The sequence below is a fragment of the Lynx canadensis genome, chromosome A1 (assembly GCF_007474595.2).
Source record: "Lynx canadensis isolate LIC74 chromosome A1, mLynCan4.pri.v2, whole genome shotgun sequence".
Taxonomy (NCBI): Eukaryota; Metazoa; Chordata; class Mammalia; order Carnivora; family Felidae; genus Lynx; species Lynx canadensis.
This window is the reverse complement of record NC_044303.2, coordinates 50,899,361-51,042,475: the sequence shown is the minus strand read 5'-3', so window position 1 is coordinate 51,042,475 and position 143,115 is coordinate 50,899,361. Positions and strand designations below refer to the sequence as shown.

Here is a 143,115-nt window from a genome sequence, read left to right as displayed (position 1 = left end):
TTCTGGAGTTGGGAGGGGGAGCTGGTCCACTCTTGTTGGAACATATGTACGGAGAGTGGGAAAGAAGTGGTTTCACAAAGGGAAGCTAGTGCTGGTACCAGAAGGGATGCTGGGAGAAAGCAACGGATAAATCTATCATGATATCCTTCTGATTCAGGCACGTTCACCATTTTAGAGATGGAAGGGTTCTTCGAACGTCAGAGAGTTGAGAGATTTATGATTTCCTGAAACCGTATGGAAAAAAGTCTGGCACATGTGTAATATGCACCTCATTACAGGGAGGAAATCCGCAGCTTTTACCAGCTTCTCGGCCAAGAACTGCTGATTGAAGCCCTTCGTTTTTCCGATGAGAAAACAGGGGGCTCAGGAAGCCTAGGTGACTTGCCTTTGTCTAGCATTTGTCAATAACCTCAGGGTTTTCTAGCAGGACACTGGTCTCTGGATACTCTGTTAAAAACAGGCTTCTCTTAGCCAGTTCATGTGGGAGACACTGTGCAGTATCCACCTCTGGAGGTTCACAGTACATTTGGGCAGGTGAGAAGCCTTGAAAACCTGATTCTAAAGAAATACGTTAAACTCTGTTTAACCCAGAAACCTATTTGCATACTTTTTCTTTTCCTGAGCCACCTGGAACACACTTTGGGAAACTGTGTTGTGGCCCTTTGCCTTTTCTCTAGGCTCTGTGGTGTCCCGTGGGTCCTTGCTGGGTATCCAGGACACCTAATTTCCAGTGCCCTGGGCTCCCTATTTATTTGGTCCAGTTTCAGAGATTCTGGGACGTAGTCACTTTCTAATTTATGGAGGCTTCTCCCCGCTGCACTCGCCTGGGTTTGATCATACCTCCTTGGCGACAGCAAAGCAGTTAGGCGAATGCTTCTGGCTCAGTCCGAGAGGGAAGAGATGGTTGCGATTCAGTGCCAGGTTCTCAGCGGGACTCGGTGGGTGCCGTGTGCCTGGGACATAGGCAATGTGTACAGGGTGGTTCTCTGTGTACTTGTGTGGTGGGAGAAGCTGGTTCTGCTCTCCTTCCCTTTCAGCCCGCCGCCCACCTCCTCTCAGGCCCTCCCCTCCGGCATCACCCCATGGGGGCTTCTGGTGTTATTTCTCTAGACCTTTCTGCTCTCCCTCGACTTGTGTGTTTTCTCAGTCATTAATAATAATGACAGTGATGAGAGTCAATATTTACTGGGATCTCACTCTGTGCCAGGAATTGTTCTAAGCATTTTAGATGGATTACTCATTAACTCTCGCAACAACATGATGTGCTAGTTACAATTTGGTCCCACTTTATAGAGGCAGATTCACCTTACATTTTACATGCAGGGATTTGTACAGCTCTGAGGATATGGCCGAGAATCAAACCAACACATGTCCATGGTTGGATTTATTCCTTTGGGACAGTTGCCTGAGGTGACCACTGGAGAATATAATATCAGGTGCTCGTGAAATAGTAGTGGGCGCTAAAGGCACAGTGCATTCTTCCCCAGAAGTGTTCTGCTTTTATCCAATGTTGTGGGACGATAGGATGTCTTTTACTTAAGAGTGATCCTGATGATGTGACTTTTAGACCCTGATGGGGGCACATGGGGAGATGGGGAGGTGACCTTAGACTGGGGAGATTTTCTCTCCCCTTAAAGCAGACCATGCATGGGACTGCCTAAGGCAGGCAGCCTCTTATAAGCCATTCATCTTTTCTTCTCTGTTTGGGATTTCTGAAGTGGGAGATACAAACATGATTACCGTGGGGACACAGGGTCCGTGCTTATGAATCCATTGTTGCCGAGACTTTGGGCCTGTAACAAAACTTAGGAACACCTCTCAATTCCTGGTTTTTCTTAGCGTGGGCCAGTTTGAGTATACCTTGATGTGCCTCTGCTCACACAGGTGCCCACTGTCTGTGCTCCCGCCCTTATGGTCTTCTTATTCCACTGAGGGGCCCAGTGCCTTAATAAGACCCCTGCCCCTGCAATTCATATGGGGGAGTTAGTGGCAACGTGTATTACCCGCCCCCCCCCAAAGTTCTTACATTTCAAATAAGGACTTGGGCTTCGACATAAGAGTATGAAGAGTTTTCCTTCAGATCAACTAAACTGTCCTTCTTACCATCTCTGCTGTTTCTTATAGATTACGTCTATTTGGCAGAAAATCAAGATTTGAATATACCTGATATTTTGGTTATAGGTTTTTGGGGTATGGAGTCTGATTAAGAGGGAGGAAAAAGGAACAGTATCTGGTGAGTGCAGGGCTGGCTAAGTGAGGCAGGGGCAGGAGGTTAGAGCCCAGGGAAGGCTGCAGGGCACCTCATGGCCAGTGCCCAGAATGGGAGTGGTAGAGAAGAGTAGGAGGTTTCTAAGTGATGAGTTTACCCATGCTTTGCCTCCATGGGTGTATTAAACTTGGCCCGTGTTCAAGAAACTGATAAAGTAGAACCTGTACTCTAAATAGCTAACTGATAGTTCATTATAGAGGGAGGATATTAGGCTGCCACCTCTTGCCAGGAAACTAAGGAGGGGTGAATTGTGCCCCCCCAAGACGATGTGTTAAACTCCTAATCTCTAGTACCTCCAAATGTGACCTTATTTAGAAATAGAGTCTTCAGAGAGTTAATCGGGTTAAAATGAGGTTCTAGTGACCCTCATTTAAGGATGGGCCCTAATCTAATCTGACAGGAAATTTGGACACAGAGATGGGCCTGCACAGGGAAGACGAGGTGGGAGGCCACAGGGAAAAGGCCAAGTGAGGATGGGGACAGAGATCAGAATTGTGCTGCCACAATGCAAGGGATGTTTGCGGTTACCAGAGGCTGGAAGAGGCAAGGAAGGCTCCTTCCCTTACAGATTTCAGACAATACAGGGTCAAGCTGCCATCTTGATTTTGGGCTCCTCACCTGCAGAACTGTGAGATAATACGTTTCTGTTGCACTAAGTCACCCAGCTTGTGGTATTTGCTATAGCGGCACTAGGAAACGAATAGAAGGGGAGCAGTTAATCACATTTGCTAAGACTTCGAATGTGCCAGGCACTGTGATGAGGTTGTTCATAATTAGTGCTTCTTTTTATCCTCCTGGCAGCCCTGGGAGGTAGGCACTGTTACCCTATGAGGTTAAGGAGTTGCTTGAGGGCTTATAATTAGTACTCAGTGGAGCCTGGGCTTTCACAGAAGCCAGCTCCTCTGCCCCAGCTCTCAGTCCCAGGGGCAGCGGTGATGGAATTGATGGTTAACCCGGGGAGGGTCGCAGTTTGGGGGCCCCCCCCTCCCCTGGGAATTTGGTCTGAGGCGCTACTCCTTAACTGTCACAGTGCTCACCGGCCTTTCCTACGTCTGTCAGAAATTGCCATCCTCTGCTCTGTCACACCAGTCTGAAAATCTCTGTTCTATCTCACACAATTTTCCACATCCATCTCAACCCATCTCTTTGTGTTTAGTATCTCCTGAATCAGCTCCTAGCCTGGGGCAGGTCACATGAATTTCAGGAAATATGTAGGAAAAGAAACTTTTGATTTGAGAAGCACAATGATGAACTATTATTATCTCGGGTCTATTGGTTTGTTATTTCTGGCACTAACATCTAAACTTCTAGGGATCCTATTTCAGCTGGAAAAAAAGTCTAACCTGGGAGGGACATGCCTGGGATCATTAGTCTCATTAGCTTCATCAGAAAGAATTGGTTTACTGCATTGAGACTGGTTGTTTTCTGGAAAGGTGAGCAGCAAGTTAAATAGGCATGACCCTCACTTGCATATACATTTCAATTAATTGTTGGTCTTTACATTCCGTAAACCATTTTAGAGTAGACTAAAGAAAGTATGTACACAATAGAGTGGTGAAATCTGAATTTTAAAAATAAGAGAATCAAGGGGCAAAACATGTTTGTGTAGATGTCAGGATAGGAAGAGAATGGAAAATGCACATATGCTAAGCGTATCAGTCTGGATCTGATCAGAAGAGAAAACCACACAGTCATTTGAACATGGAAACTTTAATATAAAGAATTACTGACTGTACCAGGGAATTGAAGCAACAAGGGGTTGCCCGGAAAGAAGTAAAGAGAACTCTACAGAGTACAGAATGGCAGAGACGGAACAGCCACCACCCCAGGGCTGAGACCCAGACTTCATTGGAGAGGATACAGCTGAAGCTGACTGGATAGCAGAGATAGATGCCAGTGTGATGCTGTGTTGTTGGAATTATCTAGAATTCGCCCTTAGGAACTTGCTGGAAGCCTGCCCTCCCGGGGGTTGGAGAGAGCTGCTCACAGGGAGGTGTCTTACCAGACAAACTCTGCTGCAAATCTGCCCAAAGGGATGCTGGGAGAGCTGCTGGCTCCGTGATACTGACCACTGTGCCCTGCAGGAGTCTGGCAACGGAGAAGCTGTTTGTGCGGCAAGTGCTGGGCCTTGGGGAAGCCACATGTGCTATAAGAGGCCCCTCAAGAAGTTATGAGCCCTGCGGGAGCCTGGAGATTAAGCACCAGAACCAGGAAACAAAACCTTTTCCTCCCAAAATGTCTCTTCAGAGCACTGTACTGCCAAAGGTTAACACAGTGCCAGCTGGCAAAGGAAAAACATTTAAAGGAACCATATCCATTTTTACACAGCAGACACAAAGAATGAATTTGGAGCAGAGAGACAGTAAGTTGGTAACTGTCATACTGAGCCATAGAATTCTAATAGCTTCGACTGGAATGGAAATTAATGGATCCAAACATAATTGGCCTGTGAATTGGCACGGAGTTTCCTGGTGGCCAAAGTAAAATGAGAAACATGACTAGTTTTCATTTTTTATAAGATAAATAATTTCAACTCTTCAGGTGAGGCAAAAAATTTTCTAGAACAAAAATTTAGAAGAAATTTCTCATGTGATACCTGCTTCTGGGAAAACACTGGAAAATGGAGGGCACAAAATTCCCAAAGTGACATCTACCCCAAATGAATTTCTTACAATTTTATAGTTTTCCTCAGTGAAAGCTGAAAACTTAACGTATTTACTGAAATCTTACTATTTATCAGACACTGGTATTTAGAAGCTTATCATACTAAGGAAACATTAAGATATATGAAAGTAAAGTCGATTGTATATTTCTGATAAGAGAAAAAAAAAAGTTGAGAACTTAGCCAGGTTCCTAAAATACCTCTCCTTGGTTGAACACAGCATAATAAAATGGAAGCAATGAAAGTGGCTTTCCAGTGACTTGGGCCACTAGGAAATCTTAACCTTGCCATGTAACTTCTTGTTATAAATATTCAAATGAAAGAATTTGATTTCTAGGATGTAGATACTCATCTATATTAGACTCTCCGTATTTTCTTGAAAACCACAGCTTTTGGACTTTATTCTCAGACAGGCCTCAGTATGATTAGCACACCGTTAAATGAAGAGGAAAGGGAAAGTTTGGCTCCTTCACAGAAGCTTTTGCATTTATGAGATGTTTCTGTGTGAATTTCTGCACCACAAAAAAAACGCAGATGTTTCTCTGACCTGCCTTATCTGACTTGACTCTTTCAGGAGGGTGAGAATCCGACACCCCTCAAATAAAGCGAGAGACAGAGAAATATTGGTAAGCTTTCTTCTGTGAAACCATTCGCCATGTTAAAATTGAACGGCTTTTGAAAATTTACTTTAAAAATTCTTAGAATGTACTCTTTCTGGAGACACCATGATTAAGTGTGCTGTATAAACAGAGTATCTTGGTCAGTAGCTGGTGGTGAGGAACCTGGCTGCCTCTGGAGCCAGTTGCCTGGGCTCAATCCTGGGTCTGTCCCTTATGCGTTGCATGACCTTGGTTGAATTACACAAGCTTCCCACCTGTAAAATGGGAATAATGGCATTTATTTATTGGAGTTGCCATAAGGATTTGTAAACTCTCAGGAGGTACCAGCCTTATTCAGATAAGTATTATCCCAGTGTTCCCAGATTAATGGGAGCCGCTGAAGGGTTATCTCTGTTTCTGTCCAGCATTCTTGCTGGAGAAGGATCATCTGCTGACTTCTTCCCCGGCTCCCCAGGAAAGATGTCCTACTTAAGAAAATTAATAAGTGTCAGCCTGTGGGGCAGGGCCATGCTAATAAACAAAGGCATCCACACTCAGTTGGATAGATTAAAATTCTGTGGAGTGGAGAACATTTAAAGTCACATATTATTACAGACTACCTATAATGTGCAGATTCTTATGTGACATGCTATGTGCATTCCAAGAAGTCCAACAAAGAGCCCTTGCCGTCAAGAACTATAGAGGCAGGGCACCTGAGTGGCTCGGTCGGTTAAGCATCCGACTCTTGATTTGGGCTCATGTCGTGATCTCATGGTTCGTGAGATCGAGAGATCGAACCCCAAGTTGGGCTCTGCGCTGACAGTGTGGAGCCTGCTTGGAATTTCCTTTCCCTCTCTCTCTGCTCCTCCCTGCATGCTCTCTCTCAAAAATAAATAAACTTAAAAAAGAAAAAAAGGAAAAAAAAAGAACTATAGCAGCTAAGTGGGGAGATAAGACATATTTATGGAAAAATAAATAAATACATAAATAACAAAGACACAGATAAGAGCTTAAGACAATGCCAGAAGTGATGTCTCACGGTACATGATCTGCTGACAGATGCATTACGAAGAAAATAGCTACCGTGGAGGTTTGGAGGACAGTCCTCCCATTTAGGAGCTATGGAAGGTGATGGATGTGGGATTAGAGCTGTGTGTTTCAGGAGGTGGGATGTGGGGAGGCACAGTGGATGGCAGATGGCCCTGCAGAGATATGACATGAGCAGTGTTGCCCGAGGTGCTGGGACTGGATGGGGAGTTGGAGCCGGCCAGCGTGCCTGTAGTAGGGGAGAGGGTTGGGCAAGGTAGATTGGAGCCTGCTGTGGGAAACTTTGAATGGTGCTCTGTGGAGTCTGCTCTTTTTTCTGAAGGCAGTGGGATACTTCTGGCACTATTAAGGGTTTTCGAGTCTGCATAATTGGCCTTCCTTATTCTCTTAGCAAAGATAGAATCCAGTTTTCTGGGCGGCAAAGCCTTATCTGAAGTGTCGCCTCAGAGCAGCAGAAGCAGCAGAGCCTCCAAGGGGTGTGTTCCATTCTTTCTGGCTGCCTAATATTTATAAGTAGAACCGATGAGTATTGTGCCCATGATTGGAGACTTTCCCAACCAGGAGACCTACCAGTTCCCCAGATTCTTGCCCAGCATCCCTCCAGTTGGGGTGCAGGCATGGTCCTACCAATAAGACTTTGAATTAGAAGCCAGTGAAGCTGGGGACGGTGTGAGATGGTGGTAGCTAGCGCAGTGGTAAGAGCATCCGGCTTCTGGAGACCCTGTGGCAGAGGGCCCAGAGCAGCCTGGTGGGCCCACGTTGGTGGAGCCGGCTGTGTGGGCCCAGCCCTCTGGAGCCACAGGGCTGGACGAATGTGATTTGGACATTTTATTGGCTGCTTAGCTTCCAAGCCTACTGATGGGCTCTTCTAAAGGTCCTGTGAGCTAATCTCCTTTAATTAAGAGAAAAAAAAAAAAAAATATATATATATATATTTATATATATAAATATAGTTTATATTTATAGTTTAAACTATTAATAGTTTATTAAACTATTTATTAAACTATTTATTAATAGTTTATTAAACTAGTTTATTAAACTATTAAACTATTAATAGTTTAAACTATTTAGAATTGCTTTTGAGTTCCCTAAAAAAAAAAAGGACATGAGAAACTGCTCAGGAGGACAGGGGGCCAGGCACTCTGAGTGTTTTGCCATCACTGTAGGAAACAGCTATACTTTTTGCATCCTTTATTTAAACATCCTATGCCCTCTCAGCCCCCCTTCGCCTGACCTTCTGCACAATCTGTAGATCTAGGCCCTTTGGCAGCATGGGTCAGCTGTCTTGCATCCGGTATAAGCATGGGTGATCCGCGCTCCCACAGCTCCTACTGAATGCATGTTCCCTTGTTTGACACATTTGATGTGCTGACTTGAACACAAAGTATGTGGAGCCCAAACTTTGAACTCTGGGTTCCTTTATTATGATTTTTTAAAAAGTTTATTTATTTATTTATTTTGAAAGAGAGAGAGAGAGAGAGAGAGAGAGGAAGCATGGGAGAGAGAGAGATGGAGAGAGAGAATCCCAAGCAGGCTCTGAACTGTCAGCGCAGAGCCCGATGCGGGGCTCAAACCCACAAACCACCTGACCTGAGCTGGAATCAAGAGTCAGACACTTAACCGACTGAGCCACCCAGGCGCCCCGAACTCAGGGTTCCTGATGATTGGAACTACTTGGATGATAAAAGTAATAGAACGAGTGGAAAGATACGCAGGGAGGAAGGTGGAGAGAATGACAAGGTATCTGTAATCATTCAGTGCCTGAAGCAGAGTGGAAAGCTGGAAGGATCAGAAAAGCCAGAAGGAGAAAAGCAGAAGCGTGGGAAGCAGGAACGAAAGGCAGGTAGGTCTGCCCTCCTTTGATCCTCTTTGTTGTTAACCCAGAGTGCGAGCCCCCCGGGGGGTTGGGGGGGCAGCCCACGACCACACTCTTGCCGGAGATTCAGTTAATGTCTCACTAGGCTTTTCTTTCTCACGCCATCATCCTGACAGAAGTCTTTCAGAGAAAGAAACGTCATCTGACTACTTTTACCAAAATGAGTCTACTTTTATTTTTAAACAGAGAAATCTCAATTAAGGGGGGGTGGGCAAAGGACAGGGCCAGCATCTGGGGTTTAATGAGCTGACCTGGGCATAGTGACCTTTTGTGGGAACGGCTGTCTGGGAATGGCTGCTCTAAGAGGAAGCTCCTGGGTGGAGTCTGAGAAGTTGCCCCAAGCAGACTTTGGGGGGAAGACAATTAGAGAAAGCCCTGGAACCAGCCCACCAGCCAAATGGCTGGTCCGGGAGAAGTCATAGCTGCACTGACCTCACTGGGGATCTGGAGGCAGAGAATCACAGCCTGAAGCCTAAGTACACATGGTAGCACAAAGTTTCCCAACTGTAGTTTTCTTCCTTATCACACATAATCTCTAAACAATTTTTATTTTTATTGTAGCAAGATATGCATTTTTACCATTTTAACCATTTTTAGATGTGCACTTTGGTGGCACTAAGCTGTGCAACCATCACCACCATCCATGGCCCCTTTGGGAAACTCTACCCATTAAACCCTATCTCCCTATTCTCCCCTCCTCCTAGTCCTTGGTCACCTCCATTCTCCTTTCGGTATCTGTGAGTTCGAAACCACTCTAGTTACCTCATATAAGTGGAGTCATACAGTATTTGTCTTTTTGTACCTGGCTTATTTTACTTAGCATAATGATCCTCAGGGCTCATCTACGCTGTGGCATGTGTCAGAATTGCCTTCTCTTTTAGGGCTGAATAATATTCTGTTGTATGTGTATACCACGTTTTGTTTATCCATTCTTCAGTTGATGGGCATGTTGCTTGTTTCCACTTTTTGGCTATTACGAATAGTGCTGCTGTGAACATGGGAATGTAGATATCTGTTTGGGTCCCTGCTCTCAATTCTTTTGGGTATATACTCAGAAGTGGAATTGCTGGGAATTCTATATTTAATTTTTTTATATTTAATTTTTTGAGGAACCGCCACAGGATTGATGAACGGATAAAGAAGATGGGGCATATGTATACAATGGTATATTACTGAGTGATCAAGAAGAATGAAATCTTGCCATTTGCAACAATGTGGATGGAACTAGAGTGTATTATGCTAAGTGAAATAAGGCAGTCAGAGATAGACAAATATATGATCTCACTCCTATGTGCAATTTAAGAAACAAAACAGATGAACATAGGGAGAGGGAAGCAAAAGTAAGATAAAAACAGAGAGGGAGACAAACCATGAGAAACTCTTAAGTACAGAGAACAAACTGAGGGTTGCTGAGGGGTGTCGGGTGGGGGGATGGGCTAAACGGGCGATGGGCATGAAGGAGGGTGCTTGTTGGGATGAGTACTGGGTGTTGTATGTAGGTGATGAATCCCTCAATTCTATTGGTGAAATCATTCTTGCACTATATGTTAACTAACTTGATTTTAAATTAAAAAAATAAATTGTAGAAAACATTTTAATAAACCTTCTTATGAAGGGAAATTTAAATGCAATACAACAGAAAGACTAGGGAAATGAATTCTCACGTGTACCACATTCGATGCCAGTGGTTGTTTAGGATGATTATGTGGTGTGTAGCATGGATCAATGTATTAACTCAAAAAACACTTATGGAGCAGTTGAGCCTCAAGTCACGAGTCAGACATGACTCCTGTTAGCTGAGGTAACCCTACGTGGTGGCGAGGGGAGTTGTGGAGCTCCGGTCCCCTCCTCTGGGACCATGACCGACTGACAGCCCCAGATGCTGTCCTCTGGATCTACCATCATGTTTGCACTGAGCACATACTGTGAGCGGGCTGTCGTTAGCACAGTGGGGGTACTATCACCCACTGTGAGATGCCGGACTCCTCCAACGGTGACTTTGACTCAAGGGCTTTCCATCAGCCTGATAGGATCTTTCTTAGAACTCTCTATGATCTGAGGTTCTCTCTATCCAATTTTCCTCCCCTCCAACCTCCCCTTCTGCACCGGTCAGATCAGTATCTCTCTGAATTTTCTTCCCTGACTTCTTCACAGGTGTTTCCCTGGTAACCCTCTTAGACATCCAATCCTGTGCATTTCTTGGAGGACCTGAGCCAATGTACCTGGGTTTTGGGATTTTAAATAATACAGCCTTGAGCCTTTTAATGTACATATCTCTGGATGCCCAAACTCGGCTCCTCTCTTTCCTCTATGTCATCTCAGCTCCTACATGGAACTCAGCTTTTTTCCCTTGATTTGGTCCCATCTGACTTACCACAAACAAGCTCTGTGTGTATCAGGCTTTACTTCAGTTTTGGCTTTTCTTCACATCTCGGAAATGCAAACAATTTGAACGTAAAGAGGGCTAATTCTTGTTTTAAATACCCCTCAGGCCCTGCCACCAGGGATCTCTCACTGGCAACTCTTTTTCTGCAAGTTGAAATCGTTTTGACCTTTCTCCATTCATCGAACTTATTTTGCACCATTCTTCTCAGTCCCCAAATGTCTGTGTACCTCTCACGTGGAGGAGTTAGTCTTTCCTTAGAGTCTTTGGGACTCATCTTTCTTCCCAAAGTTTGCTTATTAAGGGCTATCCTGAATGAAGATAGTTTTCCACTTAGAATCTAAGTGGGCTTCTGATATCAGCCTTTAAAAAATATGTGTTGGGGCGCCTGGGTGGCTTAGTTGGTTAAGCGGCAGACTTCGGCTCAGGTCATGATCTCGCGGTCCGTGAGTTCAAGCCCCACGTCGGGCTCTGTGCTGACAGCTCAGAGCCTGGAGCCTGTTTCAGATTCTGTGTCTCCCTCTCTCTGACCCTCCCCCGTTCATGCTCTGTCTCTCTCTGTCTCAAAAATAAATAAACGTTAAAAACATTTTTATTAAAAAAATAAAAATAAAAAATATGTGTTTTAGGGTGCCTGGGTGACTCGGTTAAGTGTCTGACTTCAGCTCAGGTCATGATCTCATGGTTTGTGAGTCTGAACCCCATATCAGTCTCTCTGCTGTCAGCACAGAGACTGCTTCAGATCCTCTGTCTCCCTTTCTCTTTGCCCCTCACCCTCTCTCTCTTTCTCAAGAACACACACACACACACACACACACACACACACACACATCTTTTTCAGCCCCACTACACATTAATATAGAGAGATGAAGAAAATAAAAAGTGTAGTGGGTGCTGTGATGGATATGTTTACTGGGTGAGCCATTAAGGAGGGAATATTAGACTTGAACTGGGGGTGTGCAAGGTGGGTATGCAGAAAGCAGGCAGCCTAGCTAGGATCCTACTTGTTGCAGTTGACCAAAGTGGGTGAGGTGGGATAGGGGGTGGGAAGTAGGTGTGGAGAGGAACAGAAATAGCAGTACTCAAGAAGGCACCAATATGAAAAAAAAATCATTGTCATCACAAGGGCTGATGCTTATTTAGCATTTATTATGTGCCAGCCACTGTTCTAAGTGCTTTCCATGTAACTCAGTCAATCCACACAACAGGCCGTATTTCTGCTCCACTTTCCAGAGGAGGAGAATGAGGCACAGAGTGAGAGACTGAGCAGCTCATCAAGGTCTTAGTGCTAGTACGTGGGACAGTCGGGATTTGGGCTCAGGCTGGCTCCTGACCGTGTGTTCTTTCCTCTTCTCTCCCACTCCTAACCTCACATGGCAGGCTTGGGACCCGGATGTGGGTGCTAGAGAGAAGGAATGGTCAGAGTTCCTCATCTTGGGACCTGGCACACTAATCTTTTCATTTGACCTCAAATGCAGAGAAAGGGGTATCAATACTAATGCTTCCTCTAATATAAAGGACAATATTCAATATTTATAGCAAGCCAATGCTATTTGTTTGAGCAGATGAAATCACTGACATGAGGGTTATCTATCTGTTGCAATACCACATACAGAGAAATGATGGGTATTTCTGAACCGAACCATCATGAATCTTTCCGTGCTCCCATCCCATACAGCCCATAACTCACTCAACCTTTTTCTTTCTGAATCGTAATAAAATGTCCTCACTATAACTCTCATCTTTGCCTGCAATTAAAACAGAATAAGGATGAGTCAAATGGCACATTTTTATCCTTTTCCAGTCCTCATCTCTATAAGCTGTGGAATAGAGTAACAAAAATGACAAGAAATAGTTGAAATATGTCTGTAGATTGATTTTCGTGTCCTGTTTCTAAAGCAAACAAGGAAGTGTTCATATTAAAGTAGATTTCCTTTCCAAAAATGTACAGCTTCTTAAAAAGACTACAAGCCATTGACATACAATTGCTTCTAAGTGTAAAATTATTTTGAAAGTAAAAAAGACTTCCAATTTATAAATTTCCTGTGCTATTCCTTCAAAGTCTTATTTATTCTCCCTGAAAGCACTCAGCAAGCCACGGGTGCAATATAGAGCAAATGTCCTAAACGCAAGATGCAATCAGGGCAACGGCAATTAGCCTGGCATAAGTGATATATTGACTCGGTGTATGAGCTCTGTGGACTCTTTATTTACAATCACGTAAGTCTAATTGCTTTAGAAGATCAAGGTGATTTTTGACTTGCTCAGAAAACCTGGGGGAAAGTTTCTGAACATTTTAAAAGATATCCCCAGCTAGGCTCTGAGCCCCTTCCGGAAGAAGTCCCATCCTGTGTGAGCAGCTCTAGCTGTTGCTGTGCAGTGGGTGAGACCCTGTACTGTGGCACTGATCCCACTCCGTGGGCCAGGCACTGGGACGCAGAGCCTTCTCTGGGAAGGCGGGACAAGCAGCTGGCTCACCGGGGGACTGGGCTCTCTGCCCCAGCTTCTCCCACTTAGAGCCATGCCCAGAATGTTAGGAGGGAGACCCGTAGTCCTTGCACCTGATGTGAAGGTTTGTTGGTTTCTTCCTCCAGCCAAGCTTCCTGTCAGCTTGGCTCTGAGCTTGGTGAATTATGACTCAGAGATGTGTGGTTCCCTGTTGCGGGGAGCAGGTGATGCTTCTGTTTGCTAACAGGCCCTCTTCCTGAGGCAGCTGCCTCCTGCAGCCTCTGAGCCTCTCGGCCCCCTCGTTCAGTGCCCTGAGGGAGAGGGAGAGGGAGATGCCAAACGCTTATCTGGTACTGCCAGGGAAAACCCGTCCACAGACTCTGATGCCCGTGTCTACTGAGTCCTGTGCTGCAGCCTGTTAGGAAATCTTTATGGATAATTTGGTGATGTATTATTACCAGGACAGAGCGTTCCAGGCCTTTATCTCATTATCACCTTCTTTCTTCCTTCTTCTCCTCCTTCTCCTTTTCCTTCTCCTCCTCCTCCCACCCCCCCACTCCTTCTCCCACCCCCCCACTCCTCCTCCTCCTCCTCCTCCATCAAGATCATCATCATCATCTTCATTAAGTGCCTAATTCTGTGTGATTTTCTGCTTGATACTGAAGCAAACATTAAGCAGTCTGTATTTCCTCTGTCTGGGATTGTAACTTAGGGTAAACATAATAGCCTACGGTGTAAATTTATAAATATTACAGAAAGATGAAACCAGCTTGATAGCAGCCAGCAAGGGGAGCTAGCTCATTCTGACTGACATATGAGAAGGAGGTATGTAGGTAACTGGGGTAGCTCAAGGAAAAGGAGCACTTTGCCTCTCTCTGGTTGGTATTTTGGGGGGATGGTGCCAGCAGAGCTCCCCTTTGCTGAGTCTCAGTGGTCAAAGAGAGTTGGGGGTGGGTGGGTGTTCTGGGGGTTCTCTGTGCTTGGCTTTATGGGGAGGAATCAGGAGTTGAGTGAGTTCTGACCAGTGGTACTGGAGGTGTGTGGACAGAGCATCACCCCAGAAAGAAACCAGTTTCCAGACTCGGACCTGGCTTTGAATCACAGCCCTGTTACCAGCTGTAGGACCTGGGGCAGATCATGCAACCAGCCATTTTTATCCTCTTTTTATCTGACGATAAAATGGGAATAATAACATCTACTTTGCCATATGTGTTTGAGATCCCTGGCACGGATCACAAAGAGTAGTTACTGCTGTCTTTGTACATAGAAGGCTCAAATAAGTAACAACATCTGGAGGACCCACATGAAAAATTCTGGAAGGCTGGATTTCACCATGACTTTGCATTTCCTAAAGGTGACATGGCCCTGGGTTAAAATCTAGGTTTTGTGCTATAAGTTGATCCACAATCTAAAGAAGATGAAACTGTTTTTTTGTTTGTTTGTTTGTTTGTTTGTTTTTTGTGTTTTGTTTTGTTTTGCTTTAAAGCTCTCAAAACCCTATGGGGAGAGGCAGAGAAATCTACCTTATTTCACACCAGCCTTTCTGAACAGTGGCTTTGGACGTGGTAGGACAGGGATCCCAGCTGTGGGTAAACTTCAAGCCCTCAGCACTGCGTCTCTGTATGCTGCCAGCTAATGCTGAACCACAGCTTCCTTTTTATAAGTTTCCACATGCTTCCTTGGTAGCCGCAGCCTGCCCAGGCTGCAAGAGGAGAGGCCCTGGGGTCCAGAGGTAAGCTGAGTTCTGTTCCTGCCGCACTGCATTCCAAGTTGGCTCAGCAAGATGAGGGCATGTCTTTGGAGCAGCCCACCAGATGCCTCGTTTGGAGTGTGGGCAGAACAGATTAAAAGTGCACAATTTCTGATTCAGATAACCCTGGGGCTGGAGGTTCTCAAACTTTCCTGCTCCAAGATCGTCTTCCTTTCTCTTCTTATCCCATGCACAAGAAGTCAGTGAAGAGTAGTAGGCAGAGAGTTGCAGCAGAGCTGAATTCTAGTTCTGTGTCATCCTGGGTTCCCATTACCCAATCTAGGCTAGGGTTTCTGTCAGTAAATGGCCAAGGTGGACAGAGGTCCCTCTTACGTTGTAGTGCCTGGACCTTAAACTCCAAGGGCACGTAGAATGTCCCCTTCATCCTCCCCATGGTGGCCCACACGCCCAGGGGTCTGTTTTTTGTGTCTCTGCTTCCCTGACAGCCCCAGAGCCTGGCCGTTTCTCACCTACCTTGTGTGTGGAAAAGAGGGTGCTGGGGGCTTGAGCTCAGAAAGGAAGTGAGAGAAATAAGAGCCTGTTGCAAGCCTGGGTCGCTTCGGGAGGGTGGGGAGGATGGGGTGGCGGAAAGTTGTGCTCATTTCTATGTGCCTGGTGGAAATTGAGACTGGGATGCTGGAAGCCAGAGACCATCCAGTAAACACCAGTCCAGGACGGAGTCGAGGGGCTCTGGTTCCCGAAAATTTCTCTTCTCTGCTCCAGGATTTTTGCATGAAACCTTTCAACACTGAGCACTCAGCTAAAGCTTGGCACTGTTCCTCAGCCACTGGTCTTCCTGTCCAACTGGCCGGGCTGCCAGAAGTGGCTCATTGTGTTTGGGGGGCAGTGGGGTTTAGTGAAACTTATGATCTCACTCGTAGAGTTTCCTCCTCCCAGTCCACACTTGCACAAATCTCATGCCCAACATGGAGCCAAAGAAGGTGAAATGAAAGGTGGGTCAACACATGGGAAATGGAGTAAACATTAAAATAAAAGAGATGTTATAAGAAACATCTCATCAATGCAGTACCTTCATTATCTGGATACTCCAGACGGAACCTGCAGAATGGCTTGCTTCCTGAATATAGATACATCTAAAGACAATGAGATTTTGTGACCCATAGTATTCTCTGCCTGGTGCCCCGTGATATGCTCAATGGAGGTAAAAATGCCAAGTGTGGTCTGTAAAAAAAATGTTTTTATGGTTTCTTAGAAATGACTGCCATCCATAGCACTTAGCGTGCAAAGTAGCAGATGGAGTTGCATATTCCCCATGGGAGTAAGGACACGTGCAGAGATTTTTTTTCTTCCTCCAGTGCATTTCTTACTGAGACACAATGGAGGCTCATGGAATTTGTTGCCTTTGCTCATCGCTGCCCAAGACTAAATCCAGCCCAAATTGTTCCTGTTGGAGCCGTGAACTTGGATGGCTCTTTTAACGACGCAGGAAGGGGAGATTCCATTTTCTGCCGGAGCTCAGTGCAGTCTGCCTGAAGGCTGAGGGGTCCGGATGCTGAGCCGGTGACCGACTTGGATTCAGGAGCAGCAGTGTCAGCATCCGGAGGTTCAGACTAGCTTGGAAACAGATGCCATTAAAGCAGAACAGAATTTACACTGAACAAGCTGCCACCACAGCTCACATGGCCACCATCTGCTGTAGTAATGTCTCCACCATGATGGGCTCCCTGCTTCTTCTGGTTGCCTTCCCGTGTAAGTAGTGCCGCCTGATTTGGGAGGCTGTAAGCTATAAATAATGGCTTTAGCACCCCAGCTCAAGCCAGGAGCGGAATTCTCTACTGTAGGATTAGTGTCAGCACAGGAAGAAGTCGGTGGTGGCCCTCCTCTACTCCCTTCCCTCTTTTCAGCACCCCAACCCCAACCCCCACTCTCTCTCCAGGCCTCTGGGGCTCTCTTGGTTTGGCAGCTGCATCAGACCGATCAGCTTGGACCAATGAGCTTCTGCCTCCCAACTCAGTGAAATCTGCTGTTGTTTGAAAGAGCCTCAGGAGGAAAGCAGTACTTATTCCAGAAGAACAAACCTGTGAATGGTGGCCCAGCAGGGCCGGGGAGATTGCTATTGCACAGGGTGTCCTTTGGAGTGCCTGTCCTTTGAATCAGACCCTCTAGGTAATTGTTACGTTTTCGGGAGGAAGGCTGGTATTACTAATACAAATTAATTTTTAATTCTGCCTTCAGAGTAGCGGCACCCAAGATCTGGGACTATTGGCATTTAGTAGGCTGCCCTGCGGGCAATTTCTTCAGACATTTTTCTAATTTCATTTGGCATCTGTTTTTAGCACAGGGTTTGGATCTGGTAGTAACTATAGGGCTTTGGGTATCTCAGGGTCCTAAAAGATTCCATCATAGACTATGTGGCTTAAACAACAAACGTTTATCTCTCATAGCCCTGGAGGCTGGGAATCCAAGATCATGATGCTGGCTGATTTGGTTCCTGGTGGGGGCTTGATGCCTGGCTGGTGGATACTAGCTGCCTTCTGGCTGTCCTCACCTGAGCAGAGGGGATGGAGGAGGGAGAGGGAGAGAGAGGCGGGGAAGGAGAGGGAGAGCCAGAGCTCTTGAAGCTGAATAGGGTTGAGAACCCAGGCACTTCAGATTCTAGTCTATTGTTATTTCAACAACCTTCTTGTGCCCCGGGTACCAGATGTCCCTTTAGTTATAAAGTCTCCTATTCCAGACTTCCCTTGCAAGAAATTTGTGCTTATGAAGCCAATTTAATAGTAAGAATATTTGTCCCTCAGATGGAAGTTGAAAGGTAAGGATTTGGAGATGATACCATCAAAAAGCAGGCCACATATATTCTTCCCTGGGGAAAAGTAACACTACTTCTTACTAGCAGAGTTGAAAACTTGAATAAAAGCATCACGTGGTCCTTGAGATCAAATATTGGCAAGATTCACCTTAGAAAATAAAGCATTTCACATGCTATCAACAGGAAGCTCAAGAACCTTGTTTGACCAGATCAATATGATGAAGGAGGAGAAAGAATGTGCCATCCAGGAAGAGATGGGGGAGTAAGGACAAGTGCCATGTGGGAGGCAGGAAGACGACGGACTGAGAGGTCAAGGTTGGCACACTAGGAAGGCAGAAGACCCCCATCTCCCCACAACTTAATGCATTGAGTCCTAAAGGCAGTTGTGTTCTGCTGTGGCGATGAAAGGACTAAAAGTCACGTAACTGGCTCTGAAGCCAGGCTCACAAAATGCACGGCTCTCAGGCTGTGTCCCTGGGCTGGCCGGAGGAGACCCGCGAGAGGGTCCTGAAAACTGCACGGCTCAGTGTAAACGGGTATGTTGGCTTTCTTGTTTGTCCCTCGATCTCCCCTGAGCTTAAATCCTTAAGAGCCGAATTCGCTGTGCTGACAACGTGAAATATCACAGCCTACAAAGGGGAGGACTGGCCTTGTCTAGGGGAGAAAGCCTCAAGGTAAATGTCAGTTTGAGGATCATTTGACCTTAAGCCTTAAGGCAGTACCTCCTGGTGACACTTCTAACGTGACCTGTGCCTTCTTTCAAATTTCTTTACATATGTAACCAGGGCAATTATTTATATGCAGTGTAATTGAACTACATTTCCCCCAGCTACGTCAAAGTTTAATTTCAACCTATTTTTCTCATTTAAGCTCTTGCCCTGCCTTCTCCTCCCAGTTCCTGTTTTTCATTGCAAAGGCAGTTTATGAGTCTACTCATTGCTGAAACAATCTTGAGAAAGTGAAATGTGACTTATTACGTGCTAGCCTTACTCGTGTGTGATACAGTCTTGTCTTGGACAAAGTGGAATGCTTTATTACCTTATTTTCTAAGAAATGAGTCATTTCTGAGTGTGTTTCCAAGAAACACCCAGACAATATAATAATAATACAAATATTTGTCTTTATGTAAGATATTTGTTTTTATGTAATATAAAGGAGTATTTGTCTGAATAATAATGTTTTGAAGTAAAACATGGCCGTGCCTCACACAAGGAAGGAATGTGACACAGGATCCCCCACCAGATGAGGGAAAAGGATAAAAAACACAAGAGTGCTGACAACGAAGAAGACTGGAAATGACTTTTGTGATAACAATAACAGTAACAACATCCCTCCGTATGCGTCTATCACTTCACATAAACTTGGTTTTAGTACTGTTTTTACTTTTTAATAAAAATTTTAAAAAATTATATAGTGCAGTATTTTTTAATTAGAACTTCAAAAATACAGGCATGATTTCTACTTATGATTCTGGAAATTAGGGGGAAAATAACTATTTGTCAGTTGTTATGTAAGGTACATTGGTGATACAGCAATATGACTCATTTTCCAGAAAAACTTGAATTCGGTAAATTGTTTTTGCACTGGATGAATTTCATGACAAGTTTTTGAGGTAGGCTGAGGTAATGACATAGTAGGAACTGGAGAATGCTGCATTTGGTTGTTTTTTGTTTTCTTTTTTTTTTTTTAATGTTCTTATTCATTTTTGAGAGACAGACACAGAGCGTGAGTTCGGAAGGAGCAGAGAGAGAGGGAGATACAGAATCCGAAGTAGGCTTCAGGCTCTGAGGTGTCAGCACAGAGCCCGACACGGGGCTTGAACCATGGACTGCAAGATCGTGACCTGAACTGAAGTCGGATGCTCAACTGACTGAGCCATCCAGGTGCCCCGAGCATGCTCCACTCAGAAAGAATGTTCTGGTGGTTGTGGGGAGAAATGCCACATATGTGGTACAGGGGGCTTGGGAACTCCAGAATGCTAATGACTTGGAATCCAGATGCCCTCACAGACCCACCTGCTCTATAGAGACCACTGCCTCCCACCAGTCCCTGTGACCAGAATCACAGTAACTACCTACCAGAGAGAAATGAGTCTATTTATTTATTTAATCTATTTTTATTTTTTGGAGAAATCAGTTTACTAATTACTATTGTCGAGGGCCTATCATGTGCAGGTCACCCTTGTAGATTCCAGAGACAGATTTATAGATGCAGTCCATGCTTTGGAGGTGACAGTGAATAATAATGTTTATACTAAGAGTAGCTTTCCTTCAGAAGTAACCATCACTGTTTTAGATGTAGGGATACAAAGATAAATGAGATATAACCTATGTCTTCTAGGAACTCATACTTACGCTGAGTTAAAAGGATGAATCAGATACTGTTCCTGTACCTAAAGGGTACAGTAGAGTCAATACTAGTAAATATAGTTAATAGTGATAAGAATAGCTTCTATTTGTTGAGAATCTACTGTGTACCAGGCACCGTATTAAGTGCCTTGATTCTACTCCTTTTTTTTTTAATTTTTTTTTAACGTTTATTTTTAAGACAGAGAGAGAGAGACAGAGCATGAACGGGGGAGGGGCAGAGAGAGAGGGAGACACAGAATCGGAAGCAGGCTCCAGGCTCTGAGCCATCAGCCCAGAGCCCGACGCGGGGCTCGAACTCGCCGACCGCGAGATCATGGCCTGAGCTGAAGTCGGACGCTTAACCGACTGAGCCACCCAGGCGCCCCATCTACTCCTTAAACTCTACTCTTTGCAACTCTATCCTAATAATTAATTGGGATAATTAGTTGTCCCAATTACACAGAAGGGTTTAGGATCAGAAAGGTAAAGTGAGTTGATATTAATCACCTGGGCAGAATATTGTGGAGAAGAGATCAAACTCAGTCTGACTCTACAGCTTGCCCTATTTCCTCTGCATGATAATATAGACATCTATTATTTAACAAAGTTTTATCAATAGGGGAAGACTTTCTTATACCATCTGCAGTGTTTTAAGAAGCACAATTGCCTAATGAAATGCTTTAGTGAAAAACAGTGTCAGAAAGCACACAGCTTCTGTGATAGGCACCTCAGAAAGAAGGTGCATGTTAATGAAGGTAGACTCATTGCAGTAATAAACAAATTGGAGTAAAGAATGTATAATGGCTCACACATAATAGTTTATTACTTGCTTACATAATACCCTTAAAGGTGTCTTTTTGTTGTTTATTTATTTTGAGAGAGGCAGAGACAGCATGAGTGGGGGGGGAGAGAGAGAGAGAGAGGGAGGGAGGGAGGGAGGGAGAATCCCAAGCAGGCTCTGTGCCATCAGCGCAGAGCCTGTTGTGGGGCTTGAACCCATGAACTGTGAGATCATGACCTGAGCTAAAACCAAGAGTTGGACGCTTAACGGACTGAGCCACCCAGGCACCCCCAAAAAGGTGTTCTTTAATCAGAGTTTCATAGTGGTGATTCAGAGACCCAGCCTCCTTGTACCCTGTCGCTCTGCCATGTGGCTCTGCCATCCTCTCTGTGTGGCTTCCAAAGTGGTTTCGTTTGTTGCATGAGGACAGTGGATGTGGAAAGAGCACAGATTACTGTGCACAGAAGTTCCACGGACCAGACCTATGAGTGGTACACATCCCTTATAATCCCCTTGTTAGAGTTCAGTGTTGTAGCTATATAGCTCCAAGGGAACTGGATGTGAGAGGTCCACGTGTGTGTCTAGGAAAGACTAGGAATGTGGCCAGTGGTCTTGACCCCAAGATGGCTTTGCTGCAACTCTATGTTGAAAAGCACAACTAATTTGGCAGCATTAGAGTGTCCTGTGAGAGGGGATGTGTTATTTTGGGTATAGCCTCAGGAAAATGGCCTAAAGTTCTGGCTAGAGTATTTTGTGGAGCAAAATAGGAGCAGGTTTCTGAAGGACAGAGAAGTAAAGGCATGGTCAGGAGAGAGAGCTTCAGCACTGTTCACATGTCTGGGGTCCTTCTCCCTTCTGTAAACTTATGTGTCTCATAGGTTGGCTTTTAGTTGGTGAAATCTCTGCACCTGACCCAGAGTCTCAGCAGGGCACCGGGCACATCTTCTTCACAGCTTTGTCGTGGACTGTGGACAGGGGTGGAAGGCCACTGGGCCTTGGGCTCCCATTTTTCAACCCAATGTTCACTTGGCCTGCAGGATCAAACACATAAGACTCAGCAGTCAGCAGGTTAGAGAAGAGGGTGGAAGAGAGACGGAGAAGCTGACCATTGGGGCAAAAGCAGAACACTTTTCTTTTCTCTTGATCTCTACTCTTTCCCTCATTTCCCTTCACTGAATGTAACTTTTCCCTAAGAGAGTATTTGTGCAGACATCCTCCCTCCTGGGTCCCCTCCATCATCCATGTTATGTAAAATGTCATTGAGGAACATGCTCTCCAGAAGCTCCATGGGGAGAAGAGTCACAGGGCCGCCCTCCAGGACAGATATGAAGGAGGTGACATTATTGGGTACCTTTGCCTTTCATTTTGTGTTTTTCCAGCAGGTGCCTTTCCTGAGCTTACTTCTAGCTCTCTTGGTTGGAAAAATACCTGATAAAGGAATCTCTATAAGATCTTCACTTTTGTGTGGAGTGAGTATTTCCATTGTGTCAGATTTCTCTTCACTCATCTTCAGAACAAATCCTTGTTGATGGGATTTCTGATTCCCCAACAATTTCTGGAGGTTGTATCCTGGGAAGATCCTCCTAGGGGCTCTTTAGAAGCTGTAGATGTATCCTTGAGATGTATATTCTTGAGAACAATGTTTTTCTGGTGAATTTGGGTGATTTTATCCAAGCCCTGAGAGGGGTCCATTTTCCTATAACCATTAAATAAATCACTGGATAAATTTGAAAAAGTTCTCAGCTGCCACAAATAATTTCCCTTTTAAGTCTGAGATTTTTGTTTTCCAACAATGCAACTGAGTTAAGCAATAGGTAAATTATGAAGATATTATTTAGTGGGAGAGATGATGACATTGGAACATTTGATCTACACTTCCAATTGAAAACAGAGGTTCTTAAGATGTTTGGCATCAATAGATTTGATGGCACACTGGAAGAGATTGAGAGTCTCAGAACAGCATAACAGTTACAGTGCAGTTTCTGTCACAGGATAATCATGCCTCCTGTGTGTATAACATTCTTCTCCACCCCCACACTGCTCGCCAGTTTGCCCCAGTAGTGTCCACTTTGGTAGACTGACTGATTGCCCTGAACTCCTCTGATATACCCACAAGGCAAAAATTCTTATGGGTTCTAGTGAACAAACACCTTTATTTGGATCCAGATGAATTATGTTCCTTACCTCTTATTCACAGCACATCGTCCTCTACTCTATAACGTTTAAATTAAATTATGGCAGCACACCCATGCAAGGGCACACCATGAGTAGTCGCCACTGACTGTGGACCATTGTGGGTTCTAGAAACGGTTGAACATACAAAGATGAACACTGAATAGCTTGGAAATAGCATAAGGTTACCTTCTTTATGGAGGGTATTGTGGGTTCATTTGTGTTTCCCAAAGAGATAATCCTAACTTCTAGTACCTGTGAATGTGGCTTTATTTGGAAATAAGGCCTTTGCTTATGTAGTCAAGTTCAGTTGAGGTCATCCTGGATTACAGTGGGTCCTAATTCACTGGTGTGCTTGTAAGAAGAAGCACATTTGTGCACATAGACACACAGGGAGAGTGCTATGTGATGACAGAGGCACAGATTGGAATGAATCAGCTGTGAGCCACAGAATGCCAGGGGCTGTTGGCAAGTGAGGAGAAAGGCTTGGGATGGATTCTCCCTCAGAGCTTCCAGAAGGAACCAGCCCTGCCAACACCTTGACTTCAGACTTCCAGCCTCCACACTGAGAGAAAAAATGTCTGTTGTTTTAAGCTACCCATTTTGTGGTGCTTTGTTATGATGGCCCCACAGGAAACCAGCTCTGAGGGTAATGTTGAAACCAGTCATCTCCTCCACCAACTTTATGTCACAGTTGTGCCTTTTGTCATGGAGGCCCCGGATATACCTACTGGTGGGAAAAGAACTTTGATGGAATATTGTTCCCACTTGGAAGCAAGAGAAATTCTCTCTCTCCCTGCCCCTACTTCTGCCTCTCCTTCTCATTCCTCCTTCCTCCCCCCTTCTCTCTGTTGGCATCTTCAAAGTTCACTCACTGGTAAAAGGATCACAATAATATCCATACTTTCTTAAAAAATATGTGTTGAGAGGGGCCTTTGTTTTTCTTTTTTCCTTTTCAGGTGCTGAGGTTTTTAGTGAGCCCTGTCTTGTCAGTACTGCAAGGCTTCAATCAAATAGCACTTGAACTCTTTTCAAAGACTTGCAAGATTGAAAAGATTCCAGCCTGTTGAACGGAGAGTAATAGGTGTCAAACACCCTCTCCATTTCTGAAAATCTCTCCTCTTTCCTTGCTGGACAGGCGAAAGAGAAGAGGTGGGGGTGGGGGGTGGCAGTGCAGGGTGGCACCAAGAAGAGGGACTGGCATTTTGTGCACTACTCGCATTTGCTGCTTATCTGTGAGCCGTTTGCCAGTCCTAGGGGTCCCGCTGCCACCCTCGATATTTGGAATTGAAGAGGCTGAGGTACACACAGCCCAATTAAGAGTGTGACACTTTAATCAGATAAGGATTAAGGGCAAGCAAAGGCAAAAACAGTACCTTTACTGATTTCTGGGAGATAATTAAACCAGACTTAACTGCACAGGGAGAAAAAGGATATGATAAGTTTATAAAAGAGAAGACCTTAAATTCTGCAACATTAAGTTAATGCTCTGCATCAACAAAGCGAAGAAATCTCCTAACGGGGTGATATGGGCGCATCAGGATAGTTAGTAGCTGTTAGAAAAGATCGCAAAGGGCGGATGATAAATATCCGTAGCCATTTGTGCATAATAAACTCACATATATTGAATAGTTGGATGAGATGTTCTTTTAACTGGCTGCATAAAATACAAAATTTTTCAACACAGAAAGGCAACTGACTTTTTTGCTAGTGGAGTTCTCACTGAACATCCTTGCTGCCAACTTTAATTGTTGTTCCATTGAAGGTATTAATAAAATTTCAGAACATACCACTGGTTATATATATGTATGGTATCTGAAACACACACACACACACACACACACACACACACACACACAGAGAGAGAGAGAGAGAGAGAGAGAGAGAGAGAGAGAGAGAGAGAAATATTTTCTCAGCTTTTATTCTCCTGGAGAGAGCTCATGACAACCTTCCTGCCTGAAAATTCAACTTCCCTGATCCTCTTTACTCATTGATCAACAAAATGCATCTATACATATATACTAATCACCCCGAATGTAAATAATATATTTAATGTGTGTTCTTACTCAGTGTTTGTTTCGTAAGTAACTGTAATGATTGGGGTCCTTGGGTTGCAGGCAACAGAAGATGACTTTGGACAATTTAAGAAAGGAAATTTATCAGGAACTCAGCACATCAACTGGAAAGCTGAGACTCAGGCTTGGTAAGTCATTACTTAAGGCTGCTCTGGGTGCTGGGAGTGTTTCCAGACCAGGAACAATCATGTCCAGGCACCATGGGTGAGAACTATGGAATTCCAACAGCTTCTTCCATCTCAGTGTCTCTCACATAAGATGCAAATCCTAGAAGACAACAGCTGATATTCTGGGCTTCTGGCTTTTCCAAGGAAGTGTGGGGAAAGCTGGTTAATGTGACATTCTCAGTGGGATTGAGGCATTGGATTTACTGTTCTGCCAATGCAATATAATGGGAAAGAAGTAATTCTCCAAAAGAAAATGTGTGTCCTACAGGAAGGAGATGGGAATACTGAGCTGCCAAAAATATTACACACGCACGTAAATCTACTGCCATCGTTTATATTTGTGTCTTTACATTTGATTTAAGTTATTGTATATGCATATGCAAATAATGCATAGTATATTATAATACACATATTATATGCATTTGTGTATATACATAGGACTATGCTACTTTTAAAGTATCTTGCAATGGTAGCACTTAACCAATACTTTACAACCAAAGTTTTACAGACTTGATGTGGATTTTGAATGCTGCGAAACACCGTTTTGATGATTCTCTTCTGGAAATAATTTCCCTAATCTGAATGATTTCTTTTTTACATCTAGCAGAGAAGGAGAGAGGGTAATGTATTGAATCAAAAGCACATCTGTTGATTTATGGGGTGCCTCAATGGTGACTTAGAGATGAACAGATCATTAATTTGATACTTGTTGAAAATGTGGATGGAAATGCAGAGAGAGGGAGGGGTTGAAATTACTGTAGGACCACCGGTCTTTTGAAAGGAAAAGGGTCACAAGTGTAGAAGAGTCTGGCTTGTGACACAAGGCAGGTAGGTAGTTGGAAAGGAAGAGGGGAATGAATATATAATTATCCAGTCTAGGTCATTTTTTGAGGCTTGCGAAGCTAAACTAAAAAGTTACCAGATTTTGTACTTGAGGAGTATATCTTTTGTCTTGGGTTTGTTTCTAGAAATAGTTGTTATTTAGCTATATTTATGGTTAAAAATCTTGACCAAATTCACCATAGATACTAAAATTTAATTAAAAAGTGGGGTAATCACATTCAATTCATATACAAATGCAGTTAACTTCCCCTAATACACATTCAATTCATATATAAATACAGTTAACTTTTTTTAGAGTGATTTCTATTAAAACATATTCCAATAGTTTGAAAACCCTGACGTTTGTTTTGTTTGTCTTCTGTTTTTGTTTCTATGAAAACACTGACATGTATGGTAAAAAAAAAAAAAAAGGCAAATTCTAAGTTGTTACATTTGAATCCTGAGTTTCTGTTAATGGCTTGACCTATAATCACTGATACACATTCACTGCAAACTAAGTGCTTTCAGTAGAGTTAGATGTTATTAATTTGAGTGGACCGAAAGAAATATTCTTTTCTTTACGTGATTTCTTTTCATTTTTTCTTTTTCTTTTTAAAAATGTTTATTTATTTTAAGAGAGAGAGAGAGAGAGAGAGAGTGTGCACAGCAGGGGGAAAGGCAGAGAGAGAGAGAGAGAGAGAGAGAGAGAGAGGAGAGAAAAATCCTAAGCAGGCTCCAAACTCTCCGGGTGGGGCCTAACACTGGGCTTGATCTCAGGAACCATGAGATCATGACCTGAGCTGAATGGAGTCGGACGCTTAATTAACTGAGCCACTCAGGCTCCCCTAGGTAATTTCCTTTTAAATCCAACCAAGGGGCGCCTGGGTGGCTCAGTCGGTTAAGTGTCCGACTTTGGCTCAGGTCACAATCTCATGGTTTGTGGGTTTGAGCCCTGCGATGGGCTCTGTGCTGACAGGTCAGAGCCTGGAGCCTGCTTTGGATTCTCTGCGCCCCCCACCCCCCACTCCCTGCCCTGCTCAAATTCTGTCTCTCTCTGTCTCAAAAATAAATAAACATTAAAAAAAAGATCCAACCGAGGTATGGTTTTATTTTTTCAAAATTCTGCCCTATTGGGGTTCAGAGGTTTGTTTGTTTTGTTTTCCTTAGCTCTCCAATGTTGGATAATACTTTTACCTCTGAGGCTGGCTGGCTGTATAAGAATTACCAGATGGTCAGCCCTGTAGACCAGCTTTGCCTTTACTACTGATATGGGGCTTAGGAGCTTGTCAACCATTGTAAAACTGAAACAGGAAATGGACAGTAATATAATTGATGTCCAAGGTGAAAAATCAATAGATTCCACTATAATTTTCTTAATGAAAAGATCTTTAACCGTGGCATTAGCATATTTTGTGTAGTCTGGAAAGCAGCAAGGCATATATAGCAATGTGAGAATCTCAAACAAAATCTTCAGCAAGGGCACTTAATGTGGAAATAATAGTCTCTGGGACCTGGAGGAGGTCTGATGGAGAAACTGCTGGGTCAGAAGACCGAGATCGTAAAAGAGAGTTTGTATTAGGGGAAAATAAGCTGGGATGCTATCACTGGGGGAGAAGTGGGCTGGGCTGCTTTCTTGGAGTTTCCTCCTATCATCCTACTCCCTTTGTGCTCCCTCCCACCCCTCCCCAATCCCTTAGCAACTTTTGTCTATGGGGGTGGTTGCTATAACTGGGTTTAAAGGCTTTTCTTCTATGATTCTCACAAAATCTCCCTGGAGTAGGCTAATATTATCACCATTTTACAGATGAGAGAACATATGTCACTAGCCTACAATTATAAAGAAAATGGCAAAGCAGAGATTAGAAAATTGTTCTGTGCTTGATTACCTAAAAAAGGTTCACGATGTTCATGTGATCAATACGGGAGCAAGTGGTGTGAAGGTTCGAAACTACCCACAGAATTTCAGAAGGACAATAGCATCCCCACCCCAAGGATTTCCTCTTCTTCTTCTTTTTTTTTTTTGACAAAAATTTCAGAGGGAAACTTCTCAATCCTCTCAGAAAACCAGAAAGAAAAAAAAATGTCTCTCTCTCTCCCTGGAACATTTTTAAAAGAATGGGCTTTCATACCTCAACCCAGAGATACTGGAAAATTGGATACTGTCTTGGGGCTTCCATATTTCGGATGGTCCTATATTCGCAGTGGAGAGAGGTCTTTGGAGTCAGGTCTCTGCAGCGGCCGGACCGGTGGCCACCAGCAGATGCTACAACAGCCCTGTGGTGTGTTCCTGCATGAAGAGCAGAACATGATGGCTTCTCTCTTGCCCTCAAGCCACTGAGGCCCAGGTCAGGGTTGGCTGCAAGGCAGTGTCCTCATGACATATCCTTCAGAGCATATGTTGGCAGCCTTCTTGGAATCCTTATTCCCCTGTTTCTTTTCTTTTCTTTTTTCTTTTAAAAAAATTTTTTTAAAAAATGTTTAATTTTTGAGAGAGTCAGAGACAGAGTGTAAGTAGGGGAGGGCCAGGGAGAGAGGGAGACACAGACTCCGAAGCAGGCTCCAGGCTCTGAGCTGTCAGCACAGAGTCTGACGCAGGGCTCGAAGTCCTGAACCACGAGATCATGAGCTGACGTCAGATGTCGGACGCTTAACCCGCTGAGCCACCCAGCCCGCCCCGTGGTTATTGCTTTTAATTGCTTGTCAAAATCTCGGGTAGGTAAAAGCAGAAGTTCATTTTGTAATATTAGATCTCAGAGAGGAGGGATTATGAGAAACACTTGATGTGTTATGCTGATTCAGTGACCGATTTGTTTTTAATTTAGTTCCATTGCACATGTAAGCTTCAACAAGTCACAGGTGTCCACACCTCAAGGATCTCACCTGTAAAATGGAGCCCATCTTCCAGATGTTGACAGGATGTTTGTAAGGATAAGTGACTTAAGTAAAGCTGCCACACACAGTAGAAACTGAGTCTATATTGGGTACTTTCGGTTATAATCCCAGGTCTTTCAGATGAGGTCTGAATTTTGCCTTTCGGAGTTACACATTGCTGTTCTTTGCATAAATGTCAATGTAGAAACGTGTAGACGGAGCACCTCAGTGTTGGGAACTCAGGTCTGTGGTTTTCATAGTTGGTCATCGGTCCAATCTCTCCCAGTGTGTGTGAATGTCAGAAAATCACTTAAAAGTGGTATCTCATGTTCTCTGTTGGATAAAGCATCACTTACCCACCTAGGGCTTAATGAATTGAAAGTTTTACTGCTTAGAAAATAATCAGGTGGTAAAAGAAGCACAAAATGTACTATCATTTTCTGAAGGTTAATAGGCTTTCTCTATTTCTGTTTTTTCCCCCACAGCATTGCCATGTCACATGAAGCTGCTTCTCCCGATGAAGCACAGATTGAAATGTCACACCAGCACGATCAATTAGATGATGTAGAAGAGAGGCATTTGCTACCTGACCTTAATCCACAGGGCAAGAAGGGCTGAGTGGAGAAGACTAAATACAGAGAGACTCAAAGGAAGAGGAAATGGGCAGAGCATAGTTTAAATAGGCACAAAGCAGCATAAATGTTGATTCATGACGAAAAGGACATCCTCAGGTTAAAGACTTCTTATGATGTATACTGGTGCACTCACTCGTTCAACTCGGAGTGAGTGCAAAGTAAATATAAACACCTTTCACACAAGGAATATGACAGAAAAGGAAGTAGGTAAGTTTTTGCAAAAAGTCTAGATTTTGTATCACAGAACTTGCTTAGCCAAAGTGACAAGGAGAGAGAGATGCAAACTGTTTGCAGGCTGTCAGATAGTCTATGAAGAAGACAGCGGGAGCTGTGACTTAGGGACCATGAGAGCGGTCTTCCTCTGTTTGAAGCCCTGTCACCGGAAGGAGGGTTGGACACACTGTGGTGGGGACGGCTTCCCAGTACTGGGAACATGGCCAAGGTCACAGGCGCGGCCCTGCCCGGCTCTGCCGTGCTGGATCAATGGCTGGCCATGGTTGTAAAGGGATTCTCGCATTAAATGAGATGACTTCACTCCCTAATACACCTGCTCTGGAGCTTTACCGCCCCTTGGAGAGGTCTAAAATGGTTTTGAAGCTTGTCCAGGAGCAGAACCGAATGAACTTTGGAGCTGCTTAGGCTTTGATAGAATCAGCCCTTCTCAGCAGCTTGTGTGCCCACTGTAGGCCTGGGAATGGTTGCTAGTCTATTCTGATTATGGACAGCTGGTGTGAGCTGAGGGCTTTATCAGATTAGTCATGCCTGGTACTAATGATATGGAGTGTTGCTCCCTGGATTATTAGTTGATATCTGTTATGTTTACTCTTTCAGTGTTTTGTATTTATTTTTCTTTTGCATTTAAGCACAACTTAATGTAAAAGGGTTGTGGTTGGGAATCTGTTTCCCCAAATAAGCCACTGTTTTTTTTCCTAGGATCCATTTGGTTGCTTCCGAGTTCAATTGTGAGATATCTATTTATCACAGCAGTGGAAAACCAGCAGGAGGTTCAGAGGAAAGCCATGGAAACAGGAGGACCAGGAAAATGAAATGCAAACAAGTATCCTGGGGAGGTGAGGTTGAAGACAATGTTTACGCTTGTTTGCATGTCACTTTTCCTAGCACGGCTACTCAACTGCGTATATGTTGATTAACTTGTGGACAACTGGCCCTGGTCTTCTGGTTTGTGAAGGCTAATGGGGAGGATGTTTTCTGCTGAGACACGGGTGGGAGCCTCAGGATGGTCACGTAGTAGGTACTCCATAGTCAACAAATATTCATTGCATTAAATTGAATTCAATGGTAGTTTCAATGCAGGCGTCCTGCTGATAGTAAAGATCATTAAACTTTAAAATGTGTTCCCGAGGAACACGGTGGCATCTTCATTTGAGAACATCTTTGAAATTGGGTAGCTAATTATCTGTTTAGAATAAAAGCAGAGATAGTTCTGAGTACTTCATAAGGACTCATACAGTTCTTGATTTCAGTTGTGTGCTTTGCTTGTGTGTAAGCAAAGCACTAACTCCTTAACTCAGGGGTGAAATAACACATGCATAAAAGACGACTAGGTAGAAAGAATCTTCTTATTTGAAATCATCCTTTTCCTCTAATCGAAAGGTATAAGGTAGTTCTGGTTCTGCACTATCAAATTTTCCGATAAAGTATTATCACCTATGTTCCTGAGAGTGCCCAGCATGTGTTACAAATCTACCTTTGTCTCTGGGAGAAATTGATTCTGGGGAACAAAGGATAGAATAAAAATTTGACTTTTGTTTAAAAAGTAATTGCTGGAGGACATACTGTTCCAGAACAAATAGTGCCAGTAAGAGTTTGTTTATAATGGTACCATTGGAGAAATTTTCTGTGCTGCTTTTTCTGGTTGATGAATACTATGGTAGACATTTCAGAGAAGGCCACTTCTCCAGGATCCATTATCTCCCTTTTCCTACTACCTCCATTTTCAGCCAGGAAGTTTCGGTGACATTGACCCTGCCTCCAGTTACCTATTCAGGTGGCTCTGTTAGGCTTAGTCTCATTGGCATATCCCAGTCTCCCTGTCCACATGGGAAGAGCATGTGACACCATCAGGCCAATGAGAGTGTGAATTCTAGAAGAGACCTTCTCTTCCTCTGGATGGTATAGGGAGGAGATGTGAGGGCTGACACTGCTGCAGCCATTTTGCTACTGGGAAGGAGAGCCCAGATCCTGTGAGATGAAGCTTACTAGCTCTCTGTTCTTTAGTTTCCTCATCTTTAAAATGGAGATGATAATAATACTTTCCTGTAGGTTTGTTGTGAAATTAAAGTGTTTAACTTATGTGAAATGCTTAGGATAGTAAGCACTCAATAAATATTTCTTATTAGTAGATACAGCATATTTCCTCTGTGTTAAGAAAAAAGCATCATTTCCATCATTTCCCTTCTCCAAGCTCAATAATGTTTTGGATGTGTGCTGTTTGGTTAACTATATTTCATTTCTTAAATTATTTCATTTTCTATTGTCTCCACACATAAGCGATCGCTAAAAAACCTTCATCGAGTTTCAGATTTTCCACAAACTTGGGCTTCCAGTAATACATTTTCCATGTCAGCATTTAAATAATGAGAGCTTCGGGACTGATCTCTAATCTGAGAGGCACCTCTGGGCTTCTCGCTCCTCCAGAATACCTGATTTTTCTTGTACTGCAGCTCTGCCTGGGAGTAGTTTTGCAGAGAAGGAAGAGTTGAGACTGAGAAGAAGGGTGGAGAAGGAAGGGCTGTGATACTGTTTTCCAGAAGCTCCCACAGACTGGATGTATTTTCAGATGGTAACTAAGCTGGGGGCATCTTCGGAGCTTCAAGAGTCTGAGCTAGTGAAGGTCTGCATATGTCTGTGTCTGGGAGGTCAGAAGCTGTGCACACAGAGAGGCTTCTGTGCTGTTTTTGCTGTCCCAGTAGCATTTCTTCCTTTAACATCCATGTTGATTTGTTTGTTATTTTACAGATAAGAAGATTAACTGATAGGGAAAAATGGTTAGAATCCATTGTAGAATCCAAAGAATGGATTCTTCTTTGAAAAGGAACGATTTCATTTTAATAAGAAATTTGTCAAGTTTTTGGTTAAATGTGACAGAACAAAGACATCTGATATTTATAGATATTCTTGTAGTGCTTTGGGAGAGATAGGTAGGAACCGTGTGAAGATTTAAAACAAAAAGGGTCTACAATGTAGGTCATCTGTGGGCAGAGATGTGGGATGCCAGAAGGTAAGACCAGAGGGGAACTTTCATGTTCTTCTCCTGTGTTCATCTATGTTGTTTGAATTTTATGTTACGGTGAGTTTATGTATGACTTGCATAATTTTAAGAAATTAACTAGCATAAAAAAAAAAAAGAGAAATTAACATGTCAGTAATCTCATCCAAGTTAAAGGTTATCTTTTCTATGACTAAATGTCCAGATTCAGGTTATTGTAATCATTCCTGGTATTTATCCTTGAGTCACTTCATGATCCAGGTGAATTCAGACTTTATTATACTTAAATTTTGGGTGTGCAGTGAACTCCTTGTCTATGTTTGGACATTATATAATTTGATGTTTCTGAAAGACTGCCTTACTGATCTCTTTTCTGAACCCCTCCTTCACCCTCCATTTCCACTACTGTAGATATTTGGGCTGTATTTACATCTGTAAATGTAAATGGTCACCATGAGTGTGAGGTTACTGCAAAGTTTTGCTCTTGAGGCAAATGATTCTCAGGCAAAATAGATTTGTTTTGCCTGAGAGATTTGTTCTGAGATAAAACAGCACATATATTTGGATATTTATGACTCTTGGCTTTCACCACTTCCTGTTGAATGAGAATCATTCGCCTCATGAGCTTCTTTGCAGTAACCTCACACTCATGGTGACTGGAACTTTCTGCTGCAGTTAGGTCCGGCAGCTCATGAAAAGCAGAAATTTCAAGCAAGATGGGCCCTTGGGTCATCCAGCTCAACCTTTCAGTTCATATATGGGAGAAGTTGGCTCAGAGGGATTTCCAAGGTCCTTGCATTACTATTAGGGGAAGGATGGGGACTAGAAGCCAGTTCTTCTGGCTCATTCTGCTTCCTGACACGTGACGTCTTGAGAAGTCACCCGTAAGTCAGCTGCTCGCTTCATGTGCATTCTGGATGCTACAGAGTTGAGCCATGCGGGTGGAACTTTGGGAATCCAGCTGATGGGGTTGTGAAGTCAGTGCAGTAGAATATAGTATGAATCAACAATAAAAATACAGGGTTAAGCTGAGGAATAGTTTACATCTGCAGAGCAGTTTGAAAAGATTATTTTCTTTCTGCTTATAAAAATAATACATGCACAAGTTAGTAAAGTCTTGAAAGCATAAGGAAGGAAATTAAAATTACTTTTAACGACATTGTCAAGAAATGATCAAGATTAATATTGTGGGGACGCCTGGGCGGCTCAGTCGTTGAGTGTTTGACTTCAGCTCAGGTCATGATCTCACGGTTCCGGTTTGAGCTCAGAGCCCCTTTTGGATCCTCTGTCTCCCTGTCTCTCTGCCCCTCCCCTGCTCGTGCTCGCTCAAAAATAAATAAACATTTAAAAATAAAAAATAAAAATAAATAAACCAACACTTAAAAAATAGATTAATATTGTGGAATTATACACACATGCATATACATATAATCAAATCAGATCGTGTTGCATATACATAATTTTGTCTCCTGGTTTTTTCACTTAACATTATATATGAGCATTTCCCCATGTCACTGAATGTTCTGTAAAAAACTTGATTTTTAGATAACTAATATTCTCGGGTCGTTCGTTTTGATTTTTATTGTTTTCAGTGATGAACCATTAGGACTGGATGAGGCAGAATAAATCCTGACACAGAATTAAAAGACAGGGTGGTGAGGTTTGGCGCAATGATCTGAGATGTCAGCGTGGAGGGAACAGTGACAGTGGCAGTCAGTCTTCTGCCAGCTGCAACATGAGGTCGCTGAGAGGCAGGTGACAGAAAGTCAATTCAAAGACATGCACTTAAGACAGTGTAATAGTTTTTTTATTTTGTCCTCTCTATCGGCATAAATTTGTAATGCAAAGCACTGTTCAGGCCACAGACTGGCCCTTCCAGGCCGCGAAGAGACAAAGCCTTCCCCTTCCGGGTGGGTGCAGGTGCATAACGGACTCCTCAGAATTCAGACGTTGATTATCCAGCCTGTCCCCTTGGACACACGGCCTTTAGATCGCTGCTGTTTATTACTCTTCCACCAGAAGCAGGGCCATTAAAGGAGGAAGAGGTAAAGTTTAAAACTGCCCACTTTGTTCCTTGTTAATCAGTTCTGCTAAAAGGTATGATGGAAAGTGAGGTCAAATATTTGAAGTGCTGGCCTTCATGTACTTCATCAGTTCTGTGTTGCCATAGATGATCGAGAGACTTGCAGAGCAAGGAGCACCAACATAACCTCAAAGGTGCAAGTCAAATTCAGCATCAAGGCTGTTTATCACTTGGTGCTGGGTGGCAGCTTAGCCTGTTAGGTTAGAGAGGACCCCACTCTGGAAAAGGGTGGAGCGAATGGGGCCGAGGCACAGATGACATCCAGCCTCCCCCCGGGGCTCTGGCCACAATAAGGCCATTCCTCCTCTCCTTCCCCACTTTTTCAGATTCCTGGTATGTTGATCATTAAAGAAGCTAATTATACCTCTGTTCCAATGAATTGAACGGAATTCAGGTAGGGAGCATGGTACTTCAGGTGAAAAGAGACTTGATGTAATGATTCCAGGAAATGTTCCTGAGTCTGATAAATACTCACCAGGTACTGAGAGCAATAAAGATGCAGGGGTGTTTTGCTTTCTTTGTGTTTTCATTGTGAGTTGGGTTGATGATGAGTCTGTTGCCAGCAGGGTATGGTTTCCTCCTGCGCAGAAATGCCAAATTTGCAGTGCTTCGTGGGGAATGAGCTGGGAATGTGATTTCTCCGCTTCTCCAGAAATTTTCTGCCTGCCTGCATGAAATGCTAATGAACGTCTCACACATGACAGAGCAATGAAATATATCCTTCTATGACTATTTTTGGCAAATTCTGACTTTACAAAGTCTAGGTCTTAATGTAATGGTGACGAGACACTTCTAGCAGACCCTTCTGCCTCCTCCCCCAAATCTGTGTCCTGGATGAGCCTCTCCCTGCACCAAGCAGATGTGCTGTGTCTCTGATTTGAAATGAGCTCTCTATTACTGTGGCACCCCTGCATCTCGTCTTACTCCGCTGTGCCTCTGTGTCCAAGTCTCTGGGAAAAGTCTAGCTCCAGCAAAATAAGTCTTGAACTTCAATCTCAGACCAATTCAGACATAGTTATTATTAGGTGTAAATGTGTAGCATGAAAGCCTGATTTTATGTATTTATTATTTGAACTAGTTGGGGATGGGAGTAGGACACAGACAGGCAGTCGAACGTGCTTATGGGCTTCAGGTTAAATGCCTAAATGGGTTGATATTATACCGTCAGATGAATTTACCTTGAGGAGAAAGTAAATGGAAACAACTTCTGGTAATAACTTTGGATTTAGGGACTTGGCTGATCGGTGGTGCCAGTGGGAGAGCGTAGTTTGGGGCATGGTGGCCTTGACGGTAGAATTGATGGGTGATACTCTGATACCCTTACCACATCTGCAGCGGGGCCACGTCAGATTTGGTAAGTGACAGAAGAATGTATGAGGCACAAGGGTGGAAACTTGCTAACTGCAGAGACAAATGGATATGCTGCTTTGGGGGAAGTCTTCTGTCAGCGTTGATGATGAAGAGCCCAAACATGGCAAGTGGGGATCCACCCTGCTTCCTGTTTGCAATCCAAGATTGCCTCTGGCAATTGATCACAATTTGTTTTGGCTGTAGAAGAAGAGTGAGAGGGAGAAAAGAAGAAAAAGCTGGATTTTGCAAATGCAATAAAACTTAGAAAGATCCAAGGCAGAGAGAAAGATTAAGTTAAAGTTACTATCCAAAAGCCCATGGTTGCAAACTATGCCAGGTAAAAGGCCCTTTGATCACTCAAATGCCCAGGAAAAGATGTATTTCCTCTTTTATTCCTCTTAGTTTCTGTCATATAGGAAAAACATGGAAAGATGTCACAACTGGATAAATAAGTTGGGCATATACTTGGCTTGCTGTAGACCTGCTCTCAGAATGGCTTAGGGTGGGGAGGTCAGAATAATGATTCAGTACTGGAAAGGTCCTTAAGTTTTCTGAAAGAGTTTCAATATTTGGAGAAAAAAAACTAATAAACCAGCATTTGTGGCTGGAATAGCAAAGCCTGCAAAAGGTTTATTACAGATCACAAAAGTGTGAAGAATATAGGTTGCATTGACATGCACTGGCCCGATCCAGCAGCACCATGCAGGAGGGAGAACTTGAAGCTTGTGAATCTAGAGAATGTACTTCTCACAGAAGAAGAAAGATATGAAATACAAACGGATTAAAAGAAAGGTTTAGGTAGATAACAGCAACGGGTCACAAAGGAAGTTATAAGTGCTGGGAGGGTACAGTTCCATCTCTGTTTTTAATATTTGTAAATATCATCATTATTTTTAAAAATGTTTATTTATTTTGAGAGAGAGAGAGAGAGAGAGAGAGAGAGAGAGAGAGAGAGAGTAAATGGGGGAGGGACAGAGAGAGAAGGAGAGAGAGAATTCTAAGTAGGCTCCACACTCAGTGCATAGCCTGATATGGCGCTCGGTCTCATGAACCGTGAGATCGTGATCTGAGCCTAAGTCAAGAGTTGGACGCTTAACCAACTGAGCCACCCAGACGCCTCCAAATTGTTTGGAATTAAGCTGTGACACAAATCCTTAATGATCGCCTTACATGAAACATTTGTTGGTCACACCAGCCTTTTAAAGTTTTAATATTTCTTTGATCTCATCCGGGGATTTGGCAATTTTTTGCCTTCAGTTGCGTTGTGTGGCATATGGAAGATATATACACAGTGCATGCCTCACAAAATGTACACAGTTTCGTCTACCTATGTTTTATTAAGTACCTACATGATTTGCTTGCTTTGGAACAAAATCTGGAATAGTGATCATTCCTCCTGTGATGAATATTTGCCTCATTAATAAAAAACCTGACCCCCTGCTCTTCTGTTTACCTGCCTTTTTTGTGTACACAAAACTTTTCATCTCAATGCTGAATCAAAGTGTTACTTGGAAGATGTTTTAAGTAGCAGTGAAATCAACATGTGTGGTACCAACAAAGTACATGATTCAGCTGAGGTAATGAGAAAATGAACATCTGTGACCAAGTTCATGGCACTGACAGCTACTCTTTGCCTACTGCGTGTCTGCTGGGGATAATAAGGTGCTGACTACTCTAAGACATATTCCAAGTTCAGAGATGTGAAAATGTGGGAAAAGGTGAATCTTAGCATCAAGGGATGCACCTGAATTTAATTAACCATTTTGTTATTCTGGGTCTTTTATTTATAACTTTTATGTATTTATAAAAAAAAAAAAAACAACAACAAAACCCTTTTTCTCTCATAATACAAGTGTTTCTTGGCATTTGTGACTATTTCTTTGGGATGGATTCTGAGAGGCGGAATTATTCCATCAAAGAATATAAACATTGTTAAGGTTTTTGATGTGTATTTCTAAAAAGCTTTACAGAAATTATATAGCCGTACGAACGATGTGATTTTGGCTTCCTCAACTTAACTTTAGGGAGAAAAGCTGTGGTAGGTAACCTGCCAAATGGTATCAAAGATGCAAAGTGATGGCATGTGGCTTTGGGGCTCGGTCATACAAGATCACAGCTCCCACCATGCTCTTTTGGACCACATAAAGCCAGAGGAAGCCAGGCACCATGATAAGGGGGCCTGCAGCCTCTGGAGAAACTGAACCTTACAAAGAGAACCAGGTTGTGAGTAAACCACCTTGAAAATGAATCCTTTGTCCCAGTCAAGTCTTCAGATGACTGTGATGTCTTACAAAGGAAAAACCACTGTGAGACTCTTTCTGGATTTCATGAAGGAGGAAAGTCTATCTTAAATCCAGATTAGTACCGGGGTGCCTACGTGGCTCAGTCAGTTAAGTGTCCGACTTTGGCTCAGGTCATGATCTCAGGTTCATGATTCAAGCCTCGCATCAGGCTCTGTGCTGGTAGCTGGGAGCCTGGAGCCTGCTTCAGATTCTGTGTCCCCCTCTCTTTCTGCCCCTCCCCTGCTCCTGCTCTCTGTCTCTCTCAAAAATAAAAATAAGCATTAAAAAAATTTAAATCCAGATTAGTATCATGTAATATCACACCTCCCCAGTCAAGTTGCATTATCTTATATATTAAACAGAGCCACTTAAACGAATGCACAATGCCTTTGATGTGGGATGTTTCCATTTTCCCTGAGTTGATATGTCTGATCTGTGTGGCTTTGGGTCTTTGCCTCGCAGATGCTTAATGTGGATGGGATCCAAATGTATGTCAAATTACATACTGCTAGACGTTGAGAGTTCAAGACAAAACAAGAGGGTCAAATATCTGTGTGCTGTGGAGGAAGATCACAGTAGCAATTTGATTCAATTCAATTCAATCCAATTCAATTCAAGAAGTACTGACTGAGTGTTAACTCAGCATGTGCTGGCTGGTATGAGTACAGTGGTCACAAAAACTGATGATCATCCCACCTTGATGGAGCTTACAATCAAGAGGAACCATAACTCATCCCAGCTTCAATTGTACCCCTCATCTTCTGTCATAAAATGTAGGTATCCGGGTGTTTGAAGGGTGCTGAGGTTGGGAAAGGGATGTGAAATGTTTCACTGCAAGAAGGAGTATTTCTCTTTCTTATATAGAATTTCTTAGAGTTCACTAGTTGACTAATTATTTACCCTCAATCGTGTGTGTGTGTGTGTGTGTGTGTGTGTGTGTGTGTGTGTATTTCCTACGGTGTGTCAGGCACTGTTGGTCAGAAACTCCTCCACCCCCGTGGTATGTACAACCCAACAACATGTCACCAATAGAAGTTCCTATAGTTTGAGCATCAAACAGGGTCTGTCTGCTTTAGGTTGTCCCAGGACCTCACAGGTCTGGATTTCCTCTCAGGAATAGAAATACTGCTCGTGTTGGTGTCTTGCTCCTCTTCGGTACCTCCTGTCTGCATGACATCCTGGCCACCCTCAGCGGTGGTGTGATACAGTGGAAAGTTATGGGAACTTGGAAATTTGGAGCTGTCAGAACTAGGTTTGAATCGGATTCTTCCATTTCTTTAGTTGAGTGTGATCTTAGGAAAAATCCTTAATTTTCTTGGTCATCTTCTCTCATCGTTTTTATAGCAATCTTACGATATAGATACAATCAAACCCATTTCACACTTGAGAAAACAGAAGTTTAGCAAGGTTAGGGAGTTTTCCCAAGAGCCAGGGTTCAAATACGTGGAGTCTGATTTTAGTCCAGACTTCAGGACACCTTTAGGTCAATTGTTAAGAGCTGAACACAGTATTTGGTGCACAGAAAATCTGAAATAAAGTACAGCTATTATTGTGGCTACTTTGACTCAGAACCAAGATGATGGAAGAATTTACTAAAGGTGGAAACAAAACCTCAATGGTAGACCTGTGCTGGAGTTATTTTGGAGTACAGGCTGATTCTCCTTCGCCCTCTGACCCCAACCACATGTAAGGCTAACCTCGATAGGAGTGGTAAATGTCATTTGTAATTGGAAGATCTAATTTTTATAATTCTATTTCTGCTGTAATGAAGAATTACACTTTTGACATTTTCAGTTAATGCTCTAGATAGCCGTGGTTGACATACGTACCAGAGGCCTTAAACGGAGAGCTGAAATATAGAGATGAAATCTTAATGAGTATGGATCCTGTTAAAAGGTTAAAGTTAAATAAAATATCTGCAATTAAGGCTGTTTTGTGGTGTTTGAAATGTTCATATTCTACATGCAGAAAAATAGGGCAAAAATATCTATAGATTTTCATAGAAGGCAACACATACACAAATTCTTGGCGGTGATGCAGTTATCTCTGGCTCAGCAGGGAGAAATGCAGTCTTAATTCCTTATCATTTCCTTCCCTATCTTATTAGCCTTGCAGAGGTTAATCCTCTGTAAACGCATCTTCTCGGAGTGCTTTCCTTTTCACTCACAAGTTTTATTTATTTATTTTTATCCACCGTAGAAAGATATTGTCCTCATCTTTTTGGTTGCATTTAGGTAGGGAATTGACGTTGTACTAATGTCATGTTTCAGAATGGCTCTCCTATTGCATTTTTTTTTCTTCAAGTTTTCTGTCGCATCTGAAATAGTCTCCAAGTTCCTGGTGAGGATAAAAAAAATCATGTTATGGCCATAATTAGAACAAAAAGTATAGCGATTAATTTTCCTTTTTTGAAAGAGAACCAAACCTCATTTTTCTATATGCTTTTGGCCCAAATCATCTTGTTTGGGTAGCCAGGCAGGGTAGTGACTTGGCCATAAATGTATCCACCCTTACGAGTCTCTGGGGAGGTTGAAGAGCTTGAGATATGGCAACCAAAGCATGTGTTCTGATTATTAACAGAACTATGAAAATTGAGTTCAAATAAGATCTGCTAATGGGCGCATTTTAAAAATGATTCTTTAAAATTATGCTTAGCAAAGATCAACTTATCTAAGGGGCTGCTGGCAACACCTGTGAGTTTGCAGATTTATAACGAGATCTTGATAAGATTCCAGAGCATGGAAGGACAATGAAAAATAAAAATCTCAATCAAAATATTTCTGCTTTTTTAAAAGTTTATATATTTATTTAGAGAGAGAGAGAGTGATGGAGGGGCAGAGAGAGTGAGAGGGAGACACAGAATCTGAAGCAGGCTCCAGGCTCTGAGCTGTCACCACAGAGCCCGACACGGGGCTTGAACTCACGGACTGGGAGATCGTGACCTGAGCCAAGGTCGGACGCTTAACCAACTGAGCCACCCGGGTGCCCCTTGTTTTTGTTTTTAGAGAGTTTATTAACCTTCAAGGTCAAATACCAATACTAAAAAAGAACTTTTCCTTTAATTTTACACTACTGTAAATGAGAATATACTGTGGATTTTGTCAAAAATAAATAAGTGAATTTGAAAATTTGAGATATCCTGCTTACCTGGAATGTGTCCATCATCATCCTTTAAACATTTTTCTCTAAATAAATTTAGAGAAATGAATGAATCTAAATATTTTGTTCGGGAATTGTCAAGAAACTCCAAAGTTGTGACTCTTAGTGTGTATTTATTGAAAACTGGAAGAGCCAAGAAAAGACAGAGCCAATTTGCGGAGCCTACGAATGTATAATTAAATCACTCTGCTTTGTGTTTAATTCCGTTAACAGAATCCACTTTCATTTCTCATGTAATGCTCTTCATGATGGACAATTCATACAATACAGAAGTTAACCTTCCTCATGAAGAGGATGTAAGGTAGTTTTCTGTTTCTGTGATTGAATCACAATCATTTCAAACTCTTCAACCCAGAGCATTTATCCCTGCTAGAGAACTCGATCTGAACCCCCCTGTAATGTGTGTGAGTGGACAGGTGTAAAAGTACCACAGAGTTATTATTGATGGGGGAAATGGAAGATTAACTTCTTTCTTAAAAACTGAAAGGCATCTCAGAGCATGTCCTTTGATTTTACCCAGGTATGAGGGTCTGGGAAATGTCTTATTTAAAATATGGGTATTTTTTTATGGGGCTCTTAAATCTCTGTCTTATATTGTAGTTTCCTCCCATATGTTTACCGTCAACTAACAGCTTAGAACTGATGAGCTGTGTGGAAATGTTTTGTAAAGCTGCCTCTCTTCCTTTCTGACAACTGTTTCTTTTGTTTAACTCAAACCTCTTCTTGAAAAGAATACAATGTAGTGACAACATTGATGGACATAGAGGGTATTAACGCTAAGTGAAAGAAGTCAGAGAAAGACAAACACCGTATGGTGTTTATACGTGGAATTTGCAAAACAAGTGAACAAACAAAACAAAACAGAAATAGACTCATAAATATGGAGAACAAACTGGTGGTTGCCAGAGGAGAGGAGTGTGGGGGGGATGGGTGAAATCGGTGAAGGAAATTAGGAGGTACAAACTTCCAGTTATAAAATAAATAAGTCATAGGGATGTATAGTACAGCATAGGGAATATGGTCAGTACTATAACAATTTTGCATGGTAACAGATGGTAACTAGACTTATCATCGTGATCATTTTGTAATGTGTGTAAATGTTGAATCACTATGTTGCACACCTGAAACTAATCTAACATTGTATATCAATCATACTTCAATTAAAAAAAAAGAATGCCATTTATGTGCATATTTTTTGTCTATAAAATATGGTCAGTAAGTGTACTTTTACATGACATGAAAGGGAGTTTAGTTAGATATGGTTTCTTTTGTGTGATTAAGATGATGGGATATGCTTGGGTTTTGGGAAGATCGCTCTGGCCACAGTGAGGGAACTGGGCGAGAAATGGCAATGACCTGAGTGAAAGTGGCAGGCGGAGGATGGAGAAGAGGGAAGAGAATTCAAGGATGTTCTAGGAAACAGATTTATTGGAAGGGCGTATTGACGGGGAAGTTTGTTTATTAGGACTCAAAAGTGTAAATTCCATTCATTGAGGTAGCGGATGCAGAGGAAAGATGCCGCTTTGGCACTTTGAGATTGAGACGTGTCTGATCTGTGCATGTGATTCAGTTAGGACTTGAGCTGGAAACAGAAATCTGCATTGAAGATTCAGAATGAGTAGTGTTCATCTATGCGACATCTGGGAGCATGTGGTTTGAGAAGAGAAAGGAGGGAAGGAAGGAAAATGAGAAAACCCAAACACGAAAGGGTGGGTGGAGGAACCAGAGGTTGGGAGGTGGGTGTATCAGAGAGAGGGTAGGCCAGGATGCTTAGTCTCCACAGCCATCACGTGAGGAAAGGTTGCGTGAATGGACCAACTTTGGCTCTGGGGGGAACAGCTCCTTTCCAGGGTGGAGTAGTGTGCCTTTCAGTCTTTTTAAAGAAAGACTAGATTCAGTTTGTGTTGCTCCCGAGGAACTTTGTGGAAGTCCAATTCTGCTTTCGTTCATGGAAGTATTTTCATAGAGTAGGAACACAGCACAGGATATAATTACTTCAATGCATCCTTAGCTGCCTCTCTGTTAGAGGGAGCCGTGCTGCCCACCAGCTAAGACCCAAGTCATGACTGGAGGGCGCTGGGTGGTTATGCTAGGTGACATCTAAGACTCTCTGAGGTCTGAAAGTTGATAAAGAGACTATAAAATCATACTTTTTATTGAAGTGTTTTTTCAAATGTAAGTTCAGATTCAGGGGGCAGTACCCTGCTGCAGTGACCGAACGTACATGCACAGTGAAGAAAAATGGCGTTTCCCCTTCATGCTCTCCCCACATTGTGATGCCTTAGTCCTCCTCCCTACGTTGTCATATTCAGGCTTAGCAATTACACGAGTTAACTATTCTGAGGAAAGATCAGACAACCTTTCTTGCGCTGTTATCCTATTTGTATTTGAAAGTAGGGAGATGTGTTTATAGTTGTTTGTAGTCTACTAGTCTACAACTGGTGAATAGTGCTTCGTCCAGCAAAGATACGGTCTTTTGTTGATACAGACTTGTTACTCTGCTAATTCTACATCAGAACCTGAACATATCGTAGAGAGCTTCACTCTTATTGTGGCATGATTATGCTGTATCTGTCGTACCAAAGAAGCCTCAGACAGAAACATCTGTTGTTCACGAGGAATCTCTGAGAATACCTTATGTGGAAATAACCACATCTGTAGACCACATTTGATCCTATCACTGATGGGCGGGTGTGGCAGGATTAGGAAGGATATGACTTGTTTTACAGAAAAAACATCTCTGATGGGACATGTTGACTGAAGGTAGCATGTTCAGATGAGGACTAGGATTAGATTTGACTGGAAGTCAAGTTGTTCCTATGATTTCTCTCTCTCAGTTCCAGACTTTATTATACTAAATTACAATTTGCATCATTCAAATGTAAATGAATTTTCAAAAGCCCTGTGTGGGCTTCATGTAATTCTTTTTGGGCAAGAGATGCTCAGTGTTTCACTTATTCCGTGATGCAACTGATTCCAAGAAAAAAAAATGTGTATTTGAAAGTGCTCTTCCTATTGGAAGGCCTGGTATCATCATATCAAATTCACATCTGGTTTTATTTTGCTGACTGTCTCTCCTCTTGGCTTCCCTAAAGTATATGTGACTTATGGGATATAATGCTCTTTACCCAATTTTCCCTTGTTCCCCAGAGTCTGAATCCTCCCAGAATTATGATCCCGCTTAAATATTGACTATAAAAGTGAGGAACGCAGAGGCAAGTTTTGAAAAGCATGACAAGTTAACAACGTTATTATGAAAATGTGGAAATTCATTCAATAGTAACACTTCATTTTTGGCCTTTATGAACCAGTTTTGCAGCTGATGAACCAATGATGAACCAATCATGATGCAGGATAGTTCATAAGTCACCAAACCTCCCTTGGCAGTTTAACATCTTTTGTTCTAGAAGGTAAGAAAATATTCACAAAGCTTTTAATGCTCTCCAGCTGTTCATTGGTAAAGACATCAACACAAGGCTCAAAGGGTGAAAATTGTGCTTCGTTTATATTTTATATTTTTATTTTTAAATATAAAAGAAATGTTTTATTGTCCTTTGGGGTTAAAATTTCTCGAGTTTTAAAGAATTTTCTTTTTATTTTTTTAATATAATTTGTTGTCAAATTGGCTCACATACAATACCCAGTGCTCATCCCAACAAATGCCCTCCTCAATGCCCATCACCTACATTCTCCTCTCCTCCACCCCCCATCAACCTCAGTTTGTTCTCTATATTTAAGTCTCTTATGGTTTTCCTCCATCCCTCTCTGTTTGTAACTATTTTTTTCCCCTTCCCCTCCCTCATGGTCTTCCGTTCAGTTTCTTAAGATCCACATATGAGTGAAAACATATGGTATCTGTCTTTCTCTGCCTGGCTTATTTCACTTAGCATAATACCCTCCAGTTCCATGCACGTTGCTGCAAATGGCCAGATTTCATTCTTTCTCATTGCCAAATAGTATGCCATTGTATATATAAACCACATCTTCTTTATCGATTCATCAGTTGATGGACATTTAGGCTCTTTCCATAATTTGGCTATTGTTGAAAGCGCCTCTATAAACATTGGGGTACAAGTGCCCCTATGCGTCAGCACTCCTGTAACCCTTGGGTAAATTCCTAGCAGTGCTATTGCTGGGTCATAGGGTAGATCTATTTTTAATTTTTTGAGGAACCTCTACACTGTTTTCCAGAGCGGCTGCACCAGTCTGCATTCCCACCAACAGTGCAAGAGGGTTCCTGTTTCTCCACATCCTCTCCAGCATCTATGGTCTCTTGATTTGTTCATTTTAGCCACTCTGACCGGCGTGAGGTGGTATCTCAGTGTGGCTTTGATTTGTATTACCCTGGTGAAGACTGGGGTGGGGGGTGCTTCATTTAAATTCTAAAAAAGACTCTATGAAAGCCCTCCGACTCTCTTTAGCCTCCTCTTTCGGGAAATGATCTTCTCTCATCAGTTCTGTGACACCTGTACTGCCTCACAAAGCTTTTTGGTGGTGATTCTGTGGTCACCAGTCCCTTAATGAACAACTCACTTGTGTGAGCTTCTCTTTAGATTTTTTTTTCTGACCAGCCTCTTCCAGGTGGGGAACATGGTGTAGTTCTAAACAGGTTCTGTGCAGAATTGGTCATGCAGTATGCTTCCTGGTGAAAAAGGGGGCATGGGACAAATTAGTCTGGGAGACAAATGTAGCGCTTGTGATTAGACATGGCATATTAAGGGGTCTGAGAAATTCTACAGTAAAGAATTCTTCCCTAAACTCTGTTTTACCCACTAGTAGGCCATACTAATTAAGAGCACCGGCTTTGAACAAAGACTTGGACTGAAATCCCAGGCTCACTAGTAGCCATGAAATTTGGGCAAGTTACTTCCCTGTACGATGGGAATCTTCGGTGCACCATCAGAGCAATGGGAAAAATGAGTTTAACCTCATAGGCTTATTGTGGACAGAAAATAATATAATGTTACATACGACATTTGGCAGAGTGCCAGGACCAGAGTCCACACTCAGTTACTCGTTTTTAGTATAACATCATTATTTTATTTGAATGCATGACTCTGGAGGCAACACATGAGAGATTACTCTTCTCAGGAAATATGATATGGGGAATTCTGATCTGACAGATAGAGATGTGTATCAATACTTTTAAAGAACCGAGACAGGCTGTACCCATTATATCATGAGAATTCTCGAGGTTGGCTGACATGTCCCTCCCAGTGTTGTTTCATAGGCAAAATATATAGAATTTGGGGTGATGAATGTGAACTTGACTTTGAAATAGAATACTCAAAGGTTGTTATAAACAAGGTCTATTTTCTGTCTGGAATATCAAAAGCTGAATTCTAGGATGTAAATGTCCAGAAAGAAGCCCCAAGAGGGTGAGAAAGAAGGGAAATTTGTTTCCTCATGTAAAGAAGTTAATGGAGAATTTGAACACCTGTGGGAGCAGGACTGAGGCCGAGTTATCTCTTCTTAGAACAGAGACGAGGTAACAAGACTGATTATTAATAAGGCTCCAGGACATAATTAGTTTTTAAGCCCAACTGAAACGTAGGGAGGTTTTGTGTTCAATTCCAGTCACTGCTCTTTATAGTTTTCTGCTCGCCCTCTGAGCTACCTCCTGCCCTTTTCTTAATTCCTTCCCACCCTAGGCACGTTGTTCAGGTGAGATAAAACCTTACGGAAACCTGCTCTCTGCTCAACTTTTGAAAGGATCTGATTGTTAATTTGTATGAAAGTATAAAATGGCGTTTCTCAACCTTGGCACTATTGACATTTTGGACTGGATAATTCTTTATTGTGGGCAGCTGTCCTGTGCCTTGAAGGATCTTTTTTTTTTTTTTTTTTTTTCAACGTTTATTTATTTTTGGGACAGAGAGAGACAGAGCATGAACGGGGGAGGGGCAGAGAGAGAGGGAGACACAGAATCGGAAACAGGCTCCAGGCTCTGAGCCATCAGCCCAGAGCCCAACGCGGGGCTCGAACTCCCGGACCGCGAGATCGTGACCTGGCTGAAGTCGGAGGCCTAACCGACTGCGCCACCCAGGCGCCCCTTGAAGGATCTTTAACTAGGTCTCTGGTCTCTACCCACTAGATACCAGTGGCACCCTTCACTCTAGTTGTAGCAACCCACTGTGTCCAGACATTGTCAATGATCCCCGGAGGGCAATATCCCTCTCTCCCCACCCTGAAAACCACTGAGAACAATGCTTTTACAGCAGTTACACCTGTCCCACTCTTGGAGTTAGGTTCCCTTTTTATCACTTGTCATTTCTTAACTACCCAAGATGGAACTTTGAACAGAAAACTCATTTATAAGACATTGTTCATGGAAGAATGGTTTTGGGCAATCACATCAAGAAGGTAGATGTCTCCTTTATTTAAACCAAATAGGTTGAAACTCGTGAGAGCCAGTGAACTCTCCTCCTCAGCGGGTGGCTTGACACAGGTTTGAGGCTTCGTCCACATCTGTATTAAAATTTGAAACCTGCCTCCCTCCCACCCTTCACTCCAGATATTTTTAATGGTTGAGCATTAAACAATGACTAGGGTCTCTGATAGTCTATCTGACTTAGTCATTAAGAAAGCAAAATAATGGACTGCTACTTTTTGGCCTCTGGTAATTGAATTAGACTTATTGTTCAACAAACCCTATGGCAGAGCAGCATTCTCAACAAAGGCAAAAAACAAATTCTAAATTGGTGATATTTCAGGGTGTCTTTAAATACACATTTGGCACTGAATCCAAAAGAATAAGGGCTGGAGTCCAAAGACTGCTGTTCTTTCTCTAATTTGCATTTGGCTTTTGCGTTTGATCCTTTGCGTGCGTTGCCTCCCCTTTCCCAGCCTCGGTTGTGGTCCTTCTCTGGGAAGTTTTGTTTTCATAGAGAGGAACACGTACTGTGCAATGAAAACATTTGGCTCTAAATCATTTCAGCCATAAAATGTAACCGTTTGGAGCCCAGTAATTGGGCCAGCGGTTCTGGAAATAAGGACTGCCAACATCTGAATGTGTTGGTTAATTGGTCCACAGGGAGAACCCACAGGAGTGTCCAAGAGACCGGTTTTTGACTTTTTTGTTTTTCTAGTTTTTCTATGGGACCTGCAATATTCCCTTGCTAATCATCTACCACAACTAACTGTTTATTTGGTGTGGTGGAATGCCGTCAGTACTACAGAATTCCTAACTCTGACACGGGAGGAAAGGCTTCAATGCTAGGCAGGCAAAAATATGCGTGCTTTGTAGATTCAGCGCAAAGTAAGCGGGAGCATTTCTTTATGGCCACAGCGTGGCTTGGGACACCAGCTACAATGTTATCTGTGAAAACCAGGTTGGTAGTGATGCAAAATCCTTGTGTTGGTCACAGAGCCAATAATTAACTCATTTATTTTAGGTATTTAGAATGTGCTCAGAATTCGCATTGCTTCATGAAATCCATAGTTTAAGAATAAGGACGTATGCCATATAAATGTGCAGACTCAAAGTAAAAATAGTCAAAGCATTGAGTGGCCTGCTATGTGTTTCAACGATTTGTTCTCTGAAAGTCAGATATTAAGGAGATAGTCTGTCCTGTGAAGTCTGAGAATATGAAGTCCCTGCAAGGAGATAAAGAGAGGGTTTAGTCCTCTTTCCATTTTGACAAACCTAAGAGAATGTGTTAAAATGTATATAACCTTGCACTTTCCTTTTTTAATTAATAAATGTGAATTCTGAGGCCAAGAAATGTGGTTCCAGGGATGTTGGGACTGTCCATTCCAGAAACAAAGGGAGATCCTGGGGGAAGTCAGAGTTGAAGTGAACTTAGCCAGTGGTTGAATACCAGCTTCTCCTTGGGAATATGGTTCAAATTCTGGGCTCACCATTTGTGAGTTTACAATACCTTGAGTAGTTCTAGTTCCACCAAGAGGGAGTAACCTCATTGCTACAAGCTTTCTACCCTCCCTCCCACCATTACAACAAAACATCTCCAGACACAATACAATACACACAATACAATAAACAAGCATAGGAAGTCTCCGAAATGTAAGAGAAGAAGGGCTGCCCGGGACCACAGGACTTGAGGAATGACACGTGGTGAGTTTCTGGGACACTTTCTTGCCATCTTATATTTTGTACAGGCACTTCAGAAGCTTCTAAACCAGAACCACCCATAGGCACAGCCACGAAAAGTTCCAAAAAGAGCCTGCTCCCCTTAGGCGAAGGGCCAGGAAGCATTTTGAAAACATTTAGCCTACTCTAGCCAAATGTCAAACACCAGTGGAAAATGACCCCTCTATCTTCCACCCCTTTGCTGAGTGGGAGCAGGCAGCATGCCCTGGTCACCCCATAGGGAGGTATCAGCAGGGCTGAGCGGGAAGATAACCTTCTGTCCTGTGTGTGGCGGAAGCAGGCGGTGCTTTGATTCATCCTCCCGCTGGGTGGTGTTGGCAGGACCAAGTGGCCAGCTGATCTTCCGTGCCCTGCCCAGTGGAAACCAGTCGGTGCAAATCTGTCAGGGTGGTGTCGGTAGGACCTAGTGCTGACCTGAGACTTCCTCTTCACCAGTGTTGGGGCTAGTGAGCATTTTACTTTCCCCGGGGTCACTGGGCTGAGCGGGGAGCTGAGCCTCCACTCCATCTAGTAGCAACAAGACAGAATCAGATGGTGGGAGGCAGGGCTAGTTGGCACTTGCCCTGACCCCTCCTCCGTTCCCCTGTGGGCAGCAGAGTCCAGTGTGTAGGAGTTAGCGCCCCGCTTTCACCAAGAAGGTGTCAATGAGGCAGAAGGAGAGCTGCAGAGGAACACCCCACCTGCAAGGAGCCTGCGTGAGTCAGTGCCCTACTCTTGCTAAGGTGGTGTTGGCAGGGCTCAGAGGGCATCTGAACATACACACCCATCCCATCTTGCGTGACACCTTACCTGGAGGGCCTGCCCGTTAAGAACAGAAGGTAAAATCGGATACAGAGTCTCACAGTATAATATCCCAAATACCCAGCACACTATAGAGAGTCACTTGCCATACCAAGAACCGGAAAAATCAAAACATGAATGGGAAAAGATAATCAACAGATGCCAACACTGAGATGAATCAGATTTTGAAATGATCTCACAACTTAAAGCAGCCTCATAAAAATGTTTCACAAGGAATTATGAATTCCCTTGAAACAAATGGAAAGTCAGAAAATCTGAGCAAAAAAAAAAAATAGAAGTTATAAAAAAAGAACCAAATGGAGATTATAGAACTGAAAAATATAATAATCAAAGTAAAAACTCATTGGATGGGCTCAATAGTAGAGTAGAGAAGATAGGCTAAAATCAGTGAATTTGAGGACAGAGCAATAGAATTTACTCAATATGAATCACAGAGAACACACACACACACACACACACACACACACACACACACGGAGAGAGAGAGAGACAGACCTCAGACAACTTACTTAAACTGTCTGGATTTCACTCTCCTATCTTTAAAATGAAAGCCATACAGTAGCTATGTCAAAGGAATGTTGTGACAATTAATTGAGATGTATATAAAAGGTTTATTTAGTAGAGTGCCTGGCACATAGTAAGTTCTCAATAAAACTTAACTATTACAATTATTAAAATCAGCTGGTGTAGGTAGCCATGTGATTTCATCTCTTTGTACGGTTAATTCAGTTCGGTATGTCATTCAAGATGTGAACGTTATTCTTTTAAATTTTTTTTTTTCAACGTTTATTTATTTTTGGGACAGAGAGAGACAGAGCATGAACGGGGGAGGGGCAGAGAGAGAGGGAGACACAGAATCGGAAACAGGCTCCAGGCTCTGAGCCATCAGCCCAGAGCCTGACGCGGGGCTCAAACTCACGGACCGCGAGATCGTGACCTGGCTGAAGTCGGACGCTTAACCGACTGCGCCACCCAGGCGCCCCATGAACGTTATTCTTAAGAGCTGAGGGAGAGATCAGTGTGGGAGGAGGTTGGGTAGGGAAGGTTTCTTGGATGAAAGTGTTTTTAATCAGGGCTTGGAAGAAGTCTTGGGCCTGAGTGAACAGGGAATGTGGCACCTTCCTCAGAGAGGTGGCCAGCTGCCTGGAAATGAGAAAGACCTGGCTGGGAGCTCATAAGGGCTACTCCTGGAGATCTTTTTGCCTTCTTGGCAATAAAGGATTAAAAGAGCAGTGAGTGGACAGATGGGAAGGAAGGCCTCAGCCTCTAGGGGACTATTTAGGAAATGACTTTCTTGGTGAATGTGGTTCTGGTCTGAGTGATCTCATAAGAAACAAGTTGCTATGCTATTTACCCGTTAGATATCTGTACACTTGGTCTCCTTCTAGGCCATGGAAAGGCCTCACTCCTTCTGCTTATTAGAAGTGTTCTGCCGTTAGCAACAGCCTCCTACACTATGCTTCCATGTGCCCGTGTGCACACATATATTCACACCCACGCTCACATTTACACTCGTACACTTTCACACATCATGACATACCCACTTAACAGACATACTCACACATACGCTCATACATACTTGCATCGACTTGCACATATTCACAACCACACACCCCACAGGCACTCATCCCATGCAGTCACATATACTCGCATATTCACACACACACCACAGCATACGCACACACTCATGCACAACGGCATACCTGCACACTCTCCAGTTACACAGATGTGCATAAACACACTGTGCACATACAAGCAGTCACATACACTGCTCACACCTCCCCCCATACATATATACAAAAACACTCATGCACAAGCACATTTTGAAACACCTCAGCCTATTTATTTTCATAATATGACATAATATTAATAGACAGTTTTCATAAATAAGCTAAAAACAGCCAGATAACCTATGGCTTAGTTAAGAATGAATCTCTACCAATAACAGTAAAAAGGCCACATAGTGAATCTCTTTTGTTTGTGTGATTTCTCAAGCTTTTTTTTTTTTTTTGTAGGAAAGCCTACAAGGTTTTAAAACTTCTCTTAATAGACAACGGGCATATAGTGTTTCTGTTTTTTTTGTTTTTATTTTTTAATTTGCTTTGGGTCATCATAGTGCTTTTTAATAATGATATACATTGTGGCTATAAACCTTTTTAAAATAAATAAATCCACTGTTGTTTACCATATCATTTCTAGCTTCTCAGCATTCTCAATTTTATTCTATTTTCTGGGACAGCCGTTTGGTTTTCAATTGGTCTTGTAGATTGTTTTTCGCAGTTTGGTAGTGCTAACATTAATCTTCCAAGCCTTTGGGTTTTTTAAACCTTTGATCTTTGGAATCTCTGAGACTTTTTCTTCTAATCAATGACTTTCATTTCATTCTCTTGCACTCCTACTTGTTTTTTCTAGGAGCGTTCTTTTCCTTATTTCGGTATTGCCTTTCACATTCTCGCACGCTGCTTCTTCTGATTCTTTGCTCTGGCCGTGAGTAGCTGTACATGCAGACAGACAACTAAAATTCATGATAAAAAGCCTGACATCATTTCCACAAACCCAAATATACATTTGTCATGCTGTGCACCTAATGGTTGTATGCATCACCAAAGCAATAAGCGAAGCATATTAAGCAGACATATTGGTGCTGAGGATCGATCCTTAGGAGAGTACAAGTAAATACAGTATTTCTCAAATAGATAAACACCACCTGAGTTTCCATCTTACCAAAGACGATTGGGAGCCATAACGAGAACCAGGAATTGCTTCTTTATGGGTTTCTTGGTTTTCGGTTGGGTAAAGAAGGGTCTGTAATTGAGATCAGGGCCATTGGTTCCATGATGGTCAAACAGGGACTGATAATGGCAGTTAAACAAGTAATATAGCTCATCTCTGACCCAGGATAATATTGTTTAGAATCAGAAAATACTTAGGTAACTAGGTATATTTAGTTTTTTTTTTGGAACTGGGTCTGTTGGCCCAGTTAGGCAATTTTAGACTAGCTCACTAAGTAAATGTGCAGGGACCTAGAAGTGAAATTGTGCTTTCCAAGAGGTTAGGGAAGGGCCAGGGTCTGTACCTGTTTGCTTCGGGTGCTGTTTCTAGCTACCCTACTGTGTCCCCAAGGGACACGGTTGCCAGGGTGCTGCGCATTCCTAGGCGCCCAGCCAGAACGGCTGGCCTGTTCCACTGGCAGAAACTAGTCCAGGCTGTCACGCTTCAATTCAATTTTTATTCTTCTCTTTGGTGTTGGTATCATTGGTGGTTGTGGTAAAAATAGCAGTCACAGCCTTTTCTATGGCTCCTTGCAGCAAATAAGGGCTTCACATGAATCCTCTTAACTTTTTGAGATAGCTCGAATGACCCTTTCCACTTGGTCGGTGGGAAATGGTCTCAAAAAAGTTAGATCGCACATTCAAGAGCCATGCTTCTCCCTCTCATGGCAGAAGTATTTACTGAACATCCACGTCACCCCACATTTGTTAGCGCCCTTATGGTGGCGCATAGGAGAGCCAATGCGAGACTCTGAAGTCCCTCACCCTTATGGGACTTTGTTGCCATAGTGATCTAGGAGCCACACCTTGAGATGCTCTGGATTCTAAGATGAATCACTGCTTGGAGGGAGCTGCACTGGAGGGCTGCCACACCTGCTGGTGCTTTTGCCTTTAGTGAGAATCTTTGATGTATTTAGTTACCAAGATTTCATTTATTACTTATTCTGCGACCTAGCTTAGCTGATAGTAAAATGATCCTTAGTTTTATCTAAGTATGTGGAGGTTAAAAATATGTTTTTGTATATATCAAATTTAATCCCCACAAGGATTCTGAAACTTATGTGTTAGATTGATTTCTACCTGATGACTGTAATAACGATACTGTTATTTTCAGATTATTTTCTGCTCTTTTAGGACTATATACCTTTCATTCATAGCATTTATCACAAGTGGGATTTCATATGTGTTTATATAATTCTTTGACCAATGGCTGTCTAAAATTTAAGCTTCAGGAGGATACTGGGTTCCCAATTTGAACTAGATAGTTAAGGCCTATTTATTGAATTCAGTTAATAAATGAGTGCCGGTATCAGCAGCAAGTGAATCTCACAACTATAGGCAAGGTACAAAGATTCTTAGAACCAGGGAATTTGGTTGCAGGATTTGAGTAATCCATGGCGTTTGGCAGAGGGACCTTGATTGATTCATCTTCACGATATGGATATATCTGCCTCTGGGACAGGATGGGCCATGCACTTGGGCCAGCATATCCACGCTTATGGCCATTTTGATATGAGGACTATCAACTTCAGGCTCTATATTTTCATGTCAAATATGATCTATATTGGTGAAGAGTCTTTATACCTAGTTTATTAACATAATAGATTCTGATGGTATGCTAACCTTTGTCACAATTATTCTGGGGGCACAGCCAGTTTCATTGCATTTTATGCTTCAAGACCATAGACAAAATCCACAGCTGCTTTGGTTATAGTGATGTCAGTACTTGTGTGACCATTAGACTCTGCACTTTTGACACTGTAGTATTTAATTACACATACTAGGTGTTAGTACAGGTGCTGGTCTATGGCTTCCTATAAATACTGAGTGAGCGGCACTCTGAAGGAACACTTCTATATGCAATGCAACTGCTTACACGAGAAAAATGACCCTCCCCCCCCCTTTTTTTGGAGGACGGTGTCTTTGAACTGTTTTATCTCTTGGGATGGTGGATTTATGCTGATCTAGCCACTTTTTCTTAAGTTGGTCTTTTTGGTAACCTATTGTTATTTCTGAGACAATTGACTAGAACTAGTGCAGTCTGTGCCATGGAACTGAGTGACATTAATTGACAAATAGGCAGGTTAATGACTCCGATGTTATTAAAACAGTGCACTAATGATCAACACCAGTGTGCTGACTTCAAAGAGAGCTCTTGGAACCAAGGAGAACTACAGGGATAAAATAAATGCAACACTCAAAATTAGCATATGTTTTCTCTGGATTCAACCAGCAACACAAATCCTGCTCAACTGTGCAGATCTGGCCACCATGGACTTAAGGACACCTAATTAGGTAACTTAATCACTCAATCTAATGAAGAGAATGCAACAGCACTCTGCTTATTTGGACCCAGGTCCTCTTCTCTGTGCTTGTGAACAGGATGTGTGATAACAAGATGTCAAAGCAATTGGTGCTTTGTTGGCTGAAGGAGGGCAGTCTACTGAAGCAGACAGAAGGAACAACCAAGGGTATGTGGGAGAGCCATTGCCAAGGAGGAGGTGGTGGCTCCGATCAGACCGTACTGACTTATCATTTGAGATGGGGCCATCAGCTAAGCATGTCTTACTTGTGGGGCAGAATCACAGGGCTCCAACAGTACTTAGTCTAGTGTCTTTATGTCAAGTACAGGCCAGACAAAGGAGCAGAAAGGTGTGGAGGAACAAAAGCTGATCTTTTAATCATACTGGTGCAAGTTGGAGTCACTGTTGGCCAGGTACTGATCCCTCTGCTCGGAGAGCAGGAGTTCTTGTCCTCAAGCTCACAGGAAGCAAGGTGTCGTAGGATACCTTGTTTAGGAAAACCTCTTCATCCCCAACCATGCAGATATTTAACCTTTTATCTGGCTTCTTTCATAATTTCCTGAGCAAATCCTTTCACGCGAAGTTGCTACACGTATTACAGTGTGGGAGTTACTGCAGTGACTTATGGAAGCGTATATTCGAGAAGGGAATAGAGAACGGGATGTGTTTCTTGTCTATAAGTCTCAGAGCTTTTCTCGGAGTACAGAGTGAGGCAAGAGTTAAATGAGAATAATTTAAAATTCATGGTTTGAGAAATAGATTCTGAATGAGGAAGATGAACAGTCCCATGAAAAAGTAGGAGGAAGCATAGAAGTTTCCATCAAGTGAGGTGAAGATTATCAGTGGATTGTGCAATGAGATGGGATAACATTGCTTAGCAGTTGATTTTCGCTAAGCCTCCATAGCGGGAGTTATATAAGCAAAGGAGGCCCCCCTTTTTTTTATTGCACTGTTCTTTTTTCTTTTCCTTCTCTTAAATTTCTTTTAAAAGAAGCCTAAGGAGCAGCATGCAAAGCATTCAGAATAATGCAAATTTACTCTCAAGTGCTGATAAATCTAAAATAGCCTTTTTTTCTTTTTTTTTTTTTTTTTTTTTTTTGCATTTGAACCAAGTACATTTCCTTGTACTGTGGAAATTTTTGTTTTGTGGTAGGTTGTGTCACATTTCTCACAATAAGCAGACTTCAACCAGCTTGGCCATTCCTGAAAACGAGGCCCAAAACATTTCTTTCAAAACCTTCCTTTTCAAGAATCTTTCTTTGTGTAGTCTCATGCACAGTAGTGTTGGTAGCAAAGAGGGCTTTAAAGGAAGAAACACACCGTATGAATAGCAAGGAATATTAAGTCAACCCAATTCTCCACTCCAAGAGGCAGAAAACAAGCTTTCTTGCAAACCAGTGGCAGGAAGTGTTTTTTAGACGAGAGGAGTTTGGGAATGGAGGAGGGGAGAAAGCCTCCTTACTCCACACCAGGACAGTGCACAGGGCATTTAATAAGAGTGGTAATGATAATAAACATTTACATAGCGCTCATTTTGTGCCAAGAACTTTCTGAGCAGTATTATCTGTATGCAGGTCAGTGAAGCCTCCCACACCCCCACGACATAGCTCTGTTTTTATCTTCTTTTGTGTGTAGGAAACTGAGGTACAGAGAGATGACAGGACTTGTCAGAGATCACACAGGCGGTGTGGCCTACTATGGTTTTGCCAGCTTTGCATGTAGACAAAGACAAGTGTTCAGAGGATGTGATTTGTGGTCCACCAGAAAGAGACCTCTCACCCCTATCCCAGTCAAAAATATTTCCGTGATGCTCTCTGAGATTCGTATCTTGGCATCTGAAGACTGACAGATAAAAACTTCATTTGAGGTAAGTAATAGCCTGTGTTGAAGGGAAAGTCTCAATAGATGAATCTGTTTCTTTTCCTACATGACTGAAGGAAAGGTGTTTTGAAGGAAGGAGGAAAAGGAAGCTAGGTAGTGTATGGGGGGGGGGCCTTGCAGGGTGGGGAGAAGGCAATGAGGGTGGGCAGCCGGTGGATAGCACCCTTCCCTCCCCGGGGATGGTGTAGGAAAGGTAGAAGGAGAGGCCAAAGAGGCCAGTAAATGGGCTTTAAGAGTCAGGCCCCTGAGTTGGTTAAGTGTCTGACTTCGGCTCAGGTCATGATCTCGCAGTTGTGAGCTCGAGCCCCGCATCGGGCTCTGTGCTGATGGCTCAGAGCCTGGAGCCTGCCTCAGATTCTGTGTTCCCCTCTCTCTCCTGTCCCTCCCCTGCTCGCTCTCTGTCTCTGTCTCTCTCAAAAATAAATAAACGTTAAAAAAAAAAAAAAAAGGGTCAGGCCCCTGAGTGGGAAACCATCTTTACCACTTTGTAGGTTACTTAGTTCAGCTCTTAAGTTCTCTCTTCCTTTACCTCTTGGATGGTCTTAAATTTTTAACAAGATGCTGAGGGTAACATATTTTAGCTCAGATGTTAACACAAGATGAAAAGCCAAAGTGCAGAACACAATCCAGAGCCAGGCTGCCGGGGCTTGGGAGGCTCGGGGCCTCATTCGTTGGCAGTGTGTCTTTGGACATGTTGCTAGAGCTCTCTGTAATCTGGAACCCATTACAGTGTCTACCTCCTCATAGTATCCAGGGGGATTGGTTGAATTAATATGACCTCGGCATATAATAATATGGCTATTTCCATAGCAAGCACTCAAAAAAAAAAAAAATAACAATTGACATCAGTAAGCAAAGTATAAATTAGCCTATTTAGATTATTTTCTAGCACATCCATGCCTTTTAATGGTACCTGTCAGCCTATTAACAAGCTCTCCTTATTGGCTTTGAACTTTCTTACACCTGCTGCGAACTCTTTGCCTGTTGTTTTGGTTAAATTCTCCCTTACTAAGCATAATGTTAGTTCAAAGTGTAATACAGTGGGTAATGAGGTGACATTTCATTCTTTTAGGCTTTGAGAAACAATCATCATAGGAATGAAAGATTCTGTCCTTGGGTTTGGATTGACAACCAAAGGGTGGAAGTGAATTGTATGTGCCTTGTTCTCTAGGTTATCAGGGAATGGGTTTGCGGCTTCCTGAGCTGTGTGTTCTGATGTGACACTTCAGAGTTTTGTTCCAGAGTTTTGTTCTAGAGATGCAGAAATGCAAGGAATCTAGCCAGGTATCCCCAGGCACTGTTGATGTATCCATTTACCAATATGTATTTGTTACTATTTTCTGGAAATATCTGTAAATGCTCTTGGTGCATTTTTAAAAAATTTTTTTAAAGTTTATTTATTTATTTTGAGATAGAGAGAGAGGGAGGGAGGAAAAAGGGGAGGGGCAGAGAGAGAGGGAGAGAGAGAGAATCCCAAGCAAGCTCTGCATCACCAGCTCAGAGCCCCATGCAAGGATTAAACTCATGAACCAAGAGATCATGACTGGAGCCAAAACCAAGAGTCGGTGCTCAGCAGACTGAGTCACCCAGATGCCCCAGTTTTCACCTCCATTTCAATGTGCTCTGAATGGCATGGTACACAGGGACATTGAGAACAAACATGAAATGCTGGCAATCATATTTTTCTAGTCAGTGATTGTTTACTCATCTATCCATCCACTTACAACATATTTATTAAGCATCTATTATGTGCCAGGAATCATTTCGGACACTGGGAATTCAGCAGTGTCAAATCCTTGCCTTCAAGGTGCTTGCATTCTAGGGAAGGGTGAGAGAGAATAGCCAAGGTCAGTTACGTATGCGGTGATAATGCACAGAAGGCTGGTAGGGAGGTAGAATGGCTAGGAAAGCATAACTGAGAGGGGTGCTTGAACAAAGACTTGGAGGAGTTTGGGAATGAGCTGTGTGGAAGAGCCTTTCAGGAACAGGAAACAGCAGATTGGGCTCTGTGCTGACAAGAGAGTGTGTGGCACATGTAGGCAGAACAGGAGTGCCATTGTCATAGCTGCAGGGGAGTGAGTGATGGGGAGTGACGGGGGAATAGAGTCAGAGAACAGGGAAAACCAAAGGATATCATGGTAAGGAATTTGACTTTACTCAGGGTGGCATGGGAAGCTAGTGCTTGGTCTCAGACAGAGGAGTACAGAGCCTGATTTTCACCTTCCTGGGATCGCTCATGCAGCTGAGTGAAAATAGACAGAAGGGGTAGGGAGACAACACAGGTCAAAGTAGAGAGGACAGTTAGGGCACTCCTAACATGATCCGGGGACTATGACTTGGATCGGGATTCTGGCCTGGTGGTGAGAAGTGGTTGGATTCTGGAAATATCCCAGAATGTAAAAATGGTACATACAGTCGCTCTGAAAAGTGGTTTGGCGGTTTCTAAAAAACAAAAACAAAAACAACCACCCCCCCAAACAACAAACAAACACAAAACCCTAAATATACACTTATCATGCAGCCTAGCAATTGCACTCCTGGGCAGTTATCTCGGAGAAATGAATACTTATGTTTACACAAAAACCCATACAGGGTTATTCATAGCATTTTCCTATGTAATAGTGAAAAACCGGGGGGCGCCTGGGTGGCGCAGTCGGTTAAGCGTCCGACTTCAGCCAGGTCACGATCTCGTGGTCCGTGAGTTCGAGCCCCGCGTCAGGCTCTGGGCTGATGGCTCGGAGCCTGGAGCCTGTTTCCGATTCTGTGTCTCCCTCTCTCTCTGCCCCTCCTCTGTTCATGCTCTGTCTCTCTCTGTCCCAAAAATAAATAAAAACGTTGAAAAAAAAAAATTAAAAAAAATAGTGAAAAACCGGAAGCCACCAAAAGGTCCTTCAATAAGTACATGGTTAAACAACTGTGGGACATCCATACCATAGAATACTATTCAGCAATTGAAAAGGAAGAAATTAGTGATACATACAATAATTTCTTAAACTCTTTTAATGTTTATTTACTTTTGACAGGGAGAGAGAGAGAGAGACAGACAGAGAGCAAGCAGGGGAGGGGCAGAAAGAGAGGGAGACACAGAATCTGAAGCAGGCTTCAGGCTCTGAGTTGTCAGCACAGAGCCCAATGCAGGGCTTGAACCCATGAACCATGAGATCATGACCTGAGCAGAAGTCGGACGCTCAACTGACTGAGCCACCCAGGCGCCCTGATACATACAATAACTTCTAAGGACTTCATGGGTATCGCTGAGTGAAAAACAGCCAGTCTCAAAGGATCACATGTTGTGTGGCTCCATTTACACGACTTTATCAAAATGACACAATTAAAGGGATGGAAAACAGATTAGTACTCTGCAGGGGGGAGGCATGGGGGGAGGTGGATGTGATTATAAAGTGGTGGCATGGGGAAGTCCTTTGTGACAATAGACTAGCTCTGTGTCTCGCTTGCAGTGGTGCTTATAGAAACCCACATTTTTTACTAACTGGCATGGTACATGTACCCCAACGTTGGTTTCCTGGTTTTGATGTTGTGCTATAGTCATCCGTAAGATGCAACCTCAACGCAAACTGGGTGAAGGGCACGCGGGATCTCTGTACTGTCTTTGCAACTTCCTGTGAATGTATAATTTCTTCAGAACAAAAAGTTAAGCAATATTATTAGCAGATGTGGGGAGAACCATCAGGGGAGGCAGGGAATGAAGAGGGTTCTGAGGGTCAGGCAGAGTTGTTCTTTCGTGGGGTCTTCTGCTTTCTTTGGCATTCTTGATAGCATTCGTGGTTCCTTTTCAATTTCCGAAGTTGTGTGAGGCGTAGAGCCCTTTAATAATAATAGAAGATGCTGATGAAGGCAAAAAATAAGCAGAGTCAACAGAGTTTGCTGACCAAGCTGATGTAGGGTAAATGGAAAAAGGATCTAAAGATTACTCCAAGAGTTTTGGCCTCAGCAACTGAAGAATTCAGTCGCAATTAACCGTAAAGGGGCTAATTTGGGGTTATGTATCAAGAGTTTAGTTTTAGTCATGATAAATTTAAGATGCCTATTTGACATCTTTGGAAATCATTAGCACAGAAATGGTATTTCGAAATACAAATCCAGATGAGATTACCAAGGGAGTGAGTACGGAGAATTTAGGGCCGAGCTTGGGATACTCCAACATTTAGAGATTTGGGAGATGAAGGGCAACCAGGAAGGAAGATCAGAATGGACTGTCCGGACAAGTAGGAGAAAAACTGGAGAAGAGCCAGTGAGGAGGAGTTAAAAAAAGATAGTTAAAGCCTGTCACAAAAACTGCTGAAATGTCAATGCGACAAAGACAAAACCATAGTTTTAGCAATGTGGCAGGCATCGGGGACCTTGATGGAGCTTTGAGGGTAAAAGTATGAGTGGCACAGATTCAAGTCACGACGCAAAGGGTTAAGTTCACCGCTCCTGAAAACTTCTGGGGAAACTTTGCTAGAAAGGGAAGGAGAAAATGTGGAAGTAACTAGGGAGAGGTCTGGGTTTTTAAATTTTTTTTTTTTTCAACGTTTATTTATTTTTGGGACAGAGAGAGACAGAGCATGAACGGGGGAGGGGCAGAGAGAGAGAGGGAGACACAGAATCGGAAACAGGCTCCAGGCTCTGAGCCATCAGCCCAGAGCCCGACGCGGGGCTCGAACTCCCGGACCGCGAGATCGTGACCTGGCTGAAGTCGGACGCCCAACCGACTGCGCCACCCAGGCGCCCCTAATTTTTTCCTTTTTTAAGATGGGAAGGAAAGGGTATGTCGTGTCTGACGGAGGCATCTAGTTTAAGAAGGAAAAATGGATGCTGCACGAGAGAGGAAAGAACGGCTGAAGAAATGCCCGAGAAGAGGCAGGAAAGCCTGGGATCTAGTGCGCAGGTGGAAGCCCTGGCCTTTCTCGGGAGAGAAGGAGGGTTCGAGGGTACAGACGTAGATAGGCGGGGCAGCGTGCGGAGGTGCGAGCTCTCAGGAGTTCTCTTGCGGTGGACCCTGTCTTTCCAGTGGAAGAGTAGGCAAGGCCACAGCAGCTGAGGGTGAGAGTGGGTAGGTGGGGCTGGACGTTTGAGGAAAAAGGGGAAAGTGGGAAGGAGAGCCAGGAGGGACGCCCCAGAGGAGACTTGCATGCTTCTTGGGCAGCACGGAGTGCCTATTAGGGCGGGGGATCCTGAGTGTGGCCGTGGGGCTTTCAAGCGCACCTTTGTTCAGCCACAGCGCGGACGCTGTATGCAGTGAGATCCTTCTACCATTATTGCCGTGTATCTGTCGTCGCAAGGGCTGTACTTCCCGTGTAGTCAAAGATTCTACATCCTGCAACACTTGTGACCTTGTGTCTCTCTTTATTCTTTGAGCTGAGAGGTTAATTTTGAAATCATGGATTTTGGAGGAGAGAAAAAGGGAGAAGAGACCATGCCTCATGAGGGGAGGTATGGAAATCATAGGCGAACAGGAAAAAGAACAGTTGCATATTTCATCAGTGAAGGAACATGAAAGGGGTTTAAGCCACTAACATGCAAACAATGGCCGTTTTAGCTAAATGAAAGAGTCGAGATATTTTTACTTGTGTCACATTCACTCAAACAAATATTTATTGAGAATCCAGGCACCGTGCTATGTCCCAGGGATGTGACAGCAGATGGTCACTGCCCTCAAAGAGCTGTAGGTACTGTGCTAGCAGAAATGTGAAAAGCGTGGCGAGTGCAAAAAAGCAAGGCTGGAAATACACATTTGGGAACCAGCAAGGGAGGTACTTGAATCCCATCTGGGCAGTGGGTGGAAGTGATTCAGAAGGAGGCTGAGCTCAGGATGCTGGTATTGAGATTTACCGGAAAAGGGAGGGATACCCAAGTGGCGAGCCTGGGGTGGGGGTTAGAAAGGCATTCGTGCAGAAGGTGAGAACAAAGATGATGGGGCAGAAGGGGACAGAAGCAGGGAAATAAGGGCTCCCTGGGAGAGTCTGTAGGGCTTGTGGTCAAAAGGCCCCAGTGTGAGGACCAGAGTGGAGAGGAACCGTGGGTGAGTAAGGACGAGAAGAGACGGGTGGGAGTAGGTTCTGACCTCGGCCCCGCGTTTTATTGCAAAAGCTGTGTTCCAGCTGCATCTTGTTGCAAGGCTGTCTGGGACCTCTGAGGGAAAGCGGAACTGACCTGAAACAGGGAGGGAGGGGAAGAAAGTCAGCTTACTGGTAGATGTAGCTTCGAGAGTCCCCAGGGGGTGAGGCTCAGCACTGAACCTGCCTTTCTCGGCTGCCTAAACCTGGATCAGAGTTTGTACAACTTGTCAGTAAGCTGGTGGGGAGTGATGGAAGAGCCCTGGACTAGACAGACCTCGGGAGGCTTGGGTTCCTGTCTCCGATGCACACCCATTGGGCAGGTCCTTTACCTCTGCATCCTACTCTGCTCATCTGTGAAACAGGCTCAGATTAGTCATTCCCAAGGAATGTCCTCTTGTGCTGTGTGTTAAACCTTAGTGCCTCGAAGGCTATGGTATTTCATTCCCCATGGATGCCCAAGTGCTGGGCCTTTTGCATGCATGTGACCTGTCCTAATCCAGGCCTCTGGTGTCGTGCATTTGTGACCCGTCTGCACCTGGCCTCCTATTCTGTCGTTACTTAGTGTTACTGGTTGCCACGGAAGATTTGGTAGTTTTGCAGAGAGGATGCTGGACTGTCAGACTTGCGGGTGGATGCCATGACAGGAGGGAGGAACGTGTGTAATAACCATGCAGATGATGATGAAGATGGTGGTGATGAGGATGGTGATTCTAATAGCCAATGTTTATTGATCACCTACATTTTAAAAAATATATTATCACATTTAATCGTCACAACAACCCTCTGGTATAAGCATTTCCATGATTTGCTTATACCCGTGGTTCAGAGAAGTGAGGTAACTTTCTCAAAGTCACACAGCATTTGAATCCGTGTAGTCTGGCCGTGGGCCTTCCCTTCACTATCACAGCAGGCTGCCTCCCTGTGTATAGGACTGACAGCCTTGAGCAGAGTGTGTGTATTGAGGGGAGAAAGGGGAAAGATGGCTGAACGTTGAGTCCATCATTCTTGCTGTTCCATGGTAGGCTCCCAAGTACCTAATGCTACCAGCCAAGTTATCCTCTCTGTCAGTTGACCGGCTGAAAACTTTAAGGGTTAATAACCAGTGCAAGATGAAACTTCCAGCTGTACCAGCAATGTCATTCAGCCAGGACAGAATGACTTTACAGGGGTTACGGGCCTTCAACTCATTTACAATGATGCAGGGAGTTTGGAAGCTGCACTCTTGCCTCACCTTCCTCCCCGGCTTTGGAGGGCGCCCCCTTGCCCCCTTGTTACTTCAGCCTCCTCTGGCCAGACAGGAAACTCACCACGATGGGACATCCTGTGGGTCTGTTTACAGAAGGGAAACATGTAATTTGGAAGCAGTTACAAGCTGATTCTGTGACCGTTCATGCCATGGAAGGTAACCCGCGTTTGTGTCGTACCTGACAGCTTGCAAAAAGCGCTCTTTTCCGATACAATTATGGTTAACATTCACTGAGTACCTACTACGTGCCAGGTTCTGGGCTAGGCAGTTGTGTGATTTCATGCAACCCTCCCAGTAACACTTCGAGTCTGGTTTCATTGTTATCTCCATGTTACAAATGAGGAAACTGAGACACAAAAGTTAAGTGAGTTGTTTAAAGTCACATGGTTAGTATAAAAGGGATTTGACTCAGGCCAAAATGATCCACTATAAAACAGGAATGCGGATTTCCTGTTTGTTTTAAGGAAATTTCCTTTGTTTGTCAAATTCAAGATGTGGCAACAGGGTTATTAGAAGTTTTCGGTTTTACGAGGGACTCTAACTACAACTTGAACGATGAAGAACTTTTTCCTTCGTCAGAAATCAAAACCTCCTCTGTCCCGCAAGGAATCTTTAATAATTTTCAGGTCTTTTCGCTAGCATGCCTTGGGCCATTTTTGTAAATAATTATCCCTTTGTTAAAAACGTCCTACAGCAGAGGTCAATGGGTAAAGGAAAGAAATGACACATTTCTAAAAATCAGCTTTCCTCTTTCAAGTTCTTTTCTGGCCACTTCTTTTTCCTGTTGTGTAATCAGGCAGTTTTCGGTTTGATGAGGCAAGTCTGCTGTATCCTTTTGCTATGGAGTTTGGTGGTTGGTCTTTGCTGATGTTTGGGGGCCAAAATTAGGCCGAGGGCCCTCTTGGCCGCGTTAGTCTCTGCTAGGCACTTAGCGTCCCCTTAATGCTCGGTAGACGTTAGTTACCGATGATGATAACAAGGTACACAGCATTGGCTGTTCCTGCTGTTCAGCTTCCCTCTTAGGGGAGAGACAGCAAGAAGCAGAAATGATGGCCACTTCCCTGTTTAAAACAAGGCTCCTTGGGTGATGCAACTGTCCATTACCCTGTGAATAATCTATTGTGCTAAGAATGGAGGGACTAATTTAATTTCTCTCGTGCTACCAGGATCTGCAGTAACTCATATGATGATGCTACAGTGGCTTGCAGTTGTCTTGCTGGAGAATGACTAAGAATTTGGAAAATGTAATCCCTTGTGGTGATGCTGTTCATATTTTTTTTCACTCTGCTGACCAACATTGCTCTCCCTTAGCCTCCAGAACTCTTCATGAAGCCTGTGTGTGTGAAAGTGATTCCGGCTCTAAGGCGATGAGAGCTCTGTGCTTTCCCTCTTGTTTTGTTTTTTGTTCTCTGCCTCCTGATGAGCCCTGTGGCTGCCTGGACCCGTTTCACACGGTGGCTTCTTAGCCTGAGATGGATCTTCTTCTATCAGTGTTTTCACTCTGCTATAATTTCTGTTATCAAAAACAGTAGGGAAAGGCTTGACTTCTAAAACTTAGAGTAGGCTTAGAGAGTAAGTGAGCATATTTGCTAGTATGTGTAAGTGTTGGGATGCTGAAAGTGCTCAGTTTTTAAGCAATCCAGGGATCTGAGTGCTTTATAAATATTTAAGACTGTCTTGTTTGGACGTTTGAGAGACTAAAAGTGATGGGTAGATTGTGTGACTGCATTGATTGTTCAGTTCAACTCTTGTTCCAGGCAGTTGTGAAGGGAGAGTCTCCTGTTGGGGTCCGTGCATGGGTACGGGATAGAAGAACCCCATTTTCCATGTTCAGACAGGGTGTTGTGCTCTGAGGAGGAGAAACCTACCCTTGGGATTTGAGGTGGCTGAGCACTGTCTGGGGCTCTGGGATCCTTGCCTGTGTTTGGGATGGTGCCAGGGGGTGTGGGGGGTGACTTTGTCCTTGTGCAGGATGGATTAGCTCCCTTGCTAAGTGACCTGGCAAATGGGTTGCAGAGCTTGGAGCATCTTGGCGGGGAGCCCAGGCTTGCTGGAACCTGTGGAGTTTAATTTTGTGTGTCAACCTGCCTACATGGGGCCCAGTTGTTTGGCCAAACACGAGTCTAAATACTGGCTGTGAAAGTATCCTTTAGATGTGATTAACATTTCGATCAGTGCACTTAGAGTAAGGCAGATTAACCTCCACGATATGGGTGGGCCTCGTTCAATTAATTGAAGGGCTTTTGAGAAAGCACCGAGGTCCTGGAAGAGAAAGGAATTCTGCTGGCAGTCTGTCTGTGACCTCGAGACTGCAATATCAACTCCTGCTGGAACTTCCCAGTCCGTCCTGGACTTGCCAGTTCCTACCATCACTTGAGCCAATGACTTAAAATGAATTGCTCTGTGTGTGCGTGTGTGTGCGCGTGTGTGTGTAGCTGTTGGTTTCGTTTCTCTGGAGAGCCCTAATACAGAACCCTACTGGATCCTCAGTGGAGACTTCAGCGTGTGTTTCCGACGCTGTTGGAGGAAATGTCACCTGGGCTTCAAGTGTGGCTGCCCTTCCAGGGTGGCCTTGAGTCCCCAATTTACTCAGGCTGCCTTGTGGTTTGGACTTCAACGTCAGTGGATTGTGATAGCTCACGTCCCTTTGGCTTCCAGCTCTCACGGGTGACAGATGGCTTGTTTGTATTTGCAGACTGGGATTTATTAGCCTACCCTGAGTATATGGCAATGTCTCTGAATCTCTGTTTTCTGTCTCTTAAGGATTAGGTAGAGAGGCATCATTGTTTAAAGGAGGTCAGTTGGAAGAGTCCTTTTAAAATGTTCTCGGAGAGCTAACATGTGTGATAAATATTATGCCTATTTAAATGATCTGACGAAAATATTCCTTTGTAACAGGGGAGAAATAGTAACCATGCAGACAGTTCCACTGATTGTGTCTATTTCAGTTCCCTTCATGTGCTTAGGGTGGACCCATCTGGGAAAAGCCACCTCCTTCATGGACCTCCAGCGTCACTGGACAGACCTAAATGTGGCTGAGGGAGTTAAAGCTTCTTTGTGAAATGGAAATGACAGAACATATTATTCTAGAAAGTTCTCACACTTTCATTCATGACTGGACACAAGTTCTCAACTGGAATTGTCTCCCAGAGGCAAAAATCCCAGGCAGAGAGAGAAGTTCCCAGTTTATTTTTAAGGGATTGGTGCAAAAGAATAGAATCACCCCCACCCCCAGCCCCTGCCCCGACAAGGCATAACACATTTTATGGTTCTCTGGGGAAGGATCCTTTTCCATTGCTTTTTCTTTGCTGTGTTTGATTTAGAGCATGCAGCATCTCTCTCAAGTGTGTTTATTCCTTTTGGTTAAGTAGTGCCTGTGATGTTTACAGCCTAAAAGAGTAAAACATATCTGTCATGTCTTAAAAAACCTAACCAACCAAATTGTCTTTGGAGACTTTTTGATTTCTTAATAAAATATATTTTAAAAAGTTGAAAAGCCCAGATTTTTAACTATGTATCTCAAAATAGTATTTTATTTTATTCAGGAAAAAATTTTTTTGGATTAATCTTGCTTAATAATGTCTTTATTTTTAAGTTTTACATTACTTGAGGACCAGCCTTGGGATATTGTGATATATTAATAACATTTAATGTAAAATAGTTTCATCTGTGTCTATAGAATCTGAATATTTCCTAGATTTCACCAGCTTATGGGAGTCACCTGACCCAAGTGACTTTCCTGGTAGTAATCCTCTGGTGCTATGGATTAACAGCCACTTCTTTCAAGAGGCAAGCCCTGATGTGTCATGATTATTGTGTTGCTCAGGGAATCGTCCAGAAGACAGAGGAGGAGAGGGACCCTTGTAATACAGTCACTGCCTGGGGGGCTGCTGTCCTTGTGCTCTGCCTGCTGCCAGTCCCAGCTGTTGCTGGGAATCCAGCTGTCCTGGCCTCTCTGGTCCAGTAGAGTGGCCTCTGTGTCTCTACTTGGCATGCAAGGCTTGGCCTTGACCTCTCATGAGCTGGAGCATTTATCCTTGGAGTTGCCATGGCCGGGAATTCTGCCTCCTGACTCCTGGGGCTTGCTCATCTCACCCTTTGGTCAACAGTAAAAGGCCCTTCCTTCTAGAGCCCCTCCCTCCGTTCTTGGCCATGCGGGTGTGTGGGAGCTGTCTCATGAGAGAGACTCCAAGAGATACAGCTATTTACATTATTTTACCAAGTTCTTCTGGCAAAATTTGCACAGCAGAGAGGCTTAGGGTCTTAGAAATACAACTCTGCACATTAAAAAAAAAAGTCTTTCTATATATTTCTCTCCTTTTTAGGGTGCATAGCAGTCCTGCTCCCATCATTTTTGTGGCCCAGAGGAAGAGTAAAAAAATGGAGACTAACATATAGAAGTCTAAAGACTTAAGAGTATAAATCAAGTGAACATGTTATATAAAATGTATCTTATCCTTTTATATTAAAGTTTTTATTTATTTATTTTGAGAGAAAGAGAGAGAGAGAGTGGCATGAGCACAAGTGGGAGAGGGGCAGAGAGAGAGAGAGAGAGAGAGAGAGAGAGAGATGGAGAATCCCAAGCAGAGTCCACACTGTCTGAGCAGAGCTTGACTTGGGGCTCAAACTCATAAACCATGAGATCATGACCTGAGCCGAAGTCGAGAATCGGATGCTTAACTGACTTGAGCCACCCAGGCGTCCCTCTTATCCTTTTATTTTAACAAATGTCTCTTTATTACAACAAATCTTCTATTTTAAATTTCAGCCTTTTAATGTTTCTGAATTTGTTTTATATTTTCTATCATGATTTTAGCTTGTTTTGAACCTCGGTGATCTAAAGTATAAAAAGATAAAATATAGTTTTACTAACAATGTAAAAGATTTGAACACATTTAAAAAATAAATGAAAATAAATGTAAACCCTGAAAAAACTCTTTTCATATTTTCAAAAGGACAATTTTTTTTCTGAAATATTAAAAAAGATGTACTGAAATTAGGAGATAAAATTCAAATTGGAATTAATGGCTATCATACATTGCAGTGAATCTTTTAAATAGAGCTGGTATTAAAACTTTCTGAATATAAATTAAATCATTTAAATATGACCATAAAAATAAAACTATTATTACTTCTAGTGTTCAATGTCCATCTACTTGCTGGGCGTAGAGAAATGATATTTTGCTTCATGGATGTCATGTCTGGATCTCTATGTATAGCTTAAGAGTATAAACTTAAATATGCATAATTTAAGAGTAACACGAACTGTTGAATACGGAAGGAAGTCCCTAATCTTCCACATGCAACTGTTGTGAATGGTGGTGTGCTAATTTGCCAGTGTCTCCAGAACCTCAATTTGGAACATGAAGAAAAGGAAGACAACGGATGCTTAGTAGCAATGGGAAATGATACGCTTTATTATGCAAGAATCCATTATTTCATAGTATCAGAGAGGATTATGACACGTTTTTTAATTTGTTTTTCCCTTACTTAAATACTTGGGCTGCTTGAATCCTCCCTGTGCTCTGAAGCATTGTCAATCACTGAAACTGGCAGTGGCATAGACCATACAACCTTCATGGCATTTGGATACAGTTGTTGTGTCTTTCAAAGACAGGGCCAGAATGTGAAGTTTCCCTGGGGATTGAATGGCATTAGTAATGAGAGCAGATATCTAAGACTATGGATTGTGCTGAAATTCTGAGTCCTAGATCCCAAGAGACAGAGATACCCAGATGTTCTTTACTGAATTCCTTTCGCTTGGGTTCAAGGCCTTACGTGCCATCCAGAGACTGAGTTTTATTTTATTTATTTATTTATTTATTTATTTATTTATTTATTTATTTAATGTTTATTTATTTTTGAGACAGAGACAGAGCATGAACAGGGGAGGGGCAGAGAGAGAGGGAGACACAGAATCTGAAACAGGCTCCAGGCTGTCAGCACAGAGCTCGACGCGGGGCTTGAACTCACGGACCGTGAGATCATGACCCGAGCTGAAGTCGGACGCTTAACCGACTGAGCCACCCAGGCGCCCCCAGAGACTGAGTTTTAAAGGGTGGGTGTCAGTTTATTGCCTTGCACTGTACCTGCTGGCACCTTCCCTTTGGGTAGTCAGGTCTTGTGCTAAGTCTCGCTCATCACACCAGCCTTTCATTTACAGTGCTTTTCTCTAAAGCATCTGTTTTTCTCTGGACTTCTCCAGCAGACATTTTTAATGTACATGAATATCGTTGTCACTGTTCAAATCCTTTCTTACAGAAATGTGGCTAGAACCTTTTTGCATGTCCCTGAACATCCTATGATGGTGAAAGATACTTCTTAGGGTTTTAGGAAAGACCCTAAGTACTTCAGGAGAGTTGCCTAAATCCACATGCTGGCCCAGCACCATCCCAGTTTAATGTACCAAAAAAGCATGCTGTTACATTTAAATTATCATCTTTCTAAATGGTTTCTTCTCAACACTGATGGTCTAAAAAATGACAACATATTCCAGATATTTAATGTGCTTTGAAGATGGTCTGCTCCTTGGTTCTTCTAGTGATCTTACTTCCACATAGGAGGTTGTCTCCACCCCCGTGTAAAAATAGAGACAATTTCTCCTTCTTGGGCAACACCCTCGGTTTCTAGTCTTTTGGCTTCTCTGAGAAGGTCTCTCTCCCCAGCTCATCTGTAGCCATGCAGAGCAGATCCCACTCAGGTAATTTATAAGAGTAGAGAATTTAGGGGCCCAAATGATTTCTGGCTGAGACCAAGCATTTAACTTTCTGGGTATCATTCATCTGTTCTGTATCTCTCACCAGTTGTAAACTCTGATTGTAATTCTTCTTCAGCCACCTGTTTTCACACCAGTGTCACCTTTTCAGCGCCTCCCTTAAGTGTCAATTTCATACCCCCTGGGGCCCTTCTTCCCTTTTCCTTCCCCCACCCTCCATATTGAAATTGGCATGGTGGCCTAGGGCAGGCCTTGAATCCTAGCTCCACCATTTGCTACAATGTGACTTTGGAAAACATCCACCCTCTCCAGAAGTGTCAGTTTCCTCATTGTTAAAGTGAGGATTGTAATGTCTACCTCCTAGGGTGGTGGGCAGGATTAAATGAGATAATGCAGGTAAAGCACTCTGCAGAGATCTGACACAGAAGGACAGTAAATAGTATCTATTGTCATTTAGAAATCCCTCCCCCTTGTTTGTCTTCAGGTTGTTTCACAGCTGTACCTGAACATTGGCTCCACTGAAGGAAGAGAATTGAAAGGGAATTTGAATTTCAAAGCGAACAACAGAAGCAACAGTGTTGCCATAATCTGCAGGCTCTTACTTGAACACAGAAAAGCAGGATGCCTTCTCAGAGATAAACTGCCTTAAGAAAGGAGATTGTTCCACGGATGTTATCAAAGCTTAATGAACTAAATATTGTCCTTCTCTCCAGGTATGGGTTTTGGCACTATTTCCATTTCCAATGGAGTTGAAGTTATTCATAGAACATTACCTTTTATAAAATCCTAACAAGCAAATCCCCACCAAATCCCTAAAATGGAAAAATTCAAACCCAGTCCATCTGGCTCTCACGTTGTTTTAGCCCTCCCCCCACCTCCCGATAATGGTTCCCCAGGGCAGTAAGGGTGGGCAGGCGGGCAGTGTGAGGACCTGTGCTGCTCACATGTGGTTTCCGCAGGAAAAGAGGTCGCACTTTGCTTACGAGGAAGCTCTACTTCTGGTCCTGCAGGCAGTTTGCCATCCCAAACCCAACCAGCCAACCAAACAACGCCCCCACCCCAAGAATTTGTACCTTAAAGGAAATAGAACTTGAGGTAAATGAGAAAAAAAAAAATAAAACATCTATTCAAAGCATCCGATGCCTTAGTGAGCAGAAGAATGACACCTTCCTGGAATTAAAGTAATTGAAGCTGTCTTTTAACATGTGAATTGTCTATCTCTGCTTGCTTCCTCTTAGCCTTACCGGGCACTCCAGAAAACTCACAGCGTTCCCTCCCTCCGGCTTTTAATCGCGCTGTTCCCAGGCCACAGCCCTCTCTGTAGCTGTCCAGGAATCCTAATGGTTCAAGGTCTTGCTGGACTTTCTATTCCTCCTGAGACTTCCCTTCTTCCTGCTGCCTTTTCATTATTCTACAATTTTTTTCAGTTACATTTTTAACTATGTAGGAGCAAAGACCATGTCTTGTAGTTTTAAAAGGCCACCTCTCTTACAGTGCCTGGTTATAGTTCTGGGCACACAGTAGATGTAAATTGAATACATTTTATCTGATGTTTCGAAGACCTGCCTTTTACTTGACCAGAAAATAAGAAAATTTTGCCAAGTCTTTTATCCCTTTCAAAATAGAATTTTTAATTAAAATGTTTATTTTTTTATTTTTGAGACAGAGAGAGAGAGAGAGAGAGAGCGCGAGCATGAGTGGGGGAGGGGCAGAGAGAGAGGGGGACAGAGGATCCAAAATGGGCTCCTGGCTGACAGCAGAGAGCCTGATGCAGAGCTCAATCTCAAGAACCCTGAGATCATGACCTGAGCTGAAGTCAGATGCACAACCGACTGAGCCACCCAGGTGACTCCTTTCAAAATATGATTAATAAGACTTTGAGAAAAACCCTGCTTCCTTTATGTTTTAAAATTTCTCTGCTCATAGGATTCTCAGATTAATGCAAGGCTGCATCCTGGACAGTGAACATTAGAACATTAGAACATTATACTTCCATGTAAGCAGGGAAGGGGGCCAGGTGTGCCTGAAAGTCATCTGGAAGAGTGAGGATGGTAGAAACACCAAACTAGAAAATAAAATTCGTAAACACTGTAGAGGTTTTACTGTTACCCTAAAGATCATTCCAAATGTACCAGACAACAACCTCAAATTCCCATGACACTAAACAAGCAGGGCTTCTGGAAAATCATCGCTTTTCGCTTGCCTGTTTTTCTTGATTCGACAAAGAAAACAACATGTAAATGGGTCTCGGCGTAGTGGCCAAAGGAAAAAGGAAAGCCTCAAACTCAGAAGGTCGTGAGTGTGCGATGACCTTTAGTTACTTTTCTCCTTTTTATCTGCTGCTGTTTGTGATTCAGGAAAAACGGCTCTTCATGTTGTCCGGGCTAAACCTGCTCTGGCTTTCCTTTCCATTTTTAAAAGGCTCTCAGCAGATGCTATCTTCTGGAAAACAAAACAAAACAAAAACAGCACAAACCCACAGATCACTCTCCCTCCCTCCCTGTGTAAAACCTGCACGCTCTGAAGTGAGAAAACAGTGGTTCTTCTGTCTTTTTATTTCTCTGTGTGCAATGGTAACTTTGGCTGTGTGCTTACGTCTCATAGAACCTTCTTATTTTAGGGTATTTACATTATGTTCTTTGTTGCATTCACATTAGAGAATATAGCTAGGGAAGGTTTTACTAATTACAGCATAAATCATTACAGTGGCTACACAACAGAGGCAGTTGATAGATGGATTATCGAAAAGGAAACGCTCTATCATCATTTTCTGTTCTCTTGGCAGAAATGCCATTTGTATGAGGCAAGCAGGTCTGGTTAGTTCTGTTGCTGATTTTAATCCTTCCTATTTTTCCTTCCTTCTTGCCTCCGCCCCCGCCCCTCCCATTCTCAGCCTGCTATGCAGTGGTTCTAAGGTATAAAGACGTCCCAGAGTCCAGTATTTGCCCACTTAATATAGGAAGCAGGACACGGGCTTAGGTCTGCTGCTTTCGTTAAGATCAACTTGTGTAGCTGCATTTTAGCTCATGGACACAGAATCAAACTTCTAAAAATGTTTGGTTTCCATGTTTACTCCACTCAATGTGATTCTTGGTAGTGTCTGACTCATTGTGTCACACAGATTTTTCCACATATTTTAACATGTATTTCCCTCCAGTCCTTGTTGAATTAAATTTCAGTGCTCCTTAGTTCTTGCTGATGATTCTTTTTCAGGAATGGTGTAATAGTAAATTAAAACAAAACAAAACAAAACAAAACAAAACACAGTTCCTGGGAAATCTGACATTTTTAAGGCGTGTTTTGATTTTGCAAGAAAATGAGTGTGACTTTTTTTTCAGTCCCTGCCCAGCTATTTGAGAAAAATCAGAAAGTGGAAGCTAAATAGGGGCTAACGTGTGTCCCAGTGTGTGATGAGGAATAGTCAATAATCACTTGTAAAGCCCCTGGAGTTTGCCTGTCACTATGGAGACAAATAATAATGTATCTGTAATATTGTATCGGTAATATTATCAATAAGATTAGCTGGAGTTGTGAACACCTTTGGTTTTGAAACTAGCTTTGAAACCCAAGGGTAATAAGAATAGAGCAACCAGGAGTTCAGGACTCACAAAACATGTATACCTTGGAGTGAGGGAAAGACCCATGTCTATTTGTTCAGCTTGCAGAAGAAGAGATCAAAATGAGATGTGAAAAAGGGAGCAGGCTCTGTCCCCATTGTCCCTCAAGGCCTTCTAGAAATAGTCTAGCAGAAGTTGGGTGACTAAGCTTCTGGAATGTTCATGCAGAATTCTTTCACTGGGTGAGAGCATGGGGCAGATGGTATCTGTGGTCCGTCCATTAGACATGGAGAGAATTCAAGTCACCCAGTGGACAAAAGCACAGGATGTCATCGGGGCCGAAGCTGGCAGTCTGGCATTGAAACTTTCTGGTGGCGTGGGGCTCTCACCCCATTTCACATAGTGGTTCCCCTTGCTTCCGGTTTGCTGTGAGCTGTGAGGGTGTGGTCCCAGTTCACAGCCAGGGAAGTCAGCAAGCAGGCACCAGGGGAGGGGGCTGCTAGGAGCCAGGAGCACCCAGGCTACTCTCGCAAATCAGGGTCGCATATTTTGTCTAGTCAGACGATGCGGGGCATTTGTTTATCGTTAGCAGGCCTAAGTTATTCTTCCATTAGGATCACAAGAGTTTCCTCTTGCTCATTTTAGAGAAGTGAGGAGGGTGAAAGTTCTAGGTGTTTGTGGAGATTGCCAAAGAACTCTCTTCTAAAAGCTAGAGACCCTTTCAGTGAGGCCCCAAGCACAGTGTGAACGGAATACCAAACATCAGTTAAGATCTGTGTGTCATCCAGGGAGTCAGCTGTCATGGAGATTTTCACTATATTGTCACTAAGGCATCACAGAGACAGCCTAGTCCTGGAATGGCTTTGGTGTAGCAAAGCCGATAGGAAGAAAAGAAAAGGCAAGTGTGGGCTTCAGAGAGTGAGAGCGATGTATGAGAAATACATGGATGTATGGGGAGGTGGAGGAGAGAAATCACTGCGGGATGGGAATTTGAAGCATGGAAATAGGAAAGGAAAAGTAGACATTCTTTGGATGCTAACAGATCAACTAAGAAATGAGATTGACTAGGGCGCCTGGGTGGCTCAGTCAGTTAAGCATCTGACTCTGGATTTTGGCTCAGGTCATGATCCCAGGGTCATGAGATCGAGCCCCGTGTTGGGCTCTGAGCTGGGTGTGGAGCCTGCCTGGGAATCTCTCTCTCCCTCTCCCTGTGCCCCTCTCTCACTCTCTCTCTCTCTCTGAAAGAAAGAAAGAAAGAAAGAAAGAAAGAAAGAAAGAAAGAAAGAAAATGAGATTGACTTACAGAAACAGAGATCCCTATTAACTAAGTTAGAGGAGAAGCAGTAGAGATAATTCTGTTCCATCTAAAATAGGAGTCAGCCTCTCTTCTTTCTGTGCTTCATCTTCCCTGTGAAGCAGAGCTCTCCTCTGATGACAGGTGTTACCTGACCCACCCCCACCCTAAGGTCTGAAAGTAGACACAGCCCTTGGTTCAATCCGGGACCCAGGTAGGGCAGTCACACACTTGAAGTAGACTTGATTTCTCCCCCAAATCAGATAAAGGATAGCTTTATATCCCAAATTTCATTTTAGTAGAAATCAGAAAGTTTAAGAAATCCATGGGAAAGGACATTTTTCATTTCATTTGTTTTCATTTTGACAAAATTTGATCTGAAACACAAGAACCTGGAGGTGGTTTTTAAAAACTGGTAGTGACAACAAAAAATACCTGTGAATGAGATATTCAGGCTAAGCCAGAGACCAGTCCCAGTCCCGGTTTCCTGTGCAGCGGGGGAGAAGGATACCCATCTTTGTGGAAGGGGAAAGAGAAGTCATGCTTGTTGAGTGATGCCCCCAGCTCAGGAACTGGACCAAGCATTTATAGCTGCAATCTCATGCATTCACCATAACCTCGAAATTACGTGTCTTTATTTATTAATGTTATGCAAAAGAGGAAAATGTGACTTTGTCACATAGGAGAAAAAGAATATATAGGTACCATGATTTTTTGAACTATATCCTCCATTTATTGGGTATTTGGGGCTTGGATTGAAGCCTAAGTTTCTATTCTTGGCTTTCTTTTGAGAAATTGCCACCTCGTCTCTTCGGTGAGAGTACATTGATAGCCTGTTATTCCTGTCATTGTCACTCCTTGGATGCTACTCCTCTCACTGAGATGGTAAGAAGGGCTGGAGATCTGTAAGCCATGGAGCCCTGCCATCCTGAGTCTTCACCTGTGGCTCCTGAAGGTGATCTCTGAGGAAGCTCGGGTGAGCCTTGTAGGCAGACAGTGGGACATCTCACCTGACCCTCTACCAATTCAAGTTAAGCAGCTCTTTTACTTACGATGGAGAGCTCCTGTGGGAGCAGCATGGAGCACATGTCTCCTCCCTGTGAGATCCTGTCTTAGAATGTGGTTAGGGATTGAACTGTGCCTTCTCCAAACCCTAATTCATATATTCAAACTCTAACCCTCAATGTGACTATATTTGGAAATGAAGTCTGTGAGGAAGTTGAATAAGGTCATAAGGGTGAAGCCTTAATCCAATAGGACTAATGTCCTTTTAAGAAGAGGAAGAGACACAAAAGATTTCTTTCTCTCCCTGTGCACAGAGCAGAGGCCATGTGAGGACACAGCAGGAAGGCAGCCATCTTCAAGCCAGGAAAAAAAGCCTTTCCAACAACCAACCCTCATGGCACCTTGATCTTGGACTTCTAGCCTCCAGAGCTGTGAGAAAGTAAATTTCTGTTGTTGAAGCCACCCCAGTCTGTAGTTATTTTGTTGTGGCCACCTGAGCAGACCCATGCAGGTGGCTTCTCCCAAAAGCTGAACCTGAGACAAGGGTTTGAGTACAAGTAGGTTTTTTTTTTTTTAAGTTTTATTTTATTTTTTTTTTTTTTGAGAGAGAGAGAGAGACAGAGTACAAGTGGGGAAGGGGCAGAGGGAGAGGGAGACACAGAATCCAAAGCAGGCTGCAGGCTCTGAGCTGTCAGCAACAGTGCCAGACCGGACGTGGGGTCCAAACTCACGAACTGAACCTTGAGATCATGACCTGAGCTGAAGTCGGACACTTAACTGACTGAGCCACCCAGACACCCTGAGTACAAGTAGTTTTTCTGAGGTATGATCCCAGGAGCATGGGGAGACAGTGGGGGAAAGGAGGCAAAGAGGCAGAAAAACCAACGAAGCATGCAGAACGAGTGGACCGGGACTGTGAGAAATCGAGCAGGTTCTGAAAGACTGCGGACACAACTGAGAATCTTCCTTCTGCCCAGTATTATCCACCGGCCCCTGCCCCTCGTTCACTGAGGGCTCCTTCTGGGGCGACTTGCAGCCTGCCAAGCTTCTCGCACCGTCAGAGACAGCGGGCACGGGAAGTGGGGCAGGAGCTGAGATAAATGTTTACTGTAAGGAAAATTGGCTCTCAGGGAAACTTGCTAAAAAAAAAAAAAAAAATTGAATGTAGTCATTTTTTAAAACTACAGAGTCAAATTTTAGACCGTATTGATGGATTCCAGGCTCTGCAGATTAGAAAACGAGCACGTGTCCTCCAGCTTTCCCTGTCTTCTGATTTTTTAAAAATTATTATTCATATTATAATTTTTCTATTGTTAAGATTCTTGAAATACCTATTTTGGTTAAGCGTAGTTCTATTTATTTATTTGTTTATTCATTGAGATGTAATTGACACGTACCACTGTCTTCGTTTTATGCATCGACATAATGATTTGATAGAAGTGCATATTGCGAAATGACACTCACACTAAGTTTAGCGAACATGCATCGCCTCACACTGAGGCACTGAAGAGTGGGAGGTTTCTCTTCGTGTTTCTTCTTCTCCGATGCAAAGAAGCTGGGCTGTGGAGGATCTTTTTCAAGTCTAAGGCTGAGGGTCCTGACTGTAGATCAGGCACAGGAGTGTTAAGTATTCCTGCATTGCCATTTCCAGATGCAGATTAGCTGTGGTGATTCACCAGGTGAGTTAGTCCTTTGCTAATTTGCTTCCTGCAGACACAGGGTTCTCCTTGGAGCCAGACTGATGCTTGTCTGAGTCTTTCTCAAGCTCTTCTTTGGACTGGCTGGCCTCTTTACTTACCTAAATTTTTTTTTCTTTTTGCTTCAGAAAAATAGGTTACAAATACCTTAATTTATATTTTTTAAACTGGAAGAGGAAGGTAAAAAATAATATATTTTCCTAAGATAATATTTAGGAAAAATGTCTTTTCTGAAAGCTGATTATTGAGTTTTTAATGGTCTCACGCTAGAGTTAAAAATGATCTTTCAAGGTTGTTGGGAATAGACTGATAGGCATCTTCAAGACTGCAGTATCTCCTTGTCTGAGTCTCCTAAGAAAAGGTTAAATAGGAATGAGTTTTGCCTGGTCTGCAATCATTACTGTTTAGAAGAAAGTGGATTTTTAGACAGGTTCTTTCCAGATCTATGATTCTATAGTAAATCCTTCCAACTTTCCAATGTAAAAGTACTATTTATAGAAAAAACAGGGAAGGAAGAGGTATTGTAAATCATTTTTTATAGTATCTTTGGTGATTCCTAGACCGAGTGTTTTTTATTTTCTTTAACAACTCATTTGACATACTGATGATAATAATTCTTTCATTTTTCTGTTAAAGATCTTTGTCTCACTTAAAAAAATGAACATTGTTCATATGATCTTAGATAATTCTGTTAATGTCAATAAATAATTTTTCTTTTAGGTTTGAGTATCCTGGAATAAGCTACCTTTAAGTCTTCATCTCTACCTAAAAAAAAATATTCTAAGGGTTGGCACATTGTTGGGATTATCATGTTGCTTTATTTTTTTAAATTTTATTATTTTTTTAAGTGTTTATTTATTTTTGAGAGAGGAAAAGAGAGAGAGCGAGAGTGTGAACAGGGGAGGAGCAGAGAGATAGGGAGACACAGAATCAGAAGCTGGCTCCAGGCTCCGAGCTGTCAGCACAGAGCCTGATGCAGGGCTCGAACTCATGAACCTGAGCCGAAGTCAGACGCTCAACCGACTGAGCCAGCTAGGCGCCCTGCTTGATTAGGTATTTCTTATGGCTCCTTTTCTCCATAATTCCTTCCCAGCTAGCATGAATGCTTAATCCAGTGGAGGAGCTTTCTCCTTTGAGCCTTACCTGTCATTAAACCCAACCTTCATTCCTCTCTAGAGATGGATTATGAAAGGAGTGGATTTAAAGTTCATTGCCTGGTCATGAATGAACATGGTAAAGAGAGATGTAGGGGCAAAGTTAAATTACAAAATGTGCGCTTAAAAAGCTCATCATTTTGCTCCCATGGGAACTTCTTGATTAAATTTGCTTTAGCAAATAATGCCATTCATAAAGAAAAAAAATCTACCCAAGGGCCTTGGTAAAATGAAAGAGCCAACACACAGCATTTGATGTCATGAATATAACAGCCCTGAGAAGTTAACAGGAAAGCCCACTGCTTCGTGTTGACTCTGGCCATTTGCTTTTCCAGCCCTTCCCCTCAAGTTCTGTGCCAGCACATACATGCACGCAAGCCCAGGTGTGCATAAAGCACATGCGCTCAGTGGACGTTTGTTGACTTGAGTTTCCCGGTTATCTTTGTTCCTCACAGTGTTTGTTTGTTTGTTTGTTTGTTTATTTATTTATTTATTTTAAAGTTTCTTTATTTATTTTGAGAGAGGGAGAGAGAGAATCCCAAGCAGGCTGTCCCGATGCAGGTCTCAGTCCCACAAACAGTGAGATCGTGACCTGAGCCAAAAACAAGAGTCAGACGATGTTCAACCGACTGAGCCGCCCAGGCGCCTCATCAAAGTGCTTATTTAAAATAAGCGACACAAATGGCAGCCCACTCCCCTCTCATTCTGTTCTCCTCTGTGATCTTTATTTCCAGTGTAACAGAATCTTGTTGTTCTTCCAGATAGCAGGGAAGATTGCAGTGAGAACGTTATTGGAGGTGGTGGGTTCTCACTGTGGCTCTGGGTAAAAGGCAACTATCTGCTATAATGGTCTCCACAGCCACAAGAAAATCACTGCTCGTCGTCCTTGTACAGAAATAAGCTCTCTTGCTCTTTCTAGCTTCTTTTGAACTTTCTCTAGCAAATGATTGACAAGGCCAGAATAGCAGACTATTTAAATGTTTTTATTTATTTTTGAGGAGAGAGAGAGAGAGAGAGAGAGAGAGCGAGCGCCCTAGTGAAGGAGGGGCAGAGAGAGATGGGGACAGAGGATCTGGAGCAGGCTCTGTACATTGACAGCAGAGAGACCGACTGGGGGCCCGAACTCATGAACCATGAGAGCATGACCTGAGCTGAAGTCAGACACTTAGGTGACTGAGCCACCCAGGCGCCCTCCCCTGTCCCAAGAATAGCAGACTATTTAAAAGCTGAATGTCTGGAGTTGGATCTGTCCTTAAATTCTGACTGTGCCATGTGTCTGTGAGGAGACTAGGTTTGTTGAGTCTCCTTACCTATCAGGTAGCTGTTTGTGAAGACAAAATGATGTCTGAAATAATTGCTAGCACAGCATAAAACTTTAGTAAAATCTATTTCTTATTCTTGTTTTCTTATTACAATACTAACTTGTGTTTGGAAGTCATTTTGTTATTTCCACAATACTCCACACGCTTTTAATTCCCATTAGATTCCTACCTTTGAAGGAGTCTTAAAGAGCATGACCATTATCTACATTTAGCAATTATGGGTATTTTTTGAGTGTTTGTGATTAGAACAATCTAATAAATAGTGGACTAAAGAAATAGTGGAAGTAGCCATCCATCCTCTTGGCCTGCTGAATGTCGGGCCCAAGCTGAATGCAAAGGCTGGAGGAGTCAATAAGGGCAAAGACTTCGTGGGGAGAGGAGTGTGTACTTAGAATTCTCAGAAGCCAGAAAACTTCCTCCTCTGAAGGAACAGACCAGGAGTCCAAACACCTGCATATTAGATTCACCGCTGACGCTAACTAGGTGTTTACTATTTAACCTTTGCGAATCTGAGTCTTTTCGTTGAGCAGTTTAGTTTTCCAAGAGAACTGATATATTCCCAACCTTGTCCGCTATAATGCTGCTGTGTGTAGTCTACCCTCCTTCATCGTGTCATTGTTCCTTGAGGGCTTCCCACACTCCTTTATTCTGGCCCAGCCTCTGTGCCCCTGTCCGTCTCTGCCATGTTCTCCTATGGTGAATGTCACTGCCTCCCGCCCAGCTGCTGAAGGCTTAGGTGTGATGTTCCTTTTCACATTCCCTCAGCATTCCTCATCAATCGATCATTTGCCATCAGTCCTACTAATTTTCCCTGATTAAAATCTTTTAATGCATTCTCTGCATTCCCTCTGTATTCTGTGCACTGGGTTGAGACTCCTTTGTATCTTGCCTGGACTATTGTAGTAGTCTAACGTTTTTTTTGACTTGCTTGCTCCCTTTAAATCCGTTCTCCATCCTGCAGGCAGGGGGTGCTCTCTAAAATACAGTTACGATTGTGTCCTGCTTCTGTATACAATCCTCCAATGTTTTTCCATTAGTGTACGGAACATAACCCAAAGCTTTTCATAACCCACTTTGCTTTGTCTTTCCTCTTGATTAAAAGCTGCTAGAGAGTGGAGACCACGTGTTACTCAGCTTTCTATTTCCCAAAGCACCCAGCAGGGCAGCTTGCCTTCTAGAGAGCATTCTTCACATGCCTGTTTTATGATTTCATCCAATGGAGTTACTATGATTGACTTGACCTTTCTCAAGGTAGGTATGATGATTTGATGAAGTATTATGTGGAAGCACATAACTAAAATTAAATTGACAAAATTAAATGGGCTCATCCTCAGTGATGATATTAAAAAAAAAAACAGCTTAGGTGATTCACATATTCAAAAGTTCATCTGAAAACTTCAGTCTTCCAACAAACTACTCAACAGAAACTCATTTTCACGTGGCGGATGCTGGGGAGATGGTGAAGAGTCTCAGAAGCAAGAGCATAGTTTACAGATAGTGTCCCAAGAAGGTGGAGGTAGGCTGTCAGCGGCAAGCAGGGCCGTAGGCCTTGGTGCGGCTTTGGGCTCTCAACAGACAGCCAACAAGCATTTCATGCACATTCCCGAGGGGCTCCATGTTCCACACCATTACTCAAGGACTTTTCTCTTGGCCAGGATTACTTGGTAGATCCACGAGGCCAAGTGGCCTGTTGCCAATGTTCAAATGTTCTTTCTTTCTGGTCAGTGCTTCCCTTCCTCTCTGAGCTGCAAGGCCTGGAGGAGAGGATGTGATATGGGATGGCTGTCTTCCTGGTCCACTTTGAGCACTATTTTACGATAAAAATGGAACTCTCCACTGCTCCTCTTAGAGAGATGACAGCTTCTCTGCTTAGAATTCAGTGACTCATTCCACTTGGACACAATCACATTCTTTCTAGGGCGGAAACCCTGAATTCAAGTGCAGCTGGCCAAGTCGGGGAAAGAACTCTAAGCTGTTTCTGGGAAAGAACTTTAAGTCTTCCTACTGATGATGAGAAATAATTTCTACCCTTTGTAGAGGGTTGGAAGCCTAAGTGTGCTAGTGAATAATAATCTTGGGCTTAACCAACGCATGCTTGGGTGGTGTTTTGCTTACCATCAAGGTTTTGTTTGTTTGTTTGTTTTTGTTTTTAATTTAAGCACCTATGTGCCTAAATTCTTCTCACATATGAATTCTGGAGAAGCATCAACAGAGGAAAAGTACAGACTAGAGTGAAATTAGGGGTAGGTTACCAGATACTTGTAACAACAAAGTGTTTTCTTGCTAAGTTCTTTTGTAGCTAAAGCCAGATTTTTCAATGCTATATGGAGCAGGGGCTAGCCACCATATGTGACTGCTCATTATATGCCAGGATCTAAACTAAGCACGTACCCCCGCAAGATTTCATTTAATCCTCCCATAGACCCTATGTGACAGACAAACTAAAACTGCTAAACCCAATCTATTTGCATTTGCCTGAGAGAGCAGTGGGTGTTTATTCAGCACCCTGGTAGAGCTCCTTAGAGACTTCCATGAGGTTGTGACAAAGGTGGGGAGAGAAAGTGTGGAGAGGAATGCAGTGTTCCATAGAATCCCAGCCAGGGAAGGGATATTGAAGGAAGTGGACCGATGTTAAACTCCTTTGGGCAAGTAATAATCGCTTCTAGCGTCTATAAATCACGAGTGTGTTTCAGGTCTTTCTGGTCTGTATATTTCCATAGCCAGGTGAATCCTTTTTGGCTTGCTTAGCACTGTGCTCTCATCCAGGTGAAAAAGAACCCAGAAAGAATGCAATTAGCCTCATTATCTAACCTAAAACCTTGTGCAGTGGACCTGGTGTCTCCTGAGCGCCTGCTTCAGTCTTGCATCCCAGGGGGCTGCGTTTCAGGAAGCTAACCAAGGCATCTTTTGTGTATATCATGTCAAAATCCCTTAAGAGTATCTATACAGTTTGGCAATTTTCAGGACAAATCCTTTTCAAGTGTAAAACAAACAGGGATTTAAAAAACCTTTCCTTCTGTTTCAGATAGAATTCCAGCTGTCTGCTTCTTCCTTCCCTCCAACAAAAACAAAACGAGGGACTTGTATCCATTCACAGTCCACAAAGTTTAATCTCGGTGCTCTCTTACAGGATGTACGCCTTTTGTGGTATTTCCTATACTGGTGAGATTTTCATCTGCACAACCTCAGTGTCCCTCAGTGCTTCTTCATATTCGTTGCAGCTCTGTTGTTCAAGCTTTTATGAGCTTTCCTGTTGCTGTTGCTAACTAATTTTTCATTCACTTTTGCAGTCTTAGCCCTTTTCCTACCGATCCACCGTGCTGTCGCAGTCCCCTTCACAAAACCCTCCCCAGGTTTTATCTGCCTTAAACCTACTTGAAGCTGGTGATTAGTCCCTACTGTTCCCTAAAGCCTGCAGGATAAAGTACCAACTCCCTGGTATTGGGGTTTGAGGCAGAGCTTAATTACCTACCTTCTTCCAAATTCTGAATCAGTTGTGGGTTAGACACAAGCCAGATGGGGATGAAAATGCAGTATCCGATTTATTGGTGATCATGCTGCATTGGGGCTTGGGCTAGAGGCAGGCTGAAATGTGACTTCCTGTAATCTTTCCCTTGAATTTACCCATAAAGTTCAGGAAGAAGTGCTGGAGAACTGTAGCCCGTTTTCTTTTAGTGCAAGTTTGGGGGCCTGGGGATTGCCTCAGGGGTTGAACAATCAATCACAAGCCTGTTTGCAGGGCTTGGTGAATCTGTGGAAATAGCACTGCCTTGAAAGCTCAGAGGGAGGCCAGCCTATTCAATTTCTGGGAATTCAGTGACCTGGCTACTAAGACCAGCCATCATACAGTGGCATGGTTCTTGAGTCCAACCTCGTTTTGAAGTTTCTGTCTCTTAGTAGTAAGTCTCTTAGCATGCTTTGTGGTCCCTGGCCTTGGAATCGTAGGCTGGGATGATGGTGTGGGGTTCATTCTGATGGACGTCTTTTTAAATAGAGGGAAATGACAGCTTTTTGGCGGAAGGGAGTGTATAGGCAGAGGTGTTTGATAAAGACCTGGGAAATAGGGATTCCTCCGAGCTCTAGCCCTTCTGGCATCCCAATATTACTTCCTTTTAAAATGGAAAGATCAGTTTTTGTATCTTCATAGAGATTGCTGGGGGAAGAAGTCATCTCTTTGGTGAGGCTATGTGGAACTTTCCCTTTCTACTGTCAGAGAGTTAGCATGGTCTGAGACTCTTAGGGACTGTCCCAAAGGCTGTGAAATATGGTCAATGCACTTTAACTGCGTCACATTTGATTCCCCCGACACACAGACATGAACTGGATTGAGTCCCAAAACACAAATAGGAAAAATCTGCCCAGCTTCTTTGTTACCACTTACCAAGCCCTGTTGTCCTCTGAGAAAACGAAAGGCCACTTTCATTGTCTGGCATCTCCTCTGTTCTCCGCCAAATCCTCATTGTATTGCCTGCCAATTCCAAACCCCACTTGCAGGGACTCATCTCTGCATTAGGCAGGGCTCTTGTGGGTGCAAGTGAGGGAATACCCAACTCAAAGTAGAATATGGCCACAAATATGGAAGTCCAAGAGGTATCCCTGGCTTCAGGCTTGGCTGTATCCAGGGGTTCAAGCTACATTGTGATGATTTTCTCTCTCCATATCTTGGTTCTTCCCGCTGGGAGTTTTTAGCTTCAGACAGTCTGTATTTTTATAACGGCTTCTAGTATCAGAGAAAGAAAGACCCTTCTCTTCCCAGAGGCCCTATCTCAAATATGACAGACAGGGTCTGATTAGCACACCTGGGGGAAAGCCTCTCCCTTGACCACTTTCAGCGCCCAGAGGGATGGGTTGCTCTGGGTAACCAGGTCTGGGTCAGATGTCATGTGCTTGCCTCTGGGGCACAGAGAAGTGGGAGCGGGGAAGACACCTATAACTTAACCGTCCTGGAAGAAGGCTGGGGTTTCCTGAAGGAAGGGAGCACAACAGGTGAGGAACTGGCCGGCTCCATGGCCCTCATCATGTTGTACCATAATCACATGTTTGTATGTCTCATTTGGTCTCCACATTAGACTCAGAGCCAAGCACACCAAAGAAGATCGTAATTTGTCCCTCTCGCAGTCAGCAGGAGGTGGCCAAGTCTAGATTTCACTCACTTAAAAAGGACACTGCAGCCCTGTGGCCATGTGGCATTGGCTCCCACTGCCACCACCAGCTGGGTCTGCACCCGTCAGTCACATGGAGGAAGTGGCTGGCACAGCCACTTGCCCCGCCGAGCCTGGCGCCTCCCCTGCCGAAGCCCGAGGCTCAGCGTGGCTATTGCCTGGGAAGTCTGCAGAGACGTGGCCCTGGCCAAGCCACCTGCTCAGGCTTTTCATGCATTGCATGCTGCCAAATTTTCCCAGGCCACAGGGGTTTCTGAACACAGGATGGAACGTTTTCTGTGACTTGGTGGTACACCCAGTTTCGGGTGCTGCACCCCAAAATGGCCTGTGCTCCACATTCTTTTTAAAATACCCCTTTAAAAATAATTTTATTTTGGGGCACCTGGGTGGCTCAGTCAGTTAAGCGTCCCACTCTTGATTTTGGCTCAGGTGATGATCTCATTGTACATGAGATCCAGCCTGGCGTCCTAGGCTCTGTGTTGACAACTTGCGGAGACTGCTTGGGATTCTCTCTCTCTCTCTCTCTCTCTCTCTCTCTCTCTCTCTTTGCCCCTCCCCGCTTGCACATGCTCTCTCTCTCTCTCTCACACACACACACAATAAATAAACATTAAAAAATATAAATTCATTTTGAATTAATTTTAGTTCTACCGAAAAGTTGCAAAGGCAGTACAGTTTCCATGTGTTCTTCACTTCGCTTCTCCTCTTGTTAACACCTTATAGCCATGATGAACTTGTCAGAACGAGGAAATTAATATTACTATTAACTAACATACGGACTTTATTCATATTTTAGCAGTTTTCTTACTAATATCTTTTTTTTCCTCCAAGATATCATATTGCCTTTGACCAAGTTCTTTCGATTTACTCACAGAATTAATTTTCTTATGTCAAGATGTTGGTGTACTAGATTAATTGCCCTAACGGCCTTCATTTATCACCACCTCTGTTCCCATGCTCCCTGCAATGTGACATTTTAGCACCTCCTATGAAAAGGTGGTCTACTTCTCCCCTCTCCCCCCTTGAATCTGGGCTGGGTTGTGAATTGCTTTGGCCAATAAAAGGCAGCAGATATGAAGATGTGCCCATTCTGAGCCTTGGCCATGAGAGGCCTTGGGTGCTGTTTGCTCTCTTGGACACCAGCCTTCTTCATAAGAATAAGGCTGGGCTAGCCTGCTGGGTTGAAGGACTGCATGAATTAGATGGGAACTACCCCAAGTGAGTACTGAGGGCACACTAGACAACCAGGCCCCAGCTGGCTGCACATCCATGGGTGAGTCCAGCCAAGATCAGCTAATCCTGTCCCAGAGCAGCAGGACTACCCAGATGGCCTATAGATTTGTGAGCAAAATAAATATTTATTAAAGTGAGCCACTAGGGGTTTGTGGTAGTGTTTATGCAACAGCATGGTGGTGATAGGTAACCAATACAGCTGGCTCGGGATGGATCCTGATATTGGCCGTCCAGTGACTCAGGGTTCACGGTCACTAACAAGTTCAGTTAAATTTACTAAATTTTGCAGATTGTGAGTCTTCTTGGGACTAGTCTTAGACTTTGTGCCCAGGTTTAGGGAGCACTTCTTTTTTTTTTTTTTTAATTTTTTTTTCAACTTTTTTTTAATTTTATTTTTGGGACAGAGAGAGACAGAGCATGAACGGGGGAGGGGCAGAGAGAGAGGGAGACACAGAATCGGAAACAGGCTCCAGGCTCCGAGCCATCAGCCCAGAGCCTGACGCGGGGCTCGAACTCGCGGACCGCGAGATCGTGACCTGGCTGAAGTCGGACGCTTAACCGACTGCGCCACCCAGGCGCCCCCAGGGAGCACTTCTTATAGGGTCCACCTCTCTTGAGCTCAGTAAATTTGAATAGAAAACTCATACTTAGAAAATATTTCTCCTATGACCCTGACAGGTTTTGGGTGCAGTTTTTCCCGTGCTCTCATTGGCTTGTGCGTATTGACTGAAGCGTGGCCACTACCATATATCTCCAGATTTCTTTCTTGCTGATTCCAAGGACAAGGCATCTACGCATACTTGCTGTGGGATTTTGCTGCTTTGGGTATTTCCCAAATAAGCTGTCGGTTTTGGTAGGGCTTTCTGCTGACTGCAGTGGGTATAAGTCTGGAATTTAAATTTGATGTGTTCAGCCATCTTAGATTAAAACAAAACATTTTCTCCCCTCTGCCAGGGTATAGACAATCGTCTTTTTTTCCTCTTTCTCTTTTTTCAGTGCTCTCAAAACTGTGGGATGTGCTTTGGGACAAAACCAGTTGCAAAGGGACATTATATCATCTAGCATAATGCCCATGAAACAGCTTTACTTTCTCAGTCTTGGAGCCACATTCTCGTTCCCCTGGAGAAGGCTTTGGCCTCCCCCATAGAAGGTTGCAGCAAGCCTTTCCTCTGCCCTTTCCACGCTCTTGGATTCCTCCTACTTCCTACTGGGATAGTGGCAGTTTTCCCAGGATCACGAAGAAGCAGTGGCAGTCCTAAGCCTTTTGTTTTTCTCCCTGCAGAGAATATCTTCCCCTTAACTCCCTTACAGGAGGAGTTCAATACCTAGTGTCCAGGAGAGCCATAGAGGAAGCTGCAGCATGCTCTGAGCTCTGATCAGCAGCAATGGCCTGCATGTATCCAATGAGCATGCAGGCTAGAGGTCTGACTCGCTAGCACAGGCCTGCAGATGCTCCTGTTTGCAATCCCTTGCTTAACTTTTATTTTTATTTTTTAATTTACATCCAAGTTAGTTAGCATATAGTGCAACAATGTGCAATCAATCCCTTGCTTAACCTTTTGAGTCAACCATGTCCCCGGTGCCCGAGACTTTCTGGGTTTTGTTGAGTGAAGTGATATACTTCCTGTTAGCCTTCCCCCCGCCCCCACCCCCCAAACAGGGGCACTTGTTCTCGGTTCCTTAACACTTTTCCATCTTCCAAAAATGTGTTGACACCTCTTTTTCATTCACTACTGTATCCTCTTACCTTCTCTTCATCCTTGTGGGTTTATATATTGGTTTGATTCCTCCAGTCTTATTTTAGTGGGGCTTTTCAAGACAGCAACATCTGCCATATTTAGCCTGAAGTTGTCAGACCTTTGAGGTTTTTAGGACTATGTATATAAATTGTCCTGCTATAGTTCAATAATTGTCTTCCTCAGGAAGTTTGTCTTTAAAAAAATCAACATAATATTTTAATAGAAAAGGGGTTTAGAACCACAGAGGCTAGAATTTTAAAGCAAATTTTTTTTTTTTTTTTTTACACCTATAGGGGTTTCAGTAACTCTTTTAAGAATAGCAACAGGGGCGCCTGGGTGGCGCAGTCGGTTAAGCATCCGACTTCGGCCTGGGTCACGATCTCGCGGTCCGTGAGTTCGAGCCCGACGTTCGAGCCCCGCGTCGGGCTCTGGGCTGACGGCTCAGAGCCTGGAGGCTGCTTCCGATTCTGTGTCTCCCTCTCTCTCTGCCCCTCCCCCGTTCATGCTCTGTCTCTCTCTGTCTCAAAAATAAATAAACGTTAAAAAAAAAAAAAAAAAGAATAGCAACAAAGCCTAAACATCATGAGGCACATGTAACGTTTGATTATATGCTGCTTTGTTCAAGAGAATGGGTTTTCCTATTGCTCTCCACACTCTTAACACATACCTCATATTCACTCCTCATCTTCAGCAACCATTTTACTCATCAGCAAAGGAGGGAGTCACACAAAGGAAGCAGCTCAGCTGCATAAGCTTCTCTTCTGTGAACCCCACGGTGGCCCCGGGAGAGGGATGATGTCATGCAAGGCGGTTCCATAATGTAGCAGAGATGCGACATGATAGTCAAATCATACTAAGCTTTCACGCGTGCAAATACTATTTTGTAAAATATAAACGGGATCACACCGCACCCACTATTTTGCAACTTGCTCGTTTCTCTATGTATCATGAACCTCTTGCATAAAGAACTAACTCATTCTTTTTCTTTTTTTCTAGAACAACTTCTTAGATGATTTCCAATTCAAAGCAATGTTGTAATAAACATGCTTTCATATACTTTTTTTTGCTCATTTGTTTATTTATTTCTGTAAGCTATTTTTTTCCAAGAAAAGGCCCACACCTGTTATATATTTTGATAGATAAGGCCAGATTTCCCCTCAGAAAACTATCAATTCATGCTTCCCAAGAAATTGTCAGAATGCTTATTTTCTCATCCTCTCTCCAAAACTGTATCTGTTTTCTCCTTTTAATCTTTGCCTGTCTGATAAGTGAGACAGCATAATTCTTGGTTTACACTCTTGATTATCAGTGTGGCAATGTTGCTCTTTGCACTACTAACCGGCTCCAGACACCGTTACTTTTCTTCCATTTCTTTTCTTTATTTTTTATTTAAAATTTCTCTTAAGGGTTATTTATTTCTGAGACAGAAAGAGACAGAACATGAGTGGAGGAGGGGCAGAGAGAGAGGGAGACACAGAATCAGAAGCAGGCTCCAGGCTCTGAGCTGTCAGCACAGAGCCCGTCGTGGGGCTCAAACCCACGAACTGTGAGATCATGACCTGAGCCAAAGTTGGTCGCTCAACCGACTGAGCCACCCAGGCGCCCCACTTTTCTTCCATTTCTGTTATGGTGGAAGAGTGAAGTCAGCCCTAATGTTTTCTACAAGTCCAGGTGCCTGCACGTTAAAGTGTGGTTGTCCTTGGGAACATGAATGACCTCAATAACTTATGTTGTTTACCTCCTGATTCTATCACTCTGGTGGCATTTTAGAAATATGCTAGGTCAGGACTCAAATGTTCTATCCCTCCTGTGTTCGGAGAAGAGTTTGAACTCTCAGTAAGAACTGATTCTAGGTAGGCAGAGAATAATTTCCTTAACTGCCTTTCTTGGTGTTTTAGTCCAGTCTTTGGAGCTTCTTTCTTTCTGTATCAGTTCCTTCTACTAGTCATTAGAGATGAATTCTGATTTTTCCTTTTTAGGCTTTTTAAAGGTTTTCTCTTTCCTCACTCCAGTACCCCTCATGAGATGTGGCTTGTGGGAGTTAACGCCCTGGAGACAATCTTGCTCAACAGGGGCTGGGTGCTGCCAGATAACTTGTCTCTCTTTCTTCCCTTAAGTGGCTAGTTCTGAGATGAATATTGTAGGACTGCTTAGAATGTTCTGCAGGAGTGAAGTGTCCATAGCAGTGGCCAGTGTGTCTGTGACAGCTTGAAGAATGACACCCCAAAGATGGTCCCATTCTTACCCTGGGATCTGTAAATATGTTATCGTATATGGCACAAGAGACTTTCTAGATGTGATTAAGGATTTCGAGATAGGTAGAGTATACTGGGTTATCTGGACGGGCCAAATATCATCACAAAGGTCTTATGAGAAAAACGCAGTACAGTTAGGGATAGTACAAGGTGTGACGTTGGAATCAAGAGGTTGGAATGATGTGAGAAAGGGGTCACAAGCTCAGGAATTCTGGCATTCTCTAGAATGTGAAACAAAAACCAAGGGAATGGATTTTATTTTCAGAGGCTTCAAAAGAAACCAGCTCTACCAACCCTGTGATTTCAGCCCTTAAGACACATTTCAAATTTCTGACCTCCCAGGACTATAGGAAGATAAATCTGTACTCTTTTAAGACATAGCAGTCACATGAAACTAATACCACATCCCCATTTCATCTCCTCATTCTTCACTCCTGTTGCTTGGGATCACAATCCCAAATTAAGTGCTCATACAGAAGCCCTTGATTCAGAGTCTCCTTTTGGGGGAAGCCTGGGTAAAACAGGAGATAATTAGATTTCCACTGATAGTTTCTATGGTGCAGTTTTCCCTGAGGACCAGATCTATGAAAAGTGCAGTTGGTTCATCTTACATTCTATCCATGATGGCCATTGGCAGGGAAAGGAGTCTTCAACTGACAGATGCTCAGGTTGTTCCCAATGACCAGGAATTGAGGGAAGAGCTGCCAGTGGCGGGCCAGACCACACTCCCTTGTCAGGGGATTGAAAGTGAGGCAGCTAGTAATGGGGGAGTGGTGTGTATGTGTGTAGGAGCACATCGTGAGAGCCTAAGAAAACAGAAGCACCTTCAAGTGTAGACAGTGGTGGAAATTTACTGCAGGGAATTGTTTATACAGATGACAGAGGAACTGAGAACCAGATAGGGAATGGGGAGGTAATCCAGAGATTGGCAAGAGCAGGAAGCCCCTACATCCTTAGGCTGGAAGACAAAGTGAGAGGTGGTGTGACTGGAGCCCATGGACTGGGACCACTGGAGGACGCTGGAATCAGAGTGGAGATCTTCAGTAGGAGCTGAGCTTCTGAGGAGCTGGAGAGGCCACCAGAGGTGAAATGAGATGAAAAGTAGTACTCGGGTTTCATCCTCCCTTCCCACTTTCTATTCCCCATTCAGTGCCTCCAACTAGCCAAACCCAGAGAAGCCAGCTCTGCTGAAAAACAGAGCAGGTGGGGTGAAGGATGGATCTGAGAGCAAACAGACGTAGGACAGGCATCAGCCATGCTGCCAAAGAGCCGGTGAAGAAACACCCACGGGAGAAAGAACCCGTTTTAAACACCTGCCAATCTGTGTGGAAACCAATTCCAGATTAGTGCCTGTTGAGCAGTATTTTTTCCTGCCTTTAACAACTCTTGCTTTCCACGCCCCAGGCCCTGAGGGGTCAGAAGCTATAGCCATGTGGGGCCATGTTCGTGGAGATGCCAACAGAAGGAAAAAAGGAGGAATCTGCCTTCTCCCTTCTTTTCCACCTCTGGCTTCCTACTCACTACAGGCTTGAGCTAGGGGAGGTGGAAGCTTTAATGCTGAATGAAATTTGGGTTTTTGTTTATTACATTTAAACACATATTAATTGCTAAAGCAAGTCTATTTGAGGCAGTTCTGACATGACGGGAGGATGTCACCTGAGAACAGTCAGATAACCTATGGGGCCTGCCCTACCGTTCACCTAAAGTAGTAAGAATAAGCCTTCTCTTTCCATGCTGAATGATTATGCAAAGAAGGTTGTGAGAGAAGATCACAATTTAATTGAATTCTTTAATCCCATCTGTGTATGGAAAGCTTGTCAGTGGTCCCATTGAAGTTCTTCTCACTTGACTAGAGGTATCCTCACTAGTGGGTTAGGGGCCAATGGTCACATAACTGGTCTTTTTTCCCACTACCCCCACCATAGGCAGTTAAATGTGGGAATAGTTGGCATCTATTATTTTGAAGCTTCAGCCACAACTCAAACTGAAACATTCTATTTTAACATTCTTTAATATCCATTTGGAATGACTATGTTTTTAAAAATTTTTTTAATGTTTTATATTAGAGAGAGAGCATGAGCAGGGGAGGGCAGAGAGAGGGGGAGACACAGAGTCTGAAGCAGGCTCCCGGTTCTGAGCTGTCAGCACAGAGCCCAATGTAGGGCTCAAACCCACGAGCAGTGAGATCATGACCTGAGCCGAAGTCGGACGCTTAACCGACTGAGCCACCCAGGCACTCCTGGAATGATTATGTTTGCATCATCAGCAGGAAAAAACAGATGTGAATGGGATGTGTTTAGTTATGAAGATAGAAAGAAATCTCTACTTTGGCACACTCCTCTTTTGTGACTGTTGAAATTCACATCCCTTCCATGGGGAATCTTGTCTGGAATTCTGAAGAGTCTTTGTTTGAAGCACATCTGCTCTGCAAACTCAAATACATAATCCTAGGTGAGAATTGGAACAAGTCAGCTTGAAACCAGAGGTGTGTCCCTGTGAGAATAATGGTGTGTGGCAAAGAAGTAAATTCTCAGAAATCCCTGCTGACTTGCGAGCAGAGGCTGCCATAAGTTCATGACTGAGAGTGTATCTCAGAAAGGGCCGGGCCTGGAAAGACCCCAACTTCAGACCCAAGGTGCTGAAAGTGTTGAATGTCTTTTTGAGGAAGGAATGCTGTACCATGTTAGCTGAGAAGCGTGGAGGCCTGGAGCATATCTCAGGAGGGTCTTCACTTGGAAGGGAGGGACTGGCTACATAACTAGGCAAGGGAAGAGATTTTAAAGTTAGGAATTGGGGCATTAAAGCAGGCTTGGGGGAAGTGAGAGAAGGTCCAGAAGGTGGAACAGAAACTCTCTCTCATACTACGTGACCACACCTCACAGACTCAGTGGCTCTGGGGAGGGGAGGGACTACTGGAGATCAGTTTACCCAAAACTGTTCTCTGTGCTTAGATAAGGACAGCTGCTGGTCCTTGTTGAGCAAAGTCTACTGGAAACTTGGAAACACCCCCCCCCCCCCCCCCCGCCGCTGTCAAGGGAAGCCACGCCTACATCTAAGGCTGAGCAATGTGGGTTGGGTGGAGTGGGTGAGCTCAGTGATACTGGGAGAAAAAAGAGCATCCTGAGAAAACAAACAGTGATTCCCTAGTGGAAAAATGAGCACTTCACCAGGATTTAGGGCCCCCCTACGTGCTCTTGGATAGCCTAGTGCATACTCTGAAGAATCAGATTCTGGACGTTCACTTTGTTGCCACCTTCTGGGAAGGGCAGGTTGTGTGGGGTGCACTAAGATGTCATTCGTAGGAATGCGAAATTTTGCTAGGAGTGAAATGAACCAGGGTGACACACACAACACGTGAGTGTGCGCACGCACACAATTAATGGAAGAGAACGGCTAAAGAGCCTAGGCAGACTAGTTTAGGGAGGTCAGTGTCGGAGGCTGTGCCAGAGGGGTATGCGTGGACTGTGACAGTCAAGGCAGTCAGTGGGCCATGCAATGAGAGGAACAGGCTTGGAGCGACTGCAGGAAGGAGACCAGAGAAGGCCTGAGACTCTGGGGCTTCTGCCATGTGGACACTGCTGATGTTGTGGCGGCCCCAGTCACCGTGGTCCGTCCCCATCCAGGAGTCATCGCAGCTGTTTTTCTAGGGGATATCTAGTGGGGACCTCCATCGAGAGCTGATGTGATGGGCAAAAGTGATGCTCGTTCAGCTCTGTCTGAACCCCTTAGTGTGAATGTCCTCCTCATAGCGACCCAGAACACTTGGACATTCCAATGTCACTCCCAGCCCTACCTACAGAGTGCAAAAGCAAAAATGTGGGCCTTTGACGCTCAGGGCAACGTGGGACATGGAAAATAAAACCTTAACACCTTAACTTGGGGGAAACTGAGGAGAAACAACATGAGATTCCTTCCCAGAGATGCGGCATGTGGAAACATGGCCATGTGTATCATCCCTGTTATATGAGCCACAAAATGACATTTTCTGTGGTGGAGTCCCTTTCCCTTAATTGCATTGTTATTATAATGAAACTCAATTAATATTCTACTTCAACTTTGATTTCTAGAAAGGACCCAAAATATCGGTGTTACCAAGACTTTCATCATTTGCATTTCTCTTTGACACTGAAGTTCACATTATCTCCATAATCTTAGTATCAGCAAATATTACCTAGAGATTTATAGGTGTTACCAAAACTATAGTTTCCACTCCCTTACCCGGGCTTGAAGTATGGTTGGTAAGATCAGATAGACTTCTTTTTTTTTTTTTAATTAAAAAAATTTTTTTAAATTATTTATTTTTTGAGAGAGAGACAGAGAGACAGAGTGCGATCAGGGGAAGAACAGAGAGAGAGGGAGACACAGAATCCGAAGCAGGCTCCAGGCTCTGAGCTGTCAGCACAGAGCCCGACGCGGGGCTGAAACTCATGAACTGCGAGTTCATGACCTGAGCCGAAATCAAGAGTCAGATGCTGAGCCCCCTGAGCCACCCAGGTGCCCCCAGATAGACTGCTTCTTTTTAAAAAAAATTTTTTTAACGTTTATTTATTTTTGAGACAGAGAGAGACAGAGCATGAACGGGGAGGGTCAGAGAGAGGGAGACACAGAATCTGAAACAGGCTCCAGGCTCTGAGCTGTCAGCACAGAGCCTGACGTGGGGCTGGAACTCACGGATCGCGAGATCATGACCTGAGCTGAAGTCGGCCGCTTAACCGACTGAGCCACCCAGGCGCCCCAAGATAGATTACTTCTTGACACAGCTTGTCCTCATTTGAATGATCCACAACATAGGCAGAAAAAGTTGAAGGTTATCGTGTAACTATTAGAAGTTATGAATATTTAGCATACTGCTACACGGGACATAAATTTACTTTGGTGTTTTATAGGTGCTTTCAGGTACAAGTCTAGAAATATACTTGGCCCAACTCTGGAAAACTTCCATGAAGACATTAGAGCAGAAACCCGTGCAGCTGCTGCCTTGAAGTTCTGTCTTAAGAGAAAAGGCCCACCTCCTGCAGGATCTGATATAGGAAGGTAATTGGGGATCTCTTCTGAGTGATTCCAAAGAGGGCTCACTTCCTCTGTGCATATTTGAATATCTTCTGGTAACCTCTTAGGCTGGTGGTGAAAACATTAAGAAAATGCTGTGCTTGGAAAATTCACTTTATCTACTTGTTGTTTAAGTAGATAAAGCAATTAGGCTGCTATTAGAGGTAACTGGCTTTCTAATTTCAAGTTGTCAAAATCAATCTCTTTTGAGTTATCCAAAGGTATACACAAATACAAATCTTCCAAAAATGTTTTTGACAAATTTAAAAATTAGTTAACCATTTTAAAACTATTTTTAAAGTCCCCCAAGAGTGAAGGTAAGGTTGCAAATTAGGTCTTAAAAAGGGCTTAAAGATTTTTTTCGAAGTTTATTTATTTACTTTTGAGAGAGAGAGAGAGAGAGAGAGAGAGAGAGAGAGAGAGAGAGAATGAGCAGGGGAAGGGCAGAGAGAGAGAGGGAGAGAGAGAATCCCAAGCAGTAGGGCCCCGACTCATAAGCTGTGAGATCGTGACCTGAGCCCAAACCAAGAGTCAGATGCTTAACAGACTGTGCCACCCACATGCCCCTTAAAGAGGGTTTAAAGAAAAGTCTCAGTGAAGCCTCAGACCACAAAAGATCATTTTTTTAACCCCCCAAATTCATTTAGCCTCATAAGCTTTTGGGGAAAAATAACCCATATTGTCTTTGGGCAATTTCCATAGAAGACCCTACCATTCTCATATTGTGTCTTATTCCTATTTTTAGACAGGGTGTGGTAGATTTGGTGAAGTATGAAAGGCACTAATGTTTTTAAATTTTTATTGGTTTTTATTTTTCAGGATGGGGAGGGATGTTTACTTTTCAGACTGCTTTCAGATTTCCTTCAAATGTAATTACAGTGACATTACAGCAAGAAATGAACATGACTGGAAAATCAGAAATTGAGATGCTATTAACTTAATGATAGACCGCCCTGTTTGTGGAGGTGAACACCTCCCTTCCTGTGTTAGGCACATTGGTTGCTAGCAACAGAGACCAGCTCTTTCTGACTTAAGCATCCTGCAAGGACTTTGCAGGAATGATTCTAGAGAGCTTACAGATCCCAAGGATTTGCTGAGTCACCAAGCCTGTGGGAGGGCGGGAGCTGGAACAGCTCCAGGGGACTATTAGCAAATTCACTGCAGTGTCTTCTCCGGACAGTGCCCTTGGAAGAACTCAGCCCCAATGGCTTCCATCTGATTTTCATGCTGTTATAGAGAGATGCAGCCTCCCAAAAAAGAGAGTCCAGTTGGTCTGACCTGGTCACATGCCGTCCCTTCAATGCCCTTGAGAGAGTCCAGTGGGACCAGAAGAACGGGAAGGAGTATGGTCCTTTAAAGGGAAAGCTGAGGTTGTTCCCAAGAAGGAGGAAGGGAGACTAGGCCAGCATCACCTGTTCGGTGCCAAAGCAGAGCCATCAAATGGAATTTTATTTCCTGCTGTCCCTGAAGTCTTATTGTCTAGCACAAAGTCAGCATGAATGCAGGTAGAAAGACAACATTCTGATGAAAGATATGCATCTTTGACGTGCATTTACTGTTCTTCTTCTGATGTTTTTATGCGGCTTCTTGGTGGAAAATTCTGGTAGGCAAGGCATTGAGCTGAAGGAAAGGCACAGATTAGAAGAGCGGGGTGGTCAAAGCCTGCTGGCGGAGAAGACACCTCTTTCTCTTTCTTAGACGCGCATTCCTTATCGCCAGGAGAATTTTATTTTTTATTTTTTATTTTTAAAAAAATTTTTTTTTCAACGTTTTATTTATTTTTGGGACAGAGAGAGACAGAGCATGAACGGGGGAGGGGCAGAGAGAGAGGGAGACACAGAATCGGAAACAGGCTCCAGGCTCTGAGCCATCAGCCCAGAGCCCGACGCGGGGCTCGAACTCACAGACCGCGAGATCGTGACCTGGCTGAAGTCGGACGCTTAACCGACTGCGCCACCCAGGCGCCCCATCGCCAGGAGAATTTTAAAAAACAAGCACAGTAAACTTTCTGTTTATCTTACACCTATAATTATAATAATAACAGGTTCTATAATTCATGCAGATTATTCACAAATCTTAATAAGGGTAACTGGAAACCAGTGCAATCAACATTCTATATATACTTACTTTGACACTGGGAATTAACATGTATTTAAATATAATGACATAAACTGCTCCTATCTGATTATAGTTACATGATGAGTTGGTTCCAATATCAGACATGCATTCAATTAGAAGAATGTATCAGTGATGGGCATATAAGAAATGATTTAGATAATTAATGATAAACACTGACTTTGACTTTATTTATTTTTAAACATTTTTTACATTTATTTATTTTTGAGAGACAGAGTGAAAGTGGAGGAGGGGCAGAGAGAGGAGATACAGAATCCAAAACAGGCTCCAGGCTCTGAGCAAGCGTTCAGCACAGAGCCCGATGCGGGGCTCGAACCCACAAACCGTGAGATCATGACCTGAGCAGAAGTCAGACACTTAACCGACTGAGCCACCCAGGCACCCCATGACTTTGACTTTAAAAACAACTTTCTTTTTATATATTTCCATCCCTTCTCTACTCTATCCAGCGTTCTGAGGTTCTTGCCTTATATGAAGAAGAGTCTCAAATAATATTGTATTTCTTTTAGGAAAACTCTCCACAATTTGATTTATAGGCAGAGAGAGGTTTACTTTGAAGCAAATGAAGCTTTAGTTTTGTTAACCCTTATTTGTATGGGCTCCTTCCAAGCCTCTGTAGCTAACTTTGCGTTTTTGTGGAATTTCTTTCTTTTTCTTTTTCTTTAAGTAGGCTCCGTGCCCAGTGTGGAGTCCAATGCAGGGCTTGAACTCACAACCCTGAGATCAAGACCTGAGCTGAGATCAAAAGTCAGATACTTACCCAACTGAGCCTCCCAGGTGCCCCTGTGAAATTTTTTTCCTAAATGCTAATCCCCTCAATATTACTTTAGGCCCAAGAAAACCTGGATCTGCCCTGCTTATGGATTCTGGGTATGTAACCTGCCCAGTATCAGCTATTCCCTCAGCCACATCCTGATTCTCTTGCAGGCTGCATCAACCCAGATTTGGAACATTGTACATTCAATGGTTTTCACAAGAAATCCAATAAACACCAAGCATTTCTGTAGGTGTATTTTTTTTGGTAGTGTTTACTGAAGACATTGAGTGGGGAGACCTGGTGGGGCGGAGGAGAAGTGGGGGGGCAGAATTGAGTAGGAGTGGGAATCCTACATTATGTAACAAAGCATCTTAAAAAAGTATCACACTAGATGATTTATGTTCATTGGAATTCTTTCTTGGCCTTGCCTCTACCAAGTCTCTGTGACTGTTACTTTCTTTTTCCTTACTCCCTCTTGTCTGGATGCTTTTTTGTTCTTTTGAATTTCCCCAGGGGTCTTCAAGTTCCTTTGCCCTCTATTCACAGTGCCATGCGTCTCTCTCTCTCTACTTCTACCTCGGGCTCGCCTCTCCTCCATCACATGACCTAGGAACTTGCCACCACATTTAATTGTCCTCTGCTTTGTAACAAAAGCCTTCTACTTGAGATCATCCTCTGGGATCTCACCTCTCACACCAATGACTCCTTTGAAGCGTTTTATTCTCCAAAAATATACAATACTTACACCAAGCAGAATTTTGGTAACTGAAACATTTTCTGTCTCCATTGTTTTTAAGTGCACATTTTCACATGTGAACGGTACACAATTGGAAAATCCTGGGGATTACATGATTGGCTGCCAGGTTGAGGACTGGTCTCCTCATTGTCTCTCTGGGCAGTAGTAGCACATACTAGAGGTTCAATAAATGAATATTGACTGTTTATTAAAGGAAATTACCATTTTGATAAGGGGTGGCGTATTGGTATTCACATTTTTAGTTTGGTTTGATACAGAAGCTGCAAGAAACATTCAGGGACTGGGCCTTTTCCCCAGAGGGCTCACAGAATCTGCACAGATGGGAGGAACAAAGAAAAGAAAAAAAAAAAAAAACCTAACAAAAAGAAGGACAACTAATCCGAATGAATCTACCTATTGACAATTTAAGTGATTAGTAATAGGGACATTTTGACCTAAATAACTCCTACTTTTGACCTATGTGTGTTTTCACATCATTTTATAAGCATGCTTTACAGGCTTTGGAATTTTCACAAAAAGATAAATTCTGTAAGAAAATCATCTAACTTTTTAGAGCGCTTTTTAAAATTTTGTGCATAAGAAAATAGATAAACAGAATATGTAAAATGGTAAAGAATAGGCTTTATGATAAAGAAAAGAGCTAATAAGTCTTTTTGTTCATTTCCAATATTTTGAAGCCTACTGAATGTAGTCATACAGGGAAAAGCGACATTCAAAATAGCAACAGAAGAAACAGAGTATTTTTAGGCCCCTGAAGTGGCTTTCTACTTTGTAGGGCTCCTGGCTTGTAATAAATTGGAATTTATATTTCCCTTTAGTTAGTGCCAATTCTCTTCTCAGAGATGAGACATATTTTCTGATTGTACCCATGTGTCCCCATAGTATCATCTGTCATTGTTACCTCATCCTTGGAGTTGACTGGGATCAACTCTTGGGTTCAGGTTAGGATGCTCTTGTCATGGATGGTCAGCTTCTGGCTCGTGTGCTGGGGCGTTTTCTCAGGCATGTCTTCCATCAGCTTTTGTCTCTTAGCCACGTGATTTGGGACAAAGAGAATGAAGGCCAGGAAGGTGTCATTGTCTTGCAGCTGGAAAACCTCACCAGGTCTGCTGACCGGATGCTGTATTTCAGTCCCAATCTTACTATTAACCATTTCCTCAAAGAAACTGATGGGACTAGTGAAATCTGCTCTGAGAGCCGCTGTCATTATTTCTGAGAGACAACATTATCACCAGAATTTTCCATGCTAAGTCGTGACTTGAGACCTTTTTTGGCTCAGCAGAACTTATAAGGCAGGAGATTTAATAGAATAAAATACAGATTAAAAGAAAACACACAGATCTGTCTTCCTATGACACTATTTATTGCAACTCCCATCTCCCATTTCTCCTCAAGATGTTTAGTTGTCATGCTTTTTCTTAGCATAGACATGAACTGAGAATCTGAACTGAAAATATTTTTAGGGACAGATTGACAGGAACTTGATTTAGTATTAGGAGACATTGTTAGTTTGGGACAATATGTTGTTTTAAAAAGTACAGAGAGCCTGGGACTTCTGTAAGAATTCATTTAAAAAATTCAAAAGAAATAAAGCAAATATAAGGAAAATCTCCCTTTACCTTGTGTTTCTCTCGTTAGTATAGTAGTTTCTAAAAAAATGACAGCAGCCTGCATTTATTGCTTAACCTATTCACGTAACCATAGAGGTATCATTGATTTCCAATTTTATGTCAAACCATTCTTGCTCATGGAAGTCCAAATCTATTCATTTATTATTGTGTGTACTTGAGGGAGGGAGAGGAGTTCATTGATCCAGTGGAGCATTGGCTGGTAAATATTTAATGTTTATTCCTATCACTGAAATTATTCAAGCTTGAATATTGACAGTCGTTTGAATGTGCCCGTTGGTATGGCCCTCAATCCATAACATCATCTCCAGCAGGCTGCAGTTTATTTCATTTTTGCAGACGGACCGGACCGACTTGCCGTGCAGTACTTCTGAAGTATTATTTTCCAGATGGCTGTCGTACAGTCCAGACCAAAATTTCAGTTAATCTTGAAGTCTTTTGGTTGAAGGATTATGCAAAAGATGCTTGATCCCTACTCTTTCTCAACGATGGAGCATTATTAGAACTCTAATATCCTCAAAAGTGCTTGAGAATTATTGACCTTTATAATTATCTTTATAATTGTGTTATTTCTCACCAGAGATCCTTTGCTGCACCAAGAGAAAAGTTCTGCTTTCAGATTTTCACCACAGCAACAAATACTTTGCTTCATGCCCTTATAGTTATCCACATTTAAGGGCTAAGACTTGGTTTTAATTTTGAGACCCTTGGCCGTCTGCCCGGCCTTAGCCTTTGAAGGCATTTTCATCTTCCCAAGCATCCTACACCTGCTGGTTCCTTCAAGGGAGCATGACTATCTGGAAGTAATGGAGATAGTTCTCCTGGACACCAATGTTTTGTTGGGCTGCTTCTAATTAGCTTGAATTTTGACTTTCAAGAACATCTGGCTTTTTGGCCCTTGTATTGATTCTTATCTTTTACCCTTAGATTTGTCTTACAGGATTAGACTTGGCTTCTGTCTCTTGTACCTTTGAACTTCATTTTGTCCCTGTGGTCTTTGGTCTAGTTGTCCCTGTGGCTCTGAGTGTTTACAGCCTCCACTGTTCCCATACAAGCCCTGAGAATCCAATCCTGATCCCAACCAAGTACTTGATCATCAACATGTTTGAGTTAGATCAGTAGTCCCTTCAAGAGGACAAAAGTCATATATCGTTTGACCATTTCTATGTTCTTTAAACAAAACAAGTATAAGACTTCTGCTTTCTGGTTAGGGGCTCTAGATGTAATGTGCTATTATAATTCTGTTTTAAAATTGTGGGTTAATATTAGCTACAAATTATTCATTAAAAAATATACAGTCCACTGGCTTCTGCACAAAGTTAGTTGTATTATTTCTCTCATCTTTTGGGGAAGCTCATGAGAGTCTGACAGAAGTAGGGTCTCTAAACAAACTTTGAGCTAGTCATACTAGTGAAGTGGATAAAAAATCGGAAAAGAGTGTAATATTCTATTATATGTTTGGTTCATCAGGTGCATTTTTATTTTTTATTTTTATTTTTTTAATTTTTTTTTTCAATGTTTATTTATTTTTGGGACAGAGAGAGACAGAGCATGAACAGGCGAGGGGCAGAGAGAGAGGGAGACACAGAATCAGAAACAGGCTCCAGGCTCTGAGCCATCAGCCCAGAGCCCGACGCAGGGCTCGAACTCACGGACCGCGAGATCGTGACCTGGCTGAAGTCGGACGCTTAACCGACTGCGCCACCCAGGTGCCCCAGCATCAGGTGCATTTTTAAAGAACAGTGTCTTTTTACTTGGTTTGTATAGGGGATTATTAAAATACTCTAGAAGGAAACATTTTGTTTTTATTTTAATTTTTTGTTTATTTATTTTTTTAAAATGTAATTTATTGTCAAATTGGCTTACATGCCTTTTTTTTTCTTTTTTTTTTTTTTTTGTAAAAAAAGGGCTAGGGGGTGCTCTGGAGGCACACTGCCTGGGCTTCAGACCTGGCTCTGTGTAATTTGAGACAAGTCATTTAATTTTCAGGGCCTTGATTTCCTCATCTCTAAATGAAAGTGTTTCGAGTATAAAATGAAATAATATATGCAGTGTTTATCATGTGGTCTTGTTCACAGTAAGCACTAAATAAATGGGATTAAGTATGTTACATCATTTAGAGTCCTTTCATCTGAAAGTAACAGAAATTCTGACTCAAACTGGCTTAAACACTAATGAAGTTTCATTTCTTATAATACCAGAAGGAGGAAACTGGTTACCACCCTTTAGGGAGGCTTGTGTCCATACCTCAGTAATGTTACAGAGATCCACATTCTTTCCATCTGTGATCTGCAATTCTTAGTGGTGACTTCATGTGCAGATAGTGATATGCTATAGCAGTTTCCAGACTTGAAAAAAATCCAGAACAAGAGATGCTATTCCATCCAGCAGCTCCCCTATGCAGGGGTACTTTTCCCAGAAGCTCCCAAGAAAGCATCTTTACACTTTTCTTTGGTCTGAGTTGAGTCATAAGCTTGTTAATGAACCAATCACTAATAAAGGAAGTGACATTCCCTTTAGATTAATAAAGTACACCTCTGGATGTGAAGATGGGGTTAGCTTTTTCTAAGAGAAGAAGTGAATTTCCCAAGATTATGCAGACAGCCTCAGTGATGTAAGAGACCCTTCTCTTACATCAGACCAGACCTGAGCCTGGTGTTAAGAGTAGTAAAGAGTGGTCTGTACTTTTGGGACACGTGTTGCGTTGACATCACTGAGGGAAAACATGAAGAAATAAGTGTTCCTTGTTAACCCTTAGGATGATTTTAAATTTTCCTAATTTTCCTACTTTTTATAGAATGAAGAAGTTCAAAATGGAATTTTGGCACTGGACACATTTAAAATAGGATAGTTAGTAAAATATTGATTCTTCATTATCAATTTTTAAATTAAATAATTCCAATTTAATTTGCCTGAATATTTCACACTGGTTTGATCTGCTCCTTAATATGCCCCTGTAGGAAGGCAGAAAAAATGTAAATGTCTTTATTTCATAAATGTAACCACGGGATAGAAAGATAAAGTGACTGTACTTATCATCCTTCTGACACTGACCCTCAATCTTTACATTATATTATGCATTATGTGCTCATTGTTTTCCTTGATGTTCTGTCTCCTTAACTAGAGAATATACTTTTTAAGGTAAATGACACATCTTCCAGGGCAACTGGGTGGCTGAGTCGGTTAAGAGTCTGACTCTTGGTTTTGGCTCAGGTCATGATCTCACAGTTTGTGAGTTTGAGCCCTGAGTCAGGCTCTGCTGGGAACTGCTTGGAATTCTCTCTCTGCATCTTTCTCTATCCCTCCCCAACTTGTTCTCTCTCTCTCTCTCTCTCTCTCAAAGTAAATAAACTTTAAAAAATGTTTAAAAAGTGATACATCTTCCACGTGTTCTAGTGCCTAAGTATTTTAGGATTCAGGAAATGTTGATCATATTGAAAGATTTGGATTTAGTGTCATTGTGTTATCTGTAGCTTTCATGCTTGTGGTGATGTCTCTGGTCCTTTGTAGTCTTTGTAGCGTTCCACTTACAGAGTCACCTTTAGGATCTCTTGCAGGGCTTGTTTAGTGGTCATGAACTCCTTCAGTTTTTGTTTATCTGGGAAAGCCTTTATCTCTCCTTCTATTCTGAATGACAGCTTTGCTGGATAAAGGATTCTTGGCTGCATATTTTTTCTATTCAGCACATTGAATATTTCCTGCCACTCCCTTCTGGCCTGCCATGTTTCAGTGTACAGGTCTGCTGCTACCCTTATGTGTCTATCCTTGTAGGTTAAGGCCTGTTTGTCCCTAGCTGCTTTCAGAATTCTCTTTATCTGTGTATTTTGCCAGTTTCACTGTGATATGCTGTGGGGAAGACCCATTCTTGTTACATCTGAAGTGAGTTTTCTGTGCCTCCTGGATTTGGATGTCTGCCCCTTTCCCCAAATTAGGGAAGTTCTCAGCTATAATTTTTTCAAGTAAACCTTCTGCCCCTTTCTCTTCTTCTGTAACTACTATGATATGGATATTATTATGTTTCATTGAATCACTTAGTTCTCTAATTCTCCCCTTGTGATCGAGTATTTTCTTATCTCTTCTTTTCTTGGCTTCATCGTTTTCCATAATTTTATCTTCTATTTCACTTATTCTCCCTTCTGCTTCCTCCATCCCTGATGTCACTGCATCTAGTTTATCTTGCACCTCATTTACAACATTTCTTAATTTGTTGCGACCATTTCTTAGTTCCTTGATCTCTACAGCAATAGATTCTCTGCTGTCTTCTATGCTTTTTTCAAGCACAGCTATTAATCTTATGACTATTATTCTAAATTCTTGCTCAGATGTATTGTTTACATTTGTTGTGAGCAATTCTCTAGCTCTCATTTCTTCCTGGAATTTCTTTTGAGGAGAATTCTTCTGTTTCATCATTTTGGCCAGTTTTCTGTCCCTTAGGTATTTTAATAGCTTATTATGTGTCCTGCACCTGCTAGCACTATTATACACTGTCTAGGGCCTGGCCCTTTGGAGGTGTTTTTGGAGTGTGTCATGTGCTCTCTGTTTTTGTGACTTTGGTTGCTTTATCTCCCTACTCGTAGTGGTGGTTTGGGTCTTCCACCAGGTGTGCTTTGATTTGTCTGTTGAAGTAGCCCTGAAACAAATTTAAAAAGGGTGGTGGGGTGGTGGAAGAAGACTTACCCTATACAAATAGAGAAATGACAGGGGTGGGGAAAAAGATAAGACAAAAAATTGACCAAGCAGAGAATCAGAGAAACTATACAGCTTAATCCAGAGAGGGAGAGAGAGGAAAATAAAGAAGAAGGAGATACAGAACAGCTCAGAGCCTGGAGCCTTCTTCAGATTCTGCGTCTTCTCCTCTCTCTGCCCCTCCCATGCTCATGCTCTGTCTCTCTGTGTCTCTCATTAATAAATGTTAAAAAAATTTTTTAAAAATAAACAAACCAACAACCAGAATAGAGTAGGGGAGGAATAAGCAGAATAAAAGGAAGAAGAAAAAAAAATACATATATATAATAAGAATTGACCAAGAATCAAATCAGAAAATGCAAAACTGCTGGACTGATATCTGGTGGTGCCTTGGAACCATTGGCTGTGCTGGTCTGGAAGAGAGCCTGTCTCATCTGGTCAGTGTCAATCTTGCTCCTGTAGATACACTGTTACAGGCACAGAGGGATGTGGTTTGGTGTAGGCGGGTCCCACCTCCACTATAGGCCCACTCTCTGGTCCCTGAAGCCCCACCTTGTGGTGATGGGGAGAAAAATGGCGACACCCCAGTCTACCTCCCCCACAGAATGTCCCAAACCACTCTGTTTAGGTCATCCTCACAGTGCCACCTGAGCATGAGCACTCCAGTTTGTCCTGCTCCACAGTCTCCCACACCACCCTGATGTCCTAATCTCCCTCCATGTTCCCTGGTTCCAGGGAAGTTCCACTCCACCCAGCCAGTCAACAAAGGGCCTCTGGCTGGCAGGTGCCTGCAGAGTCTTTTGTCCTTAGAGGCCAAATGCCTTCTTCCCACAGCACTGAAAGGAGAGGATTGCTCTCTCCAACTGTGCCTCTGAGTTGGCTACAGAGCCCAGGGCTGTCACCCCTCCTCCCCAGGAGTGAGCATAAGGCAGCAGGGCCCAGCCTGGAGAAAGCCCTGCAACCCTAGAATGACGTAAAAATTGGTTCTTTCTCCTTTTTTTCTGTTCCCTGGTCTGTGGTTTTTCTCTTGTCTGAATTCAACCCTACACGTCCACTGCCTCTCTTTCTCTTCCCTTTGTCTCTGCACAGAAGGAAATTCCTCCCCTCCATGCCTGTACTGCCTGTTTTCTCTCTCCCAATTCTCAATCATGCACCTATGGCCTGCAAAATAATCCCCGTGGCCCCCTGGAGATGTTTCTGTCACACTGTAGCCCAGATTTCTGGAATTCAAAGTCTTCTGGCCTCAATCCTGCTGTGTTTGAGGAAGAAGGGAACTTTGGTCCCCCTACTTCTCCACCACGTTGACTCTGCCTCTCAAATGTTTGTTGATTATAAATGATCTGCTGAACTAAGGCAAGATTAAAAATCTTGAGTTTGAATCTTTCCTTGACAATGATACATTTGTGGACAGAGCAATGAATCTCTGCCTGGGTCAGTCTTAGAGAGCATTTATTTATATGCAAGGAAACCCATTCTCCTACCAAATTAAAACAAATAACATTTTGGTATTTAATTTCCTCTTGACTTCTTGTGGCTTCGTAGAATTTCTTACAAAAAAGACTGTATTTTAAAGACATGAAGCCACTAACATACCAGAAAATCTGAGGATTATGAAGTAAATCAAGGACGGATGTGAACAAAGTTATAATCCAATCTAATGAAAACAAGCAAAAAGGAAAAACAGAAACCACTCTTCAGAAGCAAACAGAATTACCAACTTCCAAATAGGGCTTTTCAAGGACAGAAGGGCACAATCAATTGGAAATGGGTCAACCCAATATATACAGTTCAGGATAAGATAACAGCATCAGCATCAACAAAAATCTAGGATAATTGAATATTTTAAGACATCTGAGACCAGGCACTTTCTATCATAAATAAATTTATTTCTATTAAATTATGTTATTGTAATCTAAGAATAACTTTCTAAATGAATTAAATTAAATGGTACTGAGTTTTCTTATGGCCTCCATTTGTGGCTGGTGCTCCGTTGACTCCATTGGAAACACTTGTAGGTCCTTCTCTGTCTGTGGACTTAGTTGGGAGGATTCCTTTATGAATGGCCCAGGGAGATGAACCAACATCTAGAAACTAAACCCAGATGGATAAAGATGTGGCCTTGTACCAACATTTACCTGTTTGAATACATTGGAAAAGTAGGTTTGTTTGTTTGTTTGTTTGTTTTTGTTTTTCTATTTTCACCTTGAACTCCTTTTCATTCCAAATTTGTTTTGGATTTTATCAATGCTTTGATTACAACCAAAATTAACAAGTTCATCTCCACAACAGTTGCTGGAAGGGCTTTTTAGGCAATCAATGTCTTTATTATGGGGTGCATTGTCTGCACAAATATGTAGGAAGACAAGTACTGACATAAAATTAATCAGAGTATTCTGATTATGTATTTCACACATTTCCCAGTAATGTGTAAAAAAAAAATGAGAATAAAAATGTTTCTTTTCAGCTATGATTAAAATAGATCATTATTTAAATGTAGTATTATTTATATTTTTATGAATGTTATGTGTACACAAAAACCAAACTTTGTTATCTCTTTCATTTTGGTGAATGAAAGAAAAATTTATGGCCTCATAATTGTCTACTGTTTTTTATTTTATTTTATTTTATTTTATTTTATTTTATTTTATTTTATTTTATTTTATTTTATTTTAATTTTAGAGAGAGCAAGTTGGAGAGAGGGACAGAGGGAGAGAATCTTAAGCAGGCCCCACGCTCAGTCCAATGCAGGGCTCTATCCTATGACCCTAGGATCATGACCTGAGCTGACGTCAAGAGTCAGATGCTCAACTGACTGAACTACCCAGGTGCCCCTATACTCCTTTTGTGGTAGCACTCATGTGCCTAGTTTTAATTTAAAAAGAACCAATCATTTTTAAAACAAAAAAGTGGGCTATTTCTATTATGGTAAATGTTGCATTATTCAACATGTGTGCTGAGTTTATTAATTAACTTAGTTCCTTTTTCTCTTTTTTAAAAGCTGCCTTCATTTTGGTTACTTCACCAGAGAAAATACACATTAAAGATTAAAAAAGAACAAACTAGCCGTGATGGCTAAATGAAATAATGTTGTTCGAAATACATTTTGGTCACCCATCTTGGCCTTGTCTCCTCATTTGTTAAGGCCACTTCCCAACCCTGAGTGTCACTAAATTTTAATGATGTGCTGAATTGCTCATGTTAGCCTCTTGGCTGTTTTGGCCTAGTAGGGCATGGCAGACCATTTCAATTGACAGTGATTCTATTCCAAACAACTCTGACAAGTTACTTCTCTGCCAGTACATTTTCATAAAGTATTTCTTCACTCTAGGAGAAACCAAATTTGAAATCATACCTTAGGTAAAGAGGTATTTGAAAGTCTTGAGGTAATTGCCAGTTCCTTCTGGGAAACGTATTAGCTGTAGTTTTAGCAATACCTTCTATTATTAATCTTCCAGCTACATTATTAAAATATTTCTTAGGAAAATGGATTAATTCATTAAATCTGACAAATTCTACTGATGTTAAGTGGTAGGTAAATCTCTAAGCTCTAGGGAGCCATTCAGTTGTGTAGATCTTTGGTAAATATTTCCGGAAACGTGAAAAATGGGAGATATTGTTGGGGGAGGCGGTGGACTCTTCAGATGCAAGGAAGTGTGTTGAAGGAATGTTGTTTGATTGTAGTGGTTTGAATGGGTCCAGCTGCAACTGGGGGAATGAACTAAATGACTTCAGAGATGTCTTCAAGACCAAAGTCTCAATGACCTTTTCCCATGATGAATTCCAACCGACCTTGTTCAGTGCTGGTGATTTCAATCTCTATATTCAGACTCCTCTATGCTCCATTGCATATATTGCTGTGTAATCTAGATGTGAATAAAGCTTCTCATGCACCTCATAACCAAATATTATTTTGTAAGAATTTGCTAAAATTATGGATTTGAGAGTCTAAAAGTTGCCTCATGATTTCTGTTAATTGTTGGGGCTTTCACTCATATAGTCCTCTATTTTTCTGCCTCTCTTCTTCCCACGTCAACCACAAAGTGTAAAATCATTTTCCTGTGTTTTACAAAGCTATTCTCATCCCTTTCCCCCAACATCTCACCCCCTCCAAAAAAAACTGGCATACCCTAAACTCATAAAAGTACTCAACAGAACAAAGGAGGCTTCACTTCCTTGTATAGCAGTTGGGGATCATAGCAAAAAAGAGAAATATATGCAGAAATAGAGAAGCTAGGGGAGAATGGAAGGTCATTGGGCTATCAGTGTTTCTCTCCTTATATTTTTTAAAACCAAAAATTTTTAAGTGATAACAGCTGGTCACATGTTTTTCTAGTCTAATTCAGAGGGGATTACCTTCTAAAGTAACTCGTCACTTTGGCAAGACGGTGCCTTATCAAACACATATCATATTTGACTACATTAACTCTCCTTTCTCAAACATCAGCTGCAAAAAATCCACTCCTCTTTCCTTTTTATAGCCTCTCTTCCTTTAAAATTATCTTAAAAACTTTACTTCATGGCACAGTAACCCATCTGGAACCATTTGGATGTAGCCTGCCTGTTTATCTATAGACTCATCTCTGGACATAATCTGTCTAACTTCTTCATTTACAGTGGATATGGTCTGGGAAAATGGGGCCAAAGTAAAATTGCAACACACCTCTGTCCAGTCAATGTGGATAAGCCCTGTTATTTCAGCCTGGTCTCTGTTAGGGAGAAGATGAAATTTTAGCTAAACGGTAGCATATGGAGACAAATAGAGAGCTAGGAGTCCAGAATGGAGATATCTTCATAGTAATTTTGCCCTTTTTCCCCCTGAACTCGTAGTCAAATCCTCATTAAGCCTCTAGGACCACCTGGTATTGCTATATTGAATAATAAATTCACTACAGATAACACATCTAGCTGAGAATATTGAAGAAAATGCAAAAGAATATTTTTTAAAGTTTTTAATAAAAGTAAGTTTTGGGGTGCCTGAGTGACTCAGTCAGGTAAGCATCTGACTCTTGATTTCTGCCCAGGTCATGATCTCACGGTTCCTGAGGTCAGAGCTCCAGGTTGGGTTCTGTGCTGACATTGCGGAGCCTGCTTAGGATTCTCTCTCTCTCTCTCTCTCTCTCTCTCTCTCTCTCTCTCTCTCTCTTCTCTCTCTCTCTCTCTCTCCCTCTCTCTTTGCCCTTTCTCAGCTTGCACTTTCTTTCTTTATCTCTCTCTCCTCCCCCTCTCTCTCAAAATAAATAAACATTTTAAAAAAGTAAGTTTTCATGTTTAAATGAAGAACTGTGCAAGATTTAGGTTTAATTGGATGCTGGTCTAAATTAGAATAAACCATACTTGAATATTTTCTTATAACTTGAGAAATGCTATTGAATGTCTTTTGATTGTTTTCAAGCCACAGCTGAGTGTAGCAATTTTTTTCTGAATGTATTTGAAAGTGCAAAACTTTGCTTACAATAGGAACTTAAACAATTATAGGTTTGAATTGACTTAGCAGGACTATGAAACAATTATGTATTTAAATCTATAGCGTGAAGCCCTGGTGTTTAGTTGTATGCTGCAGCAATGTGGTAAATCTACTATAAATTTATCTTTCTTCTTATTAAGCTTGCATTTACCCACTTACCCTTAGGAAGAAGATATCTTAGAAGGTATCTGTTTTCATTATATTCTGAGATTTTTCATCTTCCTTTAATTTTTTTTTCATTTAATCCAAGGATTAACTTTATTATTCCTTTTCTTTTTTTCTTTCCTAAGAGCTGCAACATTTTCATGATGTCATAAATCTTACAGCACTGAATAGAATATAAATGGAAATCCAAACAGGCAAAGGTGTAATCTATCACCCTTTTCTGGGGCTGTCACTTATCAGAAGAAGTTCATTCTTGGCTTTCAGGGTTTTAGCATATACATATTATTTTCACTTTAGGTATTTAAAATACTTTATTAAGCTTTAGTGTTTTCTGAGTCTCTTATTTTTATAAAAACTGATGTGCTGAGCAAGTAGAATATTTTTCTCTTTCTATAGTTCCACGATTGGACTCTTCTAAAGAAACATGTTCCTTGTGAGGAAAAAAAATATGTGTGCTGGATTTAAAGTTATAGGGCTAGCAGCAAATTATTCACACTAGGGTTTCTTTTCTTTTTTTTTTAAGTTTATTTATTTTTGAGAGAGAGAGAGAGAGAGAAATAGAGAAATCCCAAGCGGGATTTGCACTATCAGTGCAGAGCCGGATGGGGGGCTCAAACTCATGAACCATGACATCATGACTTGAGCAGAAATCATGATGAGTGGAACACTTAACCAGCTGAGCCACCCAGGTGCCCCTCAACACTAGGGTTTCCGATTAAAGGACCAATCACTCTCTTCATTTGACAGAAATGAAGCTGAGACTCAGAGGAAGCAAAGTGACTTATGTAAGTTAATGGTAGAGCTCACTACACTTTCCTGAACCACCTGCTACTTCTCATCTAGAAATCTTTCCACATTCATTCTTCCTACTGCACATCAAGACTGTATAGGGGATTTTTAAAATTAGAACTTTTTTCAACTTTATTGAAAACATGACATACATGACATTATGTAGAATAAGGTGCACAGTGTGATGGTGAGATCATTCATTCATCACCTAATATAATTATAATATTTTTTGTGTGTGTGGTAAGAACATTTAAGATCTACCCTTTTAGCAACTTTTTTGGGTATGCATTTTCAGATAAGAAGATGCAAAATAGAATTCAAAAGATCATGGGCTCTGATATCACAGAGGCCCAGGTTCAAATCCTATCTTCATTATCTACTGGCTGTTACTCTTGGCCAAGTTACTTTGACCTTGGGGGAGACCAACATACACATAGAAATACGTTTTATATATATACACACACACACACATATGTGTGTGTGTGTGTATATATATACACATATATATACGTATATATGTGTGTGTATATATATATATACACACACATATATATATATGTATATATGTGTGTGTGTGTGTATAAATAGTATGTGCTCTGATCGGAACACTCACAGGATGGTATGAGAGCACGGAGAAGAGGCCCCAGCAAGGCTTGGGAATACTGGAGAAGTCATACCTGACCCTCTGCAATTGATAGGCTACTCTTGAGACCTGTGATAGGATTTGTAAGGTGCAGAAAAGTTCTCTTGTCCAAACAGTGTCTCTCCCCATCATTGACCATCACTCTCAGTAACATACTGCTGGCATGCCTAAAATTGCCACTGTTGTTATTACTTCTTTGGGACAAATCTTTCTCTAAAATGCCTCAATGAAATACAAGTATGTCCAAAGAGTAGGGCAACATATTCAGCACACTTTCTACCCCCTACCCCATTGCCCACCCTTTCCCCTTTCCCTTGTTACCTGAAGGCAGGTCAGGGATTTGGAGAAATGAACAAGGACAAACGAGTTGTGGCTGAGAGGCTGGGAGAGGCTTGGTGAGGGGGCTGATTTCCCCATGTCTGGAATGGCGCTCCTCTGGAGGAGAGAAGGTGTGTATAGTAGGTGAGGTGGATACTAAGGATAAACTTTGCTGACCCAATTATTTCTCTGAGACCAGTTGAGTTCCTAAAGGTGGAGACAAATATTTGGGACAGTGACCTTATAAGACACTAACAGTTGGAAAACTGAGGCTATCAAGGGAAGGCTTTTCCCTATGTATGGATCTAACATACACATTTTATATTAAACAAAAATGAGAGGACCATTAAGACATCTACAAATGGGGAAGATGAGAAAAGTAGCTACTATGAAGGAATTGTCTTTCAGATGAATAATATTTTATATTTTTGATGAACTAACACCAGAGTTGAATGAGAACTAGAACATGAAGAGAAACCTTTAGAAGAAAGTATCTAACCAACCCAAAGCTGCAGTTTCCAACCCTGTGTGTTTTCTTACACTGACCTACTGACTAGGTGCTAGGAAATTCCAGGATTTCTATCAGAACCTTGAGTGTACAGAGGGCACCTTGGGCCACTGTATTTGGCTCAAAAAATATGCTCTTGGGCCCCCCCTCTTAGTCCATGGAAGGCAAATAGATAGACAGATAGATAGATAGATAGATGATAGATAGATAAATACTGGCAGTATTTCTGGCATCCTGGCATTTGTACTTTTAACAGGATAGATTTCCACCCTATTTTATCAGTATAACAAATCAGTCTTGTGAGCAGGTCATGTTTCTGAGTTATTGTCAGTATCTGACCTCACTTGTAAGTAGATATACATGCATTATATATCTTGCAAAATAATATCCTTATGTGTTTTTTACATGTTGAAATTCTATCATACAGGGCATTATTAGTGAATGTTTTATCCAACTTGAGCATGTTAGGTAAGGTCACTTATGAGGAAGGAACATAGCCAGACCCAGACATATAGAGCCAAGGACTTAACACACTTTGAAGCAAGTAGTCTTGGTTTACATTGCTGCCAGGAAGGAATTTCCCAGGTAAAAATCAGGATCCTAACTTCCACAGTGTGATTTATCATACTCCTAACATAGATAAATATTTTCTTAAAATTTTTTCCTTTGCCAGTTTTCATGGCCAGAACTCGGGTCATTAAAATCTAACCAGCCAATATGTTGGCAGTCCTTGCTTCCATGATCTCATTAAATCACTTGTGGAAGCGGTCCAAAGAAACTCTGAACTTGCAATTCCCTGCTGTTATAAAATGCTCTAATTCCAGGCAGTGTGATGAATGAAACAGAAAAAAGAGAACCAGGTGGTTGTTATTGGAGTTTCCATAATGTTTTCAATAATACTGTTGACATAGGGGACAGATAAATGAACCAAACCCTAGATGAGCCTCATAGGTCAAGGCTGATGCAATAAGCCTGGTGATATGGTTGTAGCCCTTCTGTTGAGCTATCTTGCATGCATGTACATCAGGAGGTTCAGCACTACTTGGTTTCCTATCAAGGGAGGCCAGTGTATTTGTGTGAGCTTTTCATTCCCTGGGCATAACCGACTCCCAGGTCTATTGCCATGGCTTCTGATAAATTTTGAAGATGTTGGAGACCATGGATTTTCAAGGGCTCCATTCCCTATAAATGCTTGACAGAACTTTCCGAGGAGCAGTAGCTCTGGTTGCTGGCCTGGCTTGGCGTAGTGGCTGGGAAGTCTAGGAGGGCAGGTCTCTTTTTCAGGATCAGTTTATGGAGGTGAGCATGAATCAAAAGGCGATATCCAAGGTGGAAGCTGACTGACAGCAAGACAGTCTACTGGTGTCTTCATCCAACGTGAATAGTCAGGGATTGGGGAAGGGAGTTTCCATGTATGAAGTCATAAGACAAAGATAAGGTAAAAGAAATTTATTTATTCAACAAATATTTATTGCAACAGGATGCATACACTAGGCACAGGTTTAGGCATACTAAACCTGTAAACCTAGCACATCTACTTATGTGGTTTATAAGCATTCAGTAGAAGATAGAGTAGAGCCTGAAGGAGCCTTTGTAGTAGGGAGTGTAGCCCCAACTGCTTTGCCCCTGGGTGGAACAGCTGGGGGTTAAAACATCTGACTGAAGGGGTACACCCAATTTCCTTAATATGACTTACAATACATTCCTTCTCTAGCTCTTAACAATTTAGCCTCCAACTATCTCAAGGACTATTTTCCAAACAAACATTCTAGCCATAATAAACTATTTATTTACTCGTTTATGACTGAGACATACTTTCTCTCTTGCCTCTGGAACTGTGAACATGATCTTCCTTCATTTTTGAATAATTCTGCCCCCCTCCTTCCTGCATCTTGGATACATATTTCCCAGCCAACTCCTTATTCATTCTTTTTAGGTCAGATACTGCTTCCCTTGGGAAGTTGTTCCCAATTCCTAGGCTTAGGTAATGAGTGTCTCCCAGGTTCTTCCATATAACCCTGTACTTACCATTGTTCTCATACAAAACACATTTGATTGTAATTTCTAATGTATTCTCTGTACTGTCCACAAAACTGTAGCTTATTAAGGGCAGAGATTCTATAATGTTATCATTATTTCTCCAGATCCTAGCACAGTGACTGAGACATGACAGGCACTCTATAAAATATTTGTAGAATGCGTGAGTGGTTAACAATATCTGAGAGAAACAATCTTCAGTGAATCAAATGGAAGGCAGAGACATGTATTGCTGCAAATCATTCTAAGTTAACTAGGTGAAGCAATTCATTCATTCCTTCATTGGTTCCTGCATTTATTATTTATTTATTTATTTATTTATTTATTTATTTATTTATTTATTTCTGTAGCCAAACTTGGTAGGTGTGAAGTTTCATTTAGGAAGAACTTGAAGGATTGTTTCAGATGCATCTGGCACTCTAGAAAATTATGTTTTCTAAATATGGGTTCACCAATATATATCCCATTCCATATGCTCTTCAGAGAATGTGACACGAACAATATTCTTTCTGCATTAAAACTAGACACGTGTTTGCATCTGCCTTGACCGATGGAATGTGGCAGAAGGGATGCTGTGTGACTTTCCAGTCTAGGTTATAATTAGGGAGTATGATTCTACCTTGCTCTCTTTCTCTCTCTCTCTCTCTCAGCTTGCTCTCTTTTAGAACTCAGCCACCATGGTGTGCAGAAGCCCAGGCCGCATGGTGAGGCCATGTGTAGGTGTCCCGGCCAATTGCCCTAGCTCAGGCCTCAGCTGACAGCTGAAATCAAATGCCAGACTTGTGAGTGAAAAAGCCTTCAGATGATTCCAGGTGCCAGCCTGTAAATCTTCCAGCTGAGGCCCCAGACATATTGCAGTAGAGGCAAACTGCTCTCAGGCATCTTGTATGAATTCCTGACCCACAGAAATCAGGAGAGGTAAGAAATATCTATTATTGTTTGAGCCGCTACATTTTGGGGAGATTATTATGCAGCAGCAGATAATACAGGCAGCAGGGTCATTTCCCCACCTCTTATATTTGCTGGCTTTTTCCCCTGCAGTGAGAACAGGCTTCCTCAGAAACACAGTCAAGGGATTAAGTTTGTATAAACGAAGAGGAAATGCAAATGGAATTCGGGGTGGGGGGGGGGCAGATAAAAGGCTAAGAATGGTCATTTAAATAAACATTAAAAATTCTAAAGAAAAAAGGGGGCACCTGGGTGGCTCAGTCATTTAAGTGTCTGACTTTGGCTCAGGTCACGATCTCAGGTTTGTGAGTTTGAGCCCCGCGTCAGTCTCTCTGCTGTCAGCACAGAGCCCATTTTGGATCCTCTGTACCTCCCCCCCACCCCGACCCCCACCCCACCTCTGCCCCTACGCTGCTTGAGCTCTCTCTCTCTCTCTGTCAAATAAATAAACATTAAACAAAAATTAAAAACTACAAAGACTAAAAGTTTTAAAAACCAGACAAAATTTTAAAGCAAATTTAGGAACAAAATAAATAAAATGAATTAAACATGTGAAAATGAGAAATCCTCTCTCTGTTTCAGTGTTCCTTATCCCTGTCTTCCTTCTTTCCTTCTTGCCTCCTTTCTTCCGTCCTTCTTTTTCCCCTCTTTCTGCTCACAAAGAACTAATTTTCAAAGAAAAGCTAGCTTTGTAAAACAAGAGTTGAACATATGAAAAAAGAATCACTTTCACTTACAAAGACATTCAAATTAAAATTCCAGTGATTTATATGCACATATATGTACATACATATATAATATATGTATTTCATACTGGCTGGGCAAGTCAGGAGTCCATAGGGCAGGCTGTCAGGAAAGGCAGGCTGTTAGGAAGGGCAGGCTGGAACTTTTGGGCACTAAAACTGCAGCGACCGTCCACATGTGAAGTGAACGGACTGAATCAATCCACTCAGATTATCTAGGATAATCTCACTTACTTAAAGCCAGCTGATTATGGACTTTAATCAGATCTACAAAATACCATCATAGCAACACCTAGATCAGTGCTTGATTGGCTAAATGAAGACTGTGGCTCAGCCAAGTGGACACATAAAATTGACCTTCACGCCTTCATTTGTTCTTTCTCTGATACTCTTCCTTTCTTAATGTAGACTGATTTTCTGACCATATCCTTTTCCTTCTGCCAGCACTTCTGCTGGTGATAAATTCCATGCTTTTATTTGTCTGAAAAGAAAATTGTGGAAAGTCTTTATTTCTCTTTCACTTTTTAAAGATAATTTTGCTATATAGAGAATTCTAGGTTGGGGGGGTCCTTTTCAATACTTTACCTGTTTTGCTCCATTCTCTTCTTGTTTGCCTGGTTTCTAGCACAAAGTACATTCTTATGCTTGTGTCTCTAGAAGTAAGGTGGCTTCTTTCAAGATTTTTTCTTGTGTCTAATTTTCTGCAGTTTGAAGAATATGTGTAGGTTTAAGATGATTTTTAAAATAATCCTATTTAGTGTTCTCTGAGTTTCCTGGATTTGTGGTTTGGTGTCCGTCATTAAGGTTGGAATTTCTTGGTCAATATTACTTAAAATATTTCTTCTGCCTCATTCTTTCTCTCATTTCCTTCTGATATTCCAAATAAGTATATTTATATCTTTTATATTGTTACACAGTCCTCGAATGTTCTGCTTTATTTTTTTTTTTAATTTTTTTTTTTTCAACGTTTTTTATTTATTTTTGGGACAGAGAGAGACAGAGCACGAACGGGGGAGGGGCAGAGAGAGAGGGAGACACAGAATCGGAAACAGGCTCCAGGCTCCGAGCCATCAGCCCAGAGCCTGACGCGGGGCTCGAACTCAGGGACCGCGAGATCGTGACCTGGCTGAAGTCGGACGCTCAACCGACTGCGCCACCCAGGCGCCCCTGCTTTATTTTTTAAAATTCTCATTTTTCTTTGATTTCACTTCAGGAAGTTTCTATTGACCTATATGCAAGCTCACTGATTATTTCCTTACTGTGTTCTAGCCTACTAATGAGCCCATCAAAGACATTCTTCATTTCTGCTAGTGTTTTTGATTTATAGTCTTTCTCTCTAATTATTTCATATAGTTTCTTTCTCCCCACCTTACCCATTTGTTTTCACACGTTGCCTACTTGTTCTATTAGAGCTTTTCATATATTAGTCATAGTTATCTTAAATTTCCCATCTAATCACTTCAACATTTGTGCCATATCTGTCTGGTTTGCTTATTGCTTTGTCTGGAGAAAAGTAGGTCCTTCACTTTAAATGGAAAGAGTGAACGAATGAAAATATAATAAATGAGGAAAACAAAGTTTTATTATTGAGGTACAAAGGTTTAAAAACATACACAAACGTAAGGTTAGTACAACAAGTTAAAATATGGAAAAGATAACACACTATGATATGTTGAATAATGGCTCCAGGGTATATCCAATTCCTAATCCCTGGAAGCTGTGAATATTTTCTTCTACGATAAAAGATTTTTCAGATATGATTAAATTAAGGATTTTGATACAGTTATTCTGGATTATGTAGGGGGCATTTAAATGCAATCACGAGTGTCTTTACAAAAAGGGAGGCAAAGGGAGCTTTGATACAAAGAAAGTAATCACCACCGGAGTAAGATTCTATGATGATGGTTTTGAAGAAGCAAGATGGAGCCAGAGCCACAATGCAAGGAATGCAGCTCTAGAAACTGGGAAAGACAAAGGAATGGATTTTCCTCTAGAGCATGGGCCTGCCTATACCTGGTTTCAGTTTAATGAAACCATTTTGGACTTTTGGTGCCTGCAGTTGTGAGAATAAGTAAGTGTTGTCTAGACCACCAAATGCGTGCCACTTTGTGACAGCAGTCAGGAAATTACTGCACATGGTGATGTCCTTAAAAGAGGTCTGAGTTGCCCCTGGCTTCCTATAGAATGGACACCTTCTCTGGGGTGGAGAGTGGGGTGAGTGGAGAGCCTTGGGCAGAATACCTCAAATAACTCTTCTTTTCTGCCTCTGCCTCACTGTCTAACAACTTGAGCTCCTTGCCAAAGCATCTATTTCCAGTGGAGTTTACTCACCAACAAATTCGAGACTATTAGGTGAAAAGAAGTGATTCATGCCTCTTTGGCTGTGTATCTTCGAAGTTTCCGAGGCTGAGCATCTTGGCATAGCCACAGAACTAAATGCTCAACAAAAATTTAAACAAAATGAAAGTTGTCTTAAACAAATTAGACAAACACAAATCCTTAATATGAGCAAAATAGGAAAAGATAACTTAGAAAGGATGACAGAATGTCAAAGAGGCTGAGAACATGCTAACATATAGAAAGTGCTGTTAACCTATTGAATTCTTTTTCTTTTTTTTTAATAATTTTTTTTTCTTTCAACGTTTATTTATTTTTGGGACAGAGAGAGACAGAGCATGAACGGGGGAGGGGCAGAGAGAGAGGGAGACACAGAATCGGAAACAGGTTCCAGGCTCTGAGCCATCAGCCCAGAGCCTGACGCGGGGCTCGAACTCACGGACCACGAGATCGTGACCTGGCTGAAGTCGGACGCTTAACCGACTGCGCCACCCAGGCGCCCCCTCTTTTTCAAAATAAATTAAAACGGAATGTCTCCAGGTTGGCTAAAGAGGTTTTTGAAGTTTAGTTTGTCAAAATAGAAAACTAAAGGGATAGAAAAAAAAAAATGTCAGGAGGAATTACACTAAACTAGTATAGATAAAATGATAAATTATGATAAAAATGGATTTTAGATAAATATGCCATTAAAGAGATAGCTAAGGAAATGAGTCCATGCATTCCCATATGTGGTATGATGTAATTCTAATATTTAAAATACTGTAGGGGCTCAGTCAGTCAGGCGACTGTCTTTTGGTTCAGGTCATGATCCCAGGGTCATGATCCTGGGGTTGTGGGATTGAGCCCCTCATTGGTCTACACACTGAGCTTGGAGCCTGCTTGAGAGTCTCTCTCTCTCTCTCTCTCTCTCTCTCTCTCTCTCTGCCTCTGTCTCTCTCTGCCTCTCTCTCTCTCTCTGCCTCTCTCTCCTGTTTGCGTGCTCTCTCTCTCTCTCTCAAAAAAAAGGCTAAATGTCTGTAGCATGTATCATCCTAGTAAATGTAACCAATAAAACCCCTATTTTACTCCAGTTAGTGACTAAAAAGCCTTCATCAGGAATGCATTCTGGTGGATCACCTAAATTCCTTCTGGAACATCTACCCTTGCCACCTCAGATCTGCCCCAGTGATAGGCAATACTGAGACCATTTTATACCATCCTTTCAATTCAATAAATATCTATTGAGTATCTATTATGTGTTAGGCACCACTAGAGTTTCTGCCCCAAGACCTCGAAGAATTTGAGGTTTTGTGGACAGCAATGTACGTGTGTGATCTATCATCATCACCTCTAAACAAATGGGTCACAGTGAAAGGATGATACTGTTTTCAAAGAACGCATCTGAATGAAGTTGCTGAGAAAATTGTGCCAATAGATTTCTTGTCTGTCCATGTATTTCTTTTTTTCCAGTTTTATTGAGAAATAATCAACATACATAACTGTGTAAGGTTAAGGTATGTGGTATGACACCTGCATATTTCTTAGTGGCAGCCCTTGGAGCCATTTTTCATTCTCAAAGTTTTCCTCTCTTGTGTTGCTTGAAATGTAAGGATAACTTCATCGTTATGTGAACATAATGGGGCCATGTCTTCTGCTCTATATTTTGGCTTTTTTGTGACACACATCCCGAATGTTTCACATCTATGCTGCTCTGTTGATACCTACTCTTTCTACTTATTATTCACTTTTACTACACTATGTGGTGTTTTGCTAAAAATCACGAGGCTAGACCTAGATGAAGAATTTGTGCTACCTAAGAAATTTTGTAAAGGGGATGGAGTGACCTCATTATGTGGATTAATCGCAGTGGCATCTGGTTTTATTATTTATTTATTTTCAGCCTATGTAAGTGAAGTTGCATAGCAAGGAAAACTATAATTCACAGAGTGTCACTGAAGTGACATTGTATATATCAAATTTGTTGGCTCACTGCCCTGCAGAATTTCAGTTCCAGGAGGCAGTTCGCTTTGGTTTCGATGGATGTGGCAAAAACATGGCCAAGGCCCTGGGCATTTAGCAAGTTCAGGTAGGGGCTCATAGTCAGGCCGGCTTTATTTCTGGTCCTCTCAGAAACTTGGCCTAGTTAACCGGTCTTTCAGGAACCGTGCCCCAGTGCCACTTCTCCATACTGTTTTTACAACTGGGTGTCCTGCCTAGGAACCAAGTTCCTCTGTGACCAAAGTTTACCCTGGTTCTTGCCAATCTTGTCAGGTATGAACTCTTCTCTTGTGTTTCAAGCCCAGGCATCGGAACTGGACTCCAGTTCTTTGGTGTCAGACCTCTCTGCTTAGTTTCCTTGATCTTCCCTTCCTACCTGTCAACACCCCGTGTCTCTTCCCTGGAACCGTGCTCCGTCTGCTGAGAATCTGCTCTTGGCCGTTCACAGCACTGCCTCGCTGCTCTTGACTTTCCTGGGTAGGCAGTGGTAACCTTTCTTCGTTACCTGCTGTCTTCATCCCGTTACCAAGACCAAAGCATGACGCTGACTGCTATTTCTATATCTGCGAGTAAAAGACAGAAGCAGACTTGAAAATGCTATTTCCTTATCGGTTTCTTTAAATTTTGTGAATCATTTTATAAAATGCATGCTTTCTCAGACACATCATGTAGTGAAAAGTGCCTTCTCTCTCTGATTTCACTCCTTGCAGAAACTAGAGTTAGCAGTCTGAGGAGTAGTTTTCAACCCCGCCTGCATGTAAAAATTATCAGAAGAGGGGCGCCTGGGTGGCGCAGTCGGTTAAGCGTCCGACTTCAGCCAGGTCACGATCTCGCGGTCCGTGAGTTCGAGCCCCGCGTCAGGCTCTGGGCTGATGGCTCAGAGCCTGGAACCTGTTTCCGATTCTGTGTCTCCCTCTCTCTCTGCCCCTCCCCCGTTCATGCTCTGTCTCTCTCTGTCCCAAAAATAAATAAAAAACGTTGAAAAAAAAAAATGAAAAAAAAAATTATCAGAAGAGTTTAAAAAAAAAAAAAATACTGATCCCTGGGGGCACCTGGGTGGCTCAGTCGGCTAAGCCGCTGACTTCGGCTCAGGTCATGATCTCGTGGTTTGTGGGTTCGAGCCCCGCATCGGGCTCTGCGCTGACAGCTCGGAACCTGGAGCCTGCTTCGGATTCTGTGTCTCCCTCTCTCTCTGCCCCTCCCCTGCTCACACACACTCTGTCTCTCTCCCTCAAAAATAAATAAACATTTGAAAAAAATACTGATCCCTGGTCTCCATCCAGCAGGGTGCCGCTGTGGTCAACAAGCAGCTCTGTGGGGTGGGGAGTGGGGGTAGTGGTCGGTTTGTGAGCTGGCATGCGCTGCCCTGGCATCCACTGCCTCCTCCACCATCCCATCCCACCCCTCCAAAAATGATTGTCCAAAAATGAATACAATCTCTGAGGATCAAGCTGAGGAAATCTCTCACACGAACCCCTTGTAACACAGTGCTTGGCCCCTGGATTTGTAACCTGTCTCTATCACTTAATATCTATGTACCTTTGGGAAACTTATTATACTTCCATTTTCCCTAGTTATAATATATTGCTCCTACCTCATAGGGTAATGACAAAGATGGAATGAATTGATGTAAGGCCTCAGCTGAATGCAGGGCACGTTAGCTGTTCTTAGCGTCCCTCAGCTTAGTTTCTTCCTTTTAAATGGGCCTCTTAGAGAAGACTGTCCAGACCTGAATGGTAATTTTTGTGTGTATTGGGTTGTCTCCAGCAGCTCAGGAGTCTGTGTTGGACAGAATTGAAGATGAACCGAGATTAAGAATTTAGACTGAGGGAAAATAAGAATTTTAATTAAAATGAAAACTAAAATTCACAGAACATCGTATTTCGTTCCTCGCTCCCAGGCTGGAGCGAAGAGGTTAGAGAGTGTCTCATCAGCTCCAAACATTCTGTGGACTTCCCCCAATCCTGTGCAACCTAGGTTAAAAATGCATGCTGCTTTGGCAGGGCACATCACATAAAGACGCGCTCCTCTAAAGAAGTTCGCCTCCATGGAGTAAGTACAGGCTTGGGCTTTGATGAGTACTGAAAGCAGAAATCAGTCCCTTGAAATGAATTTCTGAAGAAGAGCTTAAGGGTTCAGATCTACCGCTCATATCATTAAAAAGCTTGCTCTCTTAAGGAAACCTGCTCACTTTAAATCATAGAAATTTAGAGCTAGAAGGCACCTTCGAGATCATTCCTTATTCACCTGAAAGAGAAGAACTTACTAACTAGGTCTGAGGTTTAATAAGCAAGTTCTGAACAAGCCCCTGGCATTTTCTCAAATGTTTTTAGGCTCTCCATTTTCCCCTCCCTCAACTGAGACTTCTGAATGGATTTTTAAAAATTTGCTGCAAGTTCCTGTTAATCACACTTTGCCAGGTCACTCTGAACAAAGGGACACCTACTAAACAAGAAGATAAAGGGAAATAATAGATGTTTATTTCTAAACAATGATACTGCCTCAGCTTAGAAATATGTCCTTTTGTAGGAATGCAGCCTTTGCCATCATATGCAGGATTCCACTCCAAAGCAAGTTGGGGTCAGCACTAAGTGATCACGAGACACCCATCCTGTAGAGATGACCCACATTCCCATGGCTCTTTGGACAGGGAAAACTGTTTACGGTGGAAGAAGTTAAGACACCAGAAAGATCCAATTACTGTGTAGGCTGCCCAACATGGCAGCAATTATGCTCCTAGCTTTGGACAGTTTCCTCTGTGGTTCAGAAACCTGGAATTTCATTTTTTAAAAAAGTGTTTTAAAATTCTATGTATAATGTGAAATATCAAGGGGGGGGCAGGGAAGAATGCCAGCATTTTTTAAAGTTCTTATTTCACCTAGGGCCCTGCAAGTCATGGTTTTCATGTGTCGCCATGAAACCTCACGGCAGTGGTAGGAGTTAGGTTTCATGATGCGTTAGAGTGCCAGGGTTAATACTTAGCAAAACTATTTTGCACAGCTATTTCTGACTCCATACCTCTTGGTCCAGTATTATTAGGCCCATGCTTCTGATGAAGATAGATGCAGGATGAGAGCAATATGGCGGTAAGGGCATTACCTGTTTAGCTGTTTGCCCGTTCTTCTTTAAAAACCATTCTTTCCCTCTTTACACTATCACCAAGCATGGTCCCCTGCTGCACAGAGGAATACCGTAGGTCTGCAGTTGGAAATATTGCAACATTAACATATGATTATATAATTATAGCTCCTATCAGACTTCCTGTGACTGGATTTTCAATCTAGTTGATAGGAAATTAAGTAAGACTTAATACATTACCCCATGGCAGCACTTAGTAGTTGCTGGACAAACATTAGTTTTATTCTTCCCTTTTATGTAGTTCTGGAGGTAGAACAAGGAAGGCTGTGTGTGAGGAGTAGATTTGGCGGAGTGTGTGATATCTTCTGGAATTCTCCAGTGTGTGGGGAGATCTATTACAAAGGGTGGTACGGTTAGTATCAAATGGAATCAGATGTGCTAATGAGGATTGGTACCATCATATAGGCATCTTTTATATGATTGTCTCCATGAAGAAACTCACTGCATCCTAAATAATTTACAAGAAACTTTTGGGCCAACACCAGTCTATATTTTGTCTGAAATGAATAGGATTCAAAGAAGCATTTTCAAGTAAATACATTGAAATTATTCAAGATGTTAAGGTTTTCTGAGGAAATGCTGAAGAGTTTTATCTTTCCACATTTATTATTTAATATTCATGGAGTAACATTTTCATGGCACAAGTTTACACAAGAAATATTATTATGATGAAGAATTACCAGATGATGTTTGAAAACACGACATCTTGTGTGAGAAGCAGCCCTGGGGAACTTGCCCTTAGGTAATACCTAAGCATGAGCCCTTGCTTAGAAAACATGTGGAGATTCTTTGCCCAAAGATGTTATAGTTTCAAGAAAGGCAGGAGGTAGCCAGACAGAAGTCCAAAACAAGCAGGAAAGAATCAGCTTCTTCCACAGAAAGAGTCCAGGTTGTGTGTCCCACAGGTTGGGCTTAAATGGGGGAACCTGTAGACAGCAGGTTCCAAACCTCAAGAGTTTTAGCCGAGAGATCACAGATCGGCTAGAAAATATGCTCTGGGAAGGTTCCTTTGAAGCTACAAGAATTTCTTCAAAGTATTTTGAGGCTTAAAAGCCTCCTTTTTTTAAGTGCTCACTGGAAGATTAGGACTGATTGAATCCAGATGAACCAGAGCCCTTACCTTTTTCTTGCCGCTCAGTTCTCCAGACTGAATTCTTGGTGCTTTAAGTGTGGGTTGAAGTGGCTAACTGTGGCATTTGGATGATGAGAAAACTATAGTTTTCCTCTTGGGCCATCAAGATGTGGGAAGAAACTATTGGAAGCATTCAAAACAAAACAAAACAAGACAAGACAAAAATCCCAAACAAAAACTGCAAATCAGGAGAAAAGGAAGGAATCAACCTGTTGACCTTGGAGAACCCCCTGAAAATCTTCCCAGATTTTGCTATTCTGTTTAAAATCTAGTTTCTGCCCTGCATTGATAGGCTTTGGCTCTTTTTATTATCTCTTTCATCTTTACTTTTGTCTGGTTTCATATCCTCGAGTTTGTGATCTCTCATGGCTGATGTCTCATCTCTGCTAATGTCAGTTATTGTTTGCAGTGGGAGCAAGAGATTCTTTGGGGCTTCCCAAAACAGCGACTGATTCTAGTGCCTTATTCTAAAGTTAGTTCTAGTCACCAGATGACTATTTAGAGATGAGGGTGAGGAATTACAATCTGTAGGAAATGGAAACAAGACAAAACAAAACACTCTGCGGTGGGAATAGCCAGGGGGAAAGAAGCCTTGGGACAGGCAAAGAAGTTGGAGACTAGATTAGGTATATGTGTAAATATCTCACAGAGCCCCCAGGTGAGGTGGACTGTGCCTGGCTGGTGGGAGGGGCAGGCATAGGTTGGAATTTGCAAGAGAATCCAAACACTTTGCCATGTTCAGGGAGAGAGGACCTAATTCCAGAATAAGCTAGTCTCCAGCGGCTGAAGAGCCACAACTGGAGTCTTCTAAGCTACGTTTTCCTGTGTTAGTCATCCTCTTGGATTCCAATTTCTCATGTACACATAATTCATATACTTTACTCCGTATATCCATTTTAAGAACTTACAAGTTTCTACTGCATGATAATACCTCTATTACATAGCACTAATCACCTTGTAGTATAGTAACTGGACACTCTCTCTTCCTCGTGGGACTGTGTGCTCCCAGTGCATGGGCCACATTTCATTTGTCTGTGATGCTCCAGTGCCTCCAACACACTGGGCACTGAAATATTTGTTGAACTGAAATGCTGCATTGGTGTGAGTGTGGAAGTGCTAAAAGGAAAAGCAACATTTGGATGACCATAAGGAGGAAGAGAATATGCTGTGGTATGTCGCGTCCATTTTCTAAGATAGACACGATTTCACTTACCCTCCTTTACAAACTTTGTGCCTTCTCCTAGACCATAACTGAATATTTTTTCTTTTATTTAAAGTACAACTGCAAATCACTGAAGATTGAAATGTAGTAGGGAAAGGTTGACAAGGACTATAAAGAAAGGCTCCAAGGTATTTATAGAACAATTTATTAGACATGAATGCCAAGTGCTTAGAAACAGGTGGTGCCCTGCAGCTGATAAAAAATGTGTAATAAAAAAATTAAAATGCCAGGAAGAAAAAGTCTACAGGAGGGAGGCAGAGAAGCAAAAGGCAAGTCAGAATTAACAGAACTTCTGGGGCTGAGGGACGAATAGATGTGCTGATCTTATTCTAACTGGACAATCTTGAGATGTCCTTTATTTTTAAAAACACTTGGGCACATTATCAAGTGGAATAGAAACATAAGACATTTCTCAGTAACTATCTAATGGTGGAGTTGATGGGATCATTGCAATAGTTTCTCTAGCTATTGTGACAAGAGCTAGAGCATTAATTGTTTCTTGTTACAGTTTAAGAATATAATGCCCTGCTTCCTTCTCAGAAAAATACAGTAGTCTTTAAAAACTGAAACCCCATATTGATGAAAGGAGATTTATTTCACTCAAAATAATTCATTTCAGTTTCTTTTAATGGCGAATTTCCTTTGTACACTTAAAGAAGCATCCTTACTGGAGAAAGTTGCAAAAAGATCTTAGCTGATACTTGCAGAAATTCAAGAAATATTTGCTTGCTTCTTATGCAAAGGACTTGTCTGAGGCAGGCGGAATTAGAGAGAGGAAAGACGGCTGTGAGGTCTGGAACATCTACAACTGCTCTGCTCTGACTTTATAAAAAGAGCTGAGATAGATATTTCTAAGATAGCTTCCACTCATCCTCTCTACAGGTGTACGATTCTGCTACACACAAGGCAAGTTCTCGCGATGGCGAAATTCTCTTGCGCATTGTTGAGCGAATATACTTCTGTGTTCTGGAAGAGGATCCAGGCAGAGAGCAGAGGAGACGTGTTTGCCCGATTCTGACACATTCTCCCCTGTCTTCGGTTCCCGTTTGGGTAGCGGTCATGTGACAAGAAGAGGAGAAATCAGTAGAGCTACACCCTGATTCTTCCAGGTTCTTTTTTATTTCAGCACTGCCCTTGGCAAGTAGCAGTCATGTTTCAGTGCCTCCGTCCACTCCCCTCCCCAGTTCAAACATCTTCCTTTCACCTTAAAGAAAAACTACCCCCACAACCACGTGAATCAACGTATATAACAAAATATTTTATAATTAATTACTCAAACAAAACGCTGACAAGTGTATGCACCTGCCACAGCACCCTGTGCTGTTTTTATGTTTGCACTCGTCATGCCTGCATGGCTCTGTGAGGCTGGGGACTGCATTTGTCTTGTAGACGGAGTGAAAATATAAATGCCGGAAGCTTAGAGGAGAAGAGGATAGCATTTGCAAGATTCTTATTTCTCCTCCGGAATTTGAATTCCAAACGGATACTTTTTTATTGGCCTATCTTACTAGCCTGGCAACGTCTTTATTTCTCTACATTTTTCAGAACAGGAAATTTATTTTTAGCACACGTGTAGTCCAGTAGGCAGTCTTCTATAATTCATGTGGTTGATCCAAAAACTGAATGTTGCTGGGGGGGGGGGGGAATCAATGAATGGCAACATACACCCACTGTTTGCGATGTCGGGAATGCCTGCCCTCTTCCGCGTTCATCTGGCAAAGCCAAGTTCTCTTTCTTCAGGATTCTGCTCCGAAGGCTTACCCCCAGGTGGTTAGTAACTTTCTGGTGTTTCCAAATGTACTTCTGTGTACTTCTCTCTAGGAGTTCAATGTATGTTACATTAAGAGATTATCTCAGCCTATTTTAATTTTTTGATTTCCTTATCTGTCTCCTACATTTCTCTGAATTCGTGGGGATTTGGGACCATGAATAAGTGAATTAAAGACCATAAACACACAGGAAAGAAATGTCTATGAGAAGAGATGATCAGAAATGATTTATTTCAAGAATGAGTGAGAAAAAGGTGCTAAGAAGGAAGCTAGGGGAGAGAGGGCAAAAGTCAATCCAAGAGAGGAGTGATATACAAGTAAAGACAAAGAATTTATATTAATTAGAATGTGTGAGTTTATACTAGAATAGGGTCAAATGTCCGTTTTTAGTCAACAAGCATTCCATAAAAAGTATCTAGTAAAAATCCGTAATTACGAGATATGTGTTCATTGAAATTGGTGAAACATTGCAAAGATGTATTAAGAGAGAGTTTTTTCTCATTCCCTCTGTCCCCAGGTGTTTCAAACTGCTATTGCATGTCAAGTTCCCTGACTTTCTCAGTGCTCACATAAACAAATGTATACACATCTACAGGATCTCATTTGTTCTCTAACAAAAAGTTGTCATACTATACTTAATCACATGCAAATCAGCAATGCATCTTCGATATCCAGTAAGTGCATAGATACTGATCTGTCTTTTTTCCTTTCTTTCGTCATTTACAAATTTTATTTTATTGTAGTAAGCACACTTAACAAGAGATCTACCCTCTTAACATATTTTTAGATTACAATACAATGTTATCTAGAGGCACAATGTTGCACAGCCCTTCTCTAGAATTTATGCATCTTACTGCAACTTTATACCCATTGATTAGCAACCAACACCCCCCCCCACCCGTCTCCCCTCTTCCCTTCTCCCTTTTTTTCAAAAGCCGCATCTGCAGAATGGATATCCCGCAATGTATTTCTGTATTGATTCACTATTTCTGTATTGATGACATTCATTTATTTTCAGGGTTTTTTTATTTTTCCCTTTTTGTTGCTACTGCAACAAAATTGTTGCAATGATCAGCCTTGTATTTATCATCACACACCGGTGCTTTTGTCTCTGTAGGGTGGATTTTCTAAAGTGAAATTGTTTGGTCAAAAGGTATGTGTATTTTGAATGTTTATAGCAATTGCTCAACCTCTTAACGTTAGCTTACCAGGAGCTTGAGTCCCAGCAATAAAATGTGAGAATTCTACTTTCCCCAAATCTTCATCAGCACCAAATTCCATACATCTTATTTTTGCCCATATGGGTGAAAAATGCCACTTTGTGTGTTAGTTTCTACTTCTCTAGATAGTTGTGAAGCTGAGCATCTTGTCACATTTATTGGCCAATTGGGTTTCATCTTCTATAAGTTGCCTGTTTATAGCTTCTGTCCATTTTTCTTTCAATTTTTCTTTATTTTTCAAATTAGAGGCATTCTTTTTGCTTGTTAGATATAGTAGTCCTTTGTCGTATGAACTGCCAATGTTTTCCTAGCTTATCATTTTTTATTGTGACTTTGTTTACAGTGGATTTGACATCTATGTATGTTTTAATATTATGAAGTCAAAATATGTCTCTTATTTATCGCTTCAAACAATTATGTTTTGCATAGAAAGTTTTTTCCTACCTCCAGTTTTTGAAAATTTCTTAACTTTTAAAAACTTCAGAAATATTTTTGCATTAAAATTTTATCCATCTGGAATTCATTTCGGCATATGGCACGAGGTAGATCTAGCTTGTTTTCTTGTAGACAGATAGCCAATTATGCCAGGATCATTTATTAATAAACCAATTATTTCCCACTGAATTAAAATGTCACTTTTGTGGATTTATTTCTGGACTCTATTTTGTTCCACAAATATATTTATCTATTTCTGTGTCAGTGCCAGGGATTATAGTGACTTTATAGTAAATATAAATATCTAATAAGGTATATATGCCCCTTACCATTTTTCTTTGTTCACAATCTTCTTTTTCATCATTGACATTTCTTTTATCTTCTGAACCCTAAAACAATTTTATCCATCTTCTTCCCCACAAAAAACCTCAACAGGATCATCAAAATTAGGATTCTAACCGAAATTGCATTAAATTAATATTGGGTGAACTAAATTTTTGACAAAAGCTCTTACTTTTTATAAGTATTGTTTAGGTATTTGGGCAATCTTCAGAATATTTTATTAGCTTTCTTAGATGACTTTCTAATATTGATCCCCCAACTGTTTATTTTTTAACAGTTGTAACTTTTATTGAGAAGGACACTATACATACAAATCATAAATACATAGGTTAGTGAATTATCACCATGATAGTATCAGGATTTTAAATTTCTGTCATTCTCATGGGTTTCTTTTTTTTTTTTTTTTTTTAATTTTTTTTTTCAATGTTTATTTATTTTTGGGACAGAGAGAGACAGAGCACGAACGGGGGAGGGGCAGAGAGAGGGAGACACAGAATCGGAAACAGGCTCCAGGCTCTGAGCCATCAGCCCAGAGCCTGACGCGGGGCTCGAACTCACGGACCGCGAGATCGTGACCTGGCTGAAGTCGGACGCTTAACCGACTGCGCCACCCAGGCGCCCCTTCTCATGGGTTTCTAGTGATACTTATTTATGATATTAGATTGTGTTTCCTTGATTACTATTGAGGTCGGACAGTTTTCATAACTTTATTGACCATTTGGTTATCCTTTCTGGACCTTTTGGTTATCCTATTCAAGTGTGTAGAGCTGTCTCCTTAAAGATGATCTGTAGTAGCTTTTCAGTCCGTGTTTGGGCCCTTTGTTGGTTATAAGTGTTGCAAATATCTTCTCCAATCCTCTCACTTGCCTATTTACTTTTTCATATTGAATCTTTCAGTAGAGGTTCTTAATTTCACTGTAATCTAATATGTCAGTCTCATTCCCTATCATTAGGACTTTTATATTCAGTTGAAACTACTTTAAGATCCTAAAGATATATGCCAACATTTCCATCTAGGAACTTTATTTGGCATTTCACATTTAAGTCTTCAATCCACCTAAACTTGATTTTTCTGTATAATATGAAGTAGAGATCTAGTTTCATTTATTTTTGAATTGAATATCCAATTGGCCATTTATTGAAGTAGTCTCCTTTCCCTTCCTCTTCTGCAATGTTATCTTTATCATAAATCAAATCATCAAATATGTGTAAGTTTCTTTCTGGACTCTTTCATAGTGTATTTACTAACTTGTCTATCCTTGAGGCAATACCAAGCTGTTTAAGTTACTACACTTGTATATGTAGTTAAGTAATCGTCTTATTTTGTTCTTTACTTGGCTTATTTTTGCATTTTAATATGGAGTTTAGATTGCCACTTTCTATCAAAAGCCATAGAAATTTTCATCCATAGACAAATTTTGAATCCATAAATTTTAGAGTTGACATCTTTACAACACTGAATTTTCCAATTCATGAGAATGATTATATGCCTCCTTTTATTTAGGTCTTATTTAATTTCTCTCAGTAATATTTTATAATGTATTGATTCCTAGGTATTTGATATATTGATGCTATTCTAAGTGCTGTTTTATAATATTTTATAATTATGTGTCTATTCTATAGAAACAAAATTGATTTTTATATATTGATTTTTGTATCCAGGACTCTTACTAATATCACATTAATTCTAGTCATTTTTCTCTTCATTTTTGCATTTTTCTAATATATTATAATCGTATATCATTAAAAATGGGATGTGTGTGACTGTTTTAGGTCAGGGAGCCAGGAAAACTTCTTTGTAGAGGGAATATTTACATTTTTTTTTTCAACGTTTATTTATTTTTGGGACAGAGAGAGACAGAGCATGAACGGGGGAGGGGCAGAGAGAGAGGGAGACACAGAATCGGAAACAGGCTCCAGGCTCTGAGCCATCAGCCCAGAGCCCGACGCGGGGCTCGAACTCACGGACCGCGAGATGGTGACCTGGCTGAAGTCGGACGCTTAACCGACTACGCCACCCAGGCGCCCCGTAGAGGGAATATTTAGAAGAACACTTTCTTCTATCTTCTCAGCCTCTTCTTAAAACAGAGGTCAGAATGACCTTTAAAATTAGGACAGGTCATGTGATATACTTGATTTTATACCTTCTTGATATTTGCTATTTATTTTTCCCTCCCCCTTTTCCCTACTTTTGTTGGCTTGCCAAAATTTCCTTCTCTCCTTTTTGTTTGCTTGTCAATGTGGAAGTTCTATTATGCTTTCCAGTTTTGACAGATGTGTAAAACTACTACCATAATACAAATATGGAACATTTTCATCACCCCCCAAATTTTCCTCATGCTCTCCACAAACACCTGACTCCTCACCCCATGCAGCCACTATCTTTTTTTCCAGTCACTATGGGTAGGTTTTAGACATTCTCACAATTTTATATAAATAGAGTACTGCAGTATATATTGTTTGATTCCGTTTCTTTGGCTTAGCATAATGATTTTGAGATTTTAGTTATGTTGTTTTATGTATCGGTAGTTCATTTCTTTTTATTGCTGAGCAGCACCGCGTTGTATACGTATACCACCCTTTGTTCATCCTTTTATTTTTTATTCTTATTTTTATTTTTTTTGGAAGGGCCCAGCTCGTGTTGGGAGTCGCCGCTGCCACCGCCCCCCCCCCGCCCCCCCCCGCCCCCCCCCCGCCTGGGTGCTGGGGCCTCCGTGGGCGACCTCCCCTGCCACCAGGGCCCCGCCACCCCCTGGCCCGCCTCCTGGAATCCTTTTATTTTTTGATGGACATTTGGGTTGTTCCATTTATTGGCTATTATTAATAAAGCTTCTGTGAATTTATGTCAAGACTTTTTATAAATACACATTTTCATTGGTAAATATCTAAGTGCAATTTCTAGGTCAAAATATTCTTCAGTATGAGTGCACCATTTTACACGGCCATGAGTAATGAATATATGACTCTCATTTACTCTGCATTCATGTCAACAGTTGATACTATCAGTGTTTTAATGTTAACAATTTTAGTGGGCTTGTGCAATATCTTGATTTAATTAGTATTTCCCCAATGACTAAAGATGTTGAACACCCTTCCATATACTTATTAGCCATACATATGTCTTTTTTGTGAAGTGTACAAATCTTTTGCTCACATTACTTTTTAATAACGGGTTGTCTTCCAATTGAGTTGTATTGCATTATTCTGGATATAAGTCCTTGGCCAAGTATCTGTATTGCCAAAAATCCTTCTTGGTCTTTGACTAGGAATTTCCACCTTCTTAGTGGTGTTTTTTCAGGAGCAAAAGTTTTAAATTTTTCTAAAGTCCAATTAATCATCTCCTTAAAAATGATTCATTTTTGTGTGTTCTCTTTATGAAATCTTTGCCTCCCTCAAAGCTTCAAAGGGTTCTTCTTTTTCCTGTTTTTTTAAAAGAAATTTTATAGTTTTAAGGTATATATTTAGGCTGATGATCCATTTGGAGTTGATTTTTGTATGCATTATGAAGCAGAGGTCAAAGTTTATCTTTTTTTCCACACTGCTATCCAGTTGTTCAGTTACATTTGTTGAAAACACATTTTTCCCCCTCCCCAGATTACCTTGGGGATTTTTTTTTTTTTAAAGTAAAAAACTTTTTTATTTTTTATTTTTTTAAGTAGGCTCTACCCACACGCATGCAACTCTTGATCTTGGAGTCTTGAGTTTAAGCCCCACACTGGGCAGAGAGATTACTGAAACTTTTTTTTTTTTTTTTTTTTTGTAAAGCCAAAAAACAAAAACCAAACCAATCCACGCCAAGAAAAACATTAAAGACCCCAAATTGAGTGATATATGTGAAGCTATATTTGGATTCTCTATTTCATTCCATTTTTTGGTACATCTATTTTTATGCTACTATCACACTGTCTTGACAATTGTAGCCTTATATAATAAGTCTTAAAATCAGGTAGTTTACATCTCCAAAGTTTGTTCTTCATATTCAAAATTGTTTCAGCTATATTCGGTCCCTTCCATTCCCACATGATTTTTAGAGTCAGTTTGTCAATTAAAAAAAACAAACAAACAAAGTTTCATGGGCTTTTTATTGAAATTGCATCGAATCTCTAGATCCGTTTGGGGAGAATTGATATCTTAACCTTGAATCAATCATTCCATGGACATGGTATGTTTCTCTGCTTACTTAGGTCTCCATTAATTTTCTCAGCAATGTTTGGGGTTTTCAGTGTGGAGATCTTGTATTTGTGTTTTAAGTTTATCCCCAGTATTTCATTTGTTAATACTATTGCAATGGCATTTATAATTTTTTAAATTTCCAATTGTTTATTGGAACATAAACATTGTTGGTTTATAGAAACATGATTGATTTTTTCACATTTACCTTGTATCCTTTGACTGTGTTATATTTATTAGTTCTGATAGCTTATTTTGTAGATTCATTAATATTTACTGTGTATAAAATTATGTCATCATGAGTAAGCCAAGTTTCACTTCTTTCTTTCCAGTTGGAGTGTCTTCTCTTTTTCTTGATTTACCACAAGACTGGCTAGGACCTCAGATATAATATTATATAGAGATAGAGGGAGCAGACATCCTTGCCTTGTATTAGTTGTGTATCACTTGTAATTTATTTTTATTGTCTTTTTATGTATGTATTTTCTAATTTTCTATAACGAACACATTATTTCTTAGGTAAGAAATTATTTAAAAACATAGGAATTGTTGATCTCTGAAGATAGGAATTAATATTCATAGCTAACAGCTGATTTTCAAGATTTTGGTGTATCAGATACAATCTTAGTGTTGTCTTTCTTGAGAGAAAGCATATATTGAGTTTTAAAATTTCATGTAGCAGTATAGGTCTTGGTTTTGTAGGTTGTGACTGTGAGATTAAAATGTATACAGATCATTACAATGCTGAAAAAGTTTTATTGATTCTCTTAGGGATATATGTTGTTCACCCACAATCAGTTTGGCCAGGGAATTTGTTACTGACCTCTAACGCTGAAATTTATAGGTTGGGTTTCTCTCCTGGTGGTACCTGGTGCCTGAATTCAGATAGTCATAGGCTTAATTTCTTTTATTGCGGCCATAGTCCCACTGGATTTAAAAATTTAAAAACTTCAATTCACATTTTAAACTGTTTGTCAATATTTAAATTAAACAAATTTTTACCGTGGTATATGCGATGAGTTTACAGCTATATCCTTCGACAACATCATCATACTTGCATGATTTCATCTATGGATCTTGTCTGAATATAAAACCTTTCTCTCAAAAATGACAGACAACCTCACTGCAAACAATTTCCTTTGGTTTGAAAGAATGGTTTGAGCAAATTGGATTTTGATGCCTAAATTCTTTGTTTGTAGAACACCTAGTCCTCAAATTCATTTTGGTGCATGGACTCTTGCCTGAAATTTCTCAAATTATATGGTTGCCCATTTATATTTACCTTTGTTCCTCATGCTTCTTGGCATTTGTGGTTCCTTTCCAGATCCTTTAAGACTAGAATAAAAGATATAAGACATCTGTATATAGCTCTCATGCAATGTTAAAGTCCCCAGTAAGCCAACACAAAGTAAGTGGGAGAAATTAAATATGTTAACTCTGTTTACTAATTTTTGCCTGTCTTCATCAGTCTGGTTTCTTAATTTTCATTAATCTTATCCTGATTTTATTAAGATTCTTACTATTTGCTTACAGAGCTGCCTGATACTTTACATAAAGATGTTTTTCAGTGGATCTATTATTTCTTGGAGTGGTCTATCTACTTTAAATTGATCACCAGCCCAGTGTTTTGAGCACCATCTGTGGAGTCAGGAGGTCTGGGTTTTTGTTCCTGTTCTGCTTTTAAGTAGTTTTGTGACCCTATATAAAACATTTGTCCTTTCTGGGATTCAGTTTCCTTATTTTTTAGATGATGAGATTGGTCTAGATGGTCTAGATGGCTCTGAGATCCTTTATAATTTCAATGTATCAGGATTATAAATTGATTAACGTTCTTCATTAGAAATTTAGGTCTCCAAATGGACTCCTGCAATAGAAAATTGTATGTAGTTATTTGGTGTTTGTGTCAAATTTGTCTTGCATGTGTATATCATATAAATGATGTCAACTGGTTTATCTTAAAGAGTACAAAATCAGTATATATATAGTAGCAGCCACAATGATAGATAAAAATGATGCCTATGTCACATCAGTAAAAGAGAAAGAAATTCATGCAATTATATTAAATCACTGCATTGTATTTATTGTCTACCTAGAGTAAAACAAAGACTATTTTGTCACATTTCTGATTCCAAGATGGAATGTTTTGCAATGTGATCTCAGAAACTTCAGAAGAAGAAATTATTTTTCTGGTTTCAGAAAGAATTTAGGCATCAAAATCCAATTTGATCAAGCCACTTTGTACAAACCAAAGGAAATCTTTCAACAGCCTTCCAGTGGCTCAAGAAATCATTCCCTTAGAGTCAATAACTTTCCATTCACTAGGAATCTTAATGTTGTATTTTAGGACTCTTTTGGAGCAAGTTTTATATGGGCTGAATTATTGAGTCATCACTGGCACTGTCAGTTTACCAAGCAGAATTGTCTATGATAGAGAAAAAGTATTATAGCCTCCCAGCTTCTTCTCACTGTTTATATTAGAAGGCTTCAAATGAAATGCTTCCATGGGCTTGCTGGGAGTTTGGATTCCTGGGTGTAGGAGGCCACAACCAGGAATAGCTGAAATTTCATCTTTGATATGCGTGGCACCTGTTTTCAATGTGTTTATATGACTCCTTGACTCCCTTCCTATATGACTCCTTTTCTATTTTCTATGCTAATAGAATTTGGAGCACTTTAGCAGACAGGGTTCACTGTACTGTTTATTATTTCTGATAATAGCTATCATCTATTCAATTTTACTAAGTTCCAGACACTGTCCCATGTACTCTACAATATCCAACATCATTACATCTTACAACATTTAAAAGAATATTGCCCTTTGAGGGACATGGATGCTAAAAATCAGCAAGGTTATATAGTTTGGTCAAGGCCACACGGTAAGAGGAGGAGCTGGGGGGTGATCTCAGCCCTGTGACTACAAAGCCTTTGTTTTTTTCACTGAGTCTCAGGTATGTCGTATAACACAGCACTGTTTAAATATGTTAACTCTGTGGGGCGCCTGGGTGGCTCAGTGGGTTAAGTGACTGACTTCGGCTCAGGTCATGATCTCGCGGTTTGTGAGTTTGAGCCCTGCATTGGGCTCTGTGCTGACAGCTGTGAGCCTGGAGTTTGCTTCCGATTCTGTGTCTCCCTCTCTCTCTTCCCTTCCCCTGCTTGCGCTCTATCTCTGTCTCTCAAAATAAATAAATAAACACTTAAAAAAATTAAAAAACAACATGTTAACTCTGAATATGAAACTTGTCCATTATGCTTGCTGTATTAGGTTGGTTATAGATGAAGTAGCGAGAGCGCTGCTTCGTCCATCAAATTAAAAAAGCTTCCCCTTTCCTAGTCATCTGCATATATTTTCCCCACCTATATTATATTCTGTTAGAGTTATTTGCATTCTGTTTTACTTGTATTAAGTCCACCTCCTGCAAATAAGGCCATAGCCTCTCTTGATAATGGCACAGGTACACAGGATAAGGCCTTTAAATGGACTTACTCTTTCCTTAAAAAAAAAAATTAAATTCCAGTTAGTTAACATACAGTGTATTATTAGTTTCAGGCATACAATAGAGTGATTTAACACTTCCATACATCACCCAGTGCTCATCACAGCAAGTGTACTTCTTAATCCCCATCACCTATTTAACCCATCTCCCCACCAACCTCCCCTCAGGTAACTAGCAACTCTGTAGTTAAGAGTCTGTTTCTTGGTTTGTCTCTCTCTCTTCTTTTTTCTTCTTTGCTCGTTTGTTTTGTTTCTTAAATCCCACATATGAGTGAAATCATATAGTATTTGTCTTTTTCTGCCTGACTTACTTCACATAGTGCAATACTCTCTAGCTCCACCCATGTCATTGCAGATGGCAAGATTTCATTCTTTTGTATGGCTGCCTAATATTCCATTGTGTATATATAAAACTTCTTTATCCACTCATTAGTCAATGGACACTTGAGCTGTTTCCATAATACTTGGCTATTGTAGATAATGCTGCTGCAAACAATGGGGTACATGTATCCTTTTGAATTCTTTGTATTCTTTGGGTATATACTTAGTACTGCAATTGCTGAGTCATAGGGTAGTTCTATTTTTAACTTTTTGAGGAACTTCCATGTGGAAAACCACAGAGGCTGCCCCAGTATGCATTCCCACCAACAGTGCAAGAGGATTCCCCTTTCTCTACATCCTCACCAACATCTGTTGTTTCTTGTGTTATTAATTTAAGCCGTTCTGACAGGTGTGAAGTGATATCCCATTGTAGTTTTAATTTGTATTTCCCTGATGATCAGTGATGCTGGGAATCTTTTCATTGTCCAATCTGCTCATTGGTTTATTGGCCATCTGGATGTCTTTGGAAAAATGTCTATTCATGTTTCTGCCCATTTTTAAATTGGATTATTTATTTCTTGAGTGTTGAGTTTTATAAGTTCTTTTTTTTAAATATGAAATTTATTGTCAAATTGGTTTCTATACAACACCCAGTACTCATCCCAACAGGTGCCCTCCTCAGTACCCATCACCCACCCTCCCCACCCTCCCACCCCCCCATCAACCCTCAGATTATTCTCAGTTTTTAAGAGTCTCTTATGGTTTGGCTCCCTCCCCCTCTCTCCCTCTCTCTCTCTCTTTTTTTATCCTTTCCCTCCTCCATGGTCTTCTGTTAAGCTTCTCAGGATCCACATAAGAGTGAAAACATATGGTATATGTCTTTCTCTGTATGACTTATTTCACTTAGCATAACACTCTCCAGTTACATCTGTGTTGCTACAAAAGGCCATATTTCATTCTTTCTCATTGCCACGTAGTATTCCGTTGTGTATATAAACCACAATTTTTTTATCCACTCATCAGTTGATGGACATTTAGGCTCTTTCCATAATTTGGCTATTGTTGAAAGTGCTGCTATAAACATTGGGACACAAGTGCCCTATGCATCAGCACTCCTGTATCCCTTGGGTAAATTCCTAGCAGTGCTATTGCTGGGTCATAGGGTAGATCTATTTTTAATTTTTTGAGGAACCTCCACACTGTTTTCCAGAGTGGCCGCACTAATTTGCATTCCCACCAACAGTGCAAGAGGGTTCCTGTTTCTCCACGTCCTCGCCAGCATCTACAGTCTCCTGATGTGTTCATTTTAGCCACCCTGACTGGCGTGAGGTGATATCTCAGTGTGGTTTTGATTTGTATTTCCCTGATGAGGAGCAATGTTGAGCATCTTTTCATGTGCCTGTTGGCCATCTGGATGTCTTCTTTAGAGAAGTGTGTATTCATGTTTTCTGCCCATTTCTTCACCGGGATTATTTGTTTTTGGGGTGTGGAGTTTGGTGAGTTCTTTATGGATTTTGGATACTAGCCCTTTGTCCGATATTCATTTACAAATATCTTTTCCCATTCTGTTGGTTGCCTTTTAGTTTTGTTGATTGTTTCCTTTGCAGTGCAGAATATTTTTATCTTCATGAGGTCCCAGTAGTTCATTTTTGCTTTTAACTCCCTTGCCTTTGGTGATGTGTCAAGTAACAAATCACTGTGGCTGAGGTCAGAGAGGTTTTTGCCTGCTTTCTCCTCCAGGGTTTTGATGGTTCCCTGTCTCACACTCAGGTCCTTTATCCATTTTGAGTTTATTTTTTTTTTTATTTTTTTTTTTTTTTTTTTTTTTTTTTTTTTTTTTTAAATTTTTTTTTCAACGTTTATTTATTTTTGGGACAGAGAGAGACAGAGCATGAACGGGGGAGGGGCAGAGAGAGAGGGAGACACAGAATCGGAAACAGGCTCCAGGCTCTGAGCCATCAGCCCAGAGCCCGACGCGGGGCTCGAACTCACGGACCGCGAGATCGCGACCTGGCTGAAGTCGGACGCTTAACCGACTGCGCCACCCAGGCGCCCCCTGAGTTTATTTTTTGAATGGTGTAAGAAAGTGGTCTAATTTCATTCTTCTGCATGTTGCTGTCCAGCTCTCCCAGCGCCATTTGTTAAAGAGACTGTCTTTTTTCCATTGGATATTCTTTCCTGCTTTGTCAAAGATTAGTTGGCCATACTTTTGTGGGTCCAATTCTGGAATCTCTATTCTATTCCGTTGGTCTATGTGTCTGTTTTTGTGCCAATACCATGCTGTCTGGATGATTATAGCTTTGTGGTAGAGGCTAAAGTCTGAGATTGTGATGCCTCCCGCTTTGGTCTCTCCCTCAATATTACTTTGGCTATTCGGGGTCTTTTGTGGTTCCATACAAATTTTAGGATTGCTTGTTCTAGCTTCGAAAAGAATGCTGGTGTAATTTTGATTGGGATTGCATTGAATGTGTAGATAGCTTTGGGTAGTATTGACATTTTAACAATATTTATTCTTCCAATCCATGAACACGGAATGTTTTTCCATTTCTTTATATCTTCTTCAATTTGCTTCATAAGCTTTCTATAGTTTTCAGCATACAGATCTTTTACATCTTTGGTTAGGTTTATTCCTAGGTATTTTATGATTCTTAGTGCAATTGTGAATGGGATCAGTTTATTTATTTATCTTTCTGTTGCTTCATTATTAGTGTATAAGAATGCAACTGATTTCTGTACATTGATTTTGTATCCTGCTACTTTGCTGAATTCATGTATCAGTTCTAGCAGACTTCTGGTGGAGTCTATCGGGTTTTCCATGTATAATATCATGTCATCTGCAAAAAGTG

General features: G+C 41.9%; 1 long non-coding RNA gene across 2 annotated transcripts; it reads left to right on the top strand.

Moving 5' to 3' along the window:
• Nucleotides 1-22,322: 22,322 nt before the first annotated feature.
• On the top strand, nucleotides 22,323-130,100 carry LOC116737903. Of its 2 annotated transcripts, XR_004343242.1 has the most exons (8): nucleotides 22,323-22,402; nucleotides 25,223-25,308; nucleotides 29,526-29,882; nucleotides 30,609-30,745; nucleotides 45,090-45,188; nucleotides 72,152-72,380; nucleotides 96,972-97,119; nucleotides 129,402-130,100. It is a non-coding gene; the product is annotated as an uncharacterized LOC116737903 (long non-coding RNA). The 2 variants fall into 2 exon arrangements; XR_004343240.1 differs by lacking the exons at nucleotides 22,323-22,402; nucleotides 96,972-97,119; nucleotides 129,402-130,100 and adding an exon at nucleotides 24,078-24,189 and having other exon boundaries at nucleotides 72,152-73,236.
• Nucleotides 130,101-143,115: the final 13,015 nt, after the last annotated feature.